A 144,179-nucleotide genomic window follows, 5' to 3' on the forward strand; every position below is an offset into this window, starting at 1 on the left:
AGCGCGATGTGCTAACAAGTCCGTCACGAGGGCTCTCAATCATATTTATTCAAATTAGTTCAAACTGCAATTTCGAACACTCTTGATTGCGTTAAATGAATAAATTTAGAGTAATCATAGTATAACAAAAACTCTTATTATTATTCTAAGAATGTGGAACTATGAACTTAAACTAACTACAGCGCCTTGAATAACGTAGTGTGGAAAACGACCCAAGAAACTGGTTCCCGAGACGGATGAGAACATAGATGGCAGTGCCATCAGTATCGGTGCTAATTTTCTTATGAAAGTAATACGGCCTAGTTAATTTTCGAATATATTATATATATTTGTTTGTCATGAAAGGCGGTACGTGAATTGATGGGAACACGTATATTTGTGAAGTGATTTGCAGTCACACAATGGCATTTCTTTGCAAAGAAAAGTAAAATAAAATTAATAAATAAATATCAAGCGTGCGTAACACAAGAAGAAACATCGCAATGTGATTCCGGACGTCAGGTCTTGGACTGTATGCCAAAACATAATCCTGACTACGGCGACAAAATATCAAGCTCTGAAGGATAGCCTCAATAGATTGTGTCACTATTGTTGTGTTACAAATTACACATACGCATTGTATAGAAACAAATCAGTGTTCAACATCTCGAGATTGACTCATAACACGCCATTCGGATTTAAGAATCCACGCTAAGGTCACACAAATAGAAAGTGTTATAATCACGGTCTCCTAAATGTTCTCTCCTTGAACATATGTATTACCTTGTTCTGTTAAACAATCTCATAAAAATCCTCAGTCATCATAATCGCTCCAGTTAGCCAAACTTGTGAAAAAATTTACGTGAAGATATATAGAACTTCGACACCCCATTAACGAAGGTACGGTTGTTACAGGAAAACGGTAATGTTTCCTCTCTCGCCAATGAACCAAACTTGTTCATTGCATGAACTTCTTCTATAGTTTGTTTTCATTCTAGTTTATGCTTAATGGGATAATTGGGATTTAAATTTTAGTTGTGAAGCACAGTTCAACGCCTCCACAGGTGGTCGAACCCCAAATCCCTTGCTCAGAATACGACAGTGATACCTCTACGAAACTGGGGAGATCCTAATGAAATTTGAGCCGAATGTGTGTGTTCGGGGAGGTACCTTATAATTGGTTTCCAATGAAAAGTTCTTGCTATGTTTAAACATTTAAAAATTTTCAACGTTATAGTTGCTTCATGCGATCTTAACCTTTAACTACTTTAGACAGTCTCTTAGGCGGCGAGGAATTTATCTTTTACTTTATTAACCCCTTCTCCATGCCATTCAGTTCGGGTGCTTTCTACAGGCTGTCAAGTTCAAAAGGTTTTGCCCTTGATTTTTCCAAATCTGGCGAGCTGTGTGAAAGACGTCCCACAGTAGTTACGTTGGTAACTACTGTGGCTCATAAATCAGTTTGAATTTCAGCAAATTTTTACATTTTAAGAATTTGAAATTTCAAAATAATAAGGCTGCTCTTTTCGTAATTTTCAACGAATAGTCTTCCCCTTTGCATACATTACGTTACGTTTCTTTAATTAAGAAATAATAATTTTAAACTGCTTTATATATATATAAACGCACTATGCCACGTGACTTGACATTGAAAATAGGAAAACAGCCAGATCACAGTTCAATATCAAAATAGCGGTCTGACGGACCCCCCCAAAGTATTTATGTTTACTAGCAACGTCCTCAGTACGTAGTTATGGTTAATAAATGAACGAATGAATGTATTTGAATTAGATTTGATAAATATATTTCTAGTTGAACATAAAGTACAATCTACTCCTTAATGCACATTCGTAACATAGAGATATTACAGATTTTGAATGGAAGACATATAACAACCTTTTTATTTCTGATAACCTTGGAAATTATTTGACAATTTAAGTGATTTAGTCCACAACCTTTGTTAGCATGCACATTAGCGCCGCCATGTGGCTGAACGCTCTGCAAAGAATTAAGGTAATTCAGATATAGATTTCGTACAAGAATTTGTGACGTGATGTAAAGTGATGATTTCAAACCACTCCACTCACTGGAAACTTACATTCTTTCAGATTATATTACAACAAGCTACTCGTAGATATCTACATTAACCTCTTGTAGATAAGGGTTTACTTTTCTGACATCTCAAACGGATCACCGGATTTAGCAGCAGTAACTTGAGTTACTTCTTGTCAACAAATCGAACTGTTCTTAAAACAAATAGTCACGCACCCGGTGGAGGCACGTGGTGGTTCGGATACCACTTTAACTTGTAGATACAGTCCCGATTAGGCTTTCCTTGCATAAAGTGTACTTAGAAATAAACTCAAGCAAAAAAGCAAGTTTATGTACTCAGATAAAAGGTTTTGAGCTAATCCAAGGCGGCACCCGGCAGTTGTCCGAGTCATCCAGTCTTTAGGCCGTCTTTGTCCATGGCAAGCTCTTGGTGGTGTAGATTTACACAGTTTATACCTTTCTAAGAAATATTTATCACATTTACATTAGGCAAATATTTGGAAGTATTCCATTTCGTCAAATATTCTATTAAACGATTGGCTCCCTAGCAGCGGTACGTGGATACTGAATAAAACCAAAGGAATTCGTGATTAATGTGCATTGAATAAAATTATTTCAAGAAAATTATATTTCAATGAGTGGTTTAGAATCGTGTAGCTGTATGACATTTGTGTGTTTACAGTGTTACAGAGCAGAAAAAAATATGAATGGTTCAATTATTGAGGTGCTTCGCCAGTGCGCTTCGGCTTGAAATAATTTTATTTTAAACTTTTCTCTGTGTGCGATTATGGAATCATAATGCAAATTATTTGCTCTATATGTTAAGATTTCCGAAGAAAATTCTTATTTGTACCTTAATGTGTGCAGTACCTTCTCCAAAACATTTTTAAATATGAATATGGGTAGGGTGTAGATGAAAATTATTTTTTCATGGTTTTCATGCCATATTTTTAATCTTTGCAATTCTTTTCGTTACGAAATCTGGCCCAAATATGTATGGGTGTCTGTTCATGTGTGATTAAGTTGCGGCTTCCATTGAAACACTACTCTATTTGACCCTAGTTTAATTAATGACAAAATAACTAGAGTCACAGAAGCTGTTTCATGTGAATTTTAAATGAATAATAAAATTCATCATTGCATTTGATACATGCATGCATATTGTTGAATGAATTTACTTATGTTTAGTATTCGTAAATGTAAGGAGCAAGGCAAATACAAAATGTTTTATTTGTAATGTTTACTGTTTATTGAGTGTATCAGTCCACAGCGAGTTGCCTGAAGGAGCCCTCAATTCCCAGAATATCACTCGCGTTTTTTGGTTTCCCTGGTCTCCTAGATTCATCTGATTTCTTCTTTCCCATTTCTGTCAGAAACTCTCTTCTTGAGATCAGTTCCTTGTTCCAACGCTCTGCAAAGAATTAAGGTAAATAAGAAATAGATTTCGTACAAGAATTTGTGACGTGATGTAAAGTGATGATTTCAAACCATAAACGAAACGCGTTTTGGAAAGCTTTCCGGACTTGAAGAAATCAGGAATGGGAGTGAAATATTTTTATTATTATCGTTTTTGCAAACACTGAGAGAATATATTCTTCGAGGCTCTCTCTGATATCGTTCCTAAAATCTTCATTTTAGTGTCTTATACGACGTATTAATTCAATTAATTATTATAAATCAAATTGAAGGCCAGTGAGTTGTTTGACCTAAAGAGGAAAGATATTTCATGCATATATTTATTTTTCGTAACGGCGTAAGTTCTTGAGGATAGACAATGAAATTGGAGTAATCGAAAGACACTTCTAGGCAGACTTGACAATTAACTCTACTTCACACGTCGCAAATTAACATCCTTAATAAATTTAATACACGATTTCCACATGATCGGTCATCTTGAAATATCGGATAATGACTTGATACTACTTTTGGAAATATCAAATATACATTTAGCTTCATATTATTTATTTAATAATAAAAGTGTGTGTATCTGTTAATAATACAGAATTTGAGAGAACATTTTGCAGATATACAACACAAAATATATTATGAAAAATCATCCGTCTATGGAAAATTAGTGTGAATTACACCACCAAGGATAAAAGTAATCTATATATTCATTATGATATTCATAAATATAGAAGGTCAATAGTAGTATAAAATACGATATTACTGGAACACAAAAAGTATGACCCCGTCAAAAAGTATGACGCCTCTGAGACTGGTTTTGGCTATACTTAAAACTAGGTTAAGATGATTATATGTATAAGCTTATTGCCTACAGTGTGCTACTCTGTCTAATCCAAGACTTTAGCAAAAAGCCCTCGGGGATTGCCTGTAAAAAGTATGACCCCCCCCTCAGATTGATTTGGCTACACATACAAAAAGCTGCATCTCTCAGATTGTTGTCCATAGGATTGTAAAAATATGCCCCTCTTGGCATTGTTTTGGCTACACTTAAAACCAGGCCAAGATGCTTATATGAGCTTATTGCCTTTAGTGTAATACTCTGTAAAGTGTGCTTAAATACTTGACAGTCAGTTCAGAGTATTAATATGTTAACCCGAATATTTTAATTGGGCACCAGGCTCAACTTGTATATCTAGTACTAAGACAATGCATTATGCAGAGGCTTTCTAGAATTGCTCTGTGACTCTTTCGTTTCTTATATCATAAACCTATGATTTCTGACCTATAAGAATAACACTGCATATGGTATCGGCAGGTGGTGTATCATGGAATTCACAAATTATTTTAATGTTTGTCCTGTCATTAACTACAACCTGCTTGGGTGAGTAATACATGTCGATATTGCCAGGAGTGACTCTTTTGTATGCTGTATAGGCCTCGTATAATTTAAGAAAATCATCCTTGGACATGTCTAAATTATAATTTCCTCTAGGAAACACCTCGTTTCTGCCGTTTTTAAGATATATGTTCTTGATATTGCAGTTATCGAACTTACTTGAATTCTGTAGCTGGTTGTTGTCTCGACCAGTCTGATACAGCACCACCACAAAATCTGGCATGTCATATTGTAAACTAGAAAATAAATTCGTAGCATCGAATTCGTAATAGCTACCAGTGGCAGGCTTCTGTACACATTGATATGTATAAAATTGTTAAGGCACCTGTGGATTTTTTAGTATATCTGCTTTGTATTTAAGAGCATAACTTGCTTCGTATTTAACAACCGGGATTATTAGCTCCATAGTCTGAATAAAACATTTGCTTTCGTCGGGTAGGGTATTAGGCAGAGCCGCCCCAGTAGTTTTTAATGTACTGTACCCCATCAGAGCTTTATTATCATTGGCGGCTCTTCGAAATGTGATTCTTAAACCACCCTTCCACATAATGTCTTTGTAATCTGAGAAGAATCCAGGTAACAGGCGCATCGGAAACAGTACAGTGTGGCTCTTCGTTATTATTTTATCGCCAGCCTCAAATACACCGATTTTGTAGTAAGAAGCCTCGGTCTTGGATAAATTCAATGTGGCCAAAGCTGTAGATGTAACACCAGGGTAGTCTACTCTTTTTATAACCACACCATGCTTTCGGATCTCGATTTGAGAAAACAGATGCGCTACAAAATGGTCTACTAGTTTTATATTTGAGTTAACCGAATAATCTGTGCCGTCGAGCTTGACAACATCAAACTTGATATATAGGTCTGCTCTGTGGGTGTGTATAAACCATCCCCTACGTCAAGGTCAACCTTAATCCTGTGTTGGGCTGATTCAAATTGTCAAAGGTCCTACGATTCGGAGGGAACGATTGTAGCTCGTAGCTTTCGATATGCTCAATTTTTTAGTATGTATTTTATTTATGTATTAATCTCTATGATGGCGGTTGTTGTGGCTCCGGCAAAACCAACTAATTCTTATTTTTCGTTAGTTACCACCAACTCAATGTAGTCGATTTTATTATGGTATACTGGAAAATATAATGTTGGTGTTGGAGTGTAGATGATTGGCTCCATGAATTCAGAGTTAGGTTTGAATGTTGCTATGATACCAGTTTGTTTGTGAGAACCTATGCCTTCTGATTTGGTGATCATACCCTCGACCACATTACAATGAATATTCAGAGTCTCTATGGCCCAGAATTTAGATATATTAACAGCAGTGTGTTTGATGGCTGGTTCAAGTTTTGTATTGTTCTGGAAGCCTAAAAGCTCTGCTATAGTACCGAAATATACTGTCTCTGTAGCAGACACAATCTCTACTCTTTGAGTGACAGAATTTTGAGTTAAGAAAACACCACTAGGTAACTGAGCATTTAAAGTAGATATATTATACTGCCCTGGAGTGATGACAATTTCTTGATCCCCAACTGTGATTGTGTTGTTATGGTGTGTAATATTAATATTAGGGATCAAGTACATGCTATAGAATGCTCTAAGAGCTGTTGATTTGGGATATATAATATCATCATGTAGTTTGAGTTTTAAGATTGAATTCTGACTGGTCAGATGGAATATGCCCATGATGTTTTAGATACCACTGGGCCTTTTGAAAATCTTCAATTGATGGTTTATTTATTTGGGACAGATATCTAAGAACAGAGAAACACAGATGTCCACAATTAATATCTTTAAAATTTTGAATACGATCGTCATTGTAATACAGATTATGAGATTTTAGATATTTTACTACATTATTAGGTGGAATCCCCCCCAAAGGAATCGAATACAAATGCTTTGTTTCAATATTTAAGATAGCAGATCCAGTGTGTGCCCTGATTTTTGTAGCTATCCAAATTGACTATGCGACACTCTTTTTTGAGCGGTTGTGCTGGTAAAGAATCAGACATGTATACACCTTTAAAATTTTTGATGCCCAGTGGCTTCGATTAAAGCTTCAATATCTTGGATGGTAAGCGGCGCTTGTTTTTCTAAACTTATTTATGACTCTTTGCCTTGTTTTTCTATCGCCAGATTATGACGTCTTTGTTCAGTTAATTCGGCTTTATTCTTCTTGGCATCTATTACTGTTTTTGCTATGGCAGCCGATCCCCCTGCTAAGCTACAAACTGCACCGAGTGCTGCTAAGAAGACAGGACACTAAATATAAAGCCAACTACATGTGATTTTTTCTGGATTGCTGTAATTCTTTTAATTGGGGTGTACTAAGTAAAAACTTCGTACCATGGCCTTTGGCAAGACAAGAGCTTTTCTTTTTGCGCTGCTTTTTGGTTAGAAGACTATCGATAGTACCAAGAGATTTAAGACCTGCATAAGGTATCTGATACATAACACCCTTGGCCTTCGTCGTAGGTTTATTATATACATATTCTGGGATTACATAGTTTAATTAATCATCGCCCATAAACGTTACCCTAAAATTGCCAATTTTATATATGATGCCACCGTCAAGCTCTGTATCAGCGTATAAACCGAAGACCTCGTCTTTGTTGTCTTTAGGTGTGCTTAAATATTTTTGAGCAAGAAAGCCCAATTCAATAGGATCCTGACTAGCTTCGATTCTTTGAGGAAGAAAAGGACTACGTGTATGAATATTAGAAAGTGGGGCGATTGGATAATCTAATATGTTCCGAGCAGCTACCGCCACAAGTCTGTGATCAAATTTTGGTTCTGCTCTGTAACAGTTTTGATATTTTTACCCAGTTCACTAATAGCATCAATAATAGGCTGTTCTGTGCGCTTGTGTTGTTCATAAAAACCTCGGTTCTCTGTTTTCAATCCCTTGAATCGTTTTACAAGATAGTCTCTTAATTTAAGATCGTCAACGATTGGTCGTTCATGGCTGTTCATATACGTCTCTAGGTCTAGAAAATCATTGATTTTCCTCCTATATTTACCACTATTGGGCTTCCTTGTCATATCGATTGTGACAAACCCGTAGGTGTCCTGGTTCCAGCACCTACCACAAAACTTAGAAAAATCGTTGTAGCTTAAGTCTGCACCTACATACTCGTCATGTATGTGTTTGAGGTTGGTATGATCTTGACGAAACGCACATATGAAATTGCTGTTGTCTCGTAGCAGCTGTTTCGGTATTTTGGAAAATGTCTGTGCCAGGTAGAAGCAATCTATCTCTTTGTGCCGCCCCTGTGTAAAGAAATTTCGAACCTCGTTTTGATTATCTAATATAATGTCATCAAACACAACAACAGAGTTATCGAGACAGTCATCGAGTGGTTTAACATCTAATTCAAAAGTGGCTATATCCAGTCCATCGTATAGCTTCATCAGCTGCTGATATTTTAATTGTTCTAAGCTCTTAGAAAAGACGTACAAGTGCCTGTTTTTCCACTCTAACCAGTTAGATGCAAGTAAGAAATTATTAACCAATAGCGTAGTCTTACCGCAACCCGATGGCCCAACAATAAGACAACGAATATTATCAGGTAGCAGATTGCCATTTTTCTTAGTCTGCTCTTCGGGCTCTGGTAGTCGCTTTATAACATCCCAGGTGTTCATAGTATCACTTTGTCTGCTTTGATCCAGATGTTTTCTAGATGACCTAGCCATTTGACCAGTAGCTTGTTGCCTTTTTTGCGGATGACTTTTTCTATGAGATATGTGTTAGGCTGTTTAGTTCTTCTTCATAGAATCGGCATTTGAGGATTTCGTTGTGATGGTCTTTTATTATATAAGTGTTACGGGTCCCAGGTTTAGCTTGAACCACTGTAAATAATTCAGTACTCCAGTTTCTAGTAAAGCCTCTTTTGAATATGTTTTTATATTTACCAATCCTCACTTGATCACCTACCTTGTATTTAGGTCTTCTGGTTGTTGGCTGATATCTCGGATAGTAAACAGGGTTGATCAATCGCTGCTCGTCAGATTTGGTTACGTTAGATGGCTTTTTATTAATTGTGGTGTGGACCGAGTTGTTAGATTGAATTAGAAGTTCTGGTATCATAGCAACCAATTTATAATTACCTTGAAGCGTAAATTGCTTACAAATATGACTTTTTAGGGTCCTTTTGAATCTTTCTACAATAGAGGTTTTGAGATCGCTGTAACTTGAGTATTGTCGTATTGACTGGCTCTTAACAGATTGTTGAAACACCAAATTATAGAATTTTTTATCGTTATCTGTTTGTAGATAGCGCGGTAATCTGCAACCTGATTGATGATTGTCCTAAAAGCTTCTGTAACACATGCTCCAGTCTTGGATTTGAGTTGCACAGCCCGGGCATATTTCGAAAATGTATCTATGACAGTAAGTAGTTACTTGTAGCCCTAGTTGATGTTGTGTATGTTTTTCAGCTGTCCACTTGCCATCTATACCAAGTCAGCCAGCCAAAAATTGTCTATGCCTTTTGTGACTACTGGCAGTCTCTTATTGTTACGTCTGGCTGGTCTGTGTAGCTCGTCAACTATGGTTTGTTTAGACATAGTACGTAAACAAGAATATTGCAACTATGGGGTGTTCAGCAGTTGATACTACAGGATTTTCTAAATACAGCTTATCCCCTATTTGTATGTCAAATTCCAAAGAACCATCATCTTCAGCATAGGCTGTTTCTAGTGTATCGGGGTGTGTAAAATCCTCTAACTCGTCACTGGTGATTTTTGGTATGTAGTCACATTGGCTATTGACAAGGTAGGGTAGTGGTGTGCCTGTGGTTCTAACCAGTATTTGATCTTGACCGGTTTGAGTGTGCCCCTTACGAACAACTCGTAAAAAAAATGTGCAGGGGCCAACATATACAGTTTGCCACCTGTTGTAAACGGTGATTCGTATTCTTTGTTGGGGATACTGTACAATTCCAGGATTACTGTGTGCTTAGGATTCTCGATTAGGCCAGTTATTTATTTTTCTGCTGTAAGCAATCTAGTTATTACAGATTCAGGATGCTCGTTTATAGTCCTAACAATCTCGTCGTGGCCTGGTTTGATTTTTATGTCAACAGCAAGTTTTTTGTATTGTTGCACAATCTCTTGAAGCTCTATGGCAAAAACAGACAGAGCATTTGCTTGGCTGGATTCTATGGTCCCTAGCTGTTGCTTTTTGTTGGCTACAATTTACTGCAAATTTTCAACAACAGCCAATTTTGAACTTTGGGCTGTAAGATCATGGACTTGGGTTCTGATATCCTCAAACAGGGCATGCAGTTCGTTAATATGCTGATTGGTTGGAAGAGTAGCCACTGTTTGAGTAAGCTGTCTGATCTCTGTCTGAATATTTTTTATGTCTTCAGATTTCAATATGCGATGTACGGCTCTTTTGATATTTTTAAGTTCCTGTGATGTAGGCAGATTGGCCACCGTATTCTGCAGAGACTCAAGGGCCAATTTTACAACATTTAATTCACTAGCGTCAGCCACACTACGCATAGCATCTTGGAGCAGGGCTATGTCTGCCTGAGTAGGTGTCGATTGTTGTAAAATTTCAAGCTTTGTTTGAATATATTCGATCAAGTGATGAAAATGTGGTAGCTCGGATTCAGTATTAAGATTTTCAAGTTTGGTGATCTGTTGCTGGACACTGACAAGAGTGTTTACGATACCAGGTAAACGGGACTCCAGAGTTTCTTGTACATTTGTCAGATCGTTTTGTACTGCTTCTATGGTACCCTCAAGATGGCTTATGGTACTCTGAATTTTTCCAAAATCTTCGTATGTCTCTAGTTGCAGCTTGATATTGGCAACACTACGAGTAATAGCACTCAGAGCATCCGAAGATGGTAGGTTGTTCATAAAATTTTCTAGTGTCTCAATTTTTCTTTGACCTCGGCTATGGCATTGTTTATGGGGTCCAGATTAGGTATCTGTAGTGATCGAATCTGTTCTTTTAAAGTAGAAATCACTAGATCAAAATTATCTTGGGACTTTATGCTTTTGACAATTGTTTGGAGCTGTGTCTGGACACTACCAATCTGCTCTTCTAGTTGCTGTTTCAGTTGCTCAGAGTTGGTAGCCTGAGTCTTAAATTTGGCTTGAAGACCTGCAATGGCCTCCTCTAAACTCTGAAAATTATCTAGTGTCGCCAAGTAAGTGTATTTCTGGAGCAACAATTTGAGTTCTGGCTCGATTTTAAGAAGAGGGTCCATGCATTGTGATTGTAAATTAGTAATCTCAAGTTGAAGACTGGCATTAAGTGTTGTTTGTAGAGCTTGTAAATCAGTTCTTAATTTTTTGACTCTGACGTCAAGGATCAGAATCTCGTCGCTGTGATCTTCGTGCCTTGTATGGCCAAATATATCGTTAGGCATTGTGTTTTTTAGCGGTTATTTATTATAGAGTATCTGATTCTTAATTCTATAAAAAGAGGTATAAGCTTGTCATAGTGTCCCAGGACCTCAATATATAAACAGTCGCCGGCAGAGACATTATATACAGTGCCAGAAACCATGTTTGAGTGCTTAATCCTGTAAATATTTCTGCCTACTGAAAAATTGACATTGCCCTGGGGGGTTGTAATAAATTGTAATTGAACACCTACAGGTAACTGGTAGTGGTTTAAGTTATTGTTAAATATGTTCAATATTTTACCTATATTAACATCAACATCTGTAAGTATGCTATTCAGATGAATAATTAACAAACCACTTAGTTTAGATAGCATAAACTGTATATCAGGAGGGGATGCTGGTGTTGGCAGGTCCATAATAGCCTGTTTTTTGAACCCAAATAAGTTCATTTGCATGTTTATTTATTGCAAGGCAAGCTCTGTGATTAGGCATTGATTTCCACTTATCAAGTCGCAATGACCCCATAGAGTATGTATACCGCATGATAAAACACATCTCTTATCGTCATGTGGGTCCAGAGCCACTTTTCTTACAATATTTGTAGTCAACAAGTGATCCGTACTCTGGATTCTACATTCTGATGTTCTGATTGTGTTAGATGATTTGAGACAATCTTCGTAACCTTCAAATCTGAGATCTTTGTCTACAGTTACTCTACCAACGCCCTTGGCTTTTTTAGTAACAGCACCACTGGATGTTTTAAAGCTCTACATCTTGGCTCTTAACCCAGCAAATGCTACAATAACATTGCCAAGTTGAATATTCAAATGGCCAGGCAATTCGCTAGTATCAAAATAGTTAAGCAATGCAGGCTGTGCTATATCTTTATAAACATCTTCTGTCTGAATATCAAGGATAAAACTATCCGTGTCCATATACATCAGTCTTATACGATCACCATAAAAAGGCTTCAGCACATCGTAATAAAGCTCCAGCATGTGTAATTTGGCCAAGTCTAATATTACAGCCCCTACATAAATAGATTTATCAAACTTGATCTTTGTTTTATTCGTGTTAAAAAGCGCCAGATTATCGTCATATATTCTTCTGTAAATGAAGTTGGGCTTTGCTACCAAGTTTGTGCTTTGGCTGGAGCCAGTAACCGACTTGACATTAGTATGCTTTCTGATATTATCTATGTTCTTACCATACACCGAATTGACCATCAATTTGAACAAGGTCTTATCAAATTCGGTTACTGCACGTGTGCGAAGCTCGGTGTTTGTATCAATTTATGGCTTGAACCACCTTGAGTGGTTGAACCTCAAGACTTTGCCAACCTTGGTCACTTGAACACCGTGACGCATCTGGAACTGGAGGTTCTTGTAGTATATGCCATAACCCTGTTTTGGCTCTAAAGTCATCATCCGCTTCTTCTGTTTAAAGCCAGGCGGGCACTGGAACTCAGCAATTGGCGACAGATCAGAAAACTGGCTGTGCAAATTATCAGGAATTGCCAGATCGACGTCTAAGAACAGGCCATAGTCACTGTCATCAAAGTCTTGAAGGTCCTCAATGTTGAAATCTTCGACCCACTCAAGCCGTGCATATGACAGTTTATCCATCATGGCATAACCATACAGGCTGCTGGCATCCAAATAAAATATATACTAGTTTGATGGTTGTGCAGAATCATAATCGGGAACACACTTGTTGTTGGCTCTGGCATATCTTTGAGAACATTGTAATACGCCCCCTCGTATACATTGTTCGATGAACAGATACATGTCCTGGTCCTGGATCAGATCCAATTTTATTTTAGTGTTCAGAAACATCGCAGACCATGCTAGGCCTGGAGCACTGTAAAAATAGACCGGGTCAAGGTAATAATTTTGTATTGAGGATGCTCTAAATGCCTCAATAACATCAGCTAAGAGCGTCACATCGAATGCCAAATGGTATTTATGATAATCACGAAGATTCTGACAATTTAAGTTGGACTACATCAACTGGGCATGGCGATAATCATCATCAATAATTCCTGATGCTCTGAGTTTGCTGTAGAACGCTTCTTGCGGTGGTAAAGCACACCCGTCAAATTTAGAAGAATCAGTAACATAATCGTATGGATATACACCCTTACGCCTAAGCAATTTCAGGTCTAAATTTGGAAACGTGTCAGACGTAATTTTGAATTCCGCATCAGATAATTGACTGGCCAGAGTGGCAAGGCTAGCCGATAGAAATCTATATGAATCTAGAAATCTTAGGTGTATGGGCCTGCCATTAACACTGATTATTTTGCTAATAGCTATATATTTTTCGTCATTTTCTGCTAAAATATTTAAATCCTGCTTGTCAAACCCCTCGTATCTGATCAGATGATGAAAATCATAATTAGATGCACCGTGGCAAAATATCGGGTCAAATTTTGCTCTCTGGATCTTAATATTACTGCTACTACACAAAGCCTGTTTATATCGACCGTTCGTATGGCAATGATGACGCACCTTAATATTTGTTTCCGAAAATTCAGAATTACATACCGGGCATTTTTCTGTACTGTTAAAATCTTCAATTTGATCCTCTGTTAAAGGTAGCATAGGTGTTGATTTTAATAATATATCATGGGCGGCACTCACTTTCTATTTTACGTGCAAATTCTTTAACAGAATCTTGCTCCATGTATAAGTTTGGTTTACTAATAACACCATCCTGTACAACCACATAACAACAACTAGAAGGTCCATGTAGCTGATACGCAGTACTTGATGATTCTTCAGAAACTGGGCTACAGAATGCAAGCGGTTTGAGATTCGATTCAAAATCACAGACTATATACGCTGGTTGCCCCAACAACGCTTCGAATTTTTTGAATTCGGCATTTTCGTTTGGGTTGGGCATAACCATATGAACAGGTTTATGGTTGCCACAGTATTTTAAATGTTCAGCCAACTTGTTTCTAGCAATTTCGGTATTCTTTTTATCAACACCATTTACTATTTTTTGACCATCAAACACAGTTAAATATCTTCGACACAACTTGTATATTCTATTGGATTTGCCTAGTTGTTTTCTGACTAAAGCCTGAAGATTGCGTATCAGAGTGTAATGGTAAGAACCGTCTGTATCAATTAAGAGCAGATCGATCAGGACAGCAGAGTCATCATCAAGGTTGCTGATTCTAAGAGGCTCTATTAAGCAATCGCCACGACTAGAAGAACAAATAAACACATTAATAGATAATGGCATACCATTGCTATCTTTGACCCTTTTTTCGAATTTATCGATATTCTTGACAGACATCGGATATTCTAGGCCCTCCATGGCATCATCAAAATCATGTTCGTGCTGATTATAATGACTTATTCGCTGTGGGTTATTTAAAACTGGAAACAAAGCAGCCAAAATACACCACAGGAAGCATTTCTGATCGGTATTTTCTACGTTAACCACGGCTTTTCTGTTTTTGATATTGTCAGGTAAAGGTAGATATGTAGAACCTTGTAGAGGTATGAATTCAGAAATATTAACATAAAGCCTGTGTGGAGATCCACGAAGACTCCATCCTGATTCTTTAGCAGCAAACTCAGAATGTTTGATAAGCAATTGGTCTATCAACCTGCTTAGTATTTCGTTTAAGTTTGTATTTACGTATACGGGTACAGTTTCTGTTATGTGGGGGTGTGTAAATTTTGTAGCGTTTGGTTTCTTATATTCAGTATACAATTTAAGAGATAGCTTATAAGAGCCATTTTGTGCATTTAGATTAGCTAGCATATCAGGATTTTTACTGTTTAAAATTCTTAATATCACATCTTGGCTCTGATACAAAACGGTAATCACTAAGTTGACCGTCAAAACTACTACGAATAGGTGCATTGCGTGGTCGCTTTGCCGGTCTAGTATTATTGGATGTAACAAACTTTCTTTTTAGACCAGATGTAGATGGCTGTGGGGGCAATGTTGATGCCTGTACAGAACAAGAGCCTATATGTCTATTGAAGTATAACTTGCAAAATTTTCTATGGCATTTTGGACATATTTTAGTGGGCATTTTGCGTTTTTTAGGATCACAATTACTTTGGTGCTTAGCCCAATTAGGGCTAGATATATGCTTATCGCATTGATTACAATATTTTTGATTTGACATTTTTGGTTTTGGTATTTATATATAATTTTTTGGGGCTCAAATCAAATACTATATACTCAATAAAAAATATCAGTTGGATTCAGCAGTGTGCTTTGTATATTTAGTGTGTATATTTCGTATGTATATTTAGTGTGTTACTATTTTTGGTTTTGGTATTTATATATAATTTCTTGGGGCTCAAATCAAAAACTATATACTTAATAAAACTATACACTTTTATAATATAAAAAACGCATGTGTCTGACAAATTATGATGGGTCGTAAAGTTAATAATCTATTACGTTGATCTACAGAAGCAATAATTTACTGCAAATGCGTATCCGAAAAGGCTTATCATGCAGCATTGATATTCTGTGTACACGACAAACTGGATGTGTCGACACGGCACCATGTTAATAACCACGTGGCCTTGCACATCTCAAACGAAAAGAACAACTGTCGGCACGCAACCTGCAGTATTGACCTTACAGCACGACTTGAGATTCTCAAGTGCTAGGCACATTTCAAAGTTAACCAGTCTTGAAATTACCTACTGTGCTTGATACTGAACTTCTTACAATAAATAATGCCAGCACATATTATCCCTCTATGACAAACTGGGATAGTATAAGTTAACACACATGCTTTGGATTGTAACAGATAAGCTGGATTGGTCAAATATCAGGTTGATCTATTCAAAAAAGATCATATACTTTATACAATGCTCTATGGAGGAATTGTATAAGAATTTAAAAATAAGTGATGATCATGCACTGGTCGCTTATGCTGAAATGGAACAAAGGGTCACAGAGCAATTCTAGAAAGCCTCTGCATAATGCATTGTCTTAGTACTAGATATACAAGTTGAGCCTGGTGCCCAATTAAAATATTCGGGTTAACATATTAATACTCTGAACTGACTGTCAAGTATTTAAGCACACTTTACAGAGTATTACACTAAAGGCAATAAGCTCATATGAGCATCTTGGCTTAGTTTTAAGTGTGGCCAAAACAATGCCAAGAGGGGCATATTTTTTACAATCCTATGGACAACAATCTGACAGATGCAGCTTTTGTACGTGTAGCCAAATCAATCTGAGTGGGGGTCATACTTTTTACAGGCAATCCCCGAGGGCTTTTTACTAAAGTCTTGGATTAGACAGAGTAGCACACTGTAGGGAATAAGCTTATATAAGCATCTTGACCTAGTTTTAAGTGTATCCAAATCAATCTGAGGGGGGTCATACTTTTTGTGTTCCAGTAATATCGTATTTTATACTACTGTCAATTGATGTGTCTCCAGCTAAAATGTCAAATACTTTGAGAGAATTTTTGATGGAAACACGAACATGCAAAATGCCATCTTGCAGACTCGTGAAATCTCTTCAGCCTGCTTGATTTAATTTCCGATATTTTTACAACCAAGTACAAACCAATTAACATTTCTCTGTTTACAATAAATGTCTACCACAAACGCAATTTGTAGTCTAACTTATTTAAAGGAACTGTCCTGTGCAATGTTCGTAACGTATGTTCTTGTCTTTCCATTAGGTATCTTGTCAGGGAATGGGGAAGAGGAATTAGTTATCACCCCATCATTTATACAACTTATCGATTTGAGCTCAAACAAATATTTTGCTCAGATAGCATGCTAATTATTTTTGACTTTCACATTTTGCCAAGAAACTGATCACTTAAAGGTACCGTTCAGGCAACACTCATTCAATTATGTTGTATATGAAAATGTGATACGAGGGTCACTATTTATATTTTGAGCCTTGGCAACACTGATTGAAGTTAGGCGCGATTTGACGTTTGCACGGAATCGTCTGGCATTATTGACCATAACGTACTTCAAATGTTTTGTCAATAGCTTCATTTGTGTTGTTTATGTTGCCTTGGAGATTGCGCGACAACAATAAAATGGAATTAACTCGTGAACATTTTCGTGCGATGATTTTGTACGATTTTCGACGTGGATTATCAAGACAAGAGTGCATCGATCAACTTACTTCCACATTTGGCGATGAAGCCCCATCCTTTGCCACTGTGAAACGCTGGTATAACGAATTTAATCGTGGCCGCCATTCCCTCACCGACGAGATTCGCGAAGGTCGTCCAAAATCAGTTGTTGTTCAAGAAAACATTGATGCTGTGCAAAACCTAATACTGCAAGATCGTCATGTGACATACTGTGAGATTGAGGCAACCATAGGCATTAGTTCCACCAGCATATATAAAATATTACATGATCATTTAGCTGTGGGAAAGGTATGTTCTCGTTGGATCCCACACAATTTGACAAAAACTCAAAAATTCGCTCGCGTCAATTGGGGCAAACAAATGCTCAATAAATACAATCGTGGTGCTTCAAAAGACGTATATAAGATTGTAACAGGTGACGAATCATGGATATATGCATATGAGCCGGAACGTAAACAGCAATCGACTGTATGGGTGTTTCAAGATGAACCCAATCCAACAAAAGTTGTTCGCGCTCGAAGCACATAGAAAAAATGGTCGCCTGTTTTTTCGGGAAAACTGGTCATGTGGCAACTGTGCATTTAGAGGAACGTAGAACGGTCAACTCTGAATGGTACACAACAATTTGTTTGCCAGAGGTCTTCGGTCAAATACGGAAAACAAACAAACGCCGTCGGATCATTCTTCATCAAGACAATGCCAGCTGTCACACATCTCGTCTAACAACCGACTTTATGAACAGTCAAAAAATCGAATTGATGGGTCATCCGCCGTGCAGTCCTGATTTGGCACCAATGACTTCTTCTTGTTCCCGAATGTCAAGAATAAATTGCGTGGACAACGATTTTCGTCGGCGGAAGACGCCGTTGATGCGTTCAAAAACCATATTATGGAGGTGTCTCAAGAAGATTGGAAAAACTGCTTTGACAAATGGTTCGAACGAATGCGAAAGTGTATTGACCATAAAGGAGAATACTTCGAAAAACAATAAAGCAGTTTTCAATGCCAAATTCCTGTTTTTTCATTGTTAGGCTCAAAATATAAATAGTGACCCTCGTATATAATATTATGATGAGAATTGATTAATCCGTATTCACAGAGAGAGAATAGTAAATATGGCAATGTGTACTTTCACATCTGACGACAAGAAACGACGGATTCATGTGGTTCAAAGTATTGTACGGATTGTACATTTGTAATACTGTATATTAATTGTACTTACATATACTGCATTTATGAGAATATTTACCATTTATATCAAAACTTGATCCAGCAGATCCTCCATATTCATTGGGAAGCATTTATTTGGGAATTACTTTGTACATGTCCTCCATCTTATTCTCCTCGAGAAGTACAACCTGCAAGTAAATAATATATGTACGTATGTAGTTATATTTTAAAATTAAATTAAATTAAACGCAAACTTAACGTAGCTAGAATATACATAGCCTACATACAAACATACAAATGCTCCTCCGGTTTACTGTTGTATCTGCAAAAGTGCACTATCCCTTGTATTCAATTAATTTATCGGATACATCACTCCATAGATAAAATATTTTGTATTGATTCTTTTTAATAAATATTAACTGTAAAATAAAACGAACCTGCTTCAAATAACAAAATATGCAAATACGTGGGTTGGAAATTTAATAGTGGCAACTATTAATTTACAATTGATACGAAGGAGACACCTCTGTGGAACTTTTTCAGCCCATTGATATAGTCACCAGCATTGTGTCCAACCGTTGCCACTGATGTTGAAGTCGAAGTATTTCTGTGACAGCGCCTGTCCTGTTGATGGTTTAAATGGAACGGTCTATTACCTCAAGACTCTCTGGAACAGTTCGGAAGCTTCATCTTAGGGATCATATCAAAGTCACAGTGGCTTAAGTCTTGGAAGTATGGCGGGTGGTAGAGTATCTGCCAGTTCAATCGAGGTTACAAATCAGCCACAGGTTGCGCTACATGCGCCCGAGCATTGTCCTGCAACATGACGGGAGGATTCAGCAGAAAGTGTCCCCTCTTCTTTTGCAATGCAAGTCGCAACCTATGTTTCAAAATTGAACACTAATACCACAGACAAGTTAATACGTTAATAGAATTAACTTGTCAGTGGTAATACTGTGCGTTGACGGTCTGTCCTGGAGGTACGACGAGAATCACCAGAATATTCACATTAGTGGGGTTCTGACTACACAACTTTAGACCGCCAACTCCAACGATACTCTATTCCTCTCGCCACTGCGCATGTGCCTAGTGTTGGAAAGAAGAATCCATTTATGGGAGGTAGATTAGGTATCAAACTATCGTGTGATATAAGTGAGAATCACCGGATCTGTTTCTTGGAGTTAATACAGCAGTGTTTCCACTAATAAATTTCCAATCCGCAAATATTCTTGGTTCTACCAGTCGTGGATTTGTGACCAATTCTCTCCTGGACTTTCAGCAAGATGCTATTGAAATATTTATAGGGAAAATATATAAAATCATGACCATGACATGCTTATTCTGAATGAACTCTTTGAGATTTTTGGGGTTACATAACAAATGAAAAAATCGTGGAAAGAATGAGGAAAGTACACATGACGAATAAAAATCTACTTGTATGATAAATGCATATGTGTCCGACAGGGAGATTAGACCCATTCAAGTACGCCCGTATTAATTTATTTGATAAGTAATTTTAACTTACCCTTTTCCTAATTTTCTCTTTCATAAATTGTAGGGAGATATTGACTAATCTCACAGAAATAGAATTCAAGCCCAAGATAAAAATTTTCTTGATTTGCTGTGGATATCCTTCCTAGAAATAATAGAAATCAAATTACTAGTATATATTAGAATGGCCTATCATAACATAGACAATCTTTTTACTTCGATTTCAACTCATAGTTGCTAATTTTGTTTCATTAGATCTACACATTCTGTCTGCAAAATTTTGTGGCAATAAAAAAATATAGTGAAACAGCCATTGACTAAAATATTGACAGTCAAACACTGCAAGGTTGCATAGTGTAGCACAAGCAAGCTGGCCATCAAGAAATCATTGACAAAACGGGTGCGTGACAGTAGCAGCTTCTGCCTATTCGCACGTGCACACCAAAAAATATCTGTAATGCAAATCATTATACTTATTTATTGAACTCTATCTCCTTCGAAACATCATGTGTTTCCACGCTACTTCACCAAGAGAGGTAGTGGAGAAGCGTGCAATCAGTGATATCAACCTGCGTAAATCGAGCAGCCCTCGTACAATGCTAGTTTCGTTCTCTCTAACGTTGTTACAGCAGTCGCTTAGAGAACCCTGAATGGGTATTCTGGCTTGGGTAAAGTGCCTGGGGATGTTGCATCATTTTGGAAACCCAAGTGTTGTGTTGTGTTGTGTTAGCAAATGTAGTGTTGCGAACCCATTCCAATGGAGACAGTGTGAAGTAGTCGAGGGAACCAATACATCATTGCAAATTGAAATATTATTTTTTAGAAAAGGGAAATTTCGATAGTATATTTTCCGGAGCATGACAGGGGCAAGAATGATGGGAAGGGGAGGAGAGCGACTGAAAGCGAAACTGGTGTTTTAAACATGCTTCACTGAAAAAAATAAAGGTGTGGAAACTCACCTTTTGGGGTGAGTTTGGCTTGTCACAAATAACCGTCCCCAAAAGGTGAGTTTCCACACCCTATATTGGGGTGAGTTTTTCTCACCCTAGTATAGAGTGTGTTTTTCCTCCCATCAGGGTGAGTTTTCTCACCCTAGTATAGAGTGTGTTTATCCTCCCATAAGGGTGAGTTTTCTCACCCTAGTATAGAGTGTGTTTTTCCTCCCATAAGGGTGAGTTTTCTCACCCTAGTATAGAGTGTGTTTTTCCTCCCATAAGGGTGCGTTTTCTCACCCTAGTATAGAGTGTGTTTATCCTCCCATAAGGGTGAGTTTTCTCACCCTAGTATAGAGTGTGTTTTTCCTCCCATAAAGGTGAGTTTTTCACCCTAGTATAGAGTGTGTTTTTCCTCCCATACGGTGAGTTTGAGGGGTTCGTGAGGAAGAGGTACATGATCTTCGTTTAGTATAATAATGCTTACCCTTAACCTTGAAGAATCAGTCAGATCTTTTCTATCTTATCCAATATGAATTCAGAATAAGATAGAGCAATCATAACTTCATTGTAATTTCTTCCCAGATGGCAAATGTATCAAAGTAGAGAAATGCAATGTTAACTCTTGGTTTGTATAATATACGACATCACAGGGAAAACAGTGTTTCTTCATTTAATGCGTTCAGATTTTAATGTGATTAATTGTCTTCATTATAAAAAGAATACCATTCAATTCAGCATTAAATTTAGACAAAGCTTAAAAAACTTAGAGGAAACTAGATGCGGCACGCTCACCAAGGTATTCATGTAGAAGAACAAGCCATCCATAAATTACATGAAGCTTGCAAGGAATATTATGTATCGATTTCTAAATCATACAAAAAAGACGCAACTTTTAATGTACATACATATTTTCCAATAAGTCTTTTTTGAGACTTCCACTTGATGATTAGAAGCCAATTGGGACTGGATATATGTACAGTCACATACACTGCTGGGTTGTAATGATTTAATTGAAAGTCAATGGTGCTGTTACAACCCAGAAGTGTCCTTGCGTGTACAATATAACATGAAGGGGATTGATCTTCAGAAGTCACACCCGTTAATTAAAAAATAACAACTTTTTTCTGTACTGTTTGGAAAGCAACACTCATGCTCACATACATTGCTAGGATAAATAAATGACATACTTAACACAACAAAATACTGTATACTTGTATATCCGTAGATAAATTTTATGTATACGTTGGATGGAAGTATATACATACATGGTAAGGGGATAATCTCTGAAAAATACTACCTTGCCACTAAATGCATACACATTAAGCAATAATTCAACCTTACCTTTCCTTTGCTGCTGGTTCTGCACACTCAGTTCAATGCCACAATCATTACAATGTGAGTGATTTTTGGTGCTTTTAGAACCTATTTCAGTACTTTAATAAATTAATTAGAAACGAAAATGTACATTCCTAAGAAGGCAGAGCAAATTTAGTAGAAGTTATAAATGTTCATATACATAATTTTTAACCACTCTATTTCAAATACAGAGCTTAATTTTATTCGCCCCAAAGATTAGGTTGAAGAAATAAAGTTACCAGTTAGCAAAAAATTCAACTTTATTTACAATATTCGTACATTTCATCTTGCAATAAATCAACATAGTTCTCACAATTTTATCCAAAAAAAGAGGATTGATTTTTCATTACCAATTTTACTTCATTGCTAAAAATATGCATGCTGTATTCCTTTAAAATGTCTGTATGGAAAGGCGTCCATGATCTGAAAGGAGAAAAAAATGTAAGAGTAAATAAGAATATAACCAAGAATGCATTTAGGTCAAAGTGTGATAGTTTAGAATGTACTTATAACATTTATGAATCTTAATACTTCCCTGAAAAGTATACTAGTGATGTGTGCATACAAAATGATTCAAGCTTAAGTAGCCAGCCTTCGTGGATGAGTGGTTAGGAAAGCATGCTAAAACGCCTGGGGTGTGGAGTTCGAATTCCAGCCTGAGCACAGGTGTTCTTTGTGAGTGTCCATTCATCCATTCCATCATATCATCACTCATCCTCATCTTCGCAATTAGCCCAAAAGTAGCAGAAATGCGAAGAAAAATAAACAAAATCAATCAGTCAAGCTGCTCAATTGATAGATTGAGTTGGTGTTTTAAGTCCACTTTATGCACAGTATGGCTAATCGAAACTAGACCTGCGGTTCAAAGTGGGATCCGAACCACTATGTGCCTCCACAGGGTATCGAACCCGGGACCCCTTGATTACAAGGCAACGACCTACCACTGCACCATCGGGGAGGCCCTCAAGCTGATCAGTTTCTGCATTGAATGCAGTAGCGCTAAATTGGCAATTTATTTTACACAGCATTTCCCATAATATTTAAAGCTCAGGGGGGGGGGAGTTAAACCCAGTAACCCCTCTTGTGTACGCCACTGATTGAATGAACAGGTGGAGAGACTAAAATTATGTCACCCTATTATGCAAAGGTAATATAAACATGCATGCTTTTATTTCATAAGCAAGGGCCTATACAAGGAGGGCTATAAACAGGCAGGAAAAAATATCGAAATGAGGGCTGACTACTGGGCACGCCACAGCATATAACTGGAAATGGCACACTTTAGGATAATATTTTGTGCTGAAACATCGGTGTCGGGATGGAGGGGGAACATATCCGTTGACCCCCACCCCCCACCCCCTGGAATTGCCATCGGCCATTTCAAGTCACAAAAAGCAGAAGTTGTTATAACATAAATAATGTTTAGAAAGCTTTTATTGAAAAGTTAAAACTTAAAGATAAAACAGAATAACTGTGCATTTCAGTACACTAACTGTATAAAATGTAAAAAAAAAAATATATAATAATAAGGAAAAGTTGTACTTGATATTCATTCATCTAGTAGTCCTCCCAAAGGATTTAATAATAGTAATAATAATAATAATATAATTTTATTTTTTTGTTATAATAGTTATTACTGTAAAATTATTATCATAACCATGATTCTTATTGTTAATATTTGTTCTACTATTAAGTTAAGTCAATGGGTTACCCCCCAATACACACACACACAAACACCTTTCTGGTGTCGCCTAAGAGCTCAAACACTACCATTCAATGTTGGTGTGAAAAATAATTTTTTACTAATTTTTGAGTGTTTAGCTTTAGCTTTCTTGTGTTTCTGTTAGTTCTGCAGGGTGCGAAATCCTGGGGGGACAGGGGGATTTCCCACCACCAACAATCTTGGCCTCAAAAATCCCCCCACCAAAAATTTCCGGGGGGAAGATTTTTTGTTATAACAAACGAAAGATAAGCAATTACTTTTAATTTCAAATATACTGTACTAAGAATAATATCGAACACACACAAATTAGTGTAGTTGTGAGTATTGAATGCTTTCTCTCTCAAGAGATCATTAACAAATCTACAATACGCACAATTAAAGTAAGACAAGAATGCAAGAAAATTATAACTATGAAATCTAATTCATTTATATTAACATAAACCACAAACAAAACAAAAACTTACACATAATAAAAGCACTTCAACTATTTCATAATTTATAACATCTTTAACCAAGTTACTAAAGGAATTAGTTGGCTGCTTTACAATATCTGATATGTATAAAAGTAACAAATTAATTTACTTTTAATAATACACATATGTGGCGGAGGGGGGAATGTAGATTAAGAACTTTGTTCCCCCACCAGTTTTCAATGATTTCGCACCCTGTAGTTCTGTCCTGTCAAAGTGTATGTGTAAACATCATGTAGCGAAAAGGCAAAAAGATTTTATTTATTCTGTACATTATACTAGCATGTAACAGGCACAGTGCCAGAAGGAGAAGTGAGTGGATGCCTCATTCCATCCCTTCACCCAGCAGACAAGAGACACATACCCTTGACAATTTTAAATATTTTCTATAGAAACAAGATATAGGTATATGAAAGTTCAACTCTTCAAAAATAAAATCATGGATATGATTCTGTTTTCAAGTAGCAGAAATAAAGTTCTATTAAAAGTTTAGTAGGCTACGAAGGAAATACATAAAGATTATAATTTGTATATTTATGCTAAGGTGCATTTTGGAAATGCATATCCAAAGATTATTAATTACAAAATGAAAGGTGTGTATGTATGGTTCGCACACGCAGCATTATATTTTACGTTCCTAGTTCTATTTATGTGATTCTGACATTTTCAGATTACATACAGGTTAATTGATTTATTTACTTACATTTCCATTTACAAAATCAGGATCATCTTCAAAAATCAGAGGTGGTTATTTTAGTTAAACAGCACTCAATGCCTGAAATAAGGAATAAATTTAAATTAGATTAATCTTGAAAGTAGCAAAACTTTAACTTCTTCAATACAACAGTTTATTGTACAACTATATTTGTTAATAGATGCAAGACTATTTGAAGCGTTCAAGTAGATTTAACATATAAAAGTTAATTATCATGCAAAGTTAGTATCATTTGGATCCCCCCAGCAATTTAAATTCTCCTAAGGAATGTCTATACATACAGTGGAAGATTGAATGAAAGAAACCCAGAATGATGAAAGTTTAGATACTTTTCAAATAAGAATTAATTTCTTTATCTATTTGTTTTCTTCTACATAACTTCTCAAAATGAATTTAATTTCCAAAGACAAAATGTGTATGTAGGCTTTTACAGGGTAACTGATAGCCAATAAATGTAGCATCACAGACCCTCACTTTGCAAGTTGAAAAGAGAAAACAAATAAAATGTATGAATCACTTACTTCATCCCACATCTATAAGAACACTAAATTGTACACAAGCAGCAATCGATTCTCAGAACTTAAAGATGCTGACACAGAAGTATATTTGCTGTGTGGTCTAGTCAACCATATTTTTTTTCACTAATCCTCCATGAAATTAATTGTGTAACAAAGATATTAGGAAAGGTATGTAAAGAGGGAGATGCATAAATATTTCCAGGAAAAGTTCAATGCAGTTCAATTCCTTAAATACACATGGGACGTCAAAAAATATTGAAAATTATGAACAACTTGCCTGGTAATATTTTAACATCTCACTGTACACATTGTGTAATTAGTATGCCATATCAATTTCAAAATATTTCTTAAGACAGCCACAACAAAGTTTTACACTCCAGCCTACAATGTGTATAACTATTAGTACTGTCCTTCCCAGTGGCGAACACTCCCTTTGAAACAGAAAAGACCGAAGCTGAGACACCCACCCACCCTTTCCTATTTCCAGATTTGTTGTTTGAATTTGTTTTTAAGACCAATTTAATCACAGAAAGGCTAATCGGGACTGGACCTAAAGTTCAAAGTGAGATCTGAACCATTATGAACCACTACCGAGTATCGAACCTCGGACTCCTTGATACATGTATTTAAGTATGGATGTACTTTTGACACTTTCATTTTCTTTTCACACTCACTATGTTGACTAAATGTTCAATACTAGCTGACCACCTCTAGCGTGTGCTACACCTCGGTACATATAGTGGTCGCCACTGGTCTTCCCATCTCAGCATATAAGCTTACTTCCTAAGAGACCTACCTCTGTCATTTCAAGTTCCTACAGCTTAAAACTTATGAAAATAATGAATAATAAATTCCCTTGAAAAAAGAACAAAATTAGATTTGAACTGCTCTACTTACCCATGCAGGATACTTGAAAAACTGCTCTCAGCAAAGAGTGGCGTAATGTTCAGTGTAGGTTGGAACTAAGGCAAGTGTGTTTGTGGGCATTATCAGTATCCACTGCTCTATGCATGGCATATTCCTGAAAAGGAGTTGAAAATTAAAATAATGCTTAAAATTTTATGTTACACAACCATATTTATGTGTAAAAGAAATCTAAGACAACACTCTAAAAGAAATTCTAGCTGCTGCTTGAAATTGTACGTTTCCTTAACTTAAATTGTTAATGTTTAGAATCCCCCAAGGACCGAAAATTTGAAGATACTATGGACGCACACTACAAAAACCTCACGAATATCAGCGTCTGAGTGTGGGAAGGCGATCATTGCTCTCGAAAATTAATGTCATTGTCATGGCCGTAGGCAGGAAAAAATTTCGGGGGGGAGATTAATTCATAATTATTCCCAGGGCGTCGCCAGAAATTTGAATAATAGAAACAATAATAATAATTGTACAATAATAATTAAAATTTCATAATAATAAAACAATTTTATTCCATGATAATAATAATAATTATTATTATTATTATATTATTGTTATATCCTTGAGGGGGCTTACTCAATCCAGCAGATGAGTGAATATCCAGCATAAGTTTCTTTCTTTCTTTTTTTTTTTACGTTTCATACAGTGTGTACTGTAATTCACAATTATTTTACTTCGTCATTAAACTTTAGATACCTTCAAGAAAATACTTTAAAAGTTAGATGGAAATTTTAGTCATAAAGTTTTTGTTGTTTGACTTTAAAATTAAATTTTTGGAATTTTGAAAAGTGTAGAACCAGTTATTCTCTTTAAAAGCTTAGCCTGGTGCATGGATTGTAACCTCAATCGCGAACGTAATACGCTACGAATCTGGAGGTACTTGGTTTGAACTCCTATCAAGGGGGATTTATTTTCGACTTTATCGGACGGGGAATTTAAAAGCTGGAAAGGGAATTTTGGGACAATCATAAGGGAATCTTAAGTCTATATTCCTTGTGACGCAGGAGCAACACTGGAAAGATGACAGCAGAAGTGATAATGGAGGGGCCGCGGGTGGGCTGCGATTCCGAGAATAAATCCTGTTTCACTCAACTTTCAGAATTCCAAATGTATGAAAATTCTAGCTCGATCGTTTCAACATTGTCTCCTTGTATTTTTGTGATGCTTCGAAAGAAAAATTGAAAATTTGTTACAGATTTTGGTTTCTGAACATCCATTAATGCAACATGTCAGAAGTTTCGGGGGGGGGGGTTGAACCCTAGAACCCCCCTCTAAATACGGCCATGGTCATTGTATATTTAACTTTCACGCCCTTGCTTACAATGTGTCTTTTTTCCTTTAAAAAATTGTGATATTAGACGCAATCGACTACAACGAATGAATGAAGTGAGTTTAAGCAGCACCTTACAAATCTTATAAACTCTTACAGAAGCCTGTTTTGTAAATAATATTTCCCATGGAAATTAACTTTACGTGCCACAGTATCCCACTGCATTATTTTGTCCTCTTAACTTAAAAATCAATTACAAATCCCTCTGGGGTACGTTCCGACAGCCAATAACGAAAGATTATGAATTGTGTGCAACAAGTTACTTTACAAATTTAGGAACATCACACACCAAACGAAGGTGTCAGTCGCAGTCAGAATAGTCGACATCAAAGCGGGCTCTAGCCCACCACGAAATATTTTTGGCCCACCTCCTCCTAACACAAATAGCCAACAGTCAAAAATTTGGATTGCTTACAGCACAGCGAGAATCACACAAGGTCAGAAGAACACAAAGAGAGAGGGTGAAAGAGACCGAAAGATACATTGACAGCGAATGACAGAGAACAGAAATAGAAGAAGGAAATGGGAAAGAGAGAAGGAAGCGTAGAAAGATAAAGGGAAAAGGTAAAGAAGAATAACGGAAAAGGAAACAGAGGAACCAAGAGAGCAAAGAAAAATTGAAACATATGAAAAATGGAGAAAGAAACAAAGATGATAGAGAATCCTAGTAACAGTGATAATTGTAGTACGGTCAACATTTGTGACGTTGTCCCCCACAAACATACACATATTCTGTTTAAAGTATGTCATAAGATTATCCTTTGTTTGTACCGGATTGTATCGCATTTACTTTCGTTTGCAACATTACAGCGTTCGAGTATTCACAAATTGAACTTGGGGTGGGGTTTGGGGCTTCGGGAAGCCCGTACAGTTTTATCCCAGCGCATTTTCTCGATTGTAACGTAACGGTTTGAGAGTAAATTAAATCAAAATTTGAAGTTCCCTCGCCCCCAATTTTAAAATGAAGGACAAAATCATTACGTTCTACCATTGAAATAACTAAACTAAACAACTAAAAGCTCCCCATCATGGAGGAAGAAAAATCAAGCAACTTCTTGATAGAATTTCGTTTGAAACTTGAAATTTTATTTTTTATCCTTATAGTTTTCCAGTTATTTCTCTCCAAAAATGGGAGTGGGAAGAACGGAAACGAACTTAAACCATGTTTTTTCTGTCTCCGTAACCATAGGCGTAAATTGGCGGGGACAAGGACCCCCAAAATTTTCACATTTGTTAAAATCTTCAAGTTAGGCGACCTGAGGAGCAAAGTAATAAAGAGTAATATTTGTGATTTCGCTAGTTACTTATGAATCCCTGTACTCTATTTTTATGAGATGGAAAATTTTTCGTGACTCTTCCCCTACTCTCCCAAAGTTAAGCCTCAGGTTTCATTCTTCCTCCTCAAAAGTAGGCTCCAGGTTACAGGGCTCAAAGATAGGGACACCATGACGAATCTTAGCACGTCGAGCTGCAACGCCAGGGGTCCCGGGTTCGAATCCCGCTTGGGCATGGTTGTTTGTAAATGTCCATTTATCAATTTCATCATTTCATCACTCATCCCCATCTTCTCAAAATTAGCCAAGAGGCACAAACCGCGAAGTAAAATAAAACAAATCAATCAAATCAAATCAAACCATGACGAATGTCAATCCTCGGACGAGGAATATTGAAAGGGCTCACACTGTATGCTAAACAATGTCCTCTCACCGTGTACTGTCATTATTTCGAAATGTGAAACAAATTTTGGTCTAATCATTGCGGATACGACAATCTGAGCATGTATGTATAAAGAAAACTTACAGTGTAAAAATATTGAAAACGTTATTGAACTTACTTACCTTTGAATGTTGCTTTCTTATCTCCACTTTCAAATACCCACTCAGCAGACAAACTATTCTGGCCAGTGGCTACAGACGACCTCACACAAAGGCAAAGGCAAGGCTATTCTGGGATGACTTCCTGCTGGTCCCAGACGTCCTTCGATTGGTCCCCACGAAAACCGCGCGGTATACGACGCGTGACTCGTAACAAAAGACACTGAAAGTGAATGTCCTTCAAACAAAGCAACGATCTTTGGGGGTGGGGGTGGTTTAGATAACTTTTACACTCTGTTGTTTGTGGCAGGCGCATCCACCGGGAGGGCGATGGGAGCGATCTCCCTTCCCAACTGCCAGTTCTTGGATATGATATTGTACCTGATATTTTTGAGACGCAGATGTTCCGCCTTTTATCCCCAAATTTAAAAGGCTCGAGAATATTTATAAAATAAGTCAACTTTATGATCAAGATAAGCTAATCGGAAAAGACACTACAGTTTAAATTTGTATTGAATCACTGTGCAATATGCTTCAAAATGAAATCGAACTGAGACCCCATGAGGGAATAGACTTTTGTGTTCTCTGCGTATTCACTATATTTCTCATATGTGCTCATTCAGTTTACATTGTGGCAATAGGAGGTCAAGAGGAATTATGATACAATAATAACCACCTATTCCACTCCTCGACCTCTATTTTTGCAAAGGAATTCTCTATCTTCTAGAACACAAAAAACAGCGTCGTTCCTGTTTACAGTATAATATGTTGTTTGTATATAGCAGTGCAAGTGTGTGTTAGAACTGAGGTTCGGTGAGGTGAGGCATTCGAATGAAATTCACCCCTCCTAACTGTAACTTCTGGATCCGCCACTGGTTTGTGGCAATTTGAAAGCGCTCTGTGGATACCAAAGTTCTAAGAAAATAAAGGACAGAATTTCTTTCCTCCACAAATTGATTGAGCTGGTTTATTTTATTTCGCTTTTGTGTCACTTTTGGCTAATAGCGAAGATGAGGATCAATTGATGATATGATTAAATTCATGAAGGGACACTCACAAAGAAAACACATCCCCAGGCCTGCATTCGCTGCGCTACCCACACCGCCATGGAAATTGGCTTTCCTTCATAAGGTTAAGTACTTCATAATTATATTAAAGTAGAATATAATATTGTAATTCTCATCCAGAAACAGCCCTATAGAAGGAGGGGGGAGGATAAGGACAGTTGATTCAGGTTCCGCAACAAACAACTTCAAACTTCCCCAGAACTTATTAGTTAATAGTTGACATTGATACTTTCGAATACACATGATTAGTTGACCAAAAATCTAGATTTTTACCACCTAAAAAACTAATGTGAACATGAGAACGTTATTTTTGTCGCTTTTATATAAAGAAAGGTTCAAACTTAGTTTATTGTGTAATGCTGGTTATTATCAGTCCGTTACAATAATCTGTAATGAAAATTTGTATAATAATAAATGAGTATTTAATGTCTTATTGTTGAAAATATTGTCTTTGCATTTACTGTAGTGTCCTAATATACTCATTGGAACAAAGAACTCCAGAAAATATAACTTATATAGTGGTCGTTACCAAAGAAAATGTACTCTTCCTGCGGGATTTGTAAGCAATAAGTTCTTCTCAATAAGGGGACCCCCATGGACAGGGTGCAGAGCTGTGGTGCAACGCTCTCGCCACTTGGGGTCCAGGTTCGAGCTTGGGTGAGTGACTGTTGAAATAGCCATTTCCATAAGATAAATTATTTTCCTATATTTGTACATATTGCCAATGGACATGAGAACTTACGAAAAATAACATTTTTTAAAAAAAAATCCAGGTAGTTAATAACAAGCGTTAATGTGAAGATATGAAGGACGTATCATCCAAAATAGAATAAGTAACTTCAATTTTTTTTAACTAGTCGTTGAATGCAGGGACTTGCACTACTAATAAAACTGTATCTTAGATAGTGGTAAGCAGGTATAATGCTGTTTTTTTTCTTTCTCACTGGTAGGCAGACACGTCATTCGAGGTATTACATATATCGATTGTCTTCGACTGTTGACTAGAATAATAGAATTAAAGCATGGGCGTCGCCAGAAATTTTTAAAGGAAGATCAGCCGTTGGTATAAAATTTATTATTATTATTATGATTATTTTGGTTGATTGATTTGATTTATTCTACTTCACTTTTGTGCCACTTTGGCTGAAACCGAGCACAATTTAAAATGAAGACAAGACCGAGAGGGACAGCCGTCTGTATAATCGAGACTTATACTGTCCGAAAGCCTTGTATTTTACAAGGGTTTGGTAAATCGTAGTGTAAATTATTTTTAAAATTCGTTATAATCAACATTTCTTTAATATGCAAATTGATTTACTTTTTATTTAAAGATGTTTAATTTTCTAAAACTTTCGTTTTTAAGTCCTATTACTAAATGTCTTTAAACATTTTTTTATATATTTATCATTGAGATAATCTAAACGAGACCGAGGCTTTTCCTTCGGGAAAGAAAGAGCAACGAGAACGAGTCTGCTTACCGCGACGTCTTGCGAAGAACGAAAGAGGCCAGACAGGTTCCTTCATTCACGACTCTCCCGACTCTTGTCTCAGCTTGTAACCTAAATTAATGTTCCACTTTTATTAATTTTTGTAAAAGTAATCCTATGTTCAATTGCATTGATTCACTTCAGTTCACCATATTTTGAGAAATCTTACGTGCCAGTGTAATGCAAACTGTCTGTAATAAGTAAGCCGTGACAGAGCACGTTGAATAGTAGACTCAAGGATTTTTCTACAGAATGCTTGACGATCAATTAGTTGGCTTATGAACAGGTCCACACATATATACAAACCAATAATAATAATAATCTCTTGATTTAGTAGGCGACGTGCGCGTGGATTACAAGGAAGAGGAGTTCTTTATAGGGGTGGTCAGGCCAACAATAAAATTTAAACAGTAATATTAATAACAATAATAATTATCATGCTTATGATTATTATTGTTATAAACTAATTGAAATAAACCAACTTTATTCCAAAAGTATTATCATTACTATTTTTATTATTATATCCCCCTTGGGGAGAATTTTCTTCTCGATCCACTTGATAAATGAATTTCCAGCGCAACAGTAACTTGACTGAAATGCATATAGTAATTAAATGTTGTTATTAACTTATATAATAATAATAACTCGTGACTCTACAGCCCTCGAAGGGCCTTGACCTATCTCCCGGCTGCCAGTCTCCATCCCACAATCCTACCTAGAGGTGTGGAGATCTTCAACCAGTAATGGGGTGACGTGGGGTCAGCACGTCGAACCCCAGCCGTTATAGGAGATATCCGTGACCGGGTTACACTACTCACTTGTAGCTCCCGAATTTCCTCACGATGGTGGGTTGCTACCGGTCCTATGCACAGGCCGAGAACCCAGAGACTGGACCCAGGCGGACTCGAACCCATGCCGTCGGAGCCCAAAGCACAGCGCCTTAGACCGCACTGCCACGGACGAGGACAATTAACTTTTGTACAATTTGTTCAAGAAAAAGCTTTCAAAGCTAGTTAGAAATTTTAATCACAGCGTTGTACCCGAAATAAAACACTGCTTCGACTTGTAATGTCATTTCCAGGGAAGACTTCAGGTTTGGTGCATTGACGCGTGACGCGCACATCAAGGGGTTGCTCGTTACAAAGGAGAGAAAGTCCAGAAACGGAACTTTGGAGGATATTCACGTGTGGTATTCAACACGTCGTTGCAAAATTTATTTGTTGCCACATCTATTTGAAGACAGTGGCTCAGAAAGGGAACCAACGTGCCTCATTCAATGTAGCGTATATTTGGAAATGAAACAAGAATAACAAATTGGAACTGCGTGTATGGTATTATGTGCTCAATGAAATTAATTAGCGTAACCAAAATTTCTTTTGAATATTTAGAAAAGCGGACTAATTTAGAAGCTTTTATGATTTTTGTTTGTGCTGCTCTAAAGATTTCAAAGATATGGATAAGCATTTTAGGTTGTACATTGACTGTGATGTAGGGGGTGGGGGAAAAATAATGAAAGTTGAATGTCTTCCGGAGTTGCGGTCCCTTGCAAGGATAAAACGCAAAGTGGGATGAAACATTTCCTACTAGACTATTTTTTGTTGGCGTTACCGCACTTAGGTTTACCTTTTGAATAAATGCAAAAGATAGTCGTTGGTGTAGTAAACTACGAAGCAGAGGGTTCTAGGTTCAAATTTTGGGTAAAGGTTGAATATGTCCTTTTCTTTGTCTCATCAGTGTTATCCTCATCGTTACAATTAAACCATTCGTCAAATTGTAAATTGAAGTATTCGTCACATGTCATATTGGTGGCGTACATAAGTTGTTTGGCAGAGAACTTTAAAAAAAGAATTTCAAATGAAGGAAGGATGGGAATTCTAGGAACATGACTATAACACAGGCCCGTAGCCAGGATTTTATTTCGGGGGGGGGGCTTATCTCTTATCAGCACAGGCGTCGCCAGAAATATTTGCAGAAAGGGGACAGGCCATTGATAAAACTTCATTGGTAGAAAGAATAATGACAACAATAATTATTACCAGTTTACTACGGTTATAATTATCATTTTACAATAACAAGTATTATAAGTTATTGAAAATAAATTAATTTTAATCCAAATTATTTGTTATTATTATTATTATTGTGTAAATGGAGAGAGACTGCTACTCGATCCACTGTGTATATCCAACACATTGTCCATTTTTTCTTACATTTTGTACAGTTAATTTACTGAAATTCATAGTTATTGTATTTTGTTATTAACCGTTACACATTCCGTTAGAAAAAGGCTTTAAAAGTTTTTCCCAAATTTTACTCATAAAGTTTATATTGTATGGCTTGTCACAAAGAAAACTACAATTTTTGAGAGCTGGTGGATCAATTTATTCTTTGGATAAAATGATAGAATATAAAAATATAAAGTGGTTCCTCTATTATACACTAAACGTTTTTCGATCTAATGTTTAATCCTGCAAAGTAAGAAAAATTAATTACCTCTATGCACTGTTTAAATTAGATATTTGTAGGATTTCGGGTGGCTTCAGCCTCCTTAGCCCTCCCCCTGGCTACGTGCCTCATAACAAGAAGGCATAACCCTTCTCTTATTGTCATAATCCTTGACGATAATCCCAGTGACTTCGGAAATATTAAATTGTTAATTGTGGTGGGGTCACATTTGAAACATTAAGTTTATTTTACATCTCGGCACAGAGAATTGTCTTGACGCCTCTCGTTAATCTTACTGTAAAGTAGTAAGGTTAAACAAATTATTTAAACGTAAAAAAATAATTCCAATTACATTGAGCACTCAGGATGTGTACTCCTGGTGTTATATCTGTAATCTGTGTTTTGCATAAGAGCTTCCTAATAGCCGAAAAAAATAATGAAATAAGAAAAGGAAAAGTGTAATGCAGCCCGGCAGATAAGCGTTATGAATGAACACTAGAAATACCGACTCCAAATAACAAAATGTACTTCTCCAAGATAACACTGATAATGAAGGCACATTATATTTTCATGATAAAATAACTACAAAGATACAGTCATACCTTACTGAAGGTTCGAACAACAAAAAAGAAGAAATATTGTAAACAAAAACACAAAGCTTTTTATGCCTTAATTTGTATGCACTTGCACAATTGCATATGTCACACGTTCTTTCACGCTATAAACATGTATTTCCTTTGTTTAAGTGCAGTAAGAAATGTAGCAGCAAATCTAAACCTCAATATGAAATGTGAGAGGAAAAATCATATTTTTCTTTCGGCTCAAATTTTGTTAATTACTGACGTAAAGCAGTGAAATGGTACTTGAAAATATGAAATGACTATTCAAATAGATTATTCCTGAAATTTACATGTAACATACAGGTATTTATTTCGTACACTTTTTAATTATAAAAACATCACAGGGATCTCAAAACTGATAGGTTTATTCCAAGGCCGTCGACCGCTAGTATCTCCCGCAGGAACAACGTCGACGGACCTTGGGTTTTCGACCTATTTTGAAAGTATTTCATGAGTTGGTCACTCGAACCAGCGCCACTTGCAGTACAGCTCCTCTGTTGAATATTTAGAGAACTGCTACAGGGTGGTAATTTGTTGGGAAAAGGGTTCAGCAGGTAGACAAATTGCTCGGATAGCCTGGCAGGGGGTCCAGGACCACAAACGTTGTCATGCCGGCAAAATTCTTTCGCTATGACAAGGCCTGTGAGTGGATTTTCAGTGGGAAAGTTTGTACATGTGGCATCACGGTGCAGCCGAAACTCACCCAAAGAGGTGTATAGGGAAGGTTTTCACGACAGATCTGCACTCACCCTAGGGTAGGGAGGAGAAACTCACTCAAAAGGGTGAGGATTCCGAGTATTCTGACCTTCGAAGCTTCCAAAGAGCGAAACTCACCCCAAACACACCTTTTTTTTTGCAGTGTTGATATTGCCTTTGCTTAATGCATCTGGCCAAAATAAACGGTCCCTGTGGCGCAATAGCCGAATTATCAACCCTGGCGGAGGGAGCACCAATCAGTCAGCTGTTTTGCACTGTGTGCCTGTTACTGCGTTGCAAAATTGTTTAGAGCTCTCAAAAAGTCGTTCCTGTTTGAGTGCAAAGTGTTTGATTTCATGATGAATTGGGAAAATGTACATAGCGAAAGCATATATAAAATATTTTAACGTTGTTGAATTTTTCGAGGGAAATTTGCTATGATAGACAATATTACGGTAAAGGAATTTTGCCTTTTTAGGAGCCAATTTTGAGATACGCCTCACACTAAGTAGCCGTGAAAAAGTGAGTTTTCAAGTCCTGCAGATGGGGACTTACATTTTTAATTATGCCCCACAAGGATTCGTCACGTCGGGAACGACGTTAGCGATAGCGCTGAATCTAGCCCTGAACGTCGTTGACAACCGTCATTTGTTCTTTTATGCAGATGATATCTTGGCAGTCTCCGATGACGTATCCACTTCCTTGAAGATATTGCGTCACACTTTTGAAAGACTTAGGCGCGCAGGATTAAAATTGGCTCCTAAAAATGCAAAATTCCTTTACCGTGATATTGTCTAACTTGGACACCATTTATTCAAAAAGCGATGTGCTATGCTACCTCCATTTAGTGCAACGTGCATATATATCTTAATCTTAAACCTCAGTTAGAAAATCTACAGGGTAGGGTTCTTTGTAGACAACGAAACCAGACAGAATATTTACATGATAAGCTACGTTCTTCTGTAATTATCATTTACACTCAATTTTCATTTCAATATGATTTTTATTATTTCTTTTCTCGAATTGAATATTCTTCTATCTGGACTTCCTTCGTATTGGATGGTCGGGATCTGGATTTCCTTCTTAATGGTATATGTGGATCTGAACTTCCTTCTTAATAGACTGTTTGGATCTGAACTTTCTTTTTAATGGAATATTTGGATCTGGATTTCCTTCTTAACGGACGGTTTGGATCTGGACTTCCTTCTTAATTTCCTTCCATTTCCGCTTATCTACGATTTAGGAATTCCTTTATCCTTTTTCCAGCTTTTCCCTTAGGCTTTGGGAACTATACTAATTTCCTGCCTTGATTCTGCCATTGGAACGCGCCAACACTAAATAGGTACAACCTAGTGTGTACTTGGTGCCAAACTACTGACACGCGCATCCAAGTAGGTGCCACGGATGAAACGCGCAACCAAAGGTGCTGTGGGGCGTGGACTGGCGCCCCTGGGGTAAACAAAATTTCCACTTTTGGAAAGGTAAATCAAAGCAGACAGATTCAAGTTCTGTTCAAAGACACAAATTTGTATCGGTGATCTGAATTCTTTAATTTTCTGATCAATTTACGTATGATCACTGGTTTGATTTATCAAGTATATACATCAATTTATTTATTTTATATTTATTCTTTATCTTCCTATAGTAGATTCTATTGTTTTTCATCGTTCCAATCTGCTGTGTTCTTATTTATAAAGTTATTCACATATATTATGTTAATTCTTTATCTTGCACGCCTGGTGCTGCCATCTCTATTTCTCTTTGGCAAACCATTTGCATGAGTTGGTCCCAGCTATTTCACCTAAGATGCTAGAAACTGTTAAGTCGTATTCGACACCTACAAGCAAGAAGACTTTACGCCAGTTTTTGGGCCTGGCAAAATGACAGCAGCAAAATAACTCTAGGGGCTGTCATCACTCACGAAGATCCCCAAGAAAATGGCAAGCATATGCAAGCAGGATATTAAATGATAAGGAAGGAGAACGAGGCATAAACATGTTAGAACTCTGTGGCAAAATTTTTGCTTTAAAAGCATTTCGACATTACATTCTTTTCAAAAGATTTATATTACACACCGATTACAAATGTATTCAAAATGTACGACAATCAACTACCCTAAAAGGCCGTTTTTGACGTTTTTCACAATTTCTGTCCGACTACGATTTCGTTATTCAACATCTAAAGGGAACCGACAACAGTGCCTCGGACGACATTAGCCGTAACAGAAAATCCACGATGAACCTTTTTCTCCTATCCTGGAAGATGAAATTGTGTCTATTTCGAAAACATGTGAATTTAACCCTTCCAAGGAACAGCAAACAGACCCTTTTCTAAAAAATATTTACCTAAATTTAATGGTAAGTAAAGAAGCGGACTATAAATATGACAGATCCAGCCAGCAATTTCGTCTCCTAGATGACATTATTTACAGAAGGACCCGAAGTTCAGACAAGCAGGAAAGGCTACTCACGTGCATCCCTCATTCATTACAAGATATATGGTTTGAACAATTGCAATCTTCCCCACACGCCCTCAACCATTTTGGATACTATAAAACATATGCCTATGCGAAGGATCGTTATTACTTTCCTTCTCAGAAATCCTCAATCTACAAGAAATGTAAAGAATGTGAACAGTGTGCACGACGTATGCAGTCCCGCCAACCAAAGCACTTCGAACTACAAACAAGGACTTCTCAGACACCTTTCCAAATTATCGCCTTGGAACAATGTGGTCCATATGTCACATCAGGGCCAGGGAGTCATCGCTACGAGATCACGTGCACTGACCCCGCCACGCATTACGTAGTAGCCGCACCGACACATTCTCTCACTGCTGAAGTTTTAGCGGATTTTTGTACACAAGAATCATATTACAATTTGGCTTTCTAGACAAAAATAATTGTAGACCAACTTCCAGGTCAAACTTCATATTTATTCAAAGCATTGGCCAATAAATTCCAAATTGAACTAAGGTTTGTGAGCACAGGATTTCATCAGAGCCTTGGCTTAGTTAAAAAAACGCAACAAACGCGGGAAAGAATGATCAAATTCTAGGTCAATGCCAAACACAATAATTGGTCCAATTTCTTATCAACAGCGATCTCGGCTATCATCTGCACGGTACGCACCTACCTATTTACTGATGGGTTATCATCCCCGCACCTTATCGGATGCTATTTTTCAAACCCCGGCGCAGCATGTGAGAAATTATGAACGGCTGGAACACATGAAGCTCTCGCGCCGATTGGCACAAGAAAATCTCCTCAAACGCCAGAGAACGGCTTGATCCTCACTATTTTCAAGCAGCGTTTAAACCGACGATCAAATACTTTTGAGGAACGATCGACGTTTATCAAATACGTCCAAAGCGTTTTCAGGCAAGTACGAAGGTCCCTTCACAGTAATCGAGCGACTTGACAAAGAAACATTACAGAATTGAAGGGATCAAGCAAGTAAAATGGTTTGAACAAAAGGTAGCGTCGGTCAGTATGAAACTTTACTCACCACAAACGGTAACTCTCGATCGACCAGGTACAGAGGAAGATAACGTGAACGCCTTAAATTTACATTCAGGAATGCAAACGGATATCCTTCATATTCTAGGGGGCTTTATTTTTAAGAATTCACAACTTGTAGTGAACCCTATAGATCAGAAGCTGATAACACTGCTAAAATCATTGAACGACTGGCTACTTCCTAACGAATACGATCATCATCATCATCATCTTTCATAGTTCCTCGCCGCGACGAAATTTCGAACAGCAATAGTAAAAACTCGTCAACTCTATAAATTACCACGCTGAATAAAACATACAACCTGTGTTTCTTCTAGTGAAATCTGTTAGTTTTTTTTCTTAGGTAGGAAAATCTGCACCACTAGCTCACAGAGCAAGAAGAAGATATAATAAATCTAGTACACGGGACAACACTCGCCGCAATATTGTGCTGACCCTTTGTCCCCGTGACGTAAATTTATGATATGATTCTACACAGCGTAGGATGGACTCTAGCCACTCTTCATATTTCTTCAATTCATATATGTAAATTCTTACATATAAACGGCAATATTATCAATATAAGCCGCGCGGTCTCACGAAAGTAAGCCCAGTGTAGCCGAGGCATTGAGCGCGACATTTGAATTCGTATACATAATGGAGAAAAATCGTAATAACTGTGGCACTATAGGACCAATTTACTTGGGATAACTTTTGTTTTGCAGGTAGAACATCAGTGCATGCAACCATGTAAAATTTGGATGCCCCAACCGCAGGGGGGTTAAAGGCACGGGCTGCATCCCCCGAATTTCAATGAAAAAAACATACAAATGTGGAGTTTGCCCCCTCTTCTCAAGCTACTTTGGGGATAAAACCCGAACTTTTCCTTTTTTTTCGTTCGCACTTGCATCTTGTGTATCTACTGTGAATCTATTTCTTCCCTGTTGACTCGGCTCTTTGTGGAAATATGTCCGGAAGGAAACGAATGTGCGTTAGGGAGATCGATGAGCTGTTATATGATACGAACTGCTCAGAAAACTGCTCAGATCCGATTAATGCGAGGCCTTTCCTAACAGAGGAGGGGAAGGAGCCTTTGCAATCGTTTGTTTTGTCTATACTTCTGGATAGACTCACGCTTCTGGCCTCTAGCTATCGTCAAGCTTTGCATTTCTAACATAAAGGCGACAGAAAGCTGACACCGCAAAACCTCATCCAATCTCCTCTCTCCTTGATCCGCTCTCCGCCACTACTTCAGCTGGATCACCAGTTCCAAACACGAAGAAGAATGTGTGCCTTATCAGTGCTAAATCACAGCGTTGGAAACTTGGAGGAAAACAGCATCGTAAATACCAAGCATTTATTGTGTCTATCAACTAAGGAGCGAAAACACGTGACATATTCCGAGAAAGGGAAGGGGGAGGAATTTTGGAATTTTCGTAAACACGATTGCAAAACATGTTCCCGAACGAACTGTCAGTGTTTCAACCTCAATATACAAATATAAGTGTGGGAAACCCTCGATAATTGTATCTAAAGCTGTTTGTTGCATATCTGCAACAGCGGCTACAATGGGCATACTTTTTTTGTTGCATATATGCAACGGTGGCGGACTAAATGTGTCCCAGCTATCGATGAAGCAAATTGAGAGCGCTGCATCGTTAAAACTAGAACGACGACAAAAGTAACCACCCTATAACAACGAAGGACAGTCATTTTGACTGCCATATGATTTTAATGTAATTTTGAAATAAACAGCTGCAAAATATTGAAATAAACGTATTATGTTGTACTATAATATTACATTACCTTTTAGGTTCTTCACTCTACACACACTGGTAGCAATAGACGTCCTTCTGGCCGACGCAAGATCCGCAGAAAGCTTTCTTACATGGCATACACTCCATATTTGTCTTGTTTTGGTTGCATCTTCCAATGTGGGACTGCCTCCTTTTCTTGATATCCACCTTGTCTGATGCATCTCTCACCCTCTTCATTCGTCTCTCTGTCTTTGAGGTTTGCCACAGAAAGTTCTGTCGCAGCTCTTTAGCCAATGTCCTGATGAATTCTTTTCTTTTAATCTTTTCCCCTGTCACTTTGCAGTACAAATTATGACTGTTGATAGCTGCAATATCTAACAAATTGTAGAAAACGTGAACAGGCCAACGTCTGCAGGCTGCATTTGTTGTGTATTTCCTTGACATCTGGTCAAAAATATCTACACCGAATTTTGTCTTATTATAGAATTTAATTGTTTCAGGTTTCTGTTTTCCATCAGCTTCAATGGAGACCTGACTCTGCAAGTAACTGAGAACAATCGCATTTTTAGGACGTTTTCTTTGTACATAGTCATCGTGATGTCCTTGTGACGTAGAATAACACTGGAATATAGATCTTCTTTTGACTTCCTTGCTTCATCGGGAACTTCTCTGCGCGATTTGTTCATCGTGTCTTCTTTTCATTTAGTACCTTGGCCAATTTGAGTTTTGTAAAAAAAAACTGTCCGTTGTAACCTTGATTCAGGAAGGGTACCATAAGCTGCAATACAACATATTCCCCAAGGAACTGCCCTTCTGGTCGATTTTCTTATTTTCCAAAGTAGGGGAAGGCGTTACAAACATAATTTGTTTCAGTATCAACTGCAACCCAAAACTTTAATACATATTTATCAGGTTTACTGCCCATAAATTGAGTAAAGCGGCATAGCGTTTTGCTGGGTAAAAGCTGTTTGTCAATTGTTACGTTTTCACTTGATCTGTAACAACTCAAACAATTGTTGATAAATTTTCTCCAAACGTCTGACACGAGCGCAAATTTGTCGGTCAAGATTCTTTCCTTTCGAGATGACTTTTCATCGAAACGGAAGTACTTCAGTATCTCCTTGTAGCGATCCCTTGGCATTGCGTCTCGGAATAAGCTGACTCTCTAACTTTGAGACCACAGATCTTCGACTGATATTCCTTTTTCACAATAAACACCTCTTACATACATCAAAGAGATTGCAGCTTCCACTTTCTCCAATGTTAGGTGCCATTCCTGTGTTCCAAGCTGACTTCTTGCCTCTATTTCTGTGCATTTTCGGATTAAGCGTAACATGGATTCATCAATCAGAAGGTTTGAAAAGCACTTGAAACTTCCCCTGCACAAATATGTCGTTTGACGTAGCTTGTAAGTCCACCATGTTCTTTCAGTACATTCACGGCAGCTTTCCTGCCTGTCACTGGAATATGACCCTTGACTAGCTCCAAAACAGAACTGTATCTTCCCAACCAAACCTTTTCACTAACTCGAGGATCTCCTCCTGCCTCTTCTCTGCTGTGGGAAGACGTTGTTGCAATTTTTCAATGGGCATGTCATCTTCTCGGTCACACACCAATGCATCCTCATCCGAAGATGATGATAGAGGATAGGGTAGTATTTCTGGACCTGATCCTCCAGAAACTTGACTTGAGTACCTCCCTTCTTCCTCAGATAGCTCGAGAGAGCTTTTAATTTGCTGCGAAGACAACCCACGCTTACACGACATCTTCTCAAGTCAAGTACTCACTGATGAATGTAAGATTGAAGAACAAAGCAATTTGCTAGCTCAAATCGAAACATCTGCATTACTAGTAAAACGAACTCACGACCAACAATGAAGTAACAATTGTTCCACGTAAAGAAAGAGAAGTTAGCTTTTGAACAATGAAAATAACAATAACACAAGCATACAATCGGGCATTCCAATGATTTTCTTATGACGGTCAATATAGCCCATATCTTTGAATTTTTTTAAAAACTGCTTACATCCATCGAAAGGAGATATAAAATTATGAAAAGCCACGAACATTGAGAATTTTTGCAAAAAAGTAAATGAACGTGAAAAATGAAAATTGAAAACGGTCAAAGTGACCGCTCCTGTCATTTTAGTGTTAAAAACCAACCAAACTCTCACACAGAAACACATTTTTATTTTCCCCTACTGAATACAACTCACGCGATTTGGACAGAAATATCAAATCAAACCCCCAATTTTTCCTCATTATATCTGCCATTTTCTGACTTCATGCAATATTGTCATTCACACATCTTTACATTAACTGTTATTACATATTTGATACTTCAATTTATTTTTTCTGATGATTATTCATTATATCTTCTGTTATAATCGAATGCATACCTCCAGAGTACAACCAGAAGTCATACACAAGTGGCAAGAAGATACCGCATCGAATGAATATTGTTAGTAAACTTTCCTTGCGAACATAATGTTGTCTCCAATCAACTTATTTGTGTATTAGTTTCAAAATTTGAGGCTTACTAACTTACCTTTTGGATCTGTGATACCAAGAATTTTCCACATGTACGTCGTGAAATGAGATGCTGCCGAGACTACCATAATTGCCGATATTGGTTCCCTATATATATATATATATATATATATATATATATATATATATACACATACATACATATATATATATATATATATATATATATATATATTTGTAAATAAAGAAATGGGCTTGTCCTCTGGTCAACCCCATTTCATTTCAGGGGGAGGTGGCATGTCTTTGCCATTGTCATTGCATTGCATGGTAAAGGCAATGAGCGTAATTTATTCCATCCCCCATCCTGTCGCAGCCAAGCAGTCTAATCCGGCGAACTGCCTAAACGTAACAAAAACGTCCCATGTATCCCATATACATTACATTAAAATCCTTATGGCAAACTTCATGTCGCTTGAGCAATATTTATTTTTTTCCGATTTGACTGAATATTTGCTGGAAAATATGTTCATGCGAAATAAACAAAATTAGCAACTACGCGATAGACACACTAGGGGATTAAGGATTTCGCATAGGAGAGGGATCCAATTAGGTTGGGGATAATTCGTAGAAGCGTCGTTGAAGGGAAGAAGTTTAATCTAGAATAGAAACTTTCATTGTAACTAAAAAGAAATAGGTAAAACTTTTTATATTAAATGTATTACACTAAATTAAACTGTAATTAGATATAGTCGCTCGACACTTTTTCCTTTGCAATTATGGCGTGAATTTTGGGACGAATAGTTTCTTTCGGATCGGCAACCTCTACATGGAAACCTTGCATTTTAGATAACCTCAAAGGAAGTCACAGTAAGAGATCACGGTGTGCACGAAATGGAAGCGAGGGGAATGACATGTCCTCAAAAAACCTTGTTCACAACTGCCATTCAAATATTTGCTGTTGCCCATCATGATCGAATCACATCAACCTAACCAACGTCTGCTTCGTTCTGGTCGCAGTAAATTGCGTAGTATCGAAAAGTAGCAATCTGAATCGACGATAGTGGTACGAATTATTCCCCAACAAAACAAGGGCCGATGAACCTGATTTTACAAACACCGCACCACATCAGTACTAATTAACAGTGACGAGGGGCGTTCCTGAAACCTTCCCTGGATATTCAGCGGGTAGCTGCGGCAGCATTTCCGCTCCATGGATTCGGGCATTAATGGATCGGGCCATATCAAATCACTACTTCCTCATACACTAGCTTTCGTTGACTTGCTCCAGATGTTCAAGAGTGTACACCGTTTTTACTTCAGTCATCCGCTTAAAGTAATAGCAAATAAAAGTGATCCATGGTGCTTTACACAACGCCATGAAGGCGTATAAGGAGGGGGGGGGTGTAGAGTTAGGGCCCAACACTTTCTTGATATCATCCGAAGTGAAGGTCATGTGATCATAGCCAAGCTCCTGGCCGCCTTTATCCACCAGAGTCCACTTTTTACGACGCTGGGTGGGTGCCGGAGCTGCTTGAACAGGTGGAAAATATTACGGTCCTCCTCCTCTGGGGAACCAATGTCTCTCTCATGGTAGTCAGAAGCCATAACATCTTTCATATTTTTAAAAATTGATACTACCCCTAAGCTGTAGTATCCTCCGTTTTTCACTTTCCCCAAGTTTTATATACCTCTTTTTTCCGAGCTTTCGAGAGCTGAAGTCACTCTCATCTTTAGGGATATAAGTGACTGACTGCAAATCTCTTCATCATTTTTCTGGTATTTACCAAACATTTCACTTTGCATAGTAAATAAAATTAAACATACCTGGAGTACTACCAAAGTCTTCTTAATTTGTGGGATGGATACCTTCACCGCATGGGCTGCTTTTATTGCACTGATATCCACTAATACTATGAGTCCTCTCTGTAGAGTATCGGAAGCCAATATAATGATATAACTGCAAAGTGCACGTTTTGCAACTACGTCATAATCGTAGATTTTAGGATCGACATTTTGGAAAGAAAGCAAGAAGACTCTATTTCCCTCTGGAGTGTACCCGGGAAGAGTGCAAGTGACCCTGAAATAATATTTAAATTTCAATAAACATATTAAATAGTGAACAGTTAATACTTATTGTGCTAAATTTCTGTCGAAATGTAGCAATTTGAGGAATTGATTTGGGATGACACTTCTCCCAACACCTGGTCAGAATGTTCCTCTTTCTACAATATTATATTTTTATACTACTGCTTGTCTGTGTCACCATGCGAGTAAAGTGACATCACGCTAGTGGTAGTCCGACAATTGCGTTGAACACAGTTAGAAGTGAAAGGGCGGGTGGACAATTACAATGACATTTTAAATAAATATTCTATCAAATTGAAGGGTGGCTTAACACCCCGTACAATACCTCTTACAAGAGAATTATGTGAAATATTGATATTTTCGAATATAACACTAATTCCTCTCACAGGCTCGAGACTGGCAAGGTAGTTTGTAAACGTATTTGCATTACAACCAGTTTGGCGTGTTTGAAATCAATGTTATTCCACACACCGTCAGCCATAACAATTTCTCATTCTCGTATTCTTGTTATTACCTTTCTCTCCTCTTTAATTTCTTGTCAGCACGGAGGTGCTTCGTCAAACTTGGCTGCGAATTTGATTCAGTCACGTTTCTGAACATGAGCTAGACCCAACAGACACATTTTGATGTCACCCGTTTCCTCATGTACGTATGTGAATACACTTTCTAACTTTCTCGTCGCTTTTAATGTCAAGCTTCTTCCTTTTCTGACCTTCTAGAATAAGTTCCATCCGCATGTACTTGATGGTGGTGTCTTCTGCTTGGCTCTTGAGGCAGGCTGGAACATCATGAATTTTTGGATGAGGTTTTCCAAGCCATCTTTTTGTTTTTTTGCTCCATCCTTCTACAGCATTATACGTTCTGTGGCGCCTTTTGTTATGTTAGGTTAGGTTCTGATCGTCGCAATTGTTCTACCATTAATTTGTAAACTGACCTTCAGCGTCAAATCATCGGAATTGTCAGTGATTTTGACTTCATCACAATTGTCCTAGATTCCACGCTAGCATAATGGGGACGCTCAGGAAAATGATCTCACAAGGTAGCACCATTGTTGGATTAAAATTATGGATATCACAGTTTGGGCTCAAATTTAAAATTAACCAGCAGATCTACATAAACACGAGTTTTAACAAAATTTTGCTTATTCAATTCAATTCATTTGTGATAACATAACATTGTTTTTCACGTATGGCTTTATTCTTCTACCGTTATGAGAAGAAAAAATGTAGTTTCTTTCCAAACGACAGCTCTCTTTGAAGTTCCCTAAATATATATCTTTATATAGCCTACCTGATATAGCCTTGAGAGGTGATTGTACGAATGAAAATAAGGTGGAAAGTTCATGTAACGAAATTCCAGAAACGGCTTTGTTGCCGAGTTATTGACGTTCGAAAACGTGGGAAAATGATTTTCCGAAGTGAATAATGGCAAAACGGGTGGAGAGAAGTCGTCGGTGTTTGGCTGTCCACTAAGAAATTGGGTACGTTCTTGTCAAAAAAGCACGCGGCAATGTTGTGCAATGTTGGCGCAAGGGATTCCCCAAAGGACGCGAACGAAGATGTTGACAGGAGTGGGGTGGGTATGCGTTCTGCGTGAGCTGGTATAGACGAAAATTGGCATGTGTTGAATGGCATCAAAAAACAAAGAAAATTTCCTGAGCGAAGGGCACCATGACGTAAAAACGAAACAAATGAACTGTCATAGGTTGTATATCCTGAAGGGCACACAGTTTGCTTAATGAAGATGTGAAGGGAACCTCGTCACAGACGATTTTCAAAGTTTCCACCATGTACTTCCAAGCAGAAGCGACAACGGCGAATCAAGGATTGTCTAGTGCAACATAATAACCTCGGCGTTTCTGCTATCAATGCTGCAGCTACATTGATACGGGCAACGAGGTTCTCGGCTGACACGACAGGTGTTTCGTAAACGAGGCGTTTCATCTATCCCTAGAGGAAGAAATCCAGGGGCGTAATATCAGGCGATCGAGGTGGCCATGGCACAGGCCCTCCCCTGGCAATGCACTGGTTGTGGAATACGGTATTGAGGAAATGGCGCACATTCCGATCGAAATGTGGGGGTGCACCGTCGTGTTGAAACCACAGTCTTTGTCTCAGTGCTAAGGGCACGTCCTCTATTAGTTCAGGAAAAACCTCACTGAGAAATGCTTGATGAGAGGGTCCACATAGGCGAACAGGGAGAATGTACGGTGTAAACAAATAGTCATGCAGTACACCGCACCACACATTCAATGCAAATCTGTTCCGATGATGTGCCACTAGCAGTGCATGTGGATTTTCATGTTCCCACACATGACTGTTTTTACTATTGAAAACATCAGTTTTCGTGAAGATAGTTTTATCAGTCCATAGTACCGTATTCTGAAAATTGGGGAAGTTTCAATTTGATGAACAAACCATTGGCAAAAGTTCACACGTGGGCCAAAGTCCCGAGGTAAAAGTTCTTGCACTTTCTTCAATTTGTACAGGTGCATCCCCTCTTCTGCCAGGACTCGCCACACATTCACATGGGAGGTGTTTCGTTCGTGGGCTAGTGCACGCGTACTGGTGCCTGGAAGATCCATCACTGCAGTTAGCACATCTTCCACAAACCGTCGTGTTTACACTCTTCGCGGTCAACCAACTTCTCGACGAGGTGGCAACACTGATCCTGTTTCCCGAAGTCGAGTGTATACAGTTTGAAATAAGGTATGCGATGGTAACACCCTATTTGGAAAACCTGCCCCATAGAGACGGCTTGCACGCCTATTACCTCCAGCCTCCCCATAAATCAGATGCATGTCCGCCAGCTCTTGGGACGTGTATGCAGCCATTTCCTACATAGGGCTAAAAGTGTTTATGGCCGTTAACACTAGTACACTTCACAGAACACGATGGGCTGTGGCTAAGAATTAACACGTAACACTGCTAGTTCTAATGTTTACCCAACACTACTGTCCAAGAACCTCACGTCTTTCCATTCAACCGTGAATGTTTAACAACCTGCTGCTGGCACAGCACCTGAAGCACGAATGGCACAGACACGTGCGCTCCTTTATGAGGAAACCTACACTGTTGGCGCCCCCAGCGGGAAATGTGGTTCTTAACTTCAGATCACACGGACACCCGTCTGCTCTTCAGGGTATGCAACCTATGACAGTTCATTTGTTTCGTTTTTACGTCATGGTGCCCTTCGCTCAGGAAATTTTCTTTGTTTTTTGGTGCCATTAAACACATGCCAATTTTCGTCTATACCAGCTCACGCAAAACGCACACCCACCCCACTCCCTTCAACATCTTCGTTCGCGTCCTTTGGGGAATCCCTTGCGCCGACATTGCACAACATTGCCGCGTGATTTTTTGACAAGAGCGTACCCAATTTCTTAGTGGACAGCCCAACACCGACGACTTCTCTCCACCCGTTTTGCCATTATTCACTTCGGAAAATCATTTTCCCACGTTTTAAAACGTCAATAACTCGGCAACAAAGCCATTTCCGGAATTTCGTTACATGAACTTTCCACCTTATTTTCACTCGTACAATCACCTCCCAAGCGTTGTAAACGAACTTACGAAACACAATGTATATTTGTATTGTTACATCAAATTACCTCTTTATATCTGCGACTGTTTCTGGTTTACAAACTTGAAGATGTTAACTTCATATGTTCACTTTCATATTGTTTATTTTCTTACGAAAAACATAATGACATAGTATTTATAGCATTTGACATTTATAATAGCTATAGATAGATATTTCAATACATTAAATTACTTCTATATTTTTGTAGTTCATTTCAAATCGATATGTATCGCTAGGTTTGCTTTGTTAATACAAGTGAGAAGTAAAAGGGTTAATCGAAACATTGTACGTAGAGTCACCTCAGAAAGAAGTCCTGTTTCTAATCTGATAATGCCGTGCTACGCAATGCAGTCCTGGCTAGAAAGAAAACATGTCCGAGGCCTCCCTTCCACCCACTCCTGCGTATCGCTTGCACACGATTTAAACAAGGCCTTGAATTATCACGATCGACACACCCAACAGAAGGAGAGGGAGGGAGTGTTTAGATTCTCTGATATGCACTTACAAGCATGGACTTGCCTTCGATAGCTGAAGGCATTACGTAGATGATTTTCGATCGTGCCACCGAAGTTCCAGGATTCGATTCACGACCTGCACATGGATGATTTTGTGAAGTTCCCTTTTTGTCAGTTTCATCTACTTATTTATCCATCCCGATCTTCGCATAACCAGAAGTGGTAGAAAAGTGACTCTATATACCCAGAAATACAAATACATTAGTGACACGGTTGCAGATATGTTCGCATATATACATTTCATTTTGTGCCCATCCGTGAACGTGTTCTGATTTGTTCATGCATTCAATACATCAAGTATAACGCCATTTTTGTAAACCTGAGAATAACTTCATGCAGATCTACTAACCACGGCTGATTTACAATTTAATAGAGGATAATATCACTGTAATGTCACCATACTAGCAAAAGGAGCGCGGCTTTTCAATTTCAATACGGAAGTGAATCTACGTGTATCTGTGTATCTGTGTATCTGACAAATGTGTCTCTCTGGTTTTCTTGTCTCGATCACACACGTAATCTCTTAGATGAGTTAGTGTCAGTTCAGAAACAGCATTTGACATGTTGATCTTGTTACAAAAAATATGTTTATTACAACTAGTGTAGGGGAATTAGAGCCAAATCAAGACATCTGAAAACAAATAGACGACGTTATGCGTTGCAAGGTCAGAGGTCCCAGGTTCGAACACTGTCGTCATTTCAACAATTCATTCTTTCTTTTCGTGGAGATTAACATGAGAGATAGGACAGCAACCTATAAAATAAGAAAAACCTTTGCTGTCTTAGTTCTATCGTCACGATCTAGTCGTAGAAGGTTCCGGGTTCGAGTCTCAGCTTGGATATAGGCGTGTCCATTGGGAGTGTCCTTTCACAAATCTCACCCAACAATCGATCACTTTCATTCTTGCGACTGGGCACGAGGGGCCGAGAGATGCGACGTTAAATAAGAAAAATGCCAGTTTCTGGAGATTGATTGATTCATTGATTTGGTGTTTTTAAGTTCACTTTATGCACAGTAAGGCTAATCGGGACTGGTCCTACAGTTTAAAGTGGGATCCGAACCACTACGTGCCTCCACTGGGTATCGAACTCGGGACTCCTTGAAGTTTCTGGAGAGATAGAAGACATCTCAAAGCCTGGTCCAGGGAAAATAGTAGGATCCTGTGTCATTGTAAATTTTAAATATATACTTAGGTAAAGTAATAATTACCAATATCCGTGAAACTGCAATCTGTGAAGTTAAATCTGGTATGATCATTAGAATATTAAAGACAGATAGACGTATCTGGCGAGTCCTAGATGGGGCGAATATTTTGTGGGCGCATTCATATTTAATATATTCGCAAATATTAGTCACATCTCACGTATTTGAAGAAATATTCAACGTGTTACCAGTTTTTTTGTCTGTTTGGTTGTAAGTGACAGAGACTGTAAATACCATTGCTTTCTTGAGTCGCTTTCGAATAAATAAATTAGTAGTTAAGATCACATCTGGCCGGAGATCATATGACAAAGATGAAAATTCAATTAAACCAAAACGTATGGCTTTTTCCTGAATTGCGGGGGGGAGGGGGTATTTTACAGCTTTGTAAGTGATCGAGGTGGTAGAAAAATGTATCCTCAACACGCGCGCACTTCTTTGCTTGTAATTTGGGCATCGGTTTGAACATGTTAGAGTTCCTCACTCGTTATGCGATGTTCTACAGATGGAATGAATACGAATAATTTTTTGCCAACCTTCGGAGTGGTAAGGATAATGCGTTACGAGGTAACAGGTTCCAGGTTAGAACCTTGGACAGACTTGAATGTATCTTCAAAACGAATCAAACGGAAAATATGTTGTAAATTTTAATATAATCCATGGCTCTACAGCCCTAGAAGGACCTTGGTCTATCTCCCTATTGCCAGTCTCCCTCCCACAATCCTACCTAGAGGTATTGAAATTTTCAATAATGGGATGAAGTGAAGTCGGCACGTCGAACTTTCAGCCATTAGAGGAGCTTTCTATGTTACACTATTCACTCGTAGCTCCCCATTTTGTTCACGATGGTGGGTTGTCACCTGTCCTATGCACCGGCCGAGAATCCAGAGACTGAACTTGTAACGATAAAACTGGATTTTGCGTCGTTTCTAGCTTTCGTTCAGAGGGAAACGATTCCTTTTCAGGTTTTATTAATACACTCAAGTTGCGTATCCAATAAAAATCACGTTTATTAAAGAATAACCTTTAGTAAACAATTATAAAATTTAAAGTGAAAGGCCGCTGGGTTCCCGCTTGTCCTCGGTTTATAAAAGTCAACTTAATACGAGGATTAAAGCGGCACTTTGGATTGTATTTAAAAAAATTCTGTAGCTACACACCCTTATAATAATTTAGTTTAAAAATAATTACTGAATATTACTACATTTACTTACATGACCAAAGGCTAGCCTGTTTTGAGATCTCTACCTTTTTTCTCAATAGCGCTTTTCTTTCACCCTTTTGTAAGAACCACTTTAATCACTGAATACGAGAGCTCTCTTTATTATCAAAGTAATCACGTCTCACTTTAGCACAAAGTTTTTCACTTCACTTTCCTTTCTGCAAACTCGGATCCAATTAGAAGAAAACTCTCTGGAACAGCTGACAAAATCCTTTCGAGATGATCACGTCATCATCTCAGACCCATGCTTCTGGGCACACGTTTCCATCTTCCTCACTGTAGCTTCCGGGCCAACCAACTTAGACCCTACAGTTTTCGTGGATATCGAAAACTAACAACGGTCAGTCACCGATTCAGAGCGTGATTGCGAACTACCGTTCAGTCGACAAGACTACATTTTCAGTCTTAACACGAAGAAAACTGCGCGGCCTTCTAAAGGCTTTCCTCGCTCGCTCGCTACTGTTCTTCGCGCCAAAAGCAACTGACACTGCTGTTTCCCGCGAGACATAGTCCACTTTCAGGAGGGGTGTTTATAGTTCTTTTTCGTTATTCTTTTCGGACATCTCAACAATCTGTTACAGATGCCCCCTCTCCTGAAGAGACATTATATGGACTGCAAGGAGAGATAATGTCTTTTAAAGTTCTTTCCTTCTCCTTGAATTTTTATCCTACCCTCGTATATACATTTAAAAAAAAAACGGATTACAATTTCTGTATTTCTTTTAACATAATATATACCATATAGTAAAAATATTCTCAAGTAAACATAATCATAATTAGTAAACACTCAAGCATAATAAACATATTATGAAAACCTTCCATCAAATATATACCTTCATACAACCGACTTACTATTTTTTAACAATATCTGGTCCGTACTCGACCTTATATTCGTGTGCATTTTTCCCACTTTCATTTTCTCTTTTATGGATCTGTTCGAGAATTTCTAAAATTTCCTTTTTCTTTTCTTCTACATATCCCGAACAGTATACATCAAAATTTCGATAATATTCTAAATTATTCATTCTTGTCAATTTGAATAGTTTTTGACATAGTTTCATTGTCATCTTCCTCAGTTGTTTCCTCTATCCGCTCACTGTCTAGTGGCGGAGAGCTTCCTCGTTTTATGGATCATTTTCATAATGAACTTCTGCTATGGTAGTCTCACTATTTCCATATCGTCTAATTGGATAGCAATTTCGCTCATATGTTTGATGCTGTGTCTCCCTAATAGTGGACTGTTGGTGAGGATCATTGGCCTGGGTTCTACTTCTTGACCGCCACTGAAATCTCGAATTTCTTCCATAGTTACGTTCTCTTCCATATTGAAATTCGTTTCTATTTGAGATCGGGCTCCTATCTCCGTTGCTGAATCCATTTCTGTTTCCACTCTGTTCATTTGTAAAATCATCCCCACGAGAAGAATTTGAAACCACATTTACATTTCTAACGTTGTAGCTCTGTTCTTCTCTCCCTCTGTTACTTCTTTCATCATTCTTGTTAATCCGATGGGAAGACTGATTCTTCTGCTCCAACCAGAGCAATTCATGTCTGCGTACCAAGTCAGCAGCAGCAGACAAAGATTTGCATCTAACTGTTAAGAGTATTTCTCTTAATCTAAATGGGAGTTGATTAGCAATTAAGCTTATACATTTGTCTTCGGACAAAGTGGGTTGTAGCAGTCTGAGCTGTCTGGCATTGTCCCAGAAGAATTCCTCTAAGCTCTTTCCTTTACGTGGCACAAACTTTTGCACAAGAATTTGCGTCAGTCTGGTAGATTTAACATCTTCGGATTCAAAGGTCTTTAGAAATTTTCTCTTGAAAGTACCATAGTTGTTAAATTTTTGTTTATTTTCCATAAACCACAGTTTAGCTGTCTTAACAAGAACAAAGGGGATTACATTCAAATACTGTTGTTCACTCAAGGCCATTAATGTTAAACTTTCCTCTAGGTCCTGCAGAAATTCTGATGGAAGTTGCTCATCCATTTCTCCAGAGAAGTTTTTCAATTTAGTAATTTCACTATACTTAATGCCGACCTCTTGTCTACTACTTGTGTCTTGAAGATAATTCAAGTCTTTTTGTCTTTCACAAATTTTCTTCTCCCTACCTGCAGAACTTTCAGACTCTACATACCTTCGGCACAGCTTCTTTTTCTTACGACGCCTCCGTGAAAACTCTCTTTCGGAACTGCTTGATGAAGTTTCAGTTTCCTTGTCTTCGCCTATCATTTTTTCTTCCTTTCCTCCTTTTCTTTCAATTTCTTATTTTGTCGTCGTCTATAGCCCATCACAATATCACTTGAACTAGAAGACTGCATTCCCGTCGCATGTCGTGTTGTGCTTTCCCTTTCGATGCTCAAACAATTATTATTAAACTGCAATTTCAAGGTTAGTTCGTCCCTAACATTAAGTATTGCCTCTTCTAATTCATTTTTCATTGTAGCCTGATTATCTGCCATCTTTCTTTCTAACGCACTTATTTGTTTACAAGATCTTGTATCTTTTCAGCATTCTTTTGATTTCCACAACAACTCGATTTTATTTGAATTGGTTCGTCTTTGACAACGACCACATTACACCGCGGACTGGCAGACCGTCCCAAAGTACTGACTTTCTGCTGATCATTCTCTTGTGCCCTAAATTCTAATTTCTCTACTTTTTCTCCTAATCGGTCGCTTATTTCCAGAAAAGTGCGTTTAGTCTGCTCTATACTCTGATATAGGAAATCAAATCTTTTATCCTGTTCTAACTTGTTTTGCTCCATAATTTTAAGTAGTTCCTGTTTATCTCTACTCCGCTCTAGCTTATCTTCTTCCCTAAATCTAAGCTGATCCTCTCTCATGCTTAACAAAATAGATTTCAAATCACAGCTATCATCAAAAACTACATCTTCCTTTTCTTTAAATTTGTCCACTACTTTCGAGACACCCTGTGAAATTTCATTGACTTTTCCCTTTCTAGACGTTTCATTCTCCAGCTGATCTCGACAACGCTTACAAGAAAAAATTTCGTCAGGCTTATCTTGAAATTTTTTAAACTCCTCTTCACTCATATCTTCGCATTTTCTGTGCGACCATTTCTTACACAATGTACATTCAACAGCGCAATCAATGTCCAGTCTTTCCCCGCAGCAATCTAACACGGTATCCCAGGGAATTTCGGGGGCCTGATCCTTCTCATAAGGTGACACTGTTATACGATTCATGTTGTCCTTTCTGCTGACCTACTTCTCCCCTTTCAGATAACACAAAACAAAGAGGTGTCAGTTTTTTTTCCTTTAAGCCTAACAGCTGACGCAACTCAACTTCGCTTGACGACAGAATGTCTGGACACGGGTGTGTGTTTTCTTTTAACCAATAAGTAAAAGTCGTTCCCGTGTTTCTTACATTATACAAAAATCAATGTTTACAAATAAACACACTCGACAGTTTACAAACAATGCTCGCTATTATTATTTCTTTCAGCAATACAATCCAAACCAGTTCCCGGTAGTTTCGGGCACCATGTAACGATAAAACTGGATTTTGCGTCGTTTCTAGCTTTCGTTCAGAGGGAAACGATTCCTTTTCAGGTTTTATTAATACACTCAAGTTGCGTATCCAATAAAAATCACGTTTATTAAAGAATAACCTTTAGTAAACAATTATAAAATTAAAAGTGAAAGGCCGTTGGGTTCCCGCTTGTCCTCGGTTTATAAAAGTCAACTTAATATGAGGATTAAAGCGGCACTTTGGATTGTATTAAAAAAAATTTGTAGCTACACACTCTTATAATAATTTAGTTTAAAAATAATTACTGAATATTACTACATTTACTTACATGACCAAAGGCTAGCCTGTTTTGAGATCTCTACCTTTTTTCTGAATAGCGCTTTTCTTTCACCCTTTTGTAATAACCAAATTAATCACTGAATACGAGAGCTCTCTTTATTATCAAAGTAATCACGTCTCACTTTAGCACTAAGTTTTTCACTTCACTTTCCTTTCTGCAAACTCGGATCCAATTAGAAGAAAACTCTCTGGAACAGCTGACAAAATCCTTTCGAGATGATCACGTCATCATCTCAGACCCATGCTTCTGGGCACACGTTTTCATCTTCCTCACTGTAGCTTCCGGGCCAACCAACTTAGACCCTACAGTTTTCGTGGATATCGAAAACTAACAACGGTCAGTCACCGATTCAGAGCGTGATTGCGAACTACCGTTCAGTCGACAAGACTACATTTTCAGGCTTAACACGAAGAAAACTGCGCGGCCTTCCAAAGGCTTTCCTTGCTCGCTCGCTACTGTTCTTCGTGCCAAAAGCAACTGACACTGCTGTTTCCCGCGAGACATAGTCCACTTTCAGGAGGGGTGTTTATAGTTCTTTTTCGTTATTCTTTTCGGACATCTCAACAATCTGTTACAAACTCAGGTGGACTCGAACCCTTGCCATCCCGCAGTTGGAGTCCAAAGCACAGCTCCGTAGACAACACGGTCACGGAAGACTGTTAGAAATTTTAGGCTATTTTTTTCCAGAAATATAACAAGGTATTGACTGTTTGATTTAGTTCATTTTACGCTAAATATAGAAATTAAATCAAAATTAGTTATTTATTTTGGGTTGCATTCTATCCCATTTTTAGCGTTACTTTGTTTATATGAAATTTTTAAATGTTCTTAATAGTTGCAAATATATCCACATATTAATTTTAATAATTACAGCAGATAAATTCGTTTGTTTGAATGTTGACTAAATCTACTTCTTATGCAGACAGACTAATAGGGGCTGAACCTACAGGTTAAAGCGGGTAATCATTTGTGATTGCCTCTTCGGTTTTCAAAAATATATTAACAGCCATTAGAAGACCTGAGTTATGTTTAAGAATTAGCGTGAGGGGTTCATGTCGAGACTTTTTTGGTGCTACGTATGAGAAAAGGGTCGATGGGGATTAAGAGTGATTGATTGATTGCTTTTGTTCTCGTCGCTTTTCTGCCACTATGGGCTAACCACGAAGATGAGGATGAGTGACGATATGGTGAAATTGACGATGGGACACTCCTAAAGAACACCCATTCCCAAGTGGCCGGGAATCGAATCCGTGTCCTTGGCAACGTAGTGTGCTCTGCTAACCACTCCTCCACATATGGTAGCAGCGTGGCTCAAGAGTTTGACATGTGGGTCTGAAATTTCGATGAACGCGTGCATGTCTCTCTGCCCCCTACCCCACCCCCCCTCGCGCGGACACAACACTCCACGCTGACGGATTCACACACCTGATAATTTCATATCACGGCGCGGGCATTGGTATAGCTATCAAGTAAAGCAAGCGTATTGACTTGCAACATATTACTGGTCATCGAATGCAAGGAAAAAAGAAGAAAAGCTTTTTCATTTGCTCCAGGAGTGTTCGCCTCAAGGACGTGCACCTTACAATCAGTGATGGCTGTCTTGAGACCTTAACCGTGGTTTTTCGTTTAGCCTGCGCTCAGTTCTGGAGGGGGAGGGTAAAGGAGTGCTTGATGAGGTCAGTGTACATTCCTTCAAGTAGTTCTTTCCATTCCATGTGGATAATCAAAATAATATGTATCTCTTTAAATTTGTATTGGGGAGTGCCTCAATTTCAGAAGTCTCCAGAACCTCATATTTAGCTTCCATGTAGCTACACGTCTCTTTAAATGAAATGACTGCTCAATTGCATTAATGGTGTCTTCCCGTTCCATCGCTTCTCGAAAAGTGGGCGGGGTTTGTCCCGATCCATCGCTCCTGATAACTAAAGTGCTTCAGGTATTTCTGATCCATCGCCCCAGAAGCGTCAGTTGTATGCAGGTTATGTCAGGTCAGGTTATGTTAGGTTAGCGATGGATGGGGATCACCTGACCAGGAAAAACACTTTCGTTATCAGGAGCGATGGATCGGGACAAACCACGCCCACTTTTCGGGAAGCGATGGAACGGGAGTAAATGGTATTATTGGGTTGAACATTGTCCTACTCCTTGGTTGGTCAATCATTTAACGTAGTTTTCGTTGTAGCTCTAGTAGTTTTTGTAACATTTTCTCAGAGACAAACGAATATAACCTGTATCTAAGTGTTCTGATGCATCCTTATTAATACATTTATTTATTTATTTATTTATTTATTACTAAACACAACAGGCGAATGCCCAATTACAGTGTTCTACATTTCTTATTTATCTTTACACTCAGTATATCAGATCTTTACCACCATGTACAATATATATAAGATACAGATATAATATATTATAAATTACATAAAATATGGAAATAAAATAAACAAGGATAAATCAAGGATAGAAGTTATTTACATTAAAGAAATATATTAATTATGTGTGTAATAAATTACCTGTAAATAATTGACACACTAGAAAGTACGTACATATATGTAATTGAGTATAAACTACGAAAGAAATATATATTTACAAATATTGCGTTTATGTTTACATTGTTGACATTTGTTCTTCCATTCCTTGAATAACATTTTTGAATGTCCCAATAGGCATGTGAAATATGTCTAATTTTGGTTCCCTTTCGGAACATCTGTTGTACAGTTCACACATTCTCCTGATAGGTGATTTATTTATAATGTTCGATCTTCTGTTACTACAGTAAAAGAGGCCCCCTTTGGATCGTGTCTTGGAGATAGGAACACGTATGTGTATTTGTTCTAGAAGATGTTGCACTTGAATATTATTGTTCATGATTTTGTATAAGAAACAGAGCATTTGCGTCTTCCTTCTTTTGCTGAGAGAAGGCAGGTTGTGGTGTTTACAGAGGGAAGTGTATGATTCGTATCGGGGATATATGCCTGTTTCTTTATAAGTAGCGTACCTTACGAATTTAGACTGTAGCATTTCTATTTTATGCGTGTACTTTTTGTCCTGAGGAGCCCATATTTCTGCTGCATATTCTACTTTGCTTCGGACTAAAGCGTTAAATATTATTTTCATTATTTCTTTGTTCATAAACTCTTTACTCATTCTAATTGCGTACCCTAGGTTCCTGTGTGCCTCATTTACGACCCTTTCAACATGTGTTGCAAATGTAAGTTTTGAATCAAATGTAACTCCTAGATCTCTCATCTCGTTAACCCTTTTAATTTTTGTGTTATTTATTTTGTAATCGAATTCAATTTGCTTTCTGTTGCGCGAGTATGTCATCGTGCAGCATTTTGCTATGTTCAGATTAAGATCATTTATTTCGCACCACTTTGTTACTGTATTGATTTCACTTTGTAAGGATTTGCAGTCATCAATATTACAGATAGTCTTACCGAATTTCAAGTCATCGGCGTATAAGAGTCTGAATGAGTCACACAGGTACTTTGGTAAGTCATTGATTAGAATTAAAAATAACAGAGGTCCGAGATTCGAACCCTGGGGGACTCCTGAGAAAACTGCGAACTCTTCTGTTAAAATTCCATTATAAGATACGTTCTGCTTACGGTCTTTTAGATAAGAAGCAAAGAAATTTAGTGCTGGTTTGGAGAGGTCGTAACACGAGAGTTTACTCAACAAGATATCGTGGTTTACTCTATCGAAGGCTTTGGATATATCTGTATAGATGACATCTACTTGCTTTCTTTCTTCTAGATTAGTTGCTACGAAATGACTTAGGAGGGATAGGTTCGTAACAGTGGATCTACCCGGGACGAAGCCATGTTGGTTGGCAGATATTACTGGGGATACGTGTGACAACAATCTTCGATAAATAATACTTTCGAAAACTTTTGCGGGCGCAGATAATAAAGATATGGGCCTATGCTCTTCAATGTTACCGGTGCCACTATTTTTGGGTACGGGACGCACTGTAGATGTTTTCCATTTCCTGGGAAATACAGATGTGGTTAGGGAAAGATTGAATATTTTCGTTAAGGGTAGGGCTAATAAGCTTGCACAACCTTTTAACACGTAGGGCGGAATGCCGTCAGGGCCACAAGATTTCTTTGGTTTTAACTTTTTTATTGCCTTTTCAACATCATCAATACTGATTGCGTTTAGTACAAATTCTTCGCCTACGTCTATCTTTTGGTGGTCTTCGATTAAATTGCAGTCGTAATTCGCGGGCGTGCTCTTATAGGTGGAAAGGAAATGCTGGACGAAGGCGTTCGCAATTGCCTCGTCATCGTCTAGTGTAGTGTCATTGTATTTGAGGGGCATGGACGTATTTTTCCTCCCTTTATTTTGAACGAAGGACCAAAAGTGTCTAAAATCGAGTTTTATATAATTTTCTGTTTCTGATATGTAATTCCTGTAAGCTTTTTCAATTTGCCTTTTGGTTATTTTGCGGAGAGTTTCAAACTGTGCACGATGAAAGTTGGTATTACCAATTCCACGTTTCCATTTCTTATGGTGGTGGGATTTGCTTTTAATGTTTTTAATTATGCCACTGGTGAACCAACTAGGATATCGTGACGTTATGGATTTCTTTTTGTACGGGACGGTAGCTTCGAAAACTTTATCCAGATTTTCGTAAAATATATCAAGCGCGTCATTTACATTCTTTTGATTGGATATTTCTTCCCAGTTGATGGTAGCAATTTCACGGTACATTACTTCAAAGTTTGCTTTTTGGAAATTACGCATGCTAATTGTTCTCTCTTTATTTGCTTTAACATGTTTCGAAACAAAGAATTCGATGCTAAGTTGGGGGTGATGTTCATCCTCCGGAACTAACGTTTCAGTTTCTTTACAGACCGACACGTTTTGGATGTTAGTCAGAACTAAGTCTAGTGTTTTGTTGTTGGTGTTTAACACATTATTTACACTACTTAAATTGTAGTAAGACATAAAGTTGGAGAGAGTTTTAGATTTTTGCGAGCCTTTGCTGAAATCATAATTAGAACCTGTTACTTCCGGCAAGTTAAAATCACCTACGAGGAGTATGCGTGAACTGGGAAGACATACAGAATAAATCGCTTCATAAAACGCTTCATAAATTGAAATAGTACACAAGGGTGGGAAATATACTATGCATATATACAGAGACATAATATCGTTAATTACAGTTTTTTCGAGGACACATTCAATTGGTAGGTCAGCTAATTCTATGGTGGTTGATCTGTATTTGTTTTGTATTCCTAAAATAACCCCCCCTCCATCCTTTTTTCCCAAGGTTTTCATTTTCCGGTCACATCTAGTTACGCCATATCTGTCATCAAACAGTTCACTGTCCCTGATGCCAGGTACCAGCCAGCTTTCGACTACAGCCACTGCAGCATAGTCGTTGGCAAAAACGCTTTGAGAGAAAGTCCTGATTTTCGTACGGAGTCCTCGGGTATTTTGAAATGCTAGATTAAATAATGCTTTACTCACCGCCTCTTTCCCTTTTTCTGGGGATGACCGTTGACTGCCTGTCCATCATTGGGTGGAATGACCTCTCTCCCTATTGTTGTTCCTTACCCTCGGGTCCCGACGGGAAGAGAGGGTGGATGCGGATGGCGAACGTTGCTTCGGTCCCTGCCCTCCTGCTGCTCCAGCTGCCGTCGCGGCCTCCGACGGAGGCGCGGAAGGGGTAGGTGGAATTCCTTTGTCACGTTGACGAGAGACAGGTACTTCGTCCGGTTGCATACTCTCCAGGTCGCCGAGTGTGTAACGCCTCCCGTCGATGAACAGATACCGAAACTGCAGGTATGCATACTTTCCTTGATTCCTGGCCTCGATCATGTGGTACTGGAGCTTCTTCCGTTCTTCTCGAACCTTTGCAGAGTAGTCCTGCTCCAAATACACACGGCTTCCTTTCAGTTCTTTGCTGTTGCGTAACACTTCTTCTTTCTTTTTGTCAGACAGAAATTTGCATATCACAGGTCTGTTCTTGTTTCCTTGCTTTTTCCCGAGACGATGCACACGATCGAGATCGAGCTCACCGAGGGACACTTTGAGCTTTCCTTCGATCAGTTCCCGGATTTTTGCCTCGGTCGTGGCATACGATTCGCGATCTTCTTCCTCGATGCCATGAAACACGAGATTTTGCCTTCTCGACCTGTTCTCTTGGTCCTCAACACGCCATTCTAAAAACTTACAGTATCCCTGTAAGTCACTCACTTCGTCTGCCAACTTATCCATATCCTGTTCCATGCTTGTGACTCTGTCCACCAGCTTGGTGACCGTATCTTTCATTTCCTTGATTTCATTCATAATAGCCTCGTTCGAACTTTGGAGAGACTTGAGGATATCACGGATTTCACTTAACTCGCTTCTGTCTACTTTCGGGGGACCGGGGTTTAGCTCGACGCCGCCAACAATTAATATCGTCAGTAACACCAAGCCGTAAGCTTGATAACATTTCGACGATTTAACACTGTCACTGGAGGATTCTTGTCGTGTCTTGAGGAAAGATCTCGATGCACAGAAGAGTCCGATCCGTGCTCGGTACACGGCCAACGACACACCCATTTCCGCCAATGTCAGGTAGCGCACCCCGCAGCTAGGACCTCACGCGTAAGAAGGAAGACGTTTGTGTTGCAGCTCCCTCAGAAAACCTTGATGCTGAGTCATGATGAAGAAAATATAGTGATAGGTTTTGTAAATACGTTCAGTGTTCATATAGGGAGGTATATATTCCCTTTTTGTGAACTGGAATGATATCAACACCGGTTAATATGAAACAAGAACAAAAGTAGAATGTTTATGCAAACCATAGATATAACAAAAGCATACAGAGGGGTGAATGAATGGGAATGATTCTTTAGTAATGACGATAAAGTCGTTTTTGTAAATTGAAAAGATAACAGAAGTGTTACTTTGGTATCAATCTGCACAGAATAACATTTCGCAGGTGGAGCAAAACAAAAAAAAAATAATGTTTACAAACCTTTTCCTGCAGAACTTTACATGTCCAACAAAAAATGACAGGAGTATATAATACAGATTAACTGACAGAACATGGCTGAACAAAATGGACTCTCAAAGTCGTTCTTCAATTGCTCGACCTTGCAGTCGTGAATTCACGCATGGAAAACAGAGAAGGCTGCAAGAAACATGAACTGAAGAAACTTTCTGTTGGCACTTCGTATGCCAACTGGGGAATCATTGATTGAAGCTGCTGAAAATAGCAAAACAAGCTAGGCCTGCTGATTTGAATGATGAAAGTGGAAGTGATTGAGAAGAAAATTCTGAAGAAACTATAAATCATTCAACAAATTACATTTCTAGTTCCAGAAATGAGAATTGGTGGAATAAATGATTGGCCTATTTCCGAAAACCTAAAGCATGAAGAATTTGCATGGAGAAAGCATGGTAAGGAATAACAAGAATATGTGAGAAATATGGTGTGTTTCTTTGTTTAATAAAGGATATCAGTTGTCTCAAATAATTAAATCTGAAGATAGGAAATCCTACATTAATATTTGCTGTACATTTTTGTATATGATTTTATTTCCTATGCAACAAATGTAATTAAAATACTAACTGAAATGAGAGACTAACAACATAAATTATCTGTGTGTCAAGTTTGTAATGTTGGCCGGTAAACAAAATATTAAATCTCCTTAAAACTTGTGTCATTAAAATAATTACGGCTGATCAGTAATTTACCGGAGTGTTTTTCCCCTCCTTATGGTTGCGTCTAAATGTTATTGTGATTATTATTTTCAAAAGAACCGTCAAATAAGAGTCTAAAGGTAAATGTATCTACATTTATTATTAATGTGGAACTGCGTCAGGTTTTAAATTTCAATAGACCTAGAATTCTAACCAATGATGCTACATGTCAAATGTAGCAGAAAACTACAAAGCAGTTGAATATGTTCCTTCATTGTTTCTAATTGAATGGTATTCAATATTATGTTAGCTACTATTGTTAAAACAGAATTACATGCAGTCCAAAAGATGCAGCAAAACGTGTAACACTTTATCTGTTACTGCAGGGCGACAACTTAAAATAAATTTTTAGGGGAAAGTTGGCATAAACAATATTGGATACAAGTAACACTCATTATACATTACACATACAGACGATATGGTAGCAGGTAATAATTAACCAATGACAAGGATGAGACTGGAGTAGAACAGTAAATAAATTGTTTAATATTTGGAAATAATATTATTTCAAAGTGTTTTATACTCACTTATTTTTCACAGAAAGTTGCATGTCAGTAGTGGGAAAGTATATAGGGACAGTGCCGGAAAGGAAGAGCACCCCTCCAGCAGGTTTGGCTATACTTAAAACTTGCTCAACATGTTCATATGAGCTTTTTGCTCTAGTGTGGAACCCTGCCTAATCCAAGATTTTTGTAAAAATGCCCTCATGGATTCCATGAGAAAGGAAGAGCTCTCTCAGATTGATTTGTCTATACTTATAAAAGGCACTTCTGTGAGATTGTTGTCCATAAATTTGTTAAAAATATGCCCCTCTTGGCCATACTTAAAACTAGGCCACCCACACCCATACACACCCACCTATACACACCTACACCCACCCACACCCACCCACACATATTTACTTCCGGTCCACTTCCGGTCCACTTCCGGTCTACTTCCGGTCCACTTCCGGTCCACTTCCGGTCTACTTCCGGTCCACTTCCGGTCCACTTCCGGTTTAAGTTCAACTGGATACCATTCAATTTGTTTATCTATTATTAAAACAATGCAATATGCAGAGACCCTCTAGAATTGCTCCGTGACCCGCTCATTTCTTACATCATAAACATATGATTTTTCTCCTATGAGAATGACACTACAAATGGTGTCTTCAGGTAATGCCTCATGGAATTCACAGATAATTTTAATGTTTGTCCTGTCATTAACCACAACCTGTTTTCTTTTTGAAGTGTTGATTACAAACATGGGTCTCTGTGTTTTGAATTCATCTGGTGTGTAATACATGTCAGTACTGCCAGTAGTGACACGTTTGAAGGAAGAAAATGCCTCATATAATTTGAGGAAATCATCCTTGGACATGTCTAAATTATAATTTTCTCTAGGGAATACCTCATTTCTGCCATTTTTAAGATATATGTTCTTGATGTTGCAGTTATCAAATTTACTCGAATTTTTTTCCTGATTGTTGTGTCTCCCAGTCTGAAACAGTACCACCACAAAATCAGGCATGTCATATTGTATGCTGGAGAATGAATTTGTAGCATCAAACTCATAATATGTGCCAGATGCAGGCTTCTGTACGCATTGATATGTGTAAAATTGCAGAGGAATCTGTGGATTTTTTACTATATCAGCTTTGTATTTAAGAGCGTAACTGGCCTCATATTCAACAACCGGGATTCTTAGCTCCATAGTCTGAATAATGCATTTGCCTTCATCAGGTAGGGTATTGGGCAGAGCTTCCCCTGTAGAGTTTAATGTGCTGTACCTCATCAAAGCATTATTATCATTGGCAGCTCTTCTAAATGTGATTCTTAACCCGCCCTTCCACATAATATCTTTGTAATCTGAGAAGAATCCTGGCAATAGGCGCATGGGGAACAGCACTGTGTGATTTTTAGATAATATCTTATCACCAGCCTCAAATCCACCGATTTTGTAGTATGAAGCTTCGGTTTTGGATAATTTTAGAGTGGCCAAAGCTGTGGAGGTAATGCCGGGATAATCCACTCTGTTTATAACAACGCCATGCTTTCTGATCTCAATTTCAGAGAACAGATGCGGCACAAAATTATCCACCAATCTTATGTTTGAATTTGCCGGATAATCTGTTCCATCGAGCTTTACAACATCAAATTTGATGTATAGATCTGCTCTGTGGGGGTGTATAAATCCATCCCCTACATCAAGATCAACCTCAATCTCTGTGTTGGGTTGATTTAAATTTGCAAATGTCCTCCTGTTTGGAGGGAATGATTGTAGCTCATAACTCTCAATATTTTCCATTGTATGTATTTTTATTTAAATGTTAATCTCTATGATAGCAGTTGTTGTGGCTCCAGCAAAATCAACTAATTCTTCTCTTTCATTAGTGACCATCAATTCAATGTAATCTATTCTATTATGGCACACAGGAAAATATAATGTTGGGGATGGATTGTAGATGATGGGCTCCATGAATTCGGAATTAGGTTTGAATGTTGCAATGATGCCAGTTTGTTTGTGAGTGCCTATCCCATTTGATTTGGTGATCATACCCTCAGCCACATTACAGTGAATATTCAGAGTCTCTATGGCTAAGAATTTAGGTATATTCATAGCAGTATGTTTGATGCCTGCTTCAAGTTTTGTGTTGTTCTCAAAGCCTAACAGCTCTCCTATAGTACCCAGATCCACTGTTTCTGTAGCAGATACAATCTCTACTCTGTGAGTGACAGAATTTTGACTTAACACTACACCTCTGGGTAATTGAGCATTTAGAGTGGATAGATTATACTGCCCTGGAGTGATGACAATTTTTTGATCCCCTACTGCAATTTTGTTGTTGTGGTGTGTAATATTAGGGATCAGGTACATGCCGTAAAATGCTCTGAGAGCTATTGTTTTGGGATACACTATGTCATCATGCAATTTGAGTTTCAATATTGAATTTTGGCTGGTGAGATGGAATACCCCCATGATGTTTCAAATACCACAAGGCCTTTTGAAAATTTTCAATTGATGGTTTATTTATTTGAGACATATATCTGAGAACAGATAAACACAAATATCCGCAATTAACATCTTTGAAGTTTTGAACACGGGCATTATTGTAATAAAAATTAGCTGATTTTAGATATTGTACTAAATTTTCAGGTGGAACACCTCCAAATGAATCAAACACAAATGCCTCATTGTTTAAATATTAAAGATAACAGATCCAGTGAGTGCCCTGATTTTTGTACTCATCCAAATTAACAATGCCACACTCTTTGTTGAGTGGTTGTTCCGGTAAAGAATCAGACATGTACACACCTCTAAAATTTTTAATGCCCAGTGGCTTGATTAAAGCTTCAATATCTTGGTTTGTAAGCGGCTCTTGTTTTTTTTAAACTTACCAATGGCTCTCTTAACACCTTTGCCTTGTTTCTCCATGGCCAGGTTATGGCGCCTCTGCTCATCTAATTCTGCCCAATTTTTCTTGGCATCTATTACTGTTTTTGCTATGGCAGCTGATCCCCCAGCCAAGCTCCCCACAGCCCCGAGAGCAGCTAAGATGGCAGGGATGGTAAATATAAATCCCCCTGTATGCAATTTTTTTCTTGATTGCTGTAATTTTTTTAATTGGGGGGTACTAAGCAACAATTTCATACCATGGCCCTTGGCAATACAAGAGCTTTTTTTCTTGCGCTGCTTTTTGGTCAAGAGACTGTCAATAGTTTTAAGAGATTTGAGACCTGCATAAGGTATTTGATACATAACACCCTTGGCCTTCATTGTAGGTTTATTATATACATATTTACAGCCCCCACCCCAGTTTTTGTTTGGTGCTCATAGCTATGGTGGTTCCCAATGCTGATATTCTCTCACTTAAAGATGCATCTTTGCTTACAAATCTACCAAATGCAGCCTCTTCTAATTTCTTGTCTGCAACATGTCTCTTGTCAAGATCAGAATGTGTGTTGTATGCTATGTCATGGTCTCTACAAGCAGCATCTAGGGGATTTACACCAGGATCCCCTCTGTTTAATCTATGGTCCAGTTTTGTGCCTGGACCACAATACTGATAGCCTGGAATGTGTAGTTCAAATGGCAGCTTGTTTATAATGTCATTAACAAGCCCCCGACCCTCAGAAATATTCCAAAATTTGGGGGGTAGAGTATTAATAATTTTTATAAGATATCCAATGCCCTTAGTGTCATTCACTATAAAATTAGACAATTTTGTGCTTATCATGTCCATAATTCCAACTTTTTCATTGTAAAAATTGTGGTTCCCAGCATTTTCCTCCCCAGCTATCACCAATAACCTATCTACAAGTTTCCTGACATCATCAACCCATACAAATTCTTTAGGCAGGGTGTTGTATTATTTGATTCCACTGCCAGTCTTGATCTGTGACCATATGGGCTTGATTAAATTATTGTATTTTGCCCCACTGCTCGACTTGACTCTTTTTTGTGTGGGATCATTGTTCTGGTATAGAGCATCTGATTTTATTAATATTTCTTTGTAATCCTCATAATCTTGATCTGTATAGCTGCCAGGCCTTTTCCTAGTCATCAATTCCCACAATCCAGGTGTGCCGGTGTACTTAACAAAAGCACCTTTTTCTCCGAGACGAGATTCTGAATAAACAATTATATCATCCCCCATAAATGTTACTCTGAAATTGCCAATTCTATGAATGATGCTCCCATCAAGCTCTGTGTCAGCATATAAGCCGAACACCTCATCTTTATTGTCTTTAGGTGTGCTTAAATATTTTTGAGCAAGAAGACCCAATTCAATAGGATCCTGAGTAGCTTCAATTCTTCTAGGAGCAATAGGACTAGGTGTATGAATACTGGAAAGTGGGGTGAATGGATAATCTAATATGTTCCTTGCAGCTACAGGTACAAGCTCCGTGATCAAATCTTGATTTTGCTCTGTAACAGTTTTGATATTCTTACCTAAATTATTAATAGCATCAATTACAGGCTGTTCTGTTTGCTTGTGTTTTTCATAAATTCCTCGGTTCTGTGATTTCCATCCCTTAAATCTTTTTACAAGATAATCTCTTAACTTAAGATCATCAATAATTGGCCTTTTCATGGTTATTTATATACGTCTCAACGTCTAGAAAATCGTTGATTTTATTTCTGTATTTGCCACTATTGGGTGTTCTTGTCATATCAATTGTGACAAACCCATAACTGTCCTGGTTCCAGCACCTACTGCAAAACTTGGAAAAATCATTGTAGCTCAAGTCCCCACCTACATATTCATCATGTATGTGTTTGAGGTTGGTATGATCTTGATGAAACACACATATAAAATTGCTGTTGTCTCGGATCAGCTGCTTCGGTATTTTAGAAAAAGTCTGTGCCAGGTAGAAGCAATCAATGTTTTTGTGTCGGCCCTGTGTAAAGAAATTTCTAACCTTGTTTTGATTATCCAGTATAATGTCATCAAACACAACAACAGAATTATCGAGACATTCGTGAAGTGGCTTAACATCTGGTTCAAAAGTGGCAATATCCAATCCATCATATAGCTTCATCAGCTGCTGATATTTTAATTGTTCCAAGCTCTTAGAGAAAACATACAAGTGCCTGTTTTTCCAGTCTAACCAGTTGGGTGCCAATAAAAAATTATCAACCATTAGTGTAGTTTTGCCACAAGCAGATGGCCCAACAATAAGACACCTAATATTATCAGGCAGCAAGTTGCCATTTCTCTTATTCTGTTGTTCAGGTTCTGGCAGCCTTTTTATAACATCCCAGGTGCTCATATTATCACTTTGTCTGCATCGATCCAGCTGTTTTCTGGATGACCCAGCCATTTGACAAATAACTTGTTGCCTTTTCTGCGGATGATTTTTTCTATGAGATAAGTGTCAGGCTGTTTAGTTTTGCTGAGCTCTTGTTCATAGAATCTGCCTTTGAGAATTTCTCCTCGATGATCTTTTATTATATATGTGTTAAGGGTCCCGGGTTTAACTTGAACCACTGTAAATAATTCTGTGCTCCAGTTTCTTGTAAAGCCTCTCTTGAATAAGTGCTTATATTTGCTGATTCTTACTTGATCACCCACCCTGTATTTGGCCTTTCTTGTTGTTGGCTGGTATTTAGGATAATAAACAGTGCTGATCAATTTTTGCTCATCAGATGAAGTTACTTCAGAGGGTTTCATGTTGATTGTGGAATGGACCGAGTTGTTATATTTATGTAGAAGTTCTGGAAGAATATTAATCCATTTATAATTACCTTGAAGTGTAAATTGTTTATACATAAGATTTTTTAAGGTTCTGTTGAATCTCTCTACAATTGAGGCCTTGAGATCACTGTAACTCGAATAATGTTTTATTGCCCGGCTTTTAATAAATTGTTGGAACACAGAATTATAAAATTCTTTGCCATTATCTGTTTGCAAATAGCGCGGGGATCTTCCACTCTGATTGATGATTGTCCTGATGGCTTCTGTAACACATCTTCCAGTCTTGGATTTGAGTGGCACAGCCCAGGCAAATTTTGAAAATGTATCTATTACAGTGAGTAGATACTTGTAGCCCTTGTTGATTTTGTCTAAGTTTTTCAACTGTCCACTTGACAACTCAATCAAGTCGCTCTGCCATAAATCATCTATGCCCTTTGTGACTACTGGGAGTCTCTTAAAATGATGTCTGGCTTGTCTGTGTAATTCATCAACAACTAGACATAATATGAGAACAAGAATATTGCAACTTGGGGTGTTCAGCAGCTGATACTACAGGATTTTCTAAATATAATTTGTCCCCTATTTGTATTTTAAATTCCAAAGTGCCATCATCTTCAGTATAGGCTGTTTCTAATGTATTGGGGTCTGTAAAATCCTCTAACTCTACACTGGTGATTTTTGGTTTGTTGTCAGCATTTGTTATTGATAAGGTAGGGTAGTGGTGTGCCTGTGGCTGATGCCAATATTTGATCTTGATTGGTCTCAGTGTGCCCCCAACAAAAAACTGGTAATAAAATTGTACAGGGGACAGCATATATATTTTGCCACCTGGTGTAAATGGTGAATCATATTCTTTGTTGGGGATGCTGTACAATTCAAGAATTACTGTATGTTTTGGATTCTCGATTATGCCAGTTATTTCCTTTTCTGCTGTAAGCAATCTGCTTGTTACAGATTCAAGATGCTCATTGATGGTCCTAACAACATCATCATGGCCTGGCTTGATTTTTATGTCCACAATAAGTTTCTTGTATTGTTGCACAATCTCTTGTAGCTGGGTGGCAAAAACAGAGAGAGCATTTGCTTGATTGGATTCCATGGTCCCTAGCTGTTGCTTGATATTAGCTACAATTTGTTGCAAATTTTCAACAATTGACAATTTTGAATTTTGAGCAGTAAGATCATGGACCTGTCTTCTGATATCCTTAAACAGGGCATGCAGTTCATTAATATGTTGATTGGTTGGTAGAGTAGCCACTGTCTGAGTGAGTTGTTTGATCTCTGCTTGGATATTCTTGATATCTTCTGATTTCAATATCCTATTCACTGCCCTCTTAATATTTTTAAGTTCCTGTGATGTAGGAAGATTTGATACTGTATTTTGCAAAGATTCAAGTGCCAATTTTACATTGTTTAATTCAGAAGCATCAGCCACATTTTGCATAGCATTTTGGAGCAGGGCTATATCTGCCTGAGTGGGTGTTGATTGTTGTAAAATTTCAAGTTTTGTTTGGATATCATCGATCAAGTGATGAAAATGAGATAGCTCAGATTCAGTGTTGAGGTTTTCAAGCTTTGTGATCTGTTCCTGGACACTAACAAGGGTATCTACAATACCGGGCAGGCGGGATTCTTGTACATTTGTCAAATCACTTTGCACTGCTGCTATTGTACCCTCAAGATGGGTTATGGTACTTTGAATTTTTCCAAAATCTTCATATGTTTCAAGTTGCAGCTTAATATTTGCTACACTCCGAGTTATTGCACTCAAAGCATCAGAAGATGGCAAATTGTTCATAAAATTTTCAAGTGTCTCAATTTTTTCTTTAACCTCGGCTATGGCATTGTGCAGAGGATCCAGATTAGGTATCTGGAGTGACTGAATCTGTTCTTTTAGAGTGGAAATCACTAGATCAAAATCTTCTTGTGATTTTATGCTTTTGACAATTGTTTGAAGCTGTGCCTGGACATTATTTATTTGTTCTTCCAATTGTTGTTTCAATTGCTCGGAGTTGGTGGCCTGGGTCTTAAATTTGGCTTGAAGAGCTGCTACAGCTTCTTCTAAACTTTGAAAATTATCTAATGTGGCCAGATCAGTATATTTCTGAAGCAGCACTTTGAGTTCAGAATCAATTTTAAGAAGAGGGTCCATGCATTGTGATTGTAAATTTGTAATTTCTAATTGAAGACTGGCATTGAGTGTGGTTTGTAAAGCTTGTAAATCACTTCTTAATTTCTTGACTCTGACATCAAGCATCAGAATCTCATCACTGTGATCTTCATGTATTGTATGGCCAAATATATCATTAGGCATTTTTGTTTTAATGGTTATTTATTATAGAGTATCTGATTCTTAATTCTATAAAAAAGGGTATAAGCTTGTCATAAGATCCAGGGACCTCAATATATAAGCAGTCACCAGCAGAAACAGTATAAACAGTGCCAGAAACCATGTTTGAGTGCTTAATTCTATAAATATTTCTCCCTACTGAAATCTTGACATCACCCTCAGGGGTTGTAATAAATTGCAATTGCCCACCTACAGGTAATTGGTAATGATTTAAATTATTGTTAAATATGTACAATGTTTTACCTGTTTCTTCATCAACATCTGTAAGTATGCTGTTCAGATGAATAATTAACAAGCCACTCAGTTTAGACAGCATATCAGGAGAGGCTTGTGGTGTCGGCAGCTCCATAATAGCCTGTTTTTTGAACCCAAATAAGTTCATAGGCATGTTTATTTATTTCAAATCATGCTCTGTAATTGGGCATTGTTTGCCACTTTTCAAATCACAATGCCCCCAAGGAAAAGTATGCATGCCACATGATAAAATGCATCTCTTATCATCATGTGGGTCCAGAGCCACTTTTCTTACAATATTTGAAGTCAATAAGTGATCCTCACTCTGAATTCTGGATTCTGATGTTTTGATTGAATTCTGGGATTTGAGGCAATTTTTATAATCTTCAAATTCAAGATCTTTGTCAACAGCTACTTTGCAAACGCCCTTGGCCTTTTTGGCAACAGCGCCACTACATGTTTCAAAAGTGTACACCTTGGCACTTAACCCAGCAAATTTCACAATAACATCACCAAGTGTCTCATCTTTTAATTTGCCAGGCACCTTTTTGTTGTGGTGGTGTTGAATCTTTGTATGTTCACTGGTATCAAAGTATTGAAACAATTCAGGCTGTGCTATATCTTGATAAACATCTTCTGTTTGAATATCAAGAATAAAACTATCCGTGTCCATGTACAATAATTTTACACGATCACCATAAAAAGGTTTCAGCACATCATAATACAATATTAACATATTTAATTTGGACAATTCCAATATCACAGCCCCTACATAAATAGGTTTATCAAATTTGATCTTTGTTTTTTTCATGTTGAAAAGTGCCATGTGCTCATCATAAATTCTTCTATAATTGAAGTTGGGCTTTGCAACCAATTTTTTGCTCAGGCTGGGGTCAGTAATTATTTTAACATCGGTATGTTTCCTGACATTTTCAATAGTTTTGCCATACACTGAATTCACCATCAATTTAAACAAGCCCTTATCAAATTGGCTCTTTGCAGATGTTCGAAGCTCCGTGTTTGTATCAATGTATGGTTTCAACCATTCTGAGTGCCTGAACCTTAAGACTTTGCCAACTTTGGTCACTTGGACACCATGTTTCATCAGGAACTGGAGGTTTTTGTAATATGTAACATAACCCTGTTTCGGCTCCAGAGTCATCATGAGCTTCTTCTGTTTAGAGCCAGGTGAGCACTGAACCTCGGGAATTGGGGGCAGATCAGAAAATTTATTGTGCAAATGATCTGGAATTATCAGATCAACCTCTAAGAAGAGGCCATGTTCACTGTCATCAAAGTCCTGAAGATCTTCAATATTGTAATTTTCAACCCACTCAAGCCCTGCATATGGCAGTTTTTTCATCATGGCGTCACCATAGAGGCTGTTTGCATCCACATACAGTATATAATTTGATGGCCGTGCTGGATCATAATCAGGCAGCGTAATATGCTTGTTATTTGCTCTGGCATATCTCTGGGAACATTGCACCATCCCTCCTCTTATACATTTCTCCATAAACAGATACATATCTTGATCGTGGATCAGATCCAAATGCATTTTAGTGTTCAAAAACGTTGCGGCCCATGCTAGGCCCGGGGCACTGTAAAAATATATTGGATCCAGTCTATAATTTTGCATGGAAGATTTTCTGAATGCCTGCAATATATCAGCTAAGAGGGTGACATCAAGTTTCAAATATGCCATGTGATAATCACCAAATGTCTTGCATTTTAAATTGTTCCACATCAACTGAGCATGGTGATAATCTTCATCAGTGATTCCAGATCCTCTGATTTTGCTGTAAAACTCTTCTTGTGGTGGCAGGGAACACTCATCAAATTTAGAAAAATCTGTAACATAGTCATATGGATATACACCCTTCCGCCTAATTAATTTCAGGTCCTGATTTGGAAACGAAGCACGTGTGATTTTCAAGTGATCATCAGGTAATTGAGAGGCCAGTGTAGCCAGGCTAGCAGATAAAAATCTGTAAGAATCAAGAAATCTTATGTGAATAGGAACACCATCAACTTTAATTATCTTGCTAATAGATATATATTTCTCATCATTTTCAGCTAAAATATTTAAATTCTGCTTGTCAAACCCCTCGTACCTGATCAGATGATGGAAATCATAATTGGATGCTCCATGGCAAAATATAGGGACAAATCTTGGTCTCTTGATCTTAATATTCCAGCTATTACACAGAGCCTGTTTATATCGACCATCTGTATGAGAATGGTGTTTCACCTTGATATTTGCATCTGAAAATTCAGAATCACATACCGGGCATTTTTCTGCATTGTTGAAATCCTCAATCTGTTTCTCTGTTAAAGGCAACATAGGCTTTGATTTTAATAAGATGTTAGATGCTATGTCACGGCACTCATTTTCTATTCCATGTGCAAATATTTTGATGGCATCTGGTCCCATGTATAAGTGTGGCTCACTAGCTACACCACCCCGTATAACTGTATAACAAAAGCTGGAAGGTTCATGTAGCTGGTATGATGTACTTGAAGATTCTTCAGGATCTGGATTGCAGAATGCAATAGGTTTGACGTTCGATTCGAAATCACAGACAATATATGCTGGGTGTTCCAACAAGGCTTCATACTTTTTGAATTTGCAATTTTCACTTGGATTGGGCATCACCATATGAACAGGTTTATGGTTGCCACAGTATTTCAGATGCTCAATTAACTTGTTTTTATCAATTTCTGCATTCACTTCCCGAACCCCATTTATTATTTTTTTACCATCAAATTCAGTTAAACATCTTCTGCACAACTTGAATATTGTATTAGATTTGCCTTGTTGTTTTCTGACTAAAGCTTCAAGATTATGTATCAGAGTATAATGGTATGTATCATTCCCTTCAATTAAGAGCAGATCAATCGGAATAGCAGATTCATCATCAAGTGTGCTGATTCTGAGAGGTGCTATCGGGCAATTGCCAGTGGAACAAATAAATACATTAATAGATAATTGTTTGCCATTGATGTGCCTGGCCTTTTTTTCAAATTTATCAATATTCTGAACAAGCATTGGATATTCTAAACCCTCCATTGCATCGTCAAAATCGTGCTCATGTTGCTTGTAATAAGTTATTCTCTCAGGATTTCTTGAAACTGGATACAAAGCAGCTAATATACACCACAAAAAGCATTTCGCGTCATTATTTTTTATATTGACCACGGCTCTTTTGTTTTTGATATTAGCAGGTAATGGCACATATGTAGATCCTTGTAATGGGCTGAATTCAGAAATATTAATATATAACTTGTGTGATGAACCGCATAGGCTCCATCCGGACTCTCTTGCCGCAAATTCAGAGTGTTTAATATTCAGTTGATCTATCAACCTGCTTATTATTGTGTCTGAATTTGCATTTGAATAAACCGGTACAGTTTCTGTTATGTGGGGCTGTGTAAATTTTGTGCCATTTGGTTTCTTATATTGTGCAATCAATTTGAGGGAGAGCTTATAAGAGCCATTTTGTGCATTTAGAATTGCCTGGAGATCAGAATTTATACTGTTCAAGAAATTCTCAATGCCACATCTTGGCTCTGATACAAACCGGTGATCCCTTAATTGGCCATTAAAACTGCTACGGATGGGTTCATAGCGTGGCTGCTTTGCTGCTCTGGCATTAAGAGGTGCTTCGTGCCTTCTTTTCAGACCAGATGTGGATGGTTGTGCAGAGCAAGTATCTTTATGTGTATATGTGAAGTATTGCATGCTGTATTTTCTATTGCATTTGGGGCAAATTTTTGTGGGAGTTCTGTATTTATCTGGGTTACAAATCTTTTGGTGTCTGGCCCAATTAGAGCTAGATATATTTTTATTGCATTGATTGCAATATTTTTGATTCGGCATTTTTGCTGTTGTTTATTATATACAATTTCCTGGGATTCAATTCAAAACTTTATACTGGATAAAAAATATCAGTTGGGTTCAGCTGTGTGATTTGTATGTGTGTGTATGTGTGTATGTGTGTATACACTTAATATTTTCGGCTTTGGTATTTATATACAATTTCTTGGGGGTCAAATCAAAATTCTATGCTGGATAAAAATAGCAGAAATAAGCCACAACTTGGCCACAAGTAGACCGGAAGTAGACCGGAAGTTGACCGGAAGTGGACCGGAAGTGGACCGGAAGTAGACCGGAAGTGGACCGGAAGTGGACCGGAAGTAGACCGGAAGTGGACCGGAGGTGGACCGGAAGTAAATATGTGTGGGTGGGTGTGGGTGGGTGTAGGTGTGTATAGGTGGGTGTGTATGGGTGTGGGTGGCCTAGTTTTAAGTATGGCCAAGAGGGGCATATTTTTAACAAATTTATGGACAACAATCTCACAGAAGTGCCTTTTATAAGTATAGACAAATCAATCTGAGAGAGCTCTTCCTTTCTCATGGAATCCATGAGGGCATTTTTACAAAAATCTTGGATTAGGCAGGGTTCCACACTAGAGCAAAAAGCTCATATGAACATGTTGAGCAAGTTTTAAGTATAGCCAAACCTGCTGGAGGGGTGCTCTTCCTTTCCGGCACTGTCCCTATATACTTTCCCACTACTCATGTCGGGTGACAGAGGATCCGTGTTCGCACACATTTCAGGCACCATTCCTTTGCAAGTGTAAAATTTATCTATCTTCTCTTTGGTATCTTCTAAGCTGTATTTTCGGCCACGAAGGAAATTCAATAGCATAGTGTTACCTGCAATTGCACTCATTGAATTTCAACCACAGTAATATTAAATTTATCTCTCCTTATTAGTAAACAACACATTCATTCATATCCATGTCAAAGAATTCATTCCAATTTAATCAAAAGTATATACACAACAGTCATGAAAATCTAACAAAAACGCTATCCAAATTTTGATCGAGTAAAATAATACTCGGTTAGGAATTTGGAATATTAGATTCTGTAGTGCTGCCTCGCAGAGGAAGAAGAAGAAAACTACTGTTGCTATTCATTAGTCTGTGCAAACAAGACGGAATTCTGAATGTAGTTTCGTTATAATGTAAAGTGAGTTGTTTTAGAGTTTCCATAATAAATGGAGTTTATCTTGTATCACTCAAGAGATACAATTTAAATGTGTCCGTTTTTTAGAAACTTCATAACTATATAGAAATTGATTTCAATACACCACAATTTCAGCACCCCTCATTCCATTTTGAAATATAGCAATGACTCTTTGAATTTTAAATTCAAATATTTATAATTTACAACAGAATCTCCAGTCGCTATCCTGTAAAGGTACCATCTAAGTTCTGAATATCCAGAAGACAAAAGGAAATATCAGGCATGTATATTAGGTATCCCTATGTCCTTCTAAGAGATGCCACATTCAGCAATGGATGTTCTGTAGATCACATCTGTGACATCTGTGTTGCATTGTTCATGTATGTGATAGCGTCCCCCGATACCCTTATTTAGATCTGGCCCCGGATTACTTCCCTTCTATATTCCTTTCAAATATCTCTCCTTCCACACCTCTCCCTGGGTGTCTCGCGAGTAGGTTATAGCAACGCCGGAAGTACGAATGGGAGAGTTGCGCATAAAATTTATATTGCAGTCCCTAGGCTCGTTACACATGTACAGAGAGTGAATAAATTACTGTTAATTTGGCAATACCCCCCACACCCCCTATACGCCTTCATGGCGTGGTGCTAAGCACAGGGGAGCACTTTACCTTTTTTTAAAATTTGGCAATATCTTTTGATCATGGAGTTAACCTTAAAATCAAAGCATTACACCTGTAGATTATATAATGTTTATTGTATGCAGCTTCTATTTACATTATATACAAGTTGTTTGCCTGCACAGGTGAATTACTCCACGTCAGTGGCGGCGATTAAGTTCCAAAACGGGGGGGGAGGGCAAAGTGCCAAAACTGGAGGGGCAAAAACAGTATATTTCACTTTGTAGCTATATAAGGTTTAGCATACTGCGGGGGCAAATGTGGTGAAAAGTGGGGGGCAACCGCCCCCTCGCCGCCCAAATCGCCGCCACTGCTCCGAGTCAATCAACAAAACTCTAAATCAAGAAAATTGGCACCTATGGCTAACACCATTGGCACTTCCTTTACCGCAGAGTTAGCAAAACTATCTCTACGGGCCTACCCTCGACTTAATGATATTCCGATCATTTCAATGCGTTTCTTAAGGCTTCTACCTTAAATTATAACTGCTAGACATTATTATTCTATTCGGAAATATATGAGTATACAAAGCTCTTCTACGGTGACTTGGGGACAGCAAACAAGGGTTGTCGTACACCAAATGCTACATTATTATCATTAGTCTGGTCACCTTAAGTGGACTAAACTAGAGGAAAGGTTCCTCGTCGTAGTGAAAGTGGGAAAAACTGTATATTTGTTAAGTAAGTGTAAAACAAAATTATCAACTTACAAATATTTTTAATATTATATTTGCCGATGACAATAAATACTTTATTTTTATTCTCTATGGGAATGCCCTTGGGTAATTGCCCGACTTGACACCCTTTAAGTCCTGCTCTGATCACACGAGCCAATCCTGACTTCTGGTGGATAAATTATATATAAAACTTCCTTAGGTTATTTTGAAGTAGTGTTATAGCAAAACAAACTTTTCGACTTAGTTACCACATTCGCACTCTCACGATCACTTTATCATATTTTCTCCACAGAAACATGAAACATTCTTTTCTCCATGTAATCCTAACAAATTTATTTAGTGAAGTCAAGTTACATAAACCACTGTTACAGGTTTCGATGGTTATGGTATATATCTTGTTTGTTTATTTCAGTAAAGAAATAATGAAAAATGTTACCCATGTCGTGTGGCAAGTGAGGCTGCTTCTGCAACCACTCCCTCAGATACTCCAAGTCCTTCTGGATTTGCTCCGGGTCTTCTTTGAATAGACTCCGGAGGCGTTTCTCCTCTTCTTCAGTTAGGTCTGCGTACACTACTTTATCCATTGTCCCTTTCCTGGACAGGCTAATATGAGTGTTACTTCGCTGAAAATGAAACCAAGATTTTAGTGCGACAGTTATATCAATTTTAAATGATTCTGATCCTCAAACACATTACATAAAGGATTCATTGTTAGTAGTGGTTGAATACGATAGTGGCAATTAGTGCACGGGTGTTAATTAATTTGCATATATTAGAACTAATTTGCATAATTTAGAATAAATTTCTATATCATTAGGATAATTTATATTTATGTAACTGCATATCATTAAGAACTAATTTGCATAATTTGAATAAATTTAAATGTTATCAATAATTAACTTTCACAATTTGAATAAATTTGCATATCATTATAATACTTTACATATATGTATGTATCTGCATATTTATAACTTTCATGAATTTTTAATTATTTATTTTACGAAAAATTTGTAAATGGAAGGTAATTAGCGGAACTAAACGCTATGCATATCACTGTAAGCATTGCAGTCTACTAGAGATACACATAAAAAAACACAACATGGAATCAGAAAGCCGATACAACATTGATAACAACATGGATGCAGTTATTTGAGGTACTTTCACCGACAAAAAATTGATTTTGAACCATGAAAAAAATTACATTATCTTAGATAGAATAGAGTACTCGGAATGTGTCTACAGATCAGATGAAATCTACCAAAGTTACGTGAAAGCACTTTCTACACATACAAATGTGCCAGACAGGTCGGAAACCATGTGTATATTCGGAAAATCTTCCATTCCCTTCAATAGCTGCGGAAAAAAACATAACAGTGGAAATCAGCAAGACCACCGGAGGAGTCACCCTCAACTTTGAAGAGTGGCGAAAATTTCTCTTATCATGAAACCCTCATGGAGGAATTCCAGCAGCGGCTAAATCGTAATGACTATGTGACTTTCGCTTTTTGGTAAACTACTTTTCATGTATATAAATCTGATATATTCTTGAATTGATTATTAAATAAAAATAAACTTTTAAAAATACATCAATCGTTTCATTTGAATCGAAAATTTATATGTAATCTGATAAACAGTTACAAGTCAACATATAAATGGTTCTTGCATGCTAATAAGGCTCTAGCTCCTAAAATCCTCTGTAAAGTTCGTGTGATTAATCAATAAACATGCTAAGAGTCCGCTTTACAACCTGAGGTTTAATCTCCAGTAAGAGGATTTTAGTCCTCAGGGACATATAGTGATTGCAGCCTTTATTGAACACACTGTTCTTGCATTGCCTGATTTCACTAAAGAGTTTGTTCTACAAACGGATGCTTCTAGTGTAGCCCTTGGTCCTTCCTTAAACCAGCGGAAAACGGATGGCTCCTTGCGCCCTATTGCTTTTGTGTCAAGGAAACGCACCAATCTTGAGCGTAAGCAGTCCATATACGAAGCGGAGTGTTGTGCCATTGTATTTGGTTTTAAGAAATTTGAAACTTATTTGACTTCTAAACATTTCACTCTTCAAACTGATAACCAGGCATTATCTTGGTTACTAAAACACCCTGAGCAGTTTGGTAAGTTTGGACGTTGGTTGCTGTATCTTTCTCGTTTTTCTTATAACGTGGAACATATTTCTTCAGCTAAGAATCCGGTTGCGGATTGTCTTTCCCGTATGCATTCTTCGGAAGATTTTTCGGTGGCGTCGTCATCATTTACCAGTTTGGCCTGTGCTGCTCCTAAGTTTAATTTAATCCCTTTTAATTAGTCTGACATTGCAGTTCTTCAAGTTCAGGATCCAGAATTGTCTCCCATAATTACCCAATTGAAGGATAATCAACAAGTTAAACATTACCGTATGTATCAGGACCTTTTGATTTGGCAGCCTCCTCGTTCAACCTCTTCTTTGGTCGTGTTTCCACAGGTGTTGCAACACCTAATATGTCGCTATTATCATGATACTCCTGTGGGTGGTGCACATCTAGGCGTTAATAAAACCATAAAGAAAATTGCATCGCTCTTTTGGTGGCCAAATTATCTTTCTGATATTCGTAAGTACGTTCGCTCTTGTGACATTTGTCAGAGGGCCAAACTTGCTGTACGTAAGCCTCCGGGCTTTCTTTCTTCGGAGGTTATTTGCCATCCGTGGAGACGTCTATATATTGATCTAGTGGGTCCTCTTGTTCGCTCAACTAAGGGCAACGTATATATTTTGGTTGTGGTGGATGCTTTTTCTAAGTGGGTCTCATTGTATCCTCTTCGATCGGCCACCTCTCATCACATTATTGACAAGCTTCGAACCTTATTTCTGTCGTTTGGTGCCCCATGCGAGCTGGTTTCTGACAATGCCTCCTATTTTCGTTCACATCTATTTAACAACTTTTTGTTTGAGTCTAATATCAGGCATATATATACCAGTGCATACTATCCTAATCCCTCCCTGGCTGAGAGATTTATTAGGAACCTTAAGGCTTCCTTGATTTGTTACCATTCTAAAGATAATACTAAATGGGATGTTCATCTGGGTAGCATTGCCTTTGCATTTAACACCGCGCAACACGACAGTACTCATACTTCCCCTCTCCAAAATAATTTTTGGTAGAGATATTGACGGTCCCATGAATTTTTTTTGGGAAATTCAAATGGACACTGAACTGACTGCTCCTCCTTCGCCGGAACGGCCGCATCGTTGGGGTGAGGCATAAAAACATTTATTAAAATCCTGGCATTCTCGTCAGCGCAAATACGACCCATCCAGATCCAAGGTTTCTTATAAGCCCGGTGATATGGTGCTTTATCGTACCTTCCCTCATAGTAATGCTTTGCACCACATTTCCTCCAAACTCCAAGAGCGTTGGTCTGGTCCAGCCCAAGTGTATAAAATGCTGGGTCCGGTTACTGTTATGCTGGTTGACCCTGACACACAGCAAATTGTCAGGAAGGCACACGTTTCACATGTCAAACCTTATCTTATCCGTGACTTGGAAGTAGTTCCCCAATCAGTGGATTTGTCTGATTCGGATATAGCACTTACCCTTCAATCTACTTCAACCTCTCGTTAATGAATTTTGATATTACCCTGCCATCGCTCGTAATTGATCTAACGAATTCTCTTGCTCTGTTTCTTTGAATTTCTTATTTGCCTAAGTGTCTATATATATATATATATATATATATATATATATATACCTTTTTTATTAACATGTGATTATATATATAAGTGTATTACATAATTCTGATTTTTTTATTATTCAAGAGTGATTTCATTCATTCCTTCTGTATGTATATGTTTTGAGAGAATATTATGCTCTATCTTGAGTATTGAAACAGTGTATATTGTTGTATAACCTATGGTTAAACCTGATTCTCCGCATAACTTGTAATAATGCTACCTTCTTGCTCCTTCCTGTAGTAATTTTTCTCCTCCGCTATCCTATTTCTTACTTCTTCTTTCCTTCTTTATCTAGTTTTTGATTTTCGTTCCTTTTTTTTCTTTTCTATTTTTTTACTCCACAAGGATGTGATATACTACCAGAGAAATCATGGAAACGACAACTTCCTACGTCAACTTATTACGAGCTTTCAATTCCTTCTTATGCGTTAAAAGGAACTACCGTGGTTACTACAAAATGCAGTGTGTGTGATTCGTACCTCACCAAAAGTGTCGAGAATATTCATAAATCTAGGTGTTTTGGCCGGGAGGCGTACACGATGTATGGCGGACTTTCCAATCATCGACAAATGAGTAGTTATGTTTTGTATACCTTTATGCATTACTATGAACTCCGTCAGGGAATATGTTTCAAATTGATTATCTAAATTTTTTAGGTGTGAGAATTTTTTTTTGTGCGATGATCAGCTAAGGATCAGTTCTTTCCTTAAGGAACTTGGTAATTAATTCTATACGTGTATGGGTATATATACGGTAAACTATTGAGTGTATATATTTATCTTGAAAGTTATGTTGGTTAATATGTAAGTGTGGGTTCTTATTTTTGGCAACCCGGGGGTATTTGTAACGTTTTCAATACTTTGATCTTTGTAAACTTTACATAAACTGAAAATTGACGTAAATACGTTCATGGTTCAATTTTCGGCTATCAGAGGGCGTTCCCTCTTGATAGCTCTACCGGTGCTGCCTCTAGTGGCAACTCGGTATAACTGGGCTTGCCGGAAATCTCGGCACACAGTCCCCAGTCAGACACACTCGATCGCTCGGAACGAAACGGCATTAACCAGTTTTGCTGTCTTACATCTTTTCCTCGTCGGCGAGAGACGTACCTACCATGCTGCCTGCAGAATAGAAGCCAACCATTTGTGCCACTAGTGTGAAGGGCCCACGGCAAAGAGTATAAGGATTACAAATGGAGTGTGGTGTCACATGGTTATAGAGGCTGAACATTAGTTGTTAGGTACGTAAAACTCTTCCCTGTGAAATTGGAACGCAATAACTCCTTGCCGTACGTTTATCATAAATCTACGTTCCCCCTTTTTTCTTTATTTGACTTATCCTTGCGACGAAAATCTGTTATTTCTCACCCCCCCTGACCCCTTTTTCTGACGTATTGAACAGATTAAGTGTGCCTATACATTGTTTTACGCTAAAGGGGAAAAAGAAGTAAAAAATGTGCGTAAACGTGTGTGAACTGAATTAAGTTACGTTTACTGATCTTTGTGCTCGTAAATGCTTATTCTGACTATAAACGCATAGTGCACGTGTAGATAATCTATGAACAGGCATACTCCAATATAACGAATAGACGACTTATGTTCGTCGATCTTGTAGCGCAATCTTTTTGGTCCCGTTATTTAACATTTCGCCCAGTGACATCAATCGCGTCTAATTGAACTTGAATTGCGTGGAAAACTACGATCCTTCATTGTACCCCTACTTTACACGGAACTATTTGTTCCTATTAACCCACTCCCCTGTAACGGTAGCATTAATAATGTCAAAGAATCAGAATAATAATAATAAGTGGGATATCTCTATGTCAAAAGGGTCATTAATCAAATAAAGAAAACTTGTCGGGTATTTCACACGTATATGAGAAAGAGGAAATGTTGTAACGACCCTGCGTGCTCATCACATTTAGCTATCCTGCGTGATAGCCATATTCTTTAATATATAATTATTAATGCTTGAGAAATGCCCTGCGAGGCTTACGCTTTTGATTTATCTTTTATCTAATTTTGAGTGCATTGTTGTTAAGCATGAAGCATATATTGTTATGGGACACACGTTTTGGTTAAAGAAAGCATGCTAAATACCCTGCGTGGTTTACGCATTCAGTTATCTTTTGTGCAGTAATTGTTGTTTAATTTGTAACTTGCATTGTCGAATCTCTTTGTCTTGTAAATTCTTTAATGTAACGTGTTTAGTTTAGCACACAAGTGTTAAGTTTATATCGCCACATGCTAGTGGTTTTTACAATGCTAAACTTGATATTTTATAACGCACGAGTTGCATCTTGTGAATTGAAGGGAGTTTGCAACGCTGCAGCCGGCTTAGTTCCGATCTTCTCCACCCGCCTCAGTGCTGCCACCAAACAGTATATAAACAAAGCAGCGAGGCCCGGAGCTCAGTCGACTGCCAGATGCCGACTGCGAAAGACCTGGTTCCCAGATCTAGTCTGGAAGTTTCCCCTACCAGGATCCAATAGCTTCCTTGAGAAGGAAGGAGGAGAAAAGAAAAGCAGTTTTCCTACCTACCTGGTCTGCCCCATAAGAGCTTGATGTGCTACCCTTGGGTCGTGGCGGCCCAAGCCCAAGTCTCCTGGGTGCTTCCAGACCTACCCTTTGTACCTTGCCGTCTCTTGCTACTGACTGGACATGCCAAGGGACCGAACCGTTCCCTTGTCGTAGCTGGATTGACTTTGCGGCGTCCTTTCACACCAACACCTTTGTGAAACCGCGGGCCCCTTGGCCCGTCCCTCGCTATTGACGCTTTCGCATGTTGTCCCCAGACGGCGTGGCACGTGACGGCTACCAAGGTTCCTATTGGTTACCTGTACTAGTTGGTTCCCCCTAAATTACATAAGAATACTAATACTGCCCAGGTACCTCACTGAGGAGGATTTAAGAGCGTATGTGCTAAACTGGTTATTTACATGCGTGTATAAATATAAATAAACTTTTACAAGTTGACCTTTGACCTTTCCATACTAAACCCCGCAAGCCCTGAGATACTTTGAGTCCATGTCTTCGGCTGGCTACAAGCTAGCATATATGGGTACACTTTTGCACCGCTCCGTGGTGTAGTGTGCAGTGCTCCGGCGCCCGGACGTTGCAAAAGTTTTTGACGCCCAACGTGGGGCCCGATATGCAAAAACACAGGGCTCGACTTGTAAAACGTGGGGTCAGATTAGTTACGTGGTGAAGCCGTATATGGACTAGAAGTGGCTCACTGGTTGTAGTGCAAGAGTTAGTGACAGTGTCCGTCCATTGAATTCACGAAGGTAGTGAAGTGTTTTCGGAGAAACCATACAGAATTCACGAAGGTAAAGTGTTGTGACATATACGATTGTGACAAAATGGAAAAAGAAACGTCCCGAATGAGTCTACGGAGCAGAGGGAGAAAAACCATGGAAGGTGAGACTGGGTTCGCATGCTGTGATGATTCTGGAGCCGAGATGGAGTCCTTCCAATGTTTCCAGTGTCTCAAGAATTTCCATTTGAGATGTGAGGGGCAAGAAGAGACCTCAGAGACTGATGCAGAGGCTAGGTGTAAAACATGCTTATCAGCACCCTTGGTAGCGTCCCTGCTTGAACCAAGTCTTCCAAGTAAGACCCAATCCGACCATTGGCTGCTGGAGTGGTTAATGAAAGATAAAGAGGAACGTAAGAAAGAAGAGGAAGAGCGTAGACAGATTGATGAAAAGCAAAGGAAAAGGGAAACTGCTCAATTAGAGAAAACTCGTAAGAAAGAGTTGATAGAGCTGAGACAGGTGGTCGAATCCATGGAGGAGAGGAGACTCCTTGAGAAGGAAGAGGAGACAGCCCGTATTAAAGAGGAGAAAGCAGAAGAAGAAGCTAAAAGGGCAAGAGAGAAAGCAGAAGAAGAAGCTAAAAGGGCAAGAGAGAAAGCAGAAGAAGAAGTTAAAAGGGGAAGAGAGAAAGCAGAAGAAGAAGCTAAAAGGAAAGAAGAGGTACATCAGTTTAGGACACTGATAAAGTCTCTTGAAGAGAAAAGAGAGGTGGAGATGCGAGAAGCTTTAGAAAAAAGGGAGATGGAGAAGAGAGGAGCTGAAGAGAAAAGAGAAAGGGAGTTAGAAGTTCTCCGTGTCCTGGTGGAAAGTCAGGAAGAAAAGAGAAAGAAAGAAAAGGAAGAAGAGGAAGAAAAGAGAAACAAAGAAAAAGAGGCAGAGAATGAAAGAAGGCAGCTAGAAGCCGAGAAAAGTAGGGAGGAGTTGCGAACGTTTTTCTCTCAGCTTAAGGTTGACCAACGAGAAAGTGTTAGCGAAGAGTTGGAGAAAATCCGGATCTCTTGCCAACAGGAGGTAGTAAGGGTAGTAGAAGAACAACTAGAGCCCTTAGCTGAGTGGCGTGGAGAGATAGAAAGAGAGCATGAACAGATGAAGAGGAATCTAGATACCTGCTTAGAACTGGTCCAGTCTAGAGGGGAAGTTACTAGGAAAGAAACTGAAAGTGACGATCCCGAGAGGGTTAAACAGATAGAGGTCTCTGTTGAAGCAATGAGTTCTGTGGTAAAAACCCTTGGTGAAAGGACGGAGCAGATGGAAAAAACTGTACGAGAGCAGAAGGAGGCTGCCGACGCATTGACGCGGAATCTCCGGGAAGAAGTTGTAACAACTGCTGGAGAAAAAGTGAGCTCTCTCCGTGAAGAGACAAAGAGACTGGAAGTGTCCCTTCGAAAAGAGATCCATGAACAAACTGGAACTATAATTAGAAGAGTAGGTGAGCTGCAGGATAAGTTTCAAAGACTGCAGTTGCAAACCGAAGCCACTTCAGATGTACTCCCGGATTCTATTGAACGGGGCGGAAGCTTAAACCCGGAAGCGGTCACCTTTGAACCTCCTAGAGCAGTGCAAAGTCCCTACTCCGTCGAAAGAACAGTTCGAACAGGTAGAGGCAAGCGGCCTAGAGAGGGAGACAGTTCAGATGGATCTCCTCCTCGACGTAGAGCCGATTTCAAGATGCCTAGGATGGCTGATATCGCCCACATACCAAAATTCAAAGGCGATATCGAGGCCCAATCGGCAGAGAAGTACCTTAGAGAGCTCAATGTCAGTTTCGAGCTTATGCAGATACCTGAGCACTATAGACTTGAGTTACTTCCTAGAGTATTTGCAGGCAAGGCGGAACATTGGCTGGCGGGAAACATAGATAGTTTTGTCAACTATGCCGACTTTTGCCTAAGATTTAAGGAGGAGTTTGCCTCTGAGAAAGCCAAACAAAGACAGTTAACTGCCGTAAGAAATCGACGATATTTTCGCCCAGTCCTCGAGAATATGGAGAGCTTCGCTTGGAGCATCTACGCTGCCTATCGAAACTTGAGTGACAATTTCAGCGAAAGTGAAGTGCTGAATCTAATAATAGGACAGCTGCCGAATCGTATCCGGAACCTCTGCCTTGCGCATGCTCCAAGATCAGTTGATGAATTGACCAGTTTTCTCAAGGACTTCGACATCTATGACGATCCCGATGCCTGGAGAAATAAGGAAGACCCCAAGAGTAAAGAGTCTGGAATAAATAATAAGAGCTTCAAAGTCCGCAACATCGAGACCAGAACCAGCGGTAGAGAAAGGAATGCTGCGAGGACTCCAAAGTTTTATAGAAGACAAGGCTGGAGAGGAGCGGACCGCAGCCAACAGGATGGTCAGAGGAACTTTAATCGACCTTATCCAGAAAGAGGTCGAAGCTTCCCTGATATAAGGAATTATCAGGATGGGAGTTCCCCTAGACGATACTCACCTCGGGGTGCAGAACAGACTAGAAGGCAGTCACCAACCAGAGAAGACTTGACCTCTGAGCAGGAGGAAGCCCTAGAGACAACCCGGGACTTCTTGCATAACCAAAGGTCACAGTCTAGTCAAACAAACTAGAGCCTTGTCTAGGTGCTTCGTTCCCATTTAGGCAAGAGGCCTCGGAGGAGCAACCACTAAGATGTATCCAGGAATTAAAAGTAAATTTTCAATTGTCCGAAACAGAGGAAATAAATTTGCAAAGTGATCTGAAATCTGCACGAGCATCTAAGACTAGTTATAAATCACCAGCAGTGTCTGCCAAATTAATGGAAATACCGATAAACTGTATAATTGATACCGGAAGCGAATGTTCAATTCTAAGTCATAAGGTCTGGACTAAACTAAAGGATCAAATACCAGGCATTCAGGTACAAAAGGTTCCAGAAATAAGATTAGTTGATTTCTCTGGTACCCACAGAAAGCGAGTTTTTGGAAGTAGGCGAGTAGAGCTAGAATTCGGTGGAATATCTTTTAGTACTGCAGTTTTTATGTTGAAGAAATATGTTGCGAATCTTCTTGAAGTCATGTCATGCTTCAGACAGCACTCAGCAGAGTTGTTTTTCGTGAAGACTCCTGAACATGAGGAAGGGAATCCTCTGGATATTGAAGCTGTGCGGTACATCCACGTAGCCCAGGTAGAGAAGGCTGAGATGTATAAACTCGCTTACCTCTCAAGGAAGGTAGAGGTATTAGATATTTTGACTGATTCCCATAAGCAGGAGTTCCTAAATGTACTGAGACGCAATTTGGAGATTATTTTTGACAAGCTCGTACCATTGAAGAATGTTGGATATAAGCAGTGTGCTGAGACAGTTCTTTACGAGTCGCATTCTATACCGCTTTTCCTGATGGCTTTACTGGAGAATGAAGATTGGAAGATTTGGAACTTCGTCCAGCTAATATTGTGTCTCATTATGAATTTATTGGTTATGAGTTCGCTGATTAACTTGCCATGCACCCTGTCTCAGATATTTCGAAATGTTTTCCTCTTGGGTTGCTATTCCGTGTATCCCTGTCTAATGAAGTTCTGGACTACTTCACCATCTCTAAGACGAAGCCATATCTAAACACTCTAGCAAGGCTCAACAATAGTTGAAAAAGAAGAATTAGGGTAAAAAGAAACGCTCTTCAATTAGAAGAAGGTGACTTGGTTCTTGTCAGGAATCACAAGTTAAGTTCCCGAAAGAATAGGACTATCGCCAAATTGTTTGAGGTATACATTGGCCCTTATGTCGCCTCGGATGTTCGAAGCAACACTGCCCTGCTGTTGAACCCGACGACCAAGAACCCAGTCGACCGAGTGAATTTTGACAACCTTCGTCTCTTCAGGTGTTCCTCCGAACGGAGAAGACAAATAGTGAATGAAGAAAAGACTTAGTGATTGAAGAGTAAAAGAGATATAGACTCTGGTTTACCAAAAATTTTTCTGAAAATTTAAACTTTTTAATTTTCCTCAAACTTTTTGCCCGAGAGAGGGGCATATGTAACGACCCTGCGTGGTCATCACATTTAGCTATCCTGCGTGATAGCCATATTCTTTAATATATAATTATTAATGCTTGAGAAATGCCCTGCGAGGCTTACGCTTTTGATTTATCTTTTATCTAATTTTGAGTGCATTGTTGTTAAGCATGAAGCATATATTGTTATGGGACACACGTTTTGGTTAAAGAAAGCATGCTAAATACCCTGCGTGGTTTACGCATTCAGTTATCTTTTGTGCAGTAATTGTTGTTTAATTTGTAACTTGCATTGTCGAATCTCTTTGTCTTGTAAATTCTTTAATGTAACGTGTTTAGTTTAGCACACAAGTGTTAAGTTTATATCGCCACATGCTAGTGGTTTTTACAATGCTAAACTTGATATTTTATAACGCACGAGTTGCATCTTGTGAATTGAAGGGAGTTTGCAACGCTGCAGCCGGCTTAGTTCCGATCTTCTCCACCCGCCTCAGTGCTGCCACCAAACAGTATATAAACAAAGCAGCGAGGTCCGGAGCTCAGTCGACTGCCAGATGCCGACTGCGAAAGACCTGGTTCCCAGATCTAGTCTGGAAGTTTCCCCTACCAGGATCCAATAGCTTCCTTGAGAAGGAAGGAGGAGAAAAGAAAAGCAGTTTTCCTACCTACCTGGTCTGCCCCATAAGAGCTTGATGTGCTACCCTTGGGTCGTGGCGGTCCAAGCCCAAGTCTCCTGGGTGCTTCCAGACCTACCCTTTGTACCTTGCCGTCTCTTGCTACTGACTGGACATGCCAAGGGACCGAACCGTTCCCTTGTCGTAGCTGGATTGACTTTGCGGCGTCCTTTCACACCAACACCTTTGTGAAACCGCGGGCCCCTTGGCCCGTCCCTCGCTATTGACGCTTTCGCATGCTGTCCCCAGACGGCGTGGCACGTGACGGCTACCAAGGTTCCTATTGGTTACCTGTACTAGTTGGTTCCCCCTAAATTACATAAGAATACTAATACTGCCCAGGTACCTCACTGAGGAGGATTTAAGAGCGTATGTGCTAAACTGGTTATTTACATGCGTGTATAAATATAAATAAACTTTTACAAGTTGACCTTTGACCTTTCCATACTAAACCCCGCAAGCCCTGAGATACTTTGAGTCCACGTCTTCGGCTGACTACAAGCTAGCATATATGGGTACACTTTTGCACCGCTCCGTGGTGTAGTGTGCAGTGCTCCGGCGCCCGGACGTTGCAATGTATTGTCTAAATTTTGGTTTCTTTGTACTGTCTAATTGAAACTGTTGTTGAGGGTATGCACATGTACGTACTACGCATCCATAATTGGTGCTTGATTAAATGTTAATGATTGAATTAGAGCACGCAGGACGTACTAGGAATTTACAGCGTGGCTGCACGCTTTGAAAATTGTAGCTTTGCATGCATGATTGTTGTTAATGTTGGCACTCCCTTTTGAGTTGTCTTGTCTTTTCAAGAAATGTACGATAATGTGCGCAATATATATTTGTGTTGTTGAGAATTAAAATTTAAAAAAAGTAATATAACTCTCTTACCTTTGAACCCTACCCTGTAAGCCAATGCTAGAAACGTACGTTACGAGTCAAATACCAATTTAAAAATCTAAGAGGTAATTGGGGAAAATAGCAGTTATAAATGAGAGAGGGAACAACGTTAAATTTAATCACGAGAGAAACTTATATTTGCAATGGAGAAGGCATACGTGCTATTCATTGCCGGACCCTTTGACGCCTATATATGTATACGTAGATGTGTATTCTTTTACAGGGCCTTTGTCTCGCGCTTCTCGTAGGTTCTGCCTGTAAACTCCCGCAGCATCGTGCGAGAAGTACGACACAAAATTAAAATTAAAATTTGTAATATATAGTACGGGTCTTAGTCTTTGTTTGCAGTTGCAGATGCCACGCAACCGCTTCCAAATTAAATATCGTGTGCAACCGCAACTTGACCCCACTATATCATTACACAGCAAAAAAGCCTCGTATAATATGTATAACAGATACAAATAACCCCTGATATTAAATCTATCACTAAAAAAAGCCAGTGATACTTGGAAAGTACCATGAATAATAGGTTATAAGGGTATATATTTCATCTAGCATGGTAAAAAAAGTTTCGCAACTAAACTTAAGGCTCATATAGTTGAGTGTGAGATTCGTCTAGTCCTGTTAATTTTTTTATATTGTGTTATACAGAAAGGAAAGAAACAATGTTGGTAAGCGTCCAGTTATGGGCCTCTCGGTAAAGGGATTTCAGTCTTTATAGACACACAATAATTTTCGTTACAGCAAAAGTTTGGCCTCGTATAAGGGCAAAAAGTCGAAATGTTAAACATTTCATGAACTTTACCCAGTAAGTCTTGGCTAAAAACACAATAACAGCGTTACGGACATAAACATTAAGCAAGCAGTGATATTCTAGTGGCACACAATAAATCTGAAATGTAGTTTAAAATACTCTGACATAAGATTGTGGGTTATCCGAGAACAAACTTTTTAAGCTTTAGACTTCTGTCCTACATAAATAGGTTCTAGAAATCACTAAGCCTCAAAAAAATGGAAACGTGCGGTAAAAAGGCTTGGAATGTGGTGCTGATCACATCATATCGAAATCATGCAAAAATAAAAATGTATGGAGCCCTACCTCATATATTTAGGAAACTTTACCAAACCTAACAGTAAAAAAAATACCGTTGAAACTCTAAAATAAACAAACTTTCTTACGTAGCATGCATATCCTGCTTTAAATAAATATAGAAATACAAAACCAAAAATAGCATAGTGGAGATCTCAAAATCGTAAACTATAAAATAACTTTTAGCCAAAACTACATTTTCTTTAGTGTTTAGAAAAACAAACTCTAAGTTAAGAATTATTGAATACAAAACAAAATAAATAACAAAAATAATACAAACACTTGTAAAATAAAAAGTAAAACTTGAGAAAACACCTTTTCTGCGTCCAAAATATAATAAAACATCTTGCCTGAATGGGTTAAACTGTGTTATTTGAGTAAAAATTGGGATAAACTTGGAAGATAACCAAACAAAATTTGACATGACACACGTTTAAATCGTGTTATTTTGGTAAAAATAATAAAAATAAACAGACAAACTAGACAAACTAGACAAGACACACTTTGTGTGTCGAAAATGTAATAAAAACTCTTTCTTGAACAGACTATATCGTCTTACTTGTCACAAATGAACCCCAACTTGTAAAATAATCCGGTAAAACTTGGAAAAAATACTTTTGTTTCGAAAATATTACAAAAAGTCATGCTAGAATCGTTTAAATTGTGTTATTTGAGTAAAAATACATAAAAACGTGTAAAATAAAATAAAAGTTTGGTAAAAAGAGACTCAATATTATATTAAAAATCACACAGTAAGAGAAATTCAGTAATTAAACAAACAAACTGTTGGATATAAACCAATACTCAAAGGGCCCGAGGTTCAACACCTCGTGATAAAAATAAAGAGTGAAAACTTTAGGTACATAAACTTGTAAAATAATAAGTTAAAAGTTGAAAAACTGTGTTTGTGAGCCTAAAATATAATAAAAATTGTTGCCTGAATAGAAGAAATTGTGTAATTTTGGTAAAAAATGAGCATAAACTTGTAAAATAATAAGTTAAAAATAGAAAAAATTTCTTTGCGAGTCTAAAATATAATAAAAAGATGTTGCCTGAATAGATCAAATTGTGTTATTTTGGTAAAAATAAGCATAAACTTGTAAAAAAATAAGTTTAAAGTTGGAAAAATGTCTCTCTGAGTCTACAATATAATACAAAAAGTTGCGTAAATAGATAAAATTGTGTTATTTGAGTAAAAATACATAAAACTTGTTAAATATTTTACATAAAGTCAATGTTTGATAAAAAAATAAAATCAATATTATGTTAAAAACACGCAGTAACATAAATTTAAAAACTAACCCTTAACAGGAAGAATGATTTTTATTACATAATCGGAAGTATGTGTCTGACAGACACGGAACGCCGAAACTTTGGTTTCCTTGGCAAAGTATTACATAGATTTATTCTTATAATCTAATATTATAAAATTTATTGCAAAATACATACACAACGCAAGTGCTATGTAAGAAAAAATAACTATTATTGAGAAAACTTTTCTTTTTTTATGAAAATGAAATTTTCACACACTTCAAATGAAATACACTTTTTTGTGAACAAAAGTTTTCTTGAAAGTACTGAGCAAGTTTGAAATTGAAGTGCTTCTGTCAACCAAACACATCACGCACACTTTCCTGGAACATTCGAGACATACTGGTTTCTCACATTTGACGCACTTACGCGTATATGCTGTGTTCCTATTCTTCTGATAAGGACAAAGGCTACATTTCCTTTTGCCTTCCATTTTGTCACTTTTTGCTAAATGTTGCTCGTCTTCATTGCACGGTGTTTTCTTCCCCAGAACATCCTCGATTGTTTTTTTCAGCTCACTCCTCAAATTATGAACCTTCAACCTCCTTTCAAGATGAGGTCTCATGAGGTTCATGGCTAGTTCTTTCACAAATCTGTATCTGGAAATACTTGGGCTGTTTTTAAAACGTAAGTACAGAATGCAGATATTTACTGTACTTATACTTACTAACGTGAAAAATATTGCTAAAGGCCACCGCCGACATCTTCTATTAGAAGAATAATTGGCACACTTTTGATCCAGCGTATCCACACCCCCTTTAGTGCTATTATAAAACGCAATAATTCTGGTTTCCCTGTCTCTTCATCCAATTCTTTAGAGTGATGCATACTGGATACTAAAATTACAGCTTTCTTTTTTTGGGGGGACAAATGACAATAGCGTGACGTTTTCTTTAAAACCATAAAGACAAGACTCAACTTCTCTGTTACCAGAAGGAAAGAATTCCTGGGGGATTTCTGGTTTATTATTTCTAACAGTTCCCACATATGTTAGTCCTCGGTTTTATAGTTCTTTCACTAGTTCTAAAGAGGAAAACCAGTTGTCAGCAGTTACGTTTCGGTTACTGTTCACTATCGGTTGCACTAACCGAAGAACTGATTGTGTTCGAATACTAAGCTTCTTCTCCTCATTGCTTAGTCCTACTCCATCAGATGCTTTACCACAATAAATGTAGGCATTGTAGAAATACGACATACGGGCATCTGCTAGACAAAGAATTTTAATACCATATTTAGCTGGTTTCTTGGGCATGTAAACCTTGAAGCTACATTTTCCACGAAATGGTACAAGCATTTCATCGATGCAAAGATATTCTCCTAAAGAAAATAATTTTTGGCAATTATGCGTGAATTTGGAGAAGATGTCTGAAATGGCTGCAACTTTGTTGGTATCCTTCCGTGTTTCTCTCGTTTCAGGGTCGTCAAATCGGAGGCACAGTAACAAAATTTGGGAACGCTTCACTGACATAACTGATCTAAATATAGGTCTACCCATAGAATCAGTAGAAAAGAGGGAAACCATATCCTCATGTCCAGACTTACAAATTGATGTAAGCATAAAAAGAGCTAAAAGTGCCTTTATTTCACACTTATCAGTTGGTCTGTAATTGCTCTTTTGATGCTCTTGGACTTTAATTCTCGTTTTCTCTAATTTTACATTTGCCCACAACACAATATGTCGTCATCAAAAATTAGAGACCAAATATCTTCAATTTGAGGATTTTCACATACATTTCTAACAATCTTTGTCAAGCCTGGAATTCCTCATATTATATTTTGACGAGGAACACGTCTAGTCTTTGTTGGTTGTTTACATTCCAAAGAATATCCTTTCTTACCTTGAAAGAAAGCCGGAACGTCTTTCCCTTTATTTGTCCTGCAACTTACAGCTTCGAAATTACGACAATCTTCATCACCAGTGGAAGAACCATATGTCTCAGGAATTAACGTGGGGTCCACATCGGAATCATCATCAGACAATAGATCTTCCATCTCCACTTCTAGCCCGAATTCTTCTTCCACTTCTTCCCACATTTTTAAAACCTTGGCGCAAAAATTGTGTTCACCCACTTTCGCTACATCGCTTAGTTTCCTTTTCCTAGATGTAGAAGGTCCGACCTCCATTATAACTAAGTTCTAATCATCAACATCAATAATACTTGCGTACAAGAAAACTACACTACTGGAAGTATGTGTCCACGGGACACGCAAAAAAACTTACGTTATTGGAAGTATGTGCCTCTCAGACACGGTAGGTTACAAAAAAGGTCTTATCAGCTAACACACAAGCGCGACCGACAACAGTGAATCACGCCACCAAACTAAGAACAAAAAATATGAAGGTATTGAGGAGCTCGCTTCACAGAAACATACAGGGTTGCCAGCACAACGAAAAAAACCATGCGTGTCTGTCAGACACATACTTCCAGTAAAGGGCTAAGTTATAACCGATGTACCAATTAAAATTTCCATCGGTCTTTCTACGCGTTCCCCCCACGATTTCATTTTTCTGCTCTCTGAGAAAAGACGGCTGTCTCAAGAAACCAGCCTTCTTTCCCATGAAGCCCCGCATATATCACCGCCCCTACTCCAAGGTGAAGGAACCACTGTGTCTCGCAATAAACTCCCATATCTGTCCCGTCCAAATTCATCCAAATTCGGCTCACGTCAACATAAATTCAAGCCCAGATGGAGCCTATCGCGGAACTTCGGGCATTTTAAAATTTAAAAACCCAACGAAGACTTTGCCCTTCGTCGGAAACAAGGATCCTCTGTTCTCGCGAGAGTTTGCAGGTGGCCAGGCTCAGAATCGAGACAATTGCTCTACACATGGCGGTCTCGACGAGACGCATGACTTCCACGATCACCGCCGGCCCGTCTGGCTCAGTGACAGCTCAGTGACAAGAGTAAATAGTATAGAATCTTGAACTACAACCCTGCCAGAACATTTCTCTTCGTATCTCTTCGCTTCAGTGGGATTTTGGCAGCCAAGGAAGGCATAACTTTAACGAAGTGTCCCAGTTGTGAGCAATAATAATTGAGTTGTGAGCAATAAAAATTAATTAGAACAAGATACATTTCTTTCTCGAGATCAGCTCTCAAACAAGGTGCTATTGTGTTTTTGTGCTACGCGAATATCACCCCTCAGTGTAAAGATTTTGGACCTTACATGCAGAAGTGACCACGGGTGGGCGGAGCTAAAAGTTCGACGGCCAATAGAGTGAAGGACAATTCTTCCGGGAACGAAGGAAAAGACGAAGTAAGGACTTAGGAGAGGCAGTTCGGTATTCACAGTTTTAGAGACAGTTTTTGGAACATTCATTCAGAGTTAAAACTTTCAGATCAAAAGTCTCGTGTCAGCACCTTTGTAGGTCAGAGAGAAATTGTTTTCTCTTCCCTTGACCAAGTCTAGATTCATAGCTTTGAGATTTCAAACTTAATATTTAAATGGTTAGACAATGGTGCTCGAATATAGTGTTTACCTGCAACGCCGACCATCAGCGGTGTACGCTGCTAACTTGGTTTGACCCGGTGCGTCGCGGGTCTGCGATAGTGTGTTGTTCTTAATGGTGCTGGTGTAGGCGAGCGACGTTGTAAGTATTTCAGCAATAATGTATTAAATATTATGTCATAACATGTTTCAGTGTCCAGTGTTCTGATTTCTGAGTCCTAATTGTCATGGTAATTTTGTCTAGTAAATGAAGACCGATGTATAAGGAACTTGATCGTCCTTTTCCATCGGCGGAACTTTTGGGCCGTAGACACGATGAATAATACCATGTATAATTCTAATTCTAATGGTACATTTAATTTCTCATTACATGAACGAACATACATGCCTAATAATTAACGGAAGACCGGATTTCGAACCGTTAAACCCCCCCTAATTTATATGTACAATTATAGTCAATGATCAAAGGGTCCGAGGGTCGAGACCCCGTGATAAAAGCAAATAGTGAAAACTTTAGGCACAGTCCCAGATAACGTTCCCTTCTTCCTAGTTTAGATAAAACCCTTACGCTTCGTTCTTCTTGTTCCAGATAAAATTCTCGCTCCAATCTAATTTGGTATCCCAAAATCCTTTTTTTTTGGCCTTCTTTGACAGAACCATGTTCTAACATTATAGCGTTCTACCCTAAAACCCTATGAGCATCCCGTGCTCTGGGGCAACACTGAGCGGAATATTAATTGACCAAAACCGGTTTTACAAGCGACGCGCAGTTTCAAAGATTTGACCTGAACCGCGCATCCTTTGTTGTCTTGTTCAATCCCTCCCTTGTCCTGTGCTACAGTGTTGCATACTTACCCCTGTTCTTGCGTTCTGGTTAACCTTGAAAAGAAAAAGCGGTTCTGAAAATCTACCGACGCTTTCGCTGATTGGTGAATCGAGTTCTTTCTTTGTTCTGGCGTTCTAACATAATTTGACCTTGACCGCACAACCCCCAAATTCCTTTGTCGTCCACCTGCGTGGAGTTCACATTTCGAAACAGTCTTCTGTCTGGTATCAGACTCAGCTCACACGTTACACATAGTTCGTCTCCGCTGAATGTCTTACATGCCATTTATTATTATTCCTTAGTGCACTATGATTAATACCGTTACGTATTGTGGGTTCGGATACCGGGACCGTCCTAAATCATAATTGACCTTTACTATTACGCAATAGTGTTGAAAACCCCCTAAATTCGTATTTTCCATATTATAAACATAAATTATTATCGTTACATACATTACATACTTTATAGTAATTAACATAAAACCATATGCATTGCGTTTAGTTCCGATAATTATCTTCTATTTACATATTCTTCGTAATATAAATAATTAAAAATTACATATAGTAAAAGGCTCTATAGTGGTAAAATGCACCCACTCTGTAAAAAATTTGGAAATGTTGTCTCCTTCTCTGCCGATCCATACCAAGGGTATTTTCAAATGTTTCAATATATTTCTTAACATAACTAACTTTTCAAGAAAAGAATACCTTGTGCCTAGATAACTTAGTAGTATAACGTTAGGCTTTTAACCTATCTGTCTAGGGTTCGGGTCCCTGTCTGGGCGTTTAAAATTTTTAAATTTCGTCATCGGATCTTGTGCAGACTTCAAATTTCATAAGTTATAAGCAATGTAGGTTAATTTTGGGAGTGGACCAAATTGGTTCCTCATATATGAAGCAATGACCAAATTGGTCCTAGCGCCTATGACCCTACTTACTTGGGTTCATCCGCCAAGACATCTGCTTCGAGTCTCCGATGCCCTGGTGGAACCCGTTCAGGTTCTACCGCCCACAAGTGTGTTCCTTCGCCAATCCAGCGAAGGTGAGAATAATAGAGAGCGACCCTCTATTTATACATTCAGCTCACTGTTGGTCACCCCTTGACCTAGTTATTTTCATGCAATCACGTATAGTATAGAACTACATTTAGTGAATTTTGCCGTCTTTCATTTGATCTGTTAAACAAAGCAATCAATAAAAAATATATACTTACATAGAAAAATTTGCTTTTGAAATACTTACATAGGAAAATCTGCTTTTGCGTAATTTCTCAGAAACATAGACAATCAAAGTTCTTGCTACATTTAGCAGCTGAGATAGTATAAATCAAAATCTAGTTAGTGTTGTCCTGTGTACTTCTGGTACAGTCACGTACACTTCCTGGTTATAACGATTCTATTGGTCGTTATTGAGATTGTTACAACCCAAACTGTACATGTAGTTATTTGAAAAAGCAAATATTGGGTGTGTAAAGGATAGCTTTCTTGTGAAACAGTAAAAAATTAACCTTATTTCCTCGTGTCATTAGCTGTAAGTGCTTCTTGCAGGCTAATAAGGCTCTGGCGTGTGGGCCTACATCACCTACAATCCTCTGTAAGGTTCGTGTTGTAATGTGCTTAGTCAATATACATGTTAAGCCTAAGCTTTAAGCTTCAATCAGTGGATTTTAGTCCTCGGACATATAGTGATTCTAGCCTCGTATAATAAACCAAATGGAAATACCCCAAGTGTTGATGCACCCAAGAAAACCAGTAATGTTTGAAGAATACCTTGAAAATAAGCTGTAAGGCTAAATTAATTTTCTAGCATAGAAAGAAAAGTTTAGCAAGTGGATCTATTGTCCATATAGTCAGTCGTCCGTCTGCGAACTTCGTCTTGTCCATTGAATTATCAATATTGTTTCCTCCTTTCATTATTTTATTAATTTATTACTGGGATGTAAGTAAGAAAAGGTAGTAGCGAGAGGTTGTGTAACAAGTCTCAGACCATTATATGTTCGGAGTGATGCCTCCGTCCTCCAGGTACATACCTGCGCTCTATCTTCCTCGATGTTCACTCGCACAAACCAAAACCAAAACTGATCTCGAAATTTCCTTCCGATCTTCTCAGATCGGTTCGGTTGCTTCGCTATACAAATTCCAATACCTGTCGATTCATATCCGTCTGTTAGGCTGGTACCTTCCACGGACGAGGCAAGTAATGGAATTTGTAAGGTCTGCATTCCAAACCGACGAGAACATCCTGTGTCCGTAATATTTCGTTTTCAAGTACACCTTCTAATTTTTACCTAGAAGTCAACAATATATTGATAAATGGTTATAGTTAAAGGATAAAAGAAACAATGTTGGTAAGCGTCCAGTTATGGACCTCACCTTGGAAGCATAATCGGGCACTCCAGACGTGCCTGGTTTTCTTTCAATTATGGTCCGGACAAGCCCTCAAGAAGTGACCAGTTCTCCCGTCTGACAGAGCTAGATAAAGGGACTCGCAACAAGCATTCCATATAAGCATGCAACCATCTTGTAGTGAACATTGAAGCAGTGCTCTAAGTGAAGGAAGATGCGGGGTGTGGTATCCCGCAGTTTAAGAAAATATTTGCAAAGTACACAGACTCACACATTACCTCACTGTCAACATGTTACATCAAATAAGTGCACCCCCCTACCCTTAGCTTCTACCAATTCTAGACTAAATTTCCTCCCATCTGGAGGCTACTGTACTTTTCTCTTCATGTATATTTCTATACTGTCACTTAATCCATTTGCAGTGAGGAGATACTGAATTTTACAGAAGTAATTTCTGCAGACTCTCATAACATTAGAGTTTATTATTTGGAAAGATTCAGGAACATAATCTGGATTATCCAGGTCTTCAGTTCCTTTTTCAACTAATTCAACTGAGTCCCTCTCTTCATCATTCAATGACTTTCTATGATTTGTGAACAAAATTGATTGGATGACATAACTAACTATGCCTGGAAATTTTCTAATTAGTTCAGAGAACATTCTCCGTGGCCATAGTCAACTGATCTTTCTCTTACCTGATAGTTTATTCACAAAGAACAATCATTTCCTGACCGAGCTTCGAACCCAGGACCCCTGACGTCGTGGCGTGCTGTGGTAACCACTACACCACGAAGATTCGCTCTTAGGCCTATCTGAATTGAAATTGGTTTATTTTGGGAATCTCGCACAAACAGCATAGTGCTACATTTACATGCTTTTACAAGAAAGGTTATGTTTTCTAAGGTACAATAATACAGAATTATTTACAAATATACTCTTATCGAAATATAGACAGTGGCGTGCCTAATGAGGCCAGAAAGATGACTGGCTACTAAAAAAAAAGTATAGGTGCCCCCCCCCCTTTCGAAAGTCCTTGGTACGCCACCCACTGTATATAGAGCATGGCAGAGCTTTGTTCTTAAGCCTAGTTTATGCACAGGAAGGCTAAAAGGGACTGAGGACTTGCAGTTTAAGTTGGGATCCGAACAACTTGTACCTCAACCTTTCATCAAACCCGGAATCCCCTTCATTACGAGGATGCGACGTTACCACTACGCTATCCATCAAAAAAAGAAAACCGAAAACTGTCCCAAAACTTGTCAATCGATAGACTGTCCCATTTTGAACAAGGAAAGGAAGGAGAAAGTGCTGTTCGACTTTCTTATAAGGGAGAAAGTGGAAAAATTGACATTTCTTAATATTTAAAAAAAGAAATTCTCGAAAATGGGACCTAGCCCAAAGTTTTTTTTTTATTTCTATATGTGAGTACATATATTCAGCTACCAGCTAGCATACTTAATGTATTACTATCCTGATGCTGTTTTGAGATAAGTATAATTTTAAAGTTGCTGATTCCACATATCTTGAGCCGGGTCCTGTGGCCGAGATATTAGCACATCGTGCTGGGCCGCCAGGGGTCCCGGGTACGAATCCCTCTCGGACATGGTTGTTTGTGAATGTCCATTCCTATGGCTCGCCCCTGTGGGCCATGGAAACCAGTAAACAGTACATTAAAAACAGATTGAGATCTTCACAACGCAAAGTGATACTTCGCCTAACGGGTGCATTCAGAACAACCTCAACCCTGGCTCTTCTCATGATTGCGGGCGTACAGCCTATTGAAATCGTTATTAAAACTAGAGCATCAAAGTATTACTTTAGAAATGGACAAGAGGACGAAATCTATAAACTAATTGGAAAACGCCCTGCCACGGTACCAGAAATTTACAACCACTTGTTTAGCGTCTGGCAACAGGAATGGACACAAGCTACGCAAGGAAGGAGACTTCACAGCTTCCTTCCAAACATAAAAGAACGACTTTCGATGGACCATTTCCATCCCACGAGAGGTCTCATACATTTCCAAACGGGACACGGTCCCTACGGTCAACACCTAAATAAGCACAACCTCAGACAGACTGATAAATGCCTGAAATGTAAAACCGAGACGGACACACCGGAACATAAAGCCTTCTTTTGGCAGACATCAAACAAACAAATCGAAGATTTAAGACAAAAGCTACCAAACTTCAACACGTACCAGTTAATAAGAAATCCCGAGCACTTTACGTCACTAAACGACTTAACAAACCTGGTGTCGAAAGAGGAACATTCCCTCTTCAAATCCGGCATCACTCACCTCCCCATTCAACCCCTACCTCCGGAATGTAATATACCCCCCAGAAGATCACAAAGAATCCACCTTCGACAAACTCAACAACAGGACATCCCTCCTTAGGACTAAGATCACCAAGAGGATAATGAAGCAGAACCTCCCACAGGAACATCAAGAAGGAGACACTAATACAGAAGACAGTGATACGCCAAAACGAAAAAAGGTTACGTCTCCCCGGAGAAAGGCAAAGGATAACACTGCAAGGACTCGACCTAGGAACCAACCGAATTTAACCAAGATTCTTCTTTTTCGTTTCTTTCTTAAATTGTAATCTTACACCCCCTTCTTTATTATCGTTACTAAACACACTGCAAACTTCTCTCACTGATTCTTGACAATTCTCTATATTTCCACTACCGAACGTACTAATGTACCCGATACTTCCCAGGAAATCCCTCCCTACTTCGTCCCTTCCTGATGATGTCCCGGGTACCAACCGTCGTACCGATGTTCATCCCAGTCCGACCAACTCTTGCTGGTCTCCCGCAAGTCTCCTTGCATCAGGTACCACTCGTTCTTTCATATCTCTTCCTAGTATTAATACGTACATCTCAAAGCCAATAATACTCTCACTATCTCAAACATAACATACTAGAACATAGACCCTGCTTAACATTCATAGAATCGTGTTAATGTCCATTCCTCATCTCATCCATCAACACTAATGCACACGACACACAATAAAACTTATCCTAAGAAAACATTACCCACCCAATTACACACTTATGTAATTTCGTATCTGTGATCATAAATAATATTAATGTTAAACACTAACACTTATTTACTTCCTACTATTTCTAACCTTTATCTTAATCTTCTTACCTTGTAGAATGATGTGAAACCAACTTTGTTCAGGAAAACCGAACAAATTTGGTTCTTCACACTGGGACGTTCTTGCCAATGTCACAGTGAATTATTGTAATTAAAAAAAATAATGGAAATCAAGGATGAATCAAAGAAAAGCGGGGGAATCCGTAAAAAATTCACGGAACTGACGCCCTGGGTTAATTTTCAGGTACCAGGGCATAAGCACATACCTCCGAAAGTAGCTTGACTACTTTTATCCGTATACATAAAAAAAAAAAAAAAATAATCGTTCTATGTAACCATATCTTGTATACTGTTTAGGAAATAAAAAAAAAATTCTTTGTCTGTTGTCCATTCATCATTTATAAATAAATAAATCCACGAATTTTGAGAATTCAAAGGGTTATATCTGCTAACAGAAGCAATCTCCAGGTAATGTGCTACATCAGGTAGCTTGTCCTAATGGTGAGCTTAAATGTCAGGTAAACAAATCTTTGGGGTACTATTATTAAGGGCTGAAAACAGCGAAAAACCTGCATTTTGGACTCTTTTTGTTGCTGCACAACTACGGGAATAGCCAGTGTTCACTCAAAGCAAATGAATGTACATAAGTAAACCGTCTTATATGAACAGCATATACCTTAATGTTCTACAGGGGAGAAAATATTTTTAAAGTTCCCAAAATTGCCAATATTCATTTTTCATGACATACCTAAAAATATAAAAACATTCCGCCGAAAAAAATATTCCATCCCTAGGGTACGAATAACCCCCTCTCACTAAATTAGGCTTGTAGTTCCCTTGTAGTGACACCACATGCCGACCTTAGATGCGGGGGTAATCCATTACCGGGGAATTTATACCCAGGGGATAAACCATCCCTAGGGTACGATTATCCCCCTCTCACTCATGCCGACATAAGTGAAAGGGTAAACGATTCCAAGGGATTAAATACTGGGAGTAATAATTCCCTAGTAATGTAATACTCCCATGTATGCTATTCTCTCTTTGATGTTTCCGCGGGGTTAAATCATTCCTAGGGGTTTATTGCCGGGGTGTAAAACTCTCCGGGGTAATCCATTCCTGCGACATTGGTTTCAATACCCGGTAGAAATACATGGCAGATTGGTTCGAATCCCAGATTAAACATTAGGTCCTGTACCGATAAGACATCCTGTGTATATAGTGAACTTACTCTGTCGATGCACTGAGTAACAAGCATACGATATGGAAAGAGGTTCCTGTTTTTCAATTTTATCAGATTTGTTTTGCTGAAATTACGTTCACAGTGAACATTTTAATGTAGCAGGGAACAACACTAACAATAAATATCAATAAATGTCATTTTGTAATATATACTTGAAAGAAAAACCCAGTTGAATTTCAGAATCAAATATACAACCATACTCTAGAAAGAAATTTTATAGTCAACGATTTAGGTGTTATTTTGTATTCAATTCTTACTATTAATAAACACGTAGAACAAATAATTAGTGCAGTGTTCAAGAACCTTGGGTTTATTCTTAGAATGGAGAGGGATTTCAAGAGTATAGAAACACTAGAGTGCGCGTCAAATGTCCTGCATATGGCGATAGCCAATAGCAGCCCACTGCAGCGGTCTAAATCTCACATGGAAAAGAGACAGCGTGGTTGAGCGAAACGCCTTGTCACGGCGAGCACGGAACATTTGATAATATAACATATACGTAATAAACTCAATTGGAAAAAAGAATGTACCTGATTATGCCAGAGGGACTGCCAGGAACTCCTCGTCACTCCAACAACTGCCGTCGTTGTCCTCATCGTCACTGACCACACTACTTTCGCCCTCTGTGTCACTGTCCTTCAAATGTATTATAATTGGGCCCAAAATTTCGTCCCGACCTATCTCCCTTACAAAATCGTTTTCCTGTAATTGTTGTGCATGTTTAACACAAGCGGCCCATTGTTCTTGTATTACATTGTCAAGTTCTTCGTTAACAAGAGTACGTTATCTTTTTGGCAGTAGGAAATTCGCCAGGATCGTAAAATTCAAAGAACATTCTACGAGCTACGTCTTTTTCACAGTCACTTAAGTTTGTTGTTCTTCTGGGTACGTTAATGTGCTTTTTAGGTGATTGAAACATGCCCCGATCCCCATTGCTTTGCCCCCGAACATATGCGAGAAACAGTAGCTTGTTTCACACCACACGCTTGAGCTGTTAGAGCCTGGCACTTCTTATAATCAATTTTACTTCTCTCTTCTTCACTCGAACATTTTTTTAAAAAATTGTACACCTGAAAATTCACCTGACGTGCCTGGATTCGTACAACACTGTATTTTTTTTTCTCTTCTCTCGCTACCGCAACACTTGGTTTACTCAACGACATGCTGCACACACCCACTAAACACACGGAAAAAAACGAACAGTGACGGAATCCTATTCGTCAACGTCTTCTACCATCACTGGGAAAGAACGTGCCCTGTTTCCTTCGCTAATCGGAAAGTTTCGGAATGCAACAGGAACGAAGGGAGAGCAAAAACGATACAATGCAAATACGTTTATAATAACATTGCTTCTTCAGAGGGAACGGTATAAGCTACAATCACGCTTGTTTTTCGTACGTACTCGCAAATTCATTAACTTTCCATTTGTTGAACTACTGACACTTGAAATAATCTATTTATATCCGAGCGCCAGGTACACGATTTAGTAGCGAGGTGATGCAAGTTCTGAACTAGGCAACGCCGCACGTCTGTGATTCGCTGGTGCTGTTCAGCCGTTAAAGACCATATGCAGGAGATTTGACGCGCACTATAAGTTTGTATTATTCATATGTAAGACCAAAACTCGAATGTGCATCTGTTATATGGAATACAGACACAGCAAATACAGTGAAGCAATCGAAAGAGTCCAATCAAGATTTCTTAGATTTTTAGAATACAAATTTCAGAAAGTTTACCCCACATTTGAACACTACGACAACCTAATATATCAATGTCGGTTTACAAAACTGTGTCACAGAAGAAAGTTATATAAAATAGTATTCTTGTGGAAGTTGTTAAATCACGAAGTTGATGCTGAACATCTACTCTGCCAGATAAATATTCAAATTCCTTCGTGGAAAACTAGACTTAAGAATGAAGTTTTTCTTATAAAGAAGGCTATATCAGAAATTAAAAATAAATCTCCATTGTGGAGAATGTTCACCAGTTATAATAAATTGCTAATCAAGAATAATACTATTGACATCTTTTCTATGAACCTAAGGGACCTCAGTAAAGCCACTATTAACACAATGGCCTGAGCTTTATCACATAATTTCCTAATAAAATAATAATTTTAAATACATTTTAAATATATCTATGTATGTGTGTATGTGTATGTATATACAGGTTGTCCATAAAGTCTCACCCTACCCTGGGTATTGTGAGATCGGCTGTAAATGGAAAGAAATGGCGAAACACATATTCCATGATGTTCAGGGGGAAACGTTTTGAGATCAACTATTCCCTACCTGGGCCCGCAACAAGGGGGTAGGCGGGGTCGACTTAATTTTTGAAATAGCAAGGGGGGGGGGTCGAAGAATATGTCGTTTGAAAGGTCTTATCATAACAACAATAATACACAAATCAGGAGTCTATACGTAGCTGCAACTGACAATGGCGTCAAATCAAATGTCGAACAGACCAGCATTGGACAGGACTCCAACCCTTACAGTAGTAATCCTAGACAACAGTGGGGGCTGGAAAAATGTTCCTACACTGTAGCATGATTCGGAGTTATCCTAGCAGTATCTACAAATACGTACAAACCCCTCCCCCCCAGCAAGAAATGGCAAGCGTTCGTACACAAAACCGCATATCATCGCGTTCCCTGAGATTGCTACCAGGAGGACGAGGACCGACATGCACAATCGCAACTCAAGTCAAGTGGTGAAGGAGGCACGTAGTTACATGTAGAATGACAACTGAAGGCAAATGGGAATGGGGGACGTTTATAAGATCTTACAACACGTACACCACTAAATGTCAAATTGACCTTACCTACTATTTACAGAAGATGTTCGAAATGAGCCCCATTCACTTCTTGGCAGTACAAGACACCAGTATGAAATACACGTCGAACTTTGTTGAACGTGTCTACTGAAATGTCTCTACCGGCTGCTATTATTCTTTGTTGCAGATCAGCAAGACTACTAAATTCTGTTTTGAACATAACATATTTAAGGTGTCCCCAAAGGAAAAAATCGTTCGGAGACAAATCAGGCGATCTCGCAGGCCATTCGATGGTAGCACGACGGCCTTTCTGCCTATTGGGATAATGTTCGTTCAAGTACTCACGTACAGCCAACAGCAAATTTAATAGGAGAAAAAATATTTTCCCGACGGAAAGTAAGTTGGCAATGCTGCGAACACCGAGGCATTCTTGATAAGACGCTTGAGGAGCGTCGAACAAACTTTCCTGAAAAGCACAACTCCAGTATCGAAGGTCATGCTACACGTCGATTGGCAACTTTCTGTCTGTCTACACAGTTCTCCCCAAATGCTTGTTTGAAGATGAATCTTCTGCTCGCATTTTATTTTGCAAATGTAGTTCTGTCATTCTAGTCATTTTGCAATTATTTTTATTTGTTCTTATTTTGCTTCGCTTTTACGTCACTTTACAATTAATCACAACTATGAAGATTGATGATAATCAGATTAAATTGATGAACGGGCATTGAAAAAAGGGATTGCCAGACCATGACTCGAACCCGGAGCCTAAAACTGATAGGTTAGGGAAGATCGTCCATAATGCCCGGCTACGAACTGTCTTATAATACTTGTAATTGCTCAGGAGTATTTTTTGCTCTGTTCATGCCTAATACCTGCTTTCGGACACTTAATTTATAAGTGACATTAAGAGGAGGGACATATCTTGTTCATATAACAGATACAATCATGACCTATACTTGGATTGATTGATTGAATTGTTTTATTTTACTTCGCATTTTGTGCCACTTTTGGCTAATTTGCGAAGATGAGGGTGAGTGATAATATGATGAAATTGATGAATGGACACTCACAAACATACATGCCCAGGCCAGGATTCGAACCCGGAACCGTCGTAGCGCAATGTGCTAACGACTCTGATAAGAGGGCCGGCACCTATAGTTGACGTGCTAAACACTACTTTCGGAGATCATTTGGACAAGGCAGTTTTGATATACAAGTTGTATTTTCTCTACTTAGATTCATTATGTCCAAATTGTATCCTAATAGATAATCTCGCAACAACGCAAAATGTTCTAATTGACTCGAATTCACAATACCTAATATATACTGGACCTACATTTTTTTAAATGCAAATCTGGGTGACGAAAATATGCTTCAACAAGAAATGAAAATTTCATTCAATACACTAAACATGCTGACCAAAGCAGACTTCATTATATATTATTAATAACACTACACACGTAATCTTCTAACAGGTTTTTTTTTTCGGAATAAGATTCACAATGCTTAATAGGATTATCATTCACCACAATGCAATAGCTATAAACATTAGATAAATCTGAAATGAGGGGTTGTTATTCACCATAAGAGAAGTGCAGCAGGTAAAGCAAATATGCATGGATGAGGTGTGTAAGTGTAAGTTTCTACGTGAAAATTGACTGAGTGGTAGTACTAGACGCTTTTACGTCAGGGGTTCCAGGCTCGAATACCAGCCTGGACATTGTTGTTATTTTTGAATTTTCTATTTATCATATCTTCACTCATCCTCATCATCGCGATTGTCCAAAAGTGGCAGAAGAGTGAAGGCTAAATAACAAAATTAAAAATATATGTGAAAATTAAAAAGCGAATTAAGAGCTGACAGGTAAAATATATTTTATGAGCGATGTTCGATAGAAGTTCTGTTAAGATGCCAATCCTCTAGCAAGCATATAGCGAAGTTGTGCGAAGAATTCACGATAAGCTTCTATTTAATCTAAGCTCACACAGAGATAGCGAATGCAAAGCGAAGAAAGCACTTAATCATTGAGAAAAACTATTTATTTGAGGGCTGCAAATTTCTGCAAATGTTATAATTTGAACTCTAAAATAATATTTCTTGTGTGATGAATAGCATCATGTTGTACGTCAGTGAGGTGCTTAGGTGCTTTGCATATTGTTGCTTTTCGAAATCATTTTCGATCTTTCCACTCTTGATATAGGCAGCATTCTGCGAAAGGTTCTTAATTTGTTTGGGTTTTTGTTTGAAGTCCAATTTATGCACAGATAGGCTAAGCGGAACTGCACCTACAGTTTAAATTGGGATCCAAACCTTTATGTGTCTCTACCGGGTATGGAATCAAGGGCCCCATGATTGCAAGGCTTGACGTTATCACTACGTCATCGTGAAGGCCCTACCTAATGGGTTACATCTGCATGGATTAACGTCAATTTATTTTAAACGTATTTCTCACACTAAATAGAGTTCATTGTCACCACTGAGTAGAAGGTTCTTTTTTTTTTTTTTTGGTGTTTTTGCGAAAATACGAGGAATACCTATCGCTCTTCTCTTGTTACTATTCATTAGAAAATAAGAATTATTATTTTTACTCTCACGGCGATGAGAAAGTTTAAAGATGTGATTGGTGGAGGTGGGATGAAAACCAGGTTCTAAACCTAGCTATTCGACTTGGAAGCGCGTCACGGTAACAATTTGCTACGGGGTTGGCTTTTTCGTGTATGTCAGTTCCTCAAATCAATGTATTCGTCATTCAAATTCCAGAGGTAGGAAAGCAACGTGAAATAACGAAGACAGATAGCAATAACATATACACTTATCATCAACCAGCAATCCACACACAAACCACTTCTGGCATTCGTTTTGCAGAATGGCCTTGAGGGTTAAAGATCGCCCACTACCTGGTTCAGATCGATACAATTCAGGTGCCTTATCGAAGCTGCCCTGAAGCACGCAGGGTTTCTAACCCACTTCGCCGTGAGGTCTACTATTACGTTTGCCGTTGTTAGTACGTCCCGTCTGTAGTGTGCAGGCCATCAATCTTGCTGAAAAATGATATTGTTCGCATGAAATTCAGGCACACCGTTGACATCGACTGAGTTTTCTACAAGGTCCTTTACCAAGGGATCCATTGTGGCACGTAGAATTTGCAGGTACAGATTACCGTTGCCATTAAGAAATAGGGGTCCAATTATGTGGTTTCCTAAAATACCTGCCCACACATTAACCTTCTCAGGTCTTTGCGTATGGTCTTCCCTCACAACATTGGGATTAACATCTGCCCATACTCGAACATTGTGTTTATTAACACAGCCATTTAGGAAAAAAATGACTATCGTCATTGAAACAGATGTTGTGTGAGAAGTTCTCTTTGTTAGCAATTATGTCGCACATAATTTCGCAAAACTCAATTCGTCTATCGAAATCATCATCTCCTACTTCTTGCTTTATCTGAATTTTGTAAGGATGAAATTTGTGTAATTTTAACACCTTACTGATAGTGCTCCGTGGAATGTTACGTGCTTCTTCTATTTGTCTGAGAGACGTTTCAGGGTTTACAGTCACGCGTCCTATAACTTCCAACATTGTTGTCTCATTCATGTGAGGTCGTCCTGGACGTGAACTGTCATTGGCGCTTTGCGTTTCACGGAATATTTTCACAAGGTCTGAAATACACTTATGGTCAATACTACTGGAGGTCGTGGGGGATACAATTCGTTAAATCGTCTAGCAGTGGCACGGTACTTTCTGCCACATTCACCGAAAAGAAAAATAATTTCCACTTTGTCTGCACCAGAACGCGCCCTTCCGGCAACATTCATTTTTCTCGTTGTTGCAAGCATTTTAACCACCAATACACACACACACACACACAAACAGAACCACGGTAACGGAAGATACAGGAAACACGCTAGTAGAACACAGTGTGTACGACTCTACAACTCTTGTACGTCCAGTATTTCAAAGTCACTTCGAAATTTTGCGGTCCGGTCTGATTGCTTACGAGAACACAAGCAGAATGGGCCTGTTGAATCTTCATCGCGATAGTAACACTGATTACTTGGTCTGGTTCGATACTCCGTTGCATTCTCCTGCAAACAAGTGAATGGAGCTCATTTCGAACATATTCTGTAAATAGTAAATAAGCTCAATTTGACTTTTAGTGGTGCACGTGTTTGTAACACCTTGTACATCCCTCCCCCCATTTTCATTCAGTTGACATTGTGCATGTAACTACGTGCCTCCTTCACCATTTGACTTGAATTGCGATTGTGCGTGTCGGTCCTTGTTCTCCTGGTAGCAATCTCAGGGAACGCGATGATATGCGGTTTTGTGTACAAGCGCTTGCCATCTCTTGGGAAGGGGGGGGGGGCTTGTATGTATTTGTAGATACTGCTAGGATAACTCCGAATCACGCTACAGTGTAGGAACATTTTTCCAGCTTCCACTGTTGTGTAGGATTGCTACTGTAGGAGTTGGAGTCCAGTCCAATGCTGATCGTGTTCCACATTTGATTTCACGCCATTGTCAATTGGAGCTACGTATTATTGTTGTTATGATAAGACCTCCCAAAGGACATATTCTTCAACCCTCTTTGCTATTTGAAAAAATTAAGTCGACTCCAACCTTCCCCGAGTAGGGAATGGTTGGCCACAAAACGTTTCCCCCTTGTAACGAACCTGAGAGTTTAAGATTTTATATTTGTAAGAAGTTAAGATTTTTAAAATGTTTGTTTCTTCAAATCATGTGCAAGTTGTCACAGACAATTATAGTTAGACTGATACAGTTTTAGTTGGAACTTTTATATATGTTTTTAAATACGTCAAAATCTGTTCGCGTTGACGTCAGTTTCTCAACTTAGCCGAGGAAGTGAACCCATCTGAATGTTCCTCACCTGACGACAGACGGAGTTTGAAAAACAGGTGAAAGTAGTGGAAATTAGTTGTTTCTACGCCGTACTTAGTAGGTATGCATTTGTAGCCTCTTTTTATATCAATTGAATATCAGTTTTTGACATATTTTGACAATTTTTTGTCGATGTTTTAGCGTTTAGCGATGTTTAAGTAAAATTTCCCTTTTTTTCCCACTCACACTTGGTAGGTATATCATGATCTTACGTGATATAACTTAACCTATCCTTTTTTTATTACGTGCTAAACTACACGAGAGCCTCTACATGCTTTGACCTACTTTAGAGTAGACCCAAATGGACAGTTCTGCAACCGAAAGTGGAGCTCGGGGTGGGGCTCGGTGGGGCTCGCCTTAATGGTTTTCTCTTGTAAGGCATAAGCCCCATTTTCTCGTAGTGTTGCCAACACCTTACTCGATCACGATCTTACGTGATATAACTTAACCTATATTACGATTTTTTTTACGATCTTCAGTGATATAACTTAACATATCATTTTTTTTATTTGCGGACCGAACTAACTTACATTGGACTCCGTTTGTTTCAGTATTTTAAAGATTTTTTTCACACATTTTATATAACCTAAAAAATGTGTTGATTTTTTTTTAGTATGTGGCATTTTTTTTACGAAATTTTTTTAAAACTGTTCCGTCACCCTCTCGTTCTTCACGTCATGGACGAAGGACTTCTCTGCGACCAGGATGACGTTGCACACGGTATCCTCTGGCAGCGCGTCGTGGAACTCGCAGACGATCTTGATGTTGGTTCGATCGTTGACCACCACCTGCTTCCGTTTCGTGGTATTGATGACGAACATGTCCACGCTTCCCTCGGTCACGCGCTTGTAAGCGGTGTAAGCTTCGTAAAGTTTTAGATAATCATTTTTGGTCATGTCGACCTCTGTTTGTCAAAAATTTGAGATATTTGCAATTTAAGATTTTTTTAACGCTGTGGACTTAGAAAATTTTTGATTGATGAAAAAAATTGCTTCCATGACGACCTATGTTTATTTTGGTAAGTGAGGACAGAGGACACCGAAACTCGACCGACGCACTAAACCCGACCTTTCTACGACTATTCGTTCAAAAGTTACGAGTGATCAAAAGTTTTGGAGGGTGGGTGGGCTAACTTCTTACCCCTTGACCCCAGGACCACCAAAACTTGGTACACGTATTCTACACCTCCAAAATCTACAGGGTGGGTATCTAACGATACCGTATAGGGGTATTTTTCGATATATTTTTTTCGATAACTCTTACCATTTTCGAGATATTTGCAATTTAAGATTTTTTTAACGCTGAACTTAGAAAATTTTAGATTGATGAAAAATTGGTTCCATGACGACCTATGTTTATTTTGGTATGAGTAGACAGAGGACACCGAAACTCGACCGACACACTGAACTCGACCTCTCTACGCGTACTCTACGTCACCAAAAATAAAAAATCGACAAGGGGAGATTTTTCGATAACTGTCTCACTGTTTCCAAGGTACTTATAGGTTTTTGATAGACGACAACAACGGAGTCATCAATGAGTAAACATCTGTGAACTTGGTGAACACAAGTCAACTTTTTTCAGTACGTCAATATTTTTTTTCTTATTTCTTAGTGAATGGGTTAGGTGACTTGCAACGACGAAGGCCTTCTAGCAACACGTACTTAGCTTATGCCGGCGTAATTCGCTAAAATATGTCTTTAACTATTGTCATTTAGGAACCGCCTCAGTCCTGCTGTTAATTTGGAAAAGGTAATTGATCCAAAAATAACAATGGGGGGTGGGGCAAATAAAGGTTCCAAATGACAATAGTTAGAGTTTCTCCAATCTAGTAAAGTGTGGATTGGTCGAAATCTCCAAGGCGTTTTTTTTTTCAAATATGAACACGTTAAAACTGAACTGTCTCGGATTTTTGAGTTTTGTATACGCCCTGAGAAAATTATATATAAAATAACATACCTGAAAATTATATTCACAGTAGATTGATTTTTTTTGAGTTTTGTAATCACCTCAAGAAATTCTATATAAAATAACATACCTGAAAATTGTATTCACAGTAGATTGAATTCTTGAGTTTTTGTATTCGCACACAAGAAATTCTATATAAATGACATACCTGAAATTCTATTTACAGTGGATTGAATTTTTGAGTTTTGTAATCACCCCAAGAAATTCTATATAAAATAACATACCTGAAAATTGTATCGGTATATACTAGACTTTTTTATTTCTGTGATTTTGGAGAAAGCAATGGCATCCACCACCAGTTTCAATCGTAAAAATGATAAAACTGAATGTGTTACTTGTGGGAAGCTAATCTCAAGGAACAATTTATCGGTACACAGGGCAAGATGTAGCGAAACAGGTTCGAGAATTAATCGTTCGTCACCTTCTAAGTCTTGTGCTCGATGCGGAAAGATGATTAGCATTACAAATTTAAGTAAACACCTGAAAATTTGCAAACCATCGACCGAACAAGGAACATTGAAAAGAAAAATCGATGATCCAGGAACCGAAGCTTCCACTTCCAAACAAGTTAAATTATCGGATGAACGCAAACCAATTAGATCTGCATTTAACCGTCATATTCAGGATTTCTCTTTTACTTCGGAACCCGCGAACTCGACAATAATATCACCGTTACATTCATCTTTCAGTTTACCTAGGACTTTTTTGTTGAGGGAAGGAATCCCAAATCTGTTGGGTTGAGGATATGCAGAAGTATCGAAATACTCTAGCATGGAAGGATTTTTTATGTCTTCATTGAGGTTAGGTGTTTGTATGCTGTAAATGAAGCTGTCGGTGTCGGTGTACAAAAGTGATATCTTATCATTGAAGAAGGGTTTCATCACGTCGTAATGAAATTCGAACATGTAAAGTTTCGACAAGTCGAGAACCGTTGCGCCAACGTAAATTGGTTTTCTGAATTTCATCAATTTTATATCTAGATTGAAAAGTGCCAAATTCTCATTGTAAATTTTTCTCGACTTGAATCTAGGATCGGCCACCCACTTCATGCATTTATTTTTATCTGAAACCAATTTCACGTCTACATGATTCCGCACGTTTTCCATCGTCTTGCCATACACAGCGTTATTCATCAATTTTAAAAAAATCTTTGTCTAAATCGGAAGTGGCAACCGTCCTATGTTGCGTGTTTGTTTCAATGTACGGTTTGAGCCACTCCGAATGTTTAAACCTGAGGACTCTTCTAATATTCGCTACCTTAGCACCCTTCCCGATCAAGAATCGGAGATTCGAATAATGGACAACGTATCTCTTTTTCCCCTCTAGAGTCAATAAAAGCTTGCATTGATTAGTATGAGGCGAAGATTTGAACTCGGATGCCGGTGGTAAATCGCTGAACAGATCGTGTAAATGGTCGGGGAATTCGATATCCACCTCTGCGAAGAAGCCATACTCACTATCGTCGAAATTTTCTACATCTATTGATGCCCATTCGATTCCCCCGTAAGGAAGTTTCTGTACCATGGCATGTCCGTAGAGATTATTAACGTCGGCGTAGAAGATGTAATTCGATGCTCGATTTGAATCATAATCTTCTTTCATGTGCACGTTGTTGGCTTTTGCATATCTCTGTACACATTGTACCATCCCGCCCCGAATCCCCCTCTCGATGAAAAGTAACATGTCCACGTCCGATATCAGTTCCAGCTTGACCTTTGTCTGGAATAACATTGCCTACCACGCTAATCCCGGTAGGCTGTAGAAATACGCTGGATCTAATTTATAAATATTCGTTGCCGTTTTCCTGAACGCTTGAAAAACATCCGCGAGTATCGTTACGTCTAATTTTAAGTAGGCATCGTGGTAGTCTCCGAGTGTCCTACATTCTAATTTCTCCCACATGAGTTGCGCGTGTTGGTATTCTTCGTCCGTAATTCCTTTCTCTCTGAGTCTGCTGTAAAGTTCTCTTGGAAGTGGGAGAGCGTCGTCATTAAATTTAGAATTATCACTAACATATTCGTAAGGATAAATCCCTTTACGTCTAACGAGTTCTATGTCTACGTTGGGAAAACTAGCTTTTGTAATTTTGAATTGTTCGTCTAAACGTTTGCTGGCAAGAGCGTCCAGGCTGGCAGAGAGAAATCTGTATGAATCCAGAAACCTCATCTCGATGGTATTTTTAGTCTCAGGAATCATAACTTTCTTACTTATAGACATGTATCGTTCTTCGTTTTGAGCAAGAATATCTATTTTTCGAGTGTCGTATCCGAGTTTCCTAATTAAGGGATGAAAGTCGTAATTAGAGCCATTGTGAAAGAATATGGGGACGAATTTTGGTTTTGGATTTTGAGGTTGCATGCATTACAGATTCCGCTTATGAAGCGACCGTCCGTATGCGAATGGTGAAACACTTTACGATTGTCGTCTGTGAAGTGGTTATCACACACAGGACACTTGACAGTGTCATAGTAATTTTGAAGTTCGATAGCAGATAACGGAAGCATCGGTTTCGATGTTTGCAGCATGCATCCAATTTTCCCAACCTCCTCAACCATCTTTTCGAAGAAGCGTTCGATTGCATCGGGTCCTCGGTATACGTACGGTTCATCTATTTTATCCTGTCGCACGACAACGTAACCGAAACTGTTTGGTTCGTGAAGCTGGTAAGGTGTGGTGGAAGAAACTTCGGGATCCGGATTGCAGTATGAGAGTGGTTTGAGGAAAGCCTCGAAATCGGCAACGATGATTGCAGGATGTTCCAACAATGCCTTGTGCATCCTGAATTCTTCCACTTCGTTCTTTTCGGGCATCAACATTCGAACCAGTCTGTTGTTGCCGCAATAAATTTTATGTTCGGCAAGTTTCTCGATAGCAATATGACGTCCGGTGTATTTTCGATAATTGGGTTGTTTTTGATCGTCGAACGTGGTCAAACACCTTGGGCAAACTTCGATGTGGTTTGCATGCTTGGTTGATTGACTTCTGACCAAACGTGATAGTGAACGAATGAGACAGTAATGGTGAACACTGTCGTTTGAAATTAAAAGAAGATTAATCACACGAGCATCATCATCGTCAACATCGCTTATCCTGACGGGATGCACGACATGTTTATCCAAGGTATAGGAATACACGTTGATGATTAAGCGTTTTCCTTCTGCATCTCGTGCTCGTGTTTCGAATTTTGATATATCAGAAATGGTCACCGGGTATTTGATGCCAGACATTGCATTTTCCAGTTCAGGTTCAGGCTGCTTGTAATGATAAACCCGTTCTGGATGATTTGACCAATGAATCGGATGAAGTTCCGCCAACACACACCAAAGAAAACATTTATCATCTATATTTTGAATATTCAGCACGGTTTTTTTATTTTTAATATCCACTGGAAGAGGAACGTAGCTGGATGCACGAAGAGGCGAGAATTGGTTTACGTAAACGATTAACGTGTGAGGACTACCACACAGAGACCTTCCCGACCCTGTAGCCTCGAAATCGTCATGTTTCTTAACCAGTTCATTTGAAAGATCAGAATAAAATTCGTCCAAATTATCGACGTCCGCCAAATGAAGAGCCTGGTTTTTTGTTCGATGATAAAAGACTCTTGTTGTACCATCGACTTTTTCGTATTCGGAAAATAGATCAACGTATACTTTTATGGAATTATTTTCCAATTTATTTTTTAGAATATTTATCACGGATGTTTTCGTTTCACGCAAGAAACTAAGAATGTCGCAGCCTGGTTCCGAAGTAAAAGAGAAATCCTGAATATGACGGTTAAATGCAGATCTAATTGGTTTGCGTTCATCCGATAATTTAACTTGTTTGGAAGTGGAAGCTTCGGTTCCTGGATCATCGATTTTTCTTTTCAATGTTCCTTGTTCGGTCGATGGTTTGCAAATTTTCAGGTGTTTACTTAAATTTGTAATGCTAATCATCTTTCCGCATCGAGCACAAGACTTAGAAGATGACCAACGATTAATTCTCGAACCTGTTTCGCTACATCCAGCCGTGTGTACCGATAAATTGTTCCTTGAGATTAGCTTCCCACAAGTAACACATTCAGTTTTATCATTTTTACGATTGAAACTGGTGGTGGATGCCATTGCTTTCTCCAAAATCACAGAAATAAAAAAGTCTAGTATATACCGATACAATTTTCAGGTATGTTATTTTATATAGAATTTCTTGGGGTGATTACAAAACTCAAAAATTCAATCCACTGTAAATAGAATTTCAGGTATGTCATTTATATAGAATTTCTTGTGTGCGAATACAAAAACTCAAGAATTCAATCTACTGTGAATACAATTTTCAGGTATGTTATTTTATATAGAATTTCTTGAGGTGATTACAAAACTCAAAAAAAATCAATCTACTGTGAATATAATTTCCAGGTATGTTATTTTATATATAATTTTCTCAGGGCGTATACAAAACTCAAAAATCCGAGACAGTTCAGTTTTAACGTGTTCATATTTGAAAAAAAAAACGCCTTGGAGATTTCGACCAATCCACACTTTACTAGATTGGAGAAACTCTAACTATTGTCATTTGGAACCTTTATTTGCCCCACCCCCCATTGTTATTTTTGGATCAATTACCTTTTCCAAATTAACAGCAGGACTGAGGCGGTTCCTAAATGACAATAGTTAAAGACATATTTTAGCGAATTACGCCGGCATAAGCTAAGTACGTGTTGCTAGAAGGCCTTCGTCGTTGCAAGTCACCTAACCCATTCACTAAGAAATAAGAAAAAAAATATTGACGTACTGAAAAAAGTTGACTTGTGTTCACCAAGTTCACAGATGTTTACTCATTGATGACTCCGTTGTTGTCGTCTATCAAAAACCTATAAGTACCTTGGAAACAGTGAGACAGTTATCGAAAAATCTCCCCTTGTCGATTTTTTATTTTTGGTGACGTAGAGTACGCGTAGAGAGGTCGAGTTCAGTGTGTCGGTCGAGTTTCGGTGTCCTCTGTCTACTCATACCAAAATAAACATAGGTCGTCATGGAACCAATTTTTTTCATCAATCAAAAATTTTCTAAGTCCACAGCGTTAAAAAAATCTTAAATTGCAAATATCTCAAATTTTTGACAAACAGAGGTCGACATGACCAAAAATGATTATCTAAAACTTTACGAAGCTTACAATGCTTACAAGCGCGTGACCGAGGGAAGCGTGGACATGTACTACACGCCCAGCGAATTCAAAGCACAAAGACCCATGTTCGTCATCAATACCACGAAACGGAAGCAGGTGGTGGTCAACGATCGAACCAACATCAAGATCGTCTGCGAGTTCCACGATGCGCTGCCAGAGGATACCGTGTGCAACGTCATCCTGGTCGCAGAGAAGTCCTTCGTCCATGACGTGAAGAACGAGAGGGTGACGGAACAGTTTAAAAAAAAAAATCGTAAAAAAAAAATGCCACATACTAAAAAAAAAATCAACACATTTTTTAGGTTATATAAAATGTGTGAAAAAAAACTTTAAAATACTGAAACAAACGGAGTCCAATGTAAGTTAGTTCGGTCCGCAAATAAAAAAAAGTGATAGGTTAAGTTATATCACTGAAGATCGTAAAAAAATCGTAAGATAGGTTAAGTTATATCACGTAAGATCGTGATCGAGTAAGGTGTTGGCAACACTGCGAGAAAATGGGGCTTATGCCTTACAAGAGAAAACCTTTAAGGCGAGCCCCACCGAGCCCCACTCCGAGCTCCACTTTCGGTTGCAGAACTGTCCATTTGGGTCTACTCTAAAGTAGGTCAAAGCTTGTAGAGGCTCTCGTGTAGTTTAGCACGTAATAAAAATAAAGGATAGGTTAAGTTATATCACGTAAGATCATGATATACCTACCAAGTGTGAGTGGGAGAAAAAGGGAAATTTTACTAAAACATCGCTAAACGCTAAAACATCGACAAAAAATTTTCAAAATATGTCAAAAAGTGATATTCAATTGATAAAAAAAGAGGCTACAAATGCATACCTACCAAGTACGAGTGGGAAAAAAGGGAAATTTTACTAAAACATCGCTAAACGCTAAAACATCGACAAAAAATTGTCAAAATATGTCAAAAACTGATATTCAATTGATAAAAAAAAGAGGCTACAAATGCATACCTACTAAGTACGGCGTAGAAACAACTAATTTCCACTACTGTTGAAGGTAAAGGATCAAGAAAACTGAGAGAATTGAAGTATACATTTTGGGTTTTCGAGTTTTCTTCTTGCCGATAAGTTGAAAGTAAACAATTAATTATGTAATTTGACTTTCGTAGTGAATTGCCCAACGTTAGTACTGAATGTTCTAGTGTTTTATTGTTAAGTGATTAGGAAATATAAGCGATTATAAAACTTTGTTTAACTTTGAAAAGAATGTTGTGTTTTCTTCTCTATTTTTGCAAGCCCTGATGAGTAATAAAAGCGTCTCATGTTCCCGACAAAAGTAGCAGCGGACTAACTTTGGAACGACTGGTGTCCAACTGGAGGACTTTGCACCCTGAACATCATCGAATACGTGTTTCGCCATTTCTTCCTATTTACATCCGTTCTCACAATGCCCAAGGTGGGGTGAGACTATATGGAGTTCAATAAATAAATAAATAGATAAACAAAGGCAAATTTTGGTGGTAGCGTCGTCACCTTGTAATCAAGGGGTCCCAGGTTCGATACCCGGTGGACACACAGTGGTTCGGATCCCACCTTAAACTGTAGGTCAATTCCCGGTTAGCCTTACTGTGCATAATGTAGACTTTATACACCAAATCAATCCATTAATAAAAGTGCAAATTTCGACAAACAGAACATTAAGCGTACAAAGTATGGAACGTAAGCACGTACATGCCATGAAATTTCCACACATGTACGGTAATCACCGTAGGGTTGGCAACGCTGTTCTTTCACCACTCGATTTCCCTCCTCTTTCTCTGCCACTATTCGCGGCTCTGCTCCACATTTAGCTGGGAAAGGGTATAGTTAAGTTTCTTGCATGACACTAGTAACCTATAGTTAATTTGGCAAGGAAAATTAGACATCCCAATATTTACAACAAACAAATTGTTAGAAGTGAAACAAGACTTACCTGAAATGTTAAAATGATGTCACCGAAATCACTCTAGTTCAAGAACTGCTTCTCTGCAATCAGAAGATGTTTCTTTTCAATGTAGAAGAACTTGTAAGTTACATAACATGTCTTGGACAGTTAATTATGTGCGCGTAATTTACGTTTCCTGGCTGACACGGTGAGAAGGTTTTGATAATTATTATGAATCCTTTATGTTCGAAAACCATATTTCTAACCTTATTCCGTAACGATACACAGAAATTTTCTCTCACCATTGTTATATAATGTCGGTTTCTCTGCTCCTCAAGGCCGCATCTCCAAGGTTGTTTCCAGGGGGATGTTGCTTGAATGGAAATGAGAGAAATTCCCGTATTGGTTCTAAATTTTACCTACTCGGTAAATATATCAAGATATCAAGATATTTCCCTCTCACTGGGAATTTCCCAAATACCACATTGGTTGTTTTCTTCTAGAGCAATCACTTGCCTACTGAGATTAACGTAATTTACAAAGAACAGGTATCAATAAAAAAAAACGATTTTCACGTTTCTATATGCGTGGAGATGACATGATAAGAATGGTACATGAGCTGTCGGTTATGGTATGGAATGAAGAAATATTCCAGATGACTGGCATAAAGGGATTATCTGCACAATACATGAAAAGAGATATTTACTTGAGTAAAACAATCACAGGAGTGTTAATGTGTTGAGTAGTTAATACAAGCTTTTCTGTAATATTTTATACAGAAGATTGTTTGTCTATGCGTAAAGTAATATTGGAATACATTAGTGTGGATTCCGGTCTGGGAAGTCATCAACAGAGAAAATATTTGTTCTGAGACAAATAATTGAGAAATGCCTAGAATTCAGTGTTCCTAAATATAATTTGGTTATTGACGTTACGACAGCATATGATAGCAATAACAAAGGAATTACTTGAAGCAATGGTTGGACTCAATTTCCATACAAAGTTAAAAAGGCTCGCCCAATTGCATGTTTTGTGTTCCAAGAGTACAATCAGATTTCTTACCTTTTCTGTGCTTGTCATGGTATAAGGTGAGGTGATGTGTTAGCTTGTCTTTGCTTAATGTAGCACTGGATAGACTGATTAGAAAATCAACAGGTATGGCTTTTACAAAATCCGTGAAACCTCTAGATATGCAGATTACCTTGATAATATAACTACAATATCTTCATAAAAAGCCTTGATATACTTACTTGGAGGCAGCAGCAAGGAGTATGAGTTTAAGATTAAATTAAACCACAACTAAATGTATGTTAACTGGAATCCCATACAAACTGGAATCATTGGTGATAGGAAATTATAAGTTTAAAATAGCGAACAGGTTCGTCTATTCGGGATCTTTCGTAACAAATACAAATGATACCAACTCTGAAATCAGAAAACGCATACTAGCAGCAAATGGATTCTCTTATGCACTCGATGTACAAAAGTTACGTTATATAATACACTGCATCCTAGGTTGCGACGATATACAGTATGTCAAGGGCAGATGAAAAAATGCTGAGTATCTTGGAGAGAAAAGTCTTGCGCAGGATATTTGGCCATACACAGGATGGGGGAGAAATGGAAATCGAGGAATAATGTAGAATTGTATTTTTTTATTTATTTGAAAAGTCCTGAATACAGAAAAATCCATTTTACATCAGGATATCAACCGGAAAAGAAATAAAAAAATAATAAGATGGACACATGCGCATACACATACATATATAACAAGAATAATAACAACTAGGGCAATAATAATATTATTTACACTTTAGAAGCTTTATGCAAGTTATGTAAGTCTGCTTTGATAATCGAAGCCCGGAGCGTCTCTTAGTGAGATGTAAGTGGTTTGTAGCCTATAGGGAAGTGATCTTTGTTCTAAAGATAGCCTCGAAGATTTATGTAAAAGAAGATATTGCATTTACTGTTGGGACGTGGAATGCTGATATTAAGAAGTGGGAAGAGTTCGCTGGTGAAAAGTTGTCCATTAATGATTCTGAAGAGTAGTGTAATTTGTAAAGTGGATAGAATGTCTTGTTTGGAGATGTTTCCAAGGTTTGAGCATCTGTGTTTGACTATTATGATGAAAGAAACTTACTACTTTGTTTGTTTTCTTTATATTGCTTTCATATGCCATTGACCAAATACAAGAGCCATATTCAAGAATAGGAACAACACACATTGTGAAGTAGGTTTTGAGGGCAGAAACGTGTGTTATTTACTTATTTATTTATTTATTTACTTCTTCTTTTAGATGGCGAAGATAAGGCACAAGCCTTTTCTTACACTTAACCATCTCTACTTCACATTTTACAAATTTAGTTGAAGTACCTAACAGTTTACGAAATATAAAAGATCAAAATACCAAAGAAAATAAAAAAACACAAAAAAAGAAAAAAAACACAAAAAGAAAGAAGAAAAAAGACAAAAAAGAAAAAAACACAAAAAACACAAAAAGGAAAGAAACACAAAAAGACAAAACACAAAAATACACATATATGCTGTAAGAAACGTAAAAAATGCACGTATAGCATGAACACACACATAACAAAAATACTTAAAATACAGAAAAGTCGGTTGGTGTTTGGGCTGCAAATTTAGATTAAGAAAGGTTTCATTCTATTTTCTTTCCTTGTTTTCAGTACTGATAAGTTGCCTCCAGAAGATGCTTTCTTAATTTTAATTTGAAATTGCCTAGAGAAGAAGAGTTTCTTATGCCATTGGGGAGGTCGTTCCACGCTCTGGTGGCAGTGACCGTGAAGGAATTTGCGTAAAACGCTGTCTTGTGGGAGGGGATGGTGAGCAGGGAGTTGTTTCGTGAACGGGTAGCAAAGGTGTGTGCTGCGCTTAGGGGTTGAAATCGTGAAAATAGGTAAGGGGGTTCTCTTGAATCCACTATTTTGTAGAGCGCTGTAGTAGCGTGGAAGCGACGGCGTGTTGAAAGGTCGAAAAAGCCGAGGTCTTTGAAAGCCGGAGTAAAGTGGTTAAAATGTTTGATGTTATAAATAAAACGTGCACATGCATTTTGTATTCGCTGGAGACGTCTTGCTAGTTCACCGTTGAGGTCAACATACGTCAAGTTGCAGTAGTCTATTTGCGACAAAACTAGTGATTCCACAAGTGTTGTCTTTACCTCTTGTGGTAAGATGTTTTTTAGGCGGTACAGTGAGTGTAATTCTGCGTAAGATTATTTGCATATGGCCTTCACATGGTCACTCCAGGTGAGGTTTTCGTCCACAACAATTCCCAGGTCTTTGACCGAAAGTGATAGTGAAATGGGTTTTCCGTCTACAAGAATGTCCGGGATGGAGGACTTCGCTGTTGTGGTTATGAGGTGCCGTGAGCCAATTAAAATACATTTAGTTTTCTCAGCATTTACTCGTAGACCGTTTGCCTGAGACCACTTGCAGACGTTCATAATATCAACGTTTAGGGCTTTGATGGCCATATTGATGTTTGTTTTAGGGAACGATAAGTAACATTGGACGTCATCAGCGTACAGATGGTAATTCGTTGATTGAAATATTTCCGATATGTCATTTATGTACATGGAGAACAGTAGCGGATACAAAACGCTTCCTTGGGGAATACCGCAATTTATCGGCAGCCAGGACGACTTATTTTCAGAAAAAAATGTGCATTGCTGTCTGGCTGCTAAGAATGATCGAGTCCAGTCAACAGCGGGTTGGGAGAAGTTGAAATACGATGACAATTTTGCCAGCAGGATATCGTGGTTGACGGTTTGGAAGGCTTTGCTGTAATCGAGGAGAACCAGCATTGTCTGATATCTCTTATCCATCGCTGACCTTACGTCATCCACCACTTTAATGAGCGCTGTGCTGGTGCTGTGTTGTGGGCGAAAACCGGACTGGAAGCGGTTTAACATATTTTTCGATTGTACATTATTAAAAATTTGCTCGTGCACGATGTGTTCAAATACTTTTGACAAAGTGGGGAGAATACTGATCGGTCGAAAATCTTGAGCGCTTACTGGGTTGGTGATTTTAGCCAGGGGGCGTATGTGAGCGAGTTTCCAAATATTTGGGAATGTGCCAGTATACAGGGATTTGTTGAAAACGTCTGCAATTGCAAATGAGATGTGAGAAGCGATACATTTTAACATGTTTATAGAAATTTCATCTGCCCCGGTTGAATTGGATTTTATTTTATTAATTGCAGTTTGGACCTTAGCATGAGTTATAAAAGAGAAATCAAAACTATTTTTGTTTTTGCTTTTGTGAACACTTATGGAGTCGATCGTACGTTTCTTAATTTTAGGATTTTTGTCTGATGAGTTCTGAAAATGACCATTTAGTTCTTCAGTGGAAATGCCAATTATTTCATTTCTATCACGTTTTTTCCCAACGCCGAACATTCTAAGTTTGTTCCACAGCGATTTCGGTTGCGATCTATAGTTTAAGAGTTGCCCGGCAAAGGAAAACTTTCTCTTTCGTATTTCCTGCGTTCACCGATTCCTAAGAATGCGGTATTCTTCGAAATAATCACGCACCGACTGCAGGTTTGATTTGAGTGCGGATTTATATTGCCTGTATGCTGCATCCCTGCGGGACATCAGCTGCAGGATCTCGGGGGTAATCCACGGGCTGGGAGGTCTCGCAACTCTCTTTCTTTTCACGGGCGCGTGCTTGTCGTAAATCTGTAGGATGAGGTAGTTCAGGAAGTTCACTTTCTTATCCACCGTTTGAAAAGAAGCGACCAGATGCCATGGCATATTTTCTGCTTCGATATTCAGGGCTTGGATGTCAAGTCGTTTAAAATATCTGAGGGAGATTACTTTTGGTTTGTATTTATATGTTTTAAGAGAATAGGACATAAAAATAAGATCGTGCTTCGATATGCCTGGGACTGAGAATTGTCCGAAATTTAGAATTTTTTTGTGGGTTAGTTGTTAATATGTGGTCAATAAAAGTTTCGCTTTGTTGAGAACGATGTGTAGCTTTTAACGGGCAGGCTGACAGGTTGAGAGACGATATGGTGTCTTGTAATTCCGTACTTCCGGTTTGGAGCTCAGGAGGTCGAAGTTTAGGTCGCCTAATACAACACAATGTTCGTATAATGGTAAAAATTTGGATATTTCCTTTTCAAAATTTTCAAAAACTGTTTTTGGGGTTCGATAAACTCCGCTGAGGAGAATTTTCTGGTTGTTTATATTTAGCTCAAGTATCAAATATTCCGAACTACCCGAGTATTCTCCTTGAGAACAAGAGAGGATTTTTACGGGAATGTTTTCTTTTAAATATATTGCACAGCCCCCTCCCCTTTTGTTTATCCTGTCGCAACGATAAAGCCTGTATCCCTGCATTTCGACCAGGTAATCTGGGATCGCTGGAACAAGCCAGCTCTCAGAAACAAGAATGGCATCGAAGGACAGAGGCGCAAATATCGTTCGGAATTCGTCGTAGTGGGATAAAAGACTCTGCGAGTTGACGTGCGCTGAATGGAATGCCCTTGGGTGTTTGACTAGCTCCTCCTTCAGTACCGTTACAGCAGGGTGAGAAGGGCAAGGAGAAAGTGAGGGAGGGGAGACAGGGGGTTGAGCGCTGGACTCGACTTCCATTTGGCATAGCTGCCGAAATTAGACTGTGGTTGGGCTTAGTGTTGCTATATCTTCTAATTTGTTACCCAAACACGGCGCGTCTGTCCTGGGAGAGAGGAAGAGAGAGAGAAGAGAAAGCAGATATACATGTACCGTGCGTTCATTTCGATCTTCAGCCGAGAGATCGGGAGAAGCGTGGCGAGCGCCGCTGACGGAGATGCCGACATTTGCGGCCTGTAATACCCGCTTATTTTTATGGACATATGCAGACATTTATATAAATATTGCAAAACGAACACTAACCTGTGTTATAGGAGTACGGTTTTAGTTTTAGTAGCTTAGTGGCAGTATGTGCTGATGATTTTGACACGCACATCTCCTGCGAAACACCGCGTAGAGGTTTGTTTGGAGAACGTTCTAACGCTGCACCAATTTCATCGAGTTTTGCTTCGGTTAGAATCCGTCGTTTTTCCTTATGTGTTTTAAAATTTAACGATCCAGTTTCTCGTAATTTAAGGACAAGATGTCTAACCGTATCTCTATGTGGAGGTGAAACGCCTGCGAATTTCTGTACAAATTGCCTACACACGTCTCGACACAAGTCAGTTTTCACGTAAGTGTCATACATAAAAATTCTTTGTTCTGACGTGAACCTTGCGGCTGGCATTCCAACTGACACAACACACATACACACTGCAATAACACAAACAAGTAACGGCAAGTAACCACGAATAACACTCTTGCACACAGTACGAAATTAACACGCTCTTGGTTTACATCTGCTCGCCACTATATTCACAGCTGTTTCCATCTAGTCGCGAAGGAACAAAAAATCGAGCTCGGAGATTTCGGATTACAAGGAAGCTCACGAAAACCATTGACTTTTGACGGTTTCGTCTGTAGCTTAATCTTGATACAGTGTTGCACATTCGAAACCTCCAAACGATCCCCATCGACACAAAACTCTTTGAAGGATATAAACTTAAGCAGGACGTTACTGGTCAAAACTATGATTAAAATGTTTTATTATCTGTGGCTCTTAACATCGTTTCTAAAGCGTATTTATTCGTCTATATAAGGGCAGAGCTTGGGTGAATTACAGAAGAACTTTTGCATGTTATAACACAGATTATTGCTCGTTTTGCAATATTTATATAAATGTCTGCATATGTCCATAAAAATAAGCGGGCATTACAGGCCGCAAATGTCGGCATCTCCGTCAGCGCCAACCGCCACGCTTCTCCCGATCTCTCGGCTGAAGATCGAAATGAACGCACGGTATATATTGTTGGACTTACCAGTACTGAAACCAGGATTCTCTTGCGGCATGGATAGAAGTAGACGTCCACTGCAGAACTCACACACGTTGTTGATTAACATTAGCACAGATTTAATATATATGTATATGCTATACATATTTTCAGGGACACACACAGACTCGACACAAACACATGAACTTCTACGAAAACACATTCACATACATAAACACATACACTTAGATACGAAGACACAAACTAACATACAAAAGTAAGCAAAAACACGCGAACATAGATAAGTAACTGGCTTGGTGGCGATTATGCAGTTCATCATTGCACTTGGCTTCTTCTTCACCTTAGCGTTCCAGAAGAGTTTCAAACTCGCGAGCCGTGTTGATAGTTTTTCTGCCGTTGCTGCCCTGGATGATGATCCGGCCATCGGCGGTCCAGCAGTTCCTCACACCGAACGTCTCCTTGGCGCGGCGGAGAAGATGTTGTCTCGTCGCCGTCAGGGACTCTGTTATCAAAAGGCCGCTTCCTTTCAGTTTCTTTTTGTTTTTATGCACGTGTAAATCTGTAAATTAGTCCAAGTGTTTTCATCGCTTTCGAAGTTATGTAGTCTATGTGATGGTTGAAAGTCGGTTTGCTATCAAAAATGACACCAAGATCCTTGTGCTGTTATACGGACGGAATAACCTGGTTGCATAACTTGTAGGATGGCGATGTGCTATTCGATTTTAGGGTAAACCTCATGACAACAGATTTTTCCGGATTTAATTTCAGATTCCAATCTAGACACCAGCGTTCAATATGTTTGAGATTGTCTTGGATATAGCATGTGTCCTGAAATGAGGTAATATTTCGAAATAATTTGCAGTCATCAGCATACAATAATACTGAACATTCGGAAGAAATATATTCGTGAATGTCATCCATGAAGAGAGAGAAACACAGGGGTCCAGAGAACTTCCTTGGGGCACTCCGGAAACTACAGGAAGCCACGACGAAGAGCAACCAGATACGATAACCTCTTGCTTTCTATTGTGCAAGTAAGATGAAAGTAGTTTCAGAAGAACTCCGTGAATATTGAATCTATTCGATAATTTGCGGATGAGTTGCGTGTGAGAGTTAAAGTCAAAGGCTTTGGAAAAGTCTAAGTATACGACACCCATGTCTTGCTTGGCATTCAGGCAGTTAACCGCTTTGGTAAGCAAGCAAGCAAGGTTTGTGTCACAGGAAGCATGAGGGAGAAAACCGTGTTGAGTGGGAGAGAGGAACGGAGAAACATGTGCAAGAATACGATTAGAAATTATTTTTTCGGCTAGCAGTGCAAATGCAGGAAGTAATGAAATCAGGCGACAGGAAGTAACATGAGATTTGTTTCCGTGTTTGAGGATAGCGACTATATTTGCTTGCTTCCATGTACGAGAAAACACACCTTCGGAAAAGCATTAATTAAAGATTGTGCTTATTGGTTAGGATAGAATATTGGCTAAATGTTTCAGAAATATGGCATGAATATAATTAGGAGTGATAGTTTTGGAAGTTGAAACAGATTTTAATAATTATTGGACTTCATTGCAATTAGTTGAGATTTGAGAGAGTGTGTAAGGAATAATGGACCTGACTTCCAGTAGTGTGGTAGCAGCGTTCTTTGTAAAGTTACTATGAAAGTACGAGTTAAAGAGCGATGAACGTTCATTATTTGTAGCAGACTTACCGTTCCAGGAGACTTGAGGGGGAATACGGTCATGTTGCCGGCGTGAGTTAATTAGCGTCCAGAATGTTTTAGGTTTTTTTGCAGCACTTTCTGTTATACTGTGAATATAATTATTGTAGTCACTTTGAATTAAGTTTTTGCTATGCTTCCATAAGTAAGTAAAAGTGTTTTACTTACTTCTTTATAGGGTAAGTGTTCAGTGTATGGCCTCTATAAAGAAGTAGATATTGTAAAATATGTAAAACTATTAAAGCTAAAATGGGCAGGGTGTGTTAGGAGGATGGCAGAAGATGAGATTCCAAGGAAAGTCCTTTATGTTAACTCGGGAGGAAACAGAGGAGTAGGAAGATGGGATGCCTGTACTGTACAGCTGACGTAATTGATTGATTGATTGTTTTGTTTTATTTTACTTCGCTTTTTGTGCCACTTTTGGCTTATTTGCGAAGATAGGAATGAGTAATGATATGATGAAATTGATGAATGGACATCACAAACATCCATGCCAATCCCAGGATTCGAACCCGGGACCCCTGACGTCGTAGCACGATGTGCTAACCACTCCACCACAAGGGCTGGCTACAGCTGAAGTAAGAAAGTGGAGAGAAGCGTCTATGGCTTGGAACCGACAACGATGATTTCTTGTGAAGGCCAAAGCCCACCCCGGGCTGCAGCGCCGAGGAATGAGTGAGTGAGTGAACACATACAAAGAAGTAGCGGTACCAATTACTCTTTGAATTATGGTAAAGTGTTCTTAAAGCTTGTAATGACAAGAAAAAACGTTACAAAGTAATTCGTTACTTCCCAATTCAGAGGAGAAGGACCGTAGCGGGTTGGTAGGCTAGGAGAGCTGAAACCTAGATCGTATCAAACAGAGAGAGCCACGCATTGCATATTTTTAAGAAATGAAATATTGAACCACTTCAGAATATGCGACAGAGACATTTACACTTGCCAGAGGTACTGTAATATTCTGGTGACACACTGCTGGAATTTTCTGTTTCCCAAAGTAGTAGAGTCAGGTGGGTGATTTCAGAGATTTCATACACTGGCGTTTTCAGTTATAATTCATTCTCATGGTGTCTGCTACTTGTGTAAAGCGACATCATTTGACTAGCGAATGATACCAGTTTTATTACCTTTTTAACTGAAACCATACATATTTAGCGTCAGGAAAAGTTCAACCTGTGAAACGTCCGGAGTCTTCTGTTCCAAATAAGCCACTGAAATAATTATGTAATTTAGGGAGTGGACACATATATTCCTAACACATTAATTACTCTGCTACAAGTTGTACAAAAACATCATAAATGACTTGCCATCTGAAACATAAAGTAGCAGTATAATAGTCTTTCGGGGTATCAGCCAGGTGATATCTGGAAAGGCTTCCGAGCTTTCGTCACTCTCATCTTCAGGGATTGAAGTAATAGAGAGAAAAAGCAGAGTTCTACTAAAGAAACTCACACTTCCGAAAGAAACCCGGGACCAGTTAACACCATATGGAACAGTACCACACTTCCATCCCTGAAGATGAGAGTGACGTTAGCTCTCGAGAGATCGGAAGCCTTTCCAGAAATCACCTGGCTGATATCCCGAAAGAACTTCTTCATGATTTGTTGCTAGGAAAGCTTCAAGAATTACTATAATACCCTTTTCCCAGCATATTATGATAAACGCTCGTGATCTGCTTCTATCCCTGGCATTGTTCTACCACCATTGGTCCTCAGCAGTAGCGGCGATTGGGTGAAAAAACTGGGGGGTAAGGACAGTTTATTTTTTCTTGGTAAACAAGGATTAACTTAAGAGACTATAGTGGGGGCGGAGGCAAAAAATAAGGGACAACTGCCCGCTCTAAGCGCCACTAGTGGCCCTCACCAATCCATTGGCATAATTAGAAATTATTATTAGAATTTAGAAGTTCTTCGTTCATGAGCTGTTCTACCTCTTAACCCGCAATTGAAGTATGCTCATTTTAAGGACTTAAACACACACTGATCCAGGGGTTGTAATATGTGAGTCGTGTGGCTGGTAGGCTAAGGAAAATAATGCAATGTTCCATGCTGGGAAGTAGGAGGTCAAGACTTCTGTTGTGTATGTAATGACGCCAGGAATAAGCAGAGAACGTCCAAGAGATTTGTGTTCCTCATAATGACGAAGCCGCCTGACAAACCCTGCTTCGTTCACATAGACGCTTTCTGTGAAATCAAACTTGAATTCAGCAGGAAGACTGTCTCCAATTCAGGACGTTGTCTCCTTAGCACCCTTTGCAATTTCGTAAAACGGATACAGAATCACCCCACGTTTTATGTCCAGTGTCCCTCCGATTTATATGGGAACACAATCAAACATATTTAACCCGCTAGATGGTTCCAAAATGCACTGTACGGTACGTGGGCGCACATCGTGGTCACGAGGCTATATGTTAGGTTTTCCACTGTTAATAATTTTCTCCTAAAACACTGTCTGTTGTAGTATATGCATTTATCGACGTGTACGAATTCACCTGTCTGTTTTTGAATCATCGTGTCTTCCACATCAACCAGAGACAAAAGTGCAAAGCGCTGTCAGACGTCTGGGTCAGTCGAAAAAGTACTACTGAATAATGTGATGTGTACCATAGGATACCGACAAGATTACAAAACGTTACTTCTGTCCAGAGTCATCCCCGTCCAGTTCTCCCACTTGACTCTGTTAAGGATGTTCTTCAGACAACAATACATAACTGAAATATTCTTAACTCAGCTAAACTTCTTTAAAATCACAAATGCAAACTACAAATTTTTAAGCTATATATATGTACATACAATTTTTCTTTTCTTTGTTTAGTCGTTTCAAAATTTGTAAGATGTAAATATCACAAACCAAGGCATAAGAGGAAAATATGGAAGGTAGCACACAAAATGTTGGTGCTTGGTAGTTTGAGGGAGGGTACCGCCGAACCACAACCCTGACTACGGCGCCAAAATATCAAGCTACGTATTTAAAGGAGAGTGTGAGTAGATTGTGCCACAATTTTTATCCTTTTTTTGAAACTATTGTTCTATTGCAAATTATATATACACATTGTATAGAGACAATCAGTGTTCAACATCTCGAGATCGACTAATAACACGCCATTCGGATTTAAGAATCAACGCTAAGGTCACAGAATAGGAAGTGACCTTACACGGACTCCTAAATGTTCCAAGTTCTTGTCCTTCCTTGAGCATATGTATTCCTTTGTTCAGTTGAACAAACTCATGCAATCCACACCCATCACTGCAGTTAGCAAAAATTGTGAAAAAATGTAGGTAATGATACGGCACCCAATTAACGAAGGTACGGTTGTCACAGGAAGACAGTAATTGTTCCTCTCTGACCAATGAACCAAACTTGCTTTGTACGAAGTCCTGTTTGTAGTTAACTGAAAACGGTTTATGGATTACTTTCCCTGGTTAATATGCTATATGTTTTCATCTTCTTATGAATCGAACGTGTTGAGACGTATTCGCCAGTGGAGGGGTCTTCCCTACATTCCACCGCGTGATAAGAACCACCAACCAATATTTCAAGCTTGCCCGAAACTCCCAACTAAATTCCTGAACTATTCAATCTGTTCTCGTTGGTCTCGCCAGTAGTGCTAGAAGCTATGACTGGAGAGCCACAAGTGAAACTTATGTATATAGAAACTGATTCCAAATAAACTTAATAAACTTCCTAGGGAAACCACCTTTCGTTGTCGACTAATCGCTCGTTATAGGTAATGTGGAGCCTATCTTCCAAAACAATTCATAATATCTTTCATTGTTTTTATTAACAAAATGTACCTTTTCTTTAGATACACCCAGTACGTTAAGTTAAGCCAAATCTGATCAAGCGTTCAAGTTCTTAGTTATCAAATTTCATATCACTATCTCACATTCTCGTTTAACTGTAGTAGTCAATATGTACCTTTGACAACAATTTTGATTTCTTGACCCCACGACCGCCAAACCCTCAAAAACTCACTTTCTCTCCACGTTCCACGCCTCATTTATTGCGCTGACGATGTTTCACGGCGCAAAAAAAGCCGTGATGAGTGAAAGATGAGCTCTCATCCTCTCATCCTCTCATCCTCTCATCCTCTCATCCTTGAAGGATGAATGCATCTTATTGTAATTTTCCAAGTCCCGGTCAAATGTTTGTATATCGTGACCTTTGTAAACCTCTCTCTTTCGGGAACGATGTGCCACACACACGCACACACACGCGCGCGTGTGTATCACTTTCTCCCCACGTTCCGCGCCTTATTTATTGCGCTGACGATGTTTCACGGCGCAGAAAAGCAGTGATGAATGAAAGATGCACTCTCATCTTCTCATCCTCTCATCCTCTCATCCTCTCATCTTCTCATTCTCTCATCCTCTCATTATCTCATCCTCTCATCCTCTCATCCTCTCATCCTTTGAAGGATGAATGCACCTTATCGTAATTTTCCAACCCCGGGGGGACCAAAAATGTTTATATATCGTGACCTTTGTAAACCTCTCTCGGGGAACGATGTGCCACACGCGCGCGCCTGCCTCTTATTATTTCCGTATTGTGACACAAACAAACAAACAAATAATAATTGTTGTTTTTTAGGATTCCTGGCCCCTATAACCTCGCCAGGGTGCGTGGCGGCGAAAATCGTCACGAGTTTGGATTTGTATTGCAAATGCTGCCAAAAATTCAATCAACGTTGTTTGTTCTCAATGCTGGAATCTTACGTAGATTATTCCATGAAACATAAATCGATAATCCTATACGAAACCTCAACAGTGTTTATTACCTTCCGCTTCCGCAGTGGACGACTCCACCCTCGGCAACCACAAACGGCAACAAACTCCCCGAACCTAATCATCTCGCATCTGCTTCCGCCTGAAGTGAATCTGGTTGAGGAAAAATGATTAAATACCATGACAAACACGCATAAGGTGGAACTGTCAACGGTGTTTATTACCATCCGCTTCCGCAGTGGACGACTCCACCCTCGGCAACCACAAACGGCAACAAACATTCCGAACCTAATCATCTCGCATCTGCTTCCGCCCGAAGTGAATCTGGTTGAGGAAAAATGATTGAATACCATGACAAACACGCATAAGGTGGAACTGTCAACGGTGTTTATTACCATCCGCTTCCGCAGTGGACGACTCCACCCTCGGCAACCACAAACGGCAACAAACTCCCCGTTCCTATATAACACACCAGTTTCTCTTTTTGTACATCATTATCATAGTGAACGTCAATCGCGGCAGTTCAGTATTCTTAATTGTTTGTCTGATAGTATACATATATATCATCGTGGAAGTTTTAGTGAGCTACAAGTTTTATTTTGAAGTCTCTCTATCTTTCTTGAAAGGTGAACGTCAATTGTGGTAGTTCAGTATTCTTAATTGTTTGTCTGACAGTATACATATATCATCGTGGAAGTTTTAGTGAGCTACAAGTTTTTTGAAGTCTCTCTATCTCTCTTGAAAGGTAAGTTTTTTTCAAGTGTGTTTTATTTTGTTTTCACGATATATATTTCTTTTGTTTTGCGTCTGACACACACACACACGCACATATTGAGAGGCGTCATAAAAATTGACACACACCTCCTACAACAATGCACACGCTGTTCGCGTCTAATATATATATGCATTTTTGTGTAAGGAAAAAATATCTAGCATTTTTCAGCTTTTTTGATCTTTTTTTTCCTTCTGCTTCAGTGCGCTTTCCCCTACCACCACCACCACAACCCCTCCCCCCAAAAAAATTATCTGTATATATAAATAACAGAGAAAAAAATGGAACCGCAACCAGGTCCCTCCGGTTTTTGCGGGAAAGTGGCATGTCGTAACTGTGGAAAATTAATTTCTAAACCCAATATTGCCAGGCATTTGAAAAAATGTCGTCTACCTGAACATGATGTCGCCCCCCCGGCAAAGAAATCTCGCATTGATGCGCATGAAGGCGGTGCTTTGAATAAAAGTGCACGCATCATGACGTATAAATCCGGAGGTGACGAAAAATGTGACTCGAGCACCTTCCTCGATAATGTGAAATCTCTGGTAGTTGATCAATTACGTGATTGCCTCGTCAATGTTTCAATTAAAATTCATCTCGTCTTGACCCTCATGTATGAGAAAGTTGTCTCATCCAAGACAAGCACTTTCAGCTTTTACGTAGGGTGCGAAGACTTGCATGAGGGCAATCACAAGGATCTGGACGAGATAGTGACACGGCTATTTGAGCACCTGACACAAAAACAAGAAGAGTTTGAAGGTAGAGGAAGTGGATGGACCCTTTGCGGTCGCAGCCACACGTTACAGCTTCGAGTGTGCAATTTTAAACCCTTACGTAGCGCTCAAAAAAACAAGCAAAAAAAGCAAAATGCAGTGTTAAACATACAAAGTAATGATGAGAAGAGTTTCCTATGGTCTGTCATCGCCGCATTACACCCAGCTAATAATGTTAACCCCCAACGCCTGTCCAATTACAGACGATACGAGGGGAAATACAAGAATGTCATGCGAGGAATTTCCTATCCTGTGCCCGTGAATGAGATCGATCAATTTTTAAAAAACTATAGAGAGGAAGAAAAAGAAGATATCGATATTTTTGTGTTTGGGGTTGACGATTGCGACAACATTCGTGTGTTAAGACCTGCGAGAAGCCAGAATAATGTAATTCGACTCTTGCTTGTAGATGGCCATTACAGTTTGATACGGAATTTCTCACGATTAGTAGGAAGACAGATCAGCAAGCATCACGATAAGATCGAAATTTGCGATCGATGCTTGAGAACTTTTCGCGTGGGAAAGAAGATGAGAGAACAGCACAAGGGTTTTGGTTCCGTGAATGCAGAACCCGAAGATGTCATGCCGGAACCCGGAACCAAGATGAAATTTCAGAAACACCAGGCTCTTCTCCACCATCCCGTCGTTTTTTATGCCGATTTTGAAAGCTTCCAAGTTCCCATGACCTCTTGCAACCCTGATCCCTCTACCTCAAGCACAATCCAAATTTTTCACCACGAGCCTTGCAGTTTCTCCATCTACGGAGAAAAATTAAATGATGTCATCTTGTATTGCGGACCCGATGCGGCAAAACATTTTGTTAAGAAGATAGCGGAATGCGCGAGAGAACTTGCACCCAGCCTGAAAGGCTCTTACGTTTCTCCACCTGCTCTCACGACGGAACAACAGCGGAGACATGACACGGCGACAAGATGCGCGGAGTGTAACCAGATTTTCACCCCCGAAAATCACAAGGTCGTACACCATGACCACCAGAATGGATTATTCCTGAGCACCATCTGTAATTCGTGCAATCTTAAAATTAAGGAGTCGCATTTTGTTGCCGTGTTTCTGCATTACACGGAAAAATACGATACGCATCTGTTCGTCAAAGAGCTCTACAACATAACAACTCGAATCAGCATCATTCCGAGAACGAGCGAGAAGTATATTACAGTGAGAGTGTGGATCCCTCTCGAAGAAGGAGGAAGTGTGGAAGTTAGAATCCTGGACTCTTACAATTTCCTGTCCTCCAGCCTCGCTACTCTTGCAGCTCAACTTGGCGACGAAGATCTTGTGGCCACCAAACAAAAATGTTTTTCGGGGAGAGATGAGAATTTGAATCTGATGCGTCGCAAGGGCGTCTACCCCTACGAGTACGTCAACGATTTCGACAAATTTGACGAGGCGGAACTTCCACCCCGGGAGGCATTTTATTCTCATCTCACGGAGGACGTCTGTTCCGAAGAGGACTACGAACACGCTCGTAGTGTGTGGACGGCCTTCAATTGCCAAACTTTTCGTGATTATCACGATCTCTATCTCAAATTGGACGTGACTCTTCTCATGGACATTTTCGAATCGTTTCGCAAGAGATGCATCTCGATCTACAAGTTGGATCCTGCGTATTTCTTCACGACGCCGGGATTGACTTGGGAATCGATGATGAAATACACCAACGTGGAACTGGGACTCATCGCAGAGAAGGAACAGTATGCCTTCATGGAGAGTGCGATACGCGGTGGCATCGTCCAATGTCCTCGACGCCATGCCCAGGCAAATAACCCTCATACACCTGGTTACGATGCATCGAAGACCAACACCTACATCGTCTACTGGGATGTCAACAACTTGTATGGCCACTCCATGTCCCAGTGTCTTCCCATCAGCGACTACGCGTGGATGACCGAAGAGGAACTCTCCTGCGAGGATTTTCTCAACTGGAGCGAAGATAACGAATGGGGCTGTTTCTTGGAAGTGGATCTCGATTATCCCGAAACGCTTCACGAGAAACATGGCGGATTGGCCCTGGCCCCCACCAAAGAGAAGCCACCTGGAGGATCGGATCCAAAACTAATACTAAGCATGGAGAACAAGCGGAATTACGTTCTGCACTACCGACTCCTCCAATTTTACGTGAGTCACGGCTTGCAGCTGAAGAAAGTACATAGAGGATTGAAGTTCCGACAGAGTAGGTGGCTCGAACCGTACATAGCCGAGAACACGCGACGCAGAGCGCAATCGACATCGCCTGCAGACAAGGATCTGTACAAACTGTTCAATAACGCCACCTACGGCAAGACGATGGAGAACGTGCGTAATTACATCGACGCAACGTTGGTCACGGACGAAAAGAAATTTGAGAAGATTGTCGCGTCTCCCTACTTCAAAAACTTCACCATTTTCGACGAGAATCTAGTATTCGGCGAGAAGAACAAGAAGCAAGTGATGCTCAACAAGCCGATTGCCATAGGTGCCACCGTCCTTGAACTATCAAAATTGCACATGTACCAATCGTACTACGATCAGTTTCAACCTTTTTATGGAGATAACATCCAAATATGTTACATTGATACGGATAGCTTCATTTTTCTAATCCAAACACCAAGCCTCGAACATGATCTGAGTTCGATGAAGCATCTTTTTGATTTTAGCAACTTACCATCAGGCCATCACTTGCATTCGACAGAAAATAAAATGACCATAGGAAAGTTCAAAGATGAAACGGCTGGTAATTACATCAGCGAATTTGCGGGGCTTCGTGCCAAAATGTACTGCGTCAAGATTGCAGAAGAAAAAGAGATCAAGAAAGCGAAAGGGGTAGGAAAAATAAGTACCAGCAAATTTAGCATGAAAGACTACAAAGAATGCCTGTTTCAAGGTAAAAGACAACTCAGCACAGATCATCGCATTGCGAATAAATTACACGAACTGTACACGACGCGCGTAACCAAGGTCGCATTGGATGCCAGAGACAATAAGTTACGTGTTCTCGATTGTCAAATCCACACGAGAGAGTGGGGCCACTGTAATGGAAGCGATAAATGTGACGTGTGTTAACCGTAACCCCATAGCCATGAAGTCCGCTGTGTCTTTTGGCATTCTTCAAAAACATATGGAGGAAAAGAGGAGCCCTCGGGGGATGAAAAGTTGGAAGTTGTTATTATGTTGTTAAGCTCGCTCTAAACGAGGCCTCATTAAATTCAACTCTTATTTTTTTCTTCTTCATCCTGATCTAATGACATAATTACACGTTCGAGTTTTTTGAATTGCATCGCCGTAGATAAAATCTTCTCTTTTTTTTATTCGATCTACAAAGGGGCACAGCATATAGAAAATTTAAATAACTAACAAGGACAATGAATCTTTTTGGTTTCCGGAAACAGATCAACATGGAAAGTGCACCACCAAATTCCAATAACCTCTTACCTTCCATGTTATCCAAACTCAACGGTCTACTGATCGTTCACCTCAACAGTATTTGGACGAAATTGGACGACGATGTGGGCAAGATGTTTTACGTCTTCAATAACAATTTACATTTCTACGAAATTCCGATCGACGGGAAACTTCGGATCACCGTGAATCCGGAAAACGTAGGCGAAATCAAAATTTCTACTGGCAAGAACATTTTTGGAATCAAGCACGAGAAGATGCTTTCTAACATTACGTACGATGTGTCTGCAGGAGATTATCTTTACGTGGAACTCCTCGGAGATTACGACAAACTCATTCCTCTCTTCGTAGAATTACGAATCGTCTATCCTATTATAAATAACCGTTAACCAAAAATGCCTAACGATATTTTCGGCAATACCAAGCGTGTAGACCACGCAGAAGAGATTCTCATGTTGGACATTCGAGTTAAGAAGTTGAGGACCGATTTGATCGCTTTGCAGGAAACCTTAAACAAAAGTTTAGAGTCGGAAATCGCTACGCTCCAAACGCAATGTCTCGACCCCATTCTGAAAATCGATTCCGAACTGAAAACGCTGATAAAAAATTATGTCGACGTACCTTCTTACGACAGCGTTCAAAATATACAGTTGAGCGTGGATTCGCTTCAAAATGATTTGGCCAAATTACAGCAATTTCAATCGAAAAATGAAGATTTGGAAAAATTGAAACTCGAAATCGAAGAACGAACTTCCGCAATAGAAAAGAATTTCTCTGAACTTCAAACCGTCGTGAGCGATATAGACGCAGAACGCTTGCATGTCGTCGTTTCCAAATTACAAGAAGAATTCACCAGCACGTTGGAAGAAATTAAATCCAAGTTGCAGACTTTGGAAGATACAATGACGAACCTACCATCGTCGGACGAACTGCAGGTCATCGGTAAAAGCGTCGCGAACATAAAAATTCAATTAGAGGCCTATCAAGATTTCGAACACATTCAAACCACCATCGCTACGCTTCAGGCGTCCTTGGAATTGATCAACGAAGAAATTAAAAATATTCACGCTGAAGCGAGAGCGTTGACGAGCATTCAAGACACGTTGAGCACGGTTCAGCAGAAGATCGAATATTTAGAAAATTTGAACGTCGAAACGAATCTCGCTCATTTTCATCACGTACTCGACAACATACAGGGTGACTTGGAATCGTTACGGACGAGCGTGCCTTCGAGCGAAGATTTGTAAAAATTGAAAACGGCGGTGACGGCACTATCCGAATAGAGCGACATCAAAAGTTCATTGAGCGATCTCGAGAGTAAAGTGGCCAATCTCCCCACCTCCAAAGAATTGCACGCTTTGAAAAGAAACATATCTCGAATGCTGAAACGACTGGAAACGGAAACGGCGAACGTGGAAGAGATTCGGGACGAAATTAGTTCGCTGGTGTCGACGCTGCCTACTTCGCAGAGCGTCGCCGACCTTCACACGCAGTTTACAGAGATGCGAAGCATTGTGAACGATCTTACCGAGAAGAGCTCGAAATTGAATCAAGTCGAGAACCTTCAGAACATCGTCGTCAACATCAGAGATCAAGTCGGAGTGCTGGAATCAACGCAGGAATCGACGCTGACCTCTTTCGGTGCCAAGTTGCAAGAACTCAACGAAAACTACAAGCAGTTAAACGTGGAAGTGAAAATCAAACCGTCGTTTTCTGCCGTAGCAGATACCATAATCGAGCATTTGCTGCCCATCGAAAATAAACTCGGACAAGTTCACAGTAATCTGCTCGGCGTCGACACTAAATTCGCTAAACTGCATTCTCTGCAAGCCATCGAAATCAACAGCGTACCCAATCAACAGAGAATCTCCACGTTCGTCGAAGGTAACAAACTGTACATGTTGCATCCTTATCATCCGTACTACAAGTTTCTCCTCGATGGCACGATTCAGATAAACGAATTTTCGTACTGGTCTCACGGCAGAGAAGCTAGCGTTCCTACCATGACTTTGATATCGAATCGTGGTGTCCAGAAAGCAGGAAACATTCCTCTGGCACGTTGGAACGAAACGCGCAACATATATGAAATACACGAAGACGAAGATCTCACCGTTTTCGACGTGAGTGCCGGCGATAAGCTGATCATTCAAAACACGAGCGAAGTGCCACCCTCTATGAATCCCATCACGCTTGTGCTTCTCTTGAAACGTAATCTCTAAAAAATGTCTAGGCAAGCCATCGTCGAAGAATTGCATAAACCTGCACGCCGTAACTACGAACGTTTGGCTGTGGTAACCAAGGGCATCGACGACCTCTGGCAAAGTGACCTCGTGGAGATGAGCAGCGGTAATTTGAAAAACGTGCATAAATTGAACAAGGGCAACAAGTACCTTCTCACCGTCATAGACACGTTTTCGAAATTCGCATGGGCTCTACCTTTGAAGGCGAAAACGGGAACGTGCGTCACGGAAGCATTCAAATTAATTTTTCGCGAAAGCGGCGGCAGACAACCACGGTTTCTGCAAACGGACAATGGTAAAGAATTTTACAACGCCGTATTCCAAAAGTTTATTCAAAAACATGGCATTCGACATTATTCGACCTTTAGTCACATCAAAGCCAGCATCGTGGAAAGATTCAATCGAACCTTGAAAACACACATGTGGAAACGATTCACGCTTCGGGGAAATTACAAATGGGTCGACATCCTGCCGGAACTCGTCAACACCTATAATCACACGGTACACAGAACGATAGGCATGAAGCCAGCCGACGTTACCAAGTCCGACGAGCAGCGTTTAATTTCTACCGTTTACTGTCCAAAGTACACACCCACGACAAAAAAAGCTAAATACAAAATTGGAGACCGGGTGAGGATCAGCAAATTCAAACGCACCTTCGAGAAGGGATTCACAAAAAATTGGAGCACGGAACTTTTTACGGTGGTTCGAGTTCTACCCGGAAACCGACACACGTATATAATAAAAGATAGTAGCGGCGAGATTTTGAAAGGAAGATTTTACGAAGAGGAACTCTCTAAAACGAAAGACCCCGACACGTACCTCATCGAGAAAGTATTGCGTAGGAAAGGTGACAAACTGTTTGTCAAATGGCTGGGACTTCCGGAAAAGAGTTGGATCGACGCGAACGAAGTGATCTTGTGAGTAAGTGGAACGTGGTGAAGCGTCTACCGGATCCGGAAAGTCAAACGAGAAAAAAAAAGAACGGCGAGTTGCTTCCCGACAGCATCCGCTGTCTGATCGTAGGTCCTTCGGGGTGTGGGAAAACGACACTGCTCGTGGACAATTTTCTCCTCGCACCGAATTGGTTAGATTGGAAGAACAGGCACCTGTACGTGTTCTCGAAAAGTTTGGAGCAATCCAAATACCAGCAACTGATGAAAGTGTACGATGGTCTGGACATTGCAACGTTCGCTTCGGAAATAAAACCACTCGACGATTGTCGTGAAAATTCAGTCGTCGTGTTCGACGACGCCATCCTGGAAAATCAAAATGAAATTCGCAAATTTTTCACGCAAGGTCGTCACAAAGGAATGGATTGTTTCTACCTAGCTCAAACGTTTTCCAAAATTCCAAAACAGTTACTACGCGACAACGCTAATTTCATATGTTTGTTTCGTCAAGATCACACCAACCTCAAGCACGCGTACGATGACTACGTAGGCGGAGACATGAACTACAATCAATTTTCGGAACGCTGCTGCTCTACTTGCTGGAACGGTGAGGATTTCGGATTCGCGACGATCGACATGACGAGGAAACCCAACGACGGAAAATACAGAAACAAAATCAACGACTTTCTAAACGTTGCAACGTTGTGAGAAACGACGTATATAAATAAACGTCATGACGAAACGAAAAATCGAAGAGGAAAATCTCAAGCTCCGCGATTACCTCGCGAAACGCTTCAAAGGTTGGAAATCCGAGAATCGCGGATTCTACGAAGAGAAGAAACGTCAGGATCAACCTGTGATCGATGCCATCAGCGGTCTAGGTAAATAAATTAAAAGTGTCACGGAACAAAATAAAAATTTGATCAACGAACTCGTACCGCTCGCAGCTAAAAGTTACGCTGTACCCACGCCCATTTCGAGCATTCCTTCGACACCGTTCGAACTGAAGGATGCACCGGCACGACGTCGAGCCATTGGTAGCACGTCGTCTTCGGATAAGATCGAGTTGGGACCTTTGGCACGA

The 144,179-nt window shown here is 38.9% G+C and overlaps 1 protein-coding gene across 1 annotated transcript; it reads right to left on the reverse strand.

The window, feature by feature from the left end:
• Nucleotides 1-1,796: 1,796 nt before the first annotated feature.
• LOC145979415 (alpha-tocopherol transfer protein-like) lies at nt 1,797-79,722 on the reverse strand. Its single transcript, XM_083112298.1, has 7 exons — nt 79,536-79,722; nt 77,293-77,432; nt 64,479-64,498; nt 45,631-45,883; nt 20,004-20,114; nt 18,558-18,666; nt 1,797-3,442 (listed from the first exon to the last, which is right to left on the reverse strand). The coding sequence occupies exons 1-6, from the start codon at nt 79,681-79,683 to the stop codon at nt 18,610-18,612; spliced, it is 729 nt and encodes a 242-aa protein (XP_082968424.1). The 5' UTR covers nt 79,684-79,722; the 3' UTR covers nt 1,797-3,442; nt 18,558-18,609.
• Nucleotides 79,723-144,179: the final 64,457 nt, after the last annotated feature.

Source organism: Lepisma saccharinum, chromosome 26, assembly GCF_977018435.1.
Source record: "Lepisma saccharinum chromosome 26, izLepSacc3.1, whole genome shotgun sequence".
Lineage (NCBI taxonomy): Eukaryota > Metazoa > Arthropoda > Insecta > Zygentoma > Lepismatidae > Lepisma > Lepisma saccharinum.

What these genes read in the sequence shown, in the direction of transcription:
- LOC145979415 (XM_083112298.1), bottom strand. Translation starts at nt 79,683, where the DNA reads ATGGATAAAGTAGTGTACGCAGACCTAACTGAAGAAGAGGAGAAACGC. An exon ending in ATCCTCTGTCACCCGACATG is followed by an intron (nt 64,499 to 77,292) that starts AGTAGTGGGAAA and finishes ACTACTGACATG; the next exon opens with CAACTTTCTGTGAAAAATAA. An exon ending in AGACTTTGGTAGTACTCCAG is followed by an intron (nt 20,115 to 45,630) that starts GTATGTTTAATT and finishes TATTATTTCTAG; the next exon opens with GAAGGATATCCACAGCAAAT.